General features: G+C 44.6%; 1 protein-coding gene across 2 annotated transcripts; it reads left to right on the top strand.

The window, feature by feature from the left end:
* Positions 1 to 5,031: 5,031 nt before the first annotated feature.
* EPC1 (enhancer of polycomb homolog 1) lies at positions 5,032 to 81,048 on the top strand. Of its 2 annotated transcripts, none has more exons than XM_080917490.1 (14): positions 5,032 to 5,231; positions 54,414 to 54,573; positions 63,991 to 64,136; positions 64,695 to 64,901; positions 65,321 to 65,469; positions 66,178 to 66,337; positions 67,584 to 67,754; positions 67,833 to 67,922; positions 68,001 to 68,149; positions 68,952 to 69,304; positions 75,771 to 75,889; positions 76,982 to 77,123; positions 77,207 to 77,570; positions 79,732 to 81,048. In XM_080917490.1, exons 1-14 carry the CDS (start codon positions 5,229 to 5,231, stop codon positions 79,802 to 79,804), a joined length of 2,286 nt encoding a protein of 761 aa, XP_080773616.1. In that variant the 5' UTR covers positions 5,032 to 5,228; the 3' UTR covers positions 79,805 to 81,048. The 2 variants fall into 2 exon arrangements, with proteins under 2 accessions (XP_080773616.1, XP_080773615.1); XM_080917489.1 differs by lacking the exon at positions 5,032 to 5,231 and adding an exon at positions 28,755 to 29,164.
* Positions 81,049 to 144,179: the final 63,131 nt, after the last annotated feature.

Genomic DNA, 144,179 nt, shown 5'->3' on the forward strand with positions numbered 1-144,179 from the left:
AACACATAAAAACATGCAAGACTTCTGTAAGCCAATAAAGTGAAAATACAACTAAAGTGTGGTGTGTGTGTGTGTGTGTGTGTAGTATGTGTGTTTGTGTGTGTGTATGTGTGTATATGTGTGTTTGTGTGTCTGTGTGGTGTATGTAGTGTGCTTATTTGTGTATATGTGTGTGGTGTGTGTGTATGTGTGTGTTTGTGTGTATATGTGTGTGTTTGTGTGTGTGTGGTATGTGTGTTTGTGTGTGTGATGTGTGTGGTGTATGTAGTGTGTGTGGTGTGCTTGTTTGTGTATGTGTATGGTGTGTGTGGTGTGTGTATGTGTGTTTGTGTGTGTGATGTGTGGTGTGTGTGTGTGTGTGTGTGTGTGTGTGTGGTATGGGGGTGTGTTTGTGTGTGTGTGATGTGTGTGGTGTGTGTGTGTGTTTGGTGTACGTGTGTGGTGTGTGTTTGTGTGTGTGTGGTGTGTGGTGTGTATGTGGTGTGTGTGTGTTTGTGTGTGTGTGCAGTGTATGTGTGGTGTGTGTGGGGGGAGTTGTTTGTGTGTGTGTGGTGTGTGTGTGGTGTGTTTTTGTGTGTGTGTGTGTGTTAAGGAGGAGACATAAAGACAAAAGAGGAAATGAGAAAATAAAAACCATCACCCTGGAAAGAAGAAAAGTGCCTAAACACAACTGGATGAGTATGGGGTGGGTGAGGGGTGGATAATGAATAAAGCATATGAATTTTAAATGTGATGAATGTGATGCTAAATGTCTGAGGGGGGGAAAGACACTCTGGATCATCCAAGAAATAAAAAGACAAAAATGAAGTGGTGAATCAGCTGCTCCATGCCCCTAGAATTCTCATGGTTGTGCACGAAGGCCAACTGAACTCTGCCTGTGGACTTGCGGTTTCCTTGTGGTTTATTTTGTCACTGAGTTGTATCATGCTGGCAGACAATGCTCAGTAGAGCTGGTGGCTGTGCGTTCAGGGCCTCTGCCGAACAGTCTAGCTTTGCATTCTATACCCTGGCATACAAGACTGCTGGTGTCAGCCCCGAATGGCTGTTTTAGCGGAGAAGGGCCTCTCAAGTGCATTGGCGTGTAGGAAGCAGTCACAGCACTGAGGAGAGACGGGAACCTGAGTACTTTCAAGGCCTCTTGAGGATTGGTCACCCCGGCAGAGGGAAGTCACTGTGGGTGTCATGATAGCCCCAGAGCTCTGGTCTCCAGTCAGCCCTCTTTAACTGACTTGTCCTACCAAACAATTTCAGCCAAGTCTCAGTGAAAACTGTGCCATACAGAACTGGTTCAGGTAATGAGCCCAAAATAAAGTTGAATTCTATGAACAGGAAACATAACGATCAGTCAGAAACTAATCTTGGCTATTCCAGTTCACAAACTGCTCCAAGAAAGATGTTCCTTGGAAATTCCCCACTCATTGCAATGATTAAACTTAAGATGAGCAACTCTTTCAATGAACAAATGCATCTAAAGCCCACAAAAGGCAATATGTTCTCAATTGAACACACTTAAATCTCAGCTGAAGGCACCAGAACACTTAGAAAACAAAATAGTCAAGCGCTGCTTGAACCTAAGTTTGCAGGGAGTGTGAGTTTGCCATTCTTAAGGCAGAATCATGGAAGTTGTAAAGGGGTGATACTGGGATTTCCCCAAGAAGACACAAAATTTAATATTATTGTTTCCTGGGTGTCATATTGTCCATTTGGGGGTATTTCCAAATTGGAGTTCTCCATGCTCGTTAGGGTTACAAATGCTGACTTCGACTAAGATTTTTTTTTTCTGGATAACCTGAGAAAGACTCAAATCTATAGATGCACAAATCCTCTCCACAGTTCCAAAGGTGGGAGCTTCTCAAAGAACTTAGGTGCGAGCTGCAGTCTGGTCCTTGGTGGGGAAAACGAAACTGAATTTACCTCTTGTGTTTGTCCCACTTACCGCAGTTGGCTGTATGTATTTGACAGCAAAACCAGTAATACACTTGACTGGAATCAGAAGGCTGTTATATCCCCTCTTAAAAATACAAAGACTGCACTCAAAAACATATCTTCCTTTACTTCTCAGTTCTACGAGGTAAAGATTTCTATTGATGCACCAACGGCTCACAGTCTGAAGTCTCTGATGGTGGTGGTTTCTAGGTGCATTTGAGGGTCTGTCACCGATTTGACGGAACAATGAATGTTCTACGACTTAGATTGAAGTCGCTGAACATTTTCTAGATTCAAAAATGCTTTGCATCCGTTATGACCATAGAAGAGACTCAGCCTTTTTCAACTGATTAGAATGTGTAAGAATATTTTTGTTTGTTTTTATTTTGTTTTCCAGACAGCATTTCTCTGTCCAACCCTTACTGTTCTGGAACTTGCTCTGTAGTCCAGGCTGGCCTCGAATTCACAGAGATCCACCTGCCTCTGCCTCCTGGTCCTGGGAATAAAGGCTTGCACCACCCCACCAGCTTTTAAAAAAGAGGTAAGAATCTTAAGTAAAAGTGAGAGGACTAAAGCCAGCCAGAGACCTCACCTGGGGTAACAAGGTGCAAATGAGCTCAGATGAAGCGACACATGAAGTTAAGAGGACACCTCTTTTCACCAGCACTGCACTGTGTGGTCTGCTTTATGCCTTGCCTTTTCACATTCGTAATCAGTTCGACCACCATCCCTGGCTACGACACGAGGACGAAAACAAAACTCCATGATGTAGCCTTGGTGTGGCTCTGCGAATTCAAAATTCCCATCGTGGGATTTGGTCCCCACGTCCGTCTCTGCAGTTAGTTCAGCGCCGTGGAAATCTGAGTCCATCGTCTCAGACACTGTGTAATTTGTAGCTTAAATACAAAGCTCCGTGGTGGCTCCAGGTCCTCTCCCCCGATCCTGCTTACAGACCTTGTCAGTCCTACCCGCACCTCTGACCAACTGTTGCCATTTCCCTCCCTCTGGGTGTGCTTTGGTCATGCTGCTCTCCATGGCCCTTCTAGAATGTGCCGCTGGAATCCACCAGTGGGCCTTAGTACGTCGTGCTGGTTCCCAGGGAGTTTCTCCATCTTACAAGTCATCTGCTAAGGAGCAGCTTCTGGGCGTCCTTCAGAGAGAGCACTGTCCGACAAGATCATCCCGTGTTTGTTAGCTTGCTACTTGTCTGTCTCCATGGTAGGGGATAAAGCACTGCGCAGTCGCTATTACATACGGGCAGCAACTGCTGTGCACAGCAAATGCTAAGTTCTCAAGAGCTGCGATAAACAGCCTCCAACTTACCTACCTGAGAACTTTTCTACACGGCGTCCTCCGTTCTGCTTTCAAACACAGAGGGTAAACAAACAAACAAAACCAAAAAACCTGTTCATGTATGCCATGAATGTGACTTCAAAAAACTGGAAAACCAACTATTTCATCAGAAAGCATATAATTAAGAATATGAATACCTTACAAAGTGCTCAGAGTAGTCTAGCCGACGGGTGATAAAAAGGACCTATCTGTACACGTACATTAAAAGTCTGTTCCTGTCCAAAAGCATTTGTGAACCCGCGTCTACCCCTGTTATCTTCTTCAGAGCAGGTGCAAAATAGAGAGGCCAGAAAGGTGATCTGGCTCAGTCTGCTTAAATTAACCCCAAGCCTGTGGGTCACTACCTGTCTCATAAAATTCTGGTTTTGTTAGCCCTCTGGTTTACTGGAGGCAAGCCCACGACATTCTAATAATCCTGTAACTAACAGCATTTCCTCCCCTCAGTCTTGACAGTGAGCGTGCTAGTAACCCTAGGTGTCGTTTTAAAGGTGGCTATGGGTTAAATACTAGCCCAGTATATCAGACCTGTATGTGGGGTGAGTTGAATAGGTGTGTGTGGGGTGGGGGGTCTTGAAGAATGTGGGCAATCCTCCAACCTTTTTTCCCCCATCCTTTGGTATTTTCTTTCATCATTGGCCCATTCGAAAATTTCTGGCAAGGAATTAATTTCACAGTGGATAATTTAGTTGACCCATTTAAGTTATGGAAACACTTTGATATTAGCTGACTCTGGGGACTTTACATTTGCAATTACAAGTGTTGGATTCCACTAACATTTTTATGTTTAATTTTCAGACTGTATTAGAAAAGGTTGTTTGCAATGGCCCCACTCAGCGCCCAACTGAAGAGAATCCCAGCCCACTGAATTTGAAAGCCTGCTAAGTTAGGTGAAAGACCTTATAAATATGTAAAGCAGGGAGTTCACATTACAATCAAGTAAATCCCTAATGATTGATGTTCTTTTCAAAACAATTAAAAGAAGAGAGAGAGAAAAAAAAAAAGAACAAATTGAGCGCATTTCCTAGACGCCCCGCTAGCACCAGCCCCAAAGGTTGGTGGGGAGTTCAGACTCAAGGGTGTACTTTAGGGCTTAATTTATTTTGAATTTCTACCACTTCCTGGAGGCCGGGTGGAAGGATCCAAAAACACTGGGCACCTCAGCCATTTTGTTTGTAAGGCGGAGCGGTAGAACTGGGCCGGCCAGGAAGGGGTTTGGGAGCAGCGTTGAACGGAGAGGGGGTGGGGGAGCCGAATATGGTTTCAACTAGTGTCGGGATTCACTCGACGCGAACGCAGGGACCGTGGTGCTCGCGGCTGCAGGAGGCCCTCGGGAGCGTCCCGCCGAGCACCCTCGGATGGGCATCCTTCCCGAACGGCCGTGTCCGCATCCACGTCCCGCCCGGACGGCGTCTCGCGTGGAGCGCCCCCTCCCGCGCGCAAGGGCGTGCCCAGATGCTCGGAGGACGCGGCCGCTGCCATTGTTGTGCTTGTCACTTATCCCCGAGCCCCGAGCGAGGCCCGAGCAGCGGCGCTCTCCCGAGCCTGGTGTGGGGAAGGGAAAAAAAAAATGGCACAGTCGAGCATTCTTTCCGAACGGCGGGAGGCGGGGCGAGGGCGGAGCCCGCAGGCCGCCAGCCAATGGGCGCGCGCGCCCGCCCCCTCGCCCGCCAGCTCGGACTTGTTAACCCCGCGCCTGCCGCCGCCGCCCGCTCCGCAGCCTCCAGCCTGCTCCATTCCCCCGGACGCCCTCGATCCTGCGGCTGCCCGCCCCGCTCCGCCGCCCTCCGTGGACGAAAGTCTCACTTTAGATTTACCAAATATTTTCAGGATGTCTGAAGATCCGTACGCTGCCCGGAGGCTGTCTTTTCCGGACAGCCCAGTCCTCAGCCTATATTGTTACGATCTGCTTCTTTTTTCTGAGAGCTGTGGCTGCTGCCTTGCCTACACCGATGGTAAGTTTATAATTTTTAAACATTCTTGGCATTACATCTTCGAGAGGGGCACCAGATAGGAGAGGTTTTCATTGTGTTTCTTCTTACAAAACCAATCTTCGTGGTTTTCTTTAGCTTCGATCTCTGCACGTCCCCCCTAATTTTGGTCTGGTTAATTTTTACCAAAAAGGGGAAAAAATAGTTTTTCTCTCCATTGTTAAAGATAAACGTGTATAATAAAAATTATACTTTAATTGCTGTGAACTAAAGGGAACTTGATGTTTCAAGATGGACTTTTTTTTGTGTGCCAGCAATGTTGGTAGTGCCAAATATGTACGTATCCTCTCTATAAAAATTATCTATTGCCTAATTTGACCAGAGTAGATTACCAACAAGCAAACTACCGATGTAGTTTTGATTTTTAAAGACAGATCTATTGTGATATCCTTGATGAAGTACTTCAGAAAGCGGCTCTGCTATAATGAAGGCGGAGATTGGCATAACCGGGTTTAAGTTATGGCTGTTGCTAAATAGTGGCTCTTTTATTGCTGAGCGGATCCAACTTGTGGTCTAGGATGTGATTTCTTTAAAGCTCTTTGTCGATTCGTCCCTGCAGATCCGTCCTATTTTTTCTCCAGAAAGGTACATTTGGGAGACATTTTGTGATTTTTGGCATTTTTCTAGTTTTCTTCTTTTTGCACACGGTGGGAGATTTTTTTTTTTTTTTTTTTTTTTTTTTTTTTTTTTTTTTTTGTTCTGCACTGATCTGCGTTGGTGGCGCTGTAGTGCTCCTCAACAATTTGTCAGTTTTACTAAAAGAAAAAAGGAAGAAAAAAGGTGGGGCAAGATTTTATCCATTATCTCTTAATTTTCATAAAGAAAGTTCCATTTGGTCAGCGGTATTATTTAAGTGTTTGCTGTGGACTGTGCTCCATGGTGAGGACAGACATGTCGTCACAGCCAATCCAGGGGACATTATGGACAAGCATGCAGTTGGCAGTGGTGTTTGATCTCATCTGATTTATTATGTCTATCGGATTCTTTAGTAATAAGCTGCCCTTCGCCCTCTCCTCCCTAGCGGTCTGTATGTGTGTTTTTCTTGTTTTACAAAACCGTGCCCATTAGCACCATTTCAGTGTAACAAAACATTTGAGAATTAGTTCTTTGGACATTATGAAAGTTGAATTTCATTTTGATTAAGGAATTTCTCAAATATGTATCCTGGATCTGTCTTGAGAATGGTCTAGTAGCTTGTCATGTCTGTTTTATTTTGAGCAGCTCCTTGGATTGGATTTGTGGACAACCTTGTTTTAAAAATGAGCAAATATTTTTGTTGTTGGAACAAGATAATTTTTTAAGAATAGTACACACATATTTTTTTAACTTAAAAATACTGATGTGTACATTTCTAAGGAGGTGTTACATCTTTGTTCTTGAGAGTTATCTGATTAAAGACTAAGGGATTTAGGCCCAAAGCCTGCCAGGAACAAAAATATGTCACAATATGACATCGGCTTTACTGGTCTCTGTAAACATTTTAGTTGTTTGTGAAGATGTCTTCAGTTCAAAAAGAAAGTAAGAGGGATCGGTAATTATACCTTGAAATATGTTGTTTACCAAGTAAAGTAAAAACTGAAACAGCATTTGGATTATCTGACTAACAGGTTATGTCTTGAGAGAAGTAACCGTGTCAGGAGCCAAGAGTCTTTATTTACTTTGACATCTGTGAATGCCCTTTCCCCTGGCCCTTTAAGAATCTGGAGTCAGAGAATGTGTGAACAGGAGTAGAAATAGTATTTCCTTGAACTTCAGAAGGAACAAGCCCAACGCCTGTCATTTGTCTGTAGCATGCTGGAAAGGTTTGGAAGTATTCACTGGTACCGTTCATTCTCTCTCTTTGTGAAGTCTACAATGCAGCTTCAAGTGTGGCTTCTGACAGTATAGATTATGTATGGCATGAAATACTGCAGGTGTAAATATCGTCTAACCTGGCTATGCTGGAGGCTTTTGCTCTCTCAAGTTGATCAGCTGAATAAAATATTTCTTCCAGCACATTGATTGCTAAAATATCCTGCCCTCCATAATGTCGTGATTTTTTTTCATTTTATTTAATTTCTGGAACTAGCTATGTTTGTCTAATGTCAGTCCTTCTAGGAGCAAGCCGGAGGTCCATCCTCTTTGTTCTCCTCCTGACTATTACATCATTGATTAGGAAGTAACCATTAGAGTTCAGTCGGTACTTTTGAAAACCACTCAGACATTTCTAGCACACATACTCTTCTAGATGTGACCTTGCCATCCCTGTGGAAGCCAAGAGGTTTAAATCTGAGAGGTAAAAAATAATCCCCTATCTTATGTTAGTCTCCATTTTTAAATGAACCTGGTGCTTCATCTAAGCTCTCCAGTCTTTGGGAATTCATTCTTTTTTAAGTGACAACATTTTATAGATTTAGTGCACGAGTTTGCTATGGTTGTGCTTAGAATTATAAAAATCAATTATTTTAATCATTAAAAATCCTTTATAAAATGTAATATATAGAGAACTACTTCATTTTTTTTTTCATGGCAGCAACTGCTAGATCATGGACAATCAAAAATTATTTTTTCACAATTTTGCTGTGTCATTTCAAATTGACACTCTTTTGCATGTCATTGTGTCAGAGGGAGTAGTGGCAAGTAGAAAAATTGACTTCATTAAAATGCCTTTTGTGTGTGTATGCAGGGGCGGGCGTACACACACACACACACACACATACACACACACACACACACACACACACACACACACACGCTGCCCAACCCTCTTGTGGAGGGAGAGGTTACTGAACAGTGATGTGGTCAGGAAACAGGTTGTAGAAGGAAGGAAGGACACAGAAGACAGGGACAGTCTGTAAGTCAGATCCTAAACAATACACCTCAGAAAAATGAACTTTGAATCCTCAGTAATAGGAATAAACGGAAAATTACACTCAGACTAAGGTAGTGAACCAACACGGTTTCCTCATTCATGACTATGATGTCATTGGTGTTCCCGAGTATTGAGAACATGTCAGATTAGCCAGACCCACGAGGTAAGAGATGATGCAGGTGGGGCAGCAAAGGGAGAGGTATGGAGAGCACAGAGGCCATATGCCAGCCTCACTGGGGGCCAGGCTCCCTTAACTTGGGACAGACTTCTTTACAGGGAAGAATATCTGCTCTGCCACTTCAGTGCAGATATGCAGCTGGACGTTTTAAACGGTGCTTCCTGCACATATGTGCCTTCTCCGTTGCTTCTCCGCCACGCTGCAGATATTCCACAGAGGTAACTCACTGTTCCTGGCACGATTTTACCAAGGAAAGGAAAATAATACCCAGAATGGGTGAACTGTGTTTTTTTTTTATATATACCTTTCCACTATGACCCTGAAAGGAAGACTCCAAACAGAAAGTGAGGCAGAGATAAAAGATGTCACTCCTGAACAGATACGTGCATGCTTTATGCTTGCCGAGTGCAGCGCTGATTTTACCAGCTCATTGCTCAAGAGCTTCCTGTCTCCATCCGTAGTACAAGATGCTGGGTCATGGGAGTGAGAGTGAATGAGAGAGTCCTTCTCTTATCTGTCTCATAGTCCGACATGGCTCCACATTCTAACGATGCTTTTCATCTGAGGCCTTAGGTGTGGGGTGTTAACCATTTGGAGTCCGTGTGTAATCTCTGGAGGAGGAAAAATGTTTAAATTTCGACCTGTTCATATGGATCTGACAGTTGTCTTTTTTATTAAAGGACCGAGATTTAGACAGCCAGCTTGGGGAAAGGGTGGTTGGCCTTTGTGTTTCAGACACAATACAAACAGAGGGTGCACAACCGGAGAGCCACCTGATGCCTGTTCCCATTACAAAGCAAGAAAGGCAACTTTGGCTTGTGTCTATAAGAAAGCACTTGTGAGGGCATCCTATAGGATGAGTTTGGGGCGTGTCTCTGAGCTCTGTTTGTTTACTAGTTTGTTTATGTGCTTGCTTGCTTGTATGGACGGTTAGAATTCAACCTAGACTCCTAGATGTTTACTTTTTTATATATGTTTATGCGCATTGGTGTTCCACCTGCACGCATGTCTGTGGGAGGGTGTAGGATCCCTAGAACTAGAGTTAGAATCGAACCCAGATCCTCCAGAAGAGCAGTCAGTGCTCCTAACTGTTGAGCCATCTCTCCAGCACCCCAGCCCCTACATGTCTGCTTTGTTAAGCTGTGGCAACACAGAGCCTCAGGACTTCAAGGCCAGCCCGGGCGGTTAAGAGTGCTTGCTGATTTTCTAGAGGGGCCACATCCAAGTCTCAGCATGCACCTGGCAGTTCACAACCACCTGTAACTCCCATTGCAGAAGATTTGACGCCCTCTTCTGGCTTCTGTGGTCACCTACATGGCTGTGGTACACGTAAACACATGCAGACACACACAAATAAATAAATTCACAATTATTTTTAGACATGTAGACACACAAATAAATACACAATTATTTTCAAACACATAAATAAATAAATAAATAAATAAATAAATAAATAAATAAACACACAATTAATTTTAAAGGCAATAACAATGTAGCTCTCAAGTAGGGCTTGTGTTGTTCTATAGCCAGTACTGCCTCTGAATCTTTACACAAAGTAGAGAGGTTAAACTCATTTTTATGGAAGAACAGAGAAATTGGCACACCTTTGACATGACCCACATTACCTAGTAAATCAAAGAATAGAGCTGGAACTTGTAGGTCTGAGATCAGATTGTATTGTTATATTATAGACTCACCTTTTCACTACTGCCACATTAGATCATCTGTGAACTTACATTTTGTAAACTGACATATTTAAATGCACAGTACAGTATAGCTGCATAATTTTCTACTGGGTTTATTCATTATTTTGCAATTATATTATAGTCATTTTATGAGAGGAGTAATCTTCATTTAGTAGTGATATACATCTGGATTTTTCTTTAAAACTTGATTTATTACTGTTATTATGTACATGTGTGGTTTCTGGTATGTGTGCAGAAGTCATTCAACCTTTGGGATTGGGTCTCTCTTTCTACCGGGGTTTGGGAATCAGGCTCAGGCTTTCTTCGGGCTGACGGCACAGACCTCTACTGCAGCGTGACCTCAGCAGCCCTACTTCTGGAGTTTTCCACATTGGGTTTGCCTTTAGTGCCCTCAACCATCAAACACATGTGATGAGATCCCGTCAGAAGTTGATGTTTACAAATTTGTGAAACCTTGAAATTGAATTACATTCACAAAGCAAAGAAGGCTTGTTAAAGTAGGAAAATCCACTACTTATAAAATTATATGCACATACAATAATTCCTTCCACTTTATAACATACAAGGCCTGATTAGGTTCTAAAAATAATAAAATAATAATAAAAAGAAAAGAAAAATTATCAAATGTTTTAGTAATTTTAAGGTTTGGGTCATAAGAAAGCTTTTTCTTCCAGGACATTTTTAGGGGCCTTTACAATACTTTAGGTCAGTAGGTGTCAAATTTGCACTGTTAGCACCAGAATCACCTGGATGGCTTATTAGAACACAAAGTGCTGAGCTACACCACTTGGGTTCTGGCTACAGGAAGTCTGGGGGTGTTCTATGAGAATATGGTCTTTAAGCCGGATCCAAATGAACTGAATGCTCTCTTTAGGGGTACACCCTTGGATGACACTGCCCAGTTCAGCCAGGCTATAGGCCATGATACTTAACTGGGCCTCAAAAGCTAGGTCACAAACTGTCATTCAAAACTGGCAAATGCAATGAGTGGCTTCATGGGCCGGCAGGGTGGCCTCACTGAAAAACTTGATAAGGACTTGGGGGTGGAGGTGTTAATTAAACAGTTGAATTTGACAGTGATTCACATGCCATATTGTCGGTGTTTGAAAATGTGGCATGGGGAAGTATCCTGGTGTAGGTTGATGCTAAGTTTTAGAAATTCATTCTTGTTCTTTCAAACTTGGTTAAATTAAACAACATGAAATTTTTAGAATTTCCCCAAAGCTACCCACAACTTACAAGTCACTTGGAAATAGGGTAAACACAGTTGGGAGTTGTGGTGGAAAGGCTTCCTCTATCTGGGCCATGTTCCTGGCTGATCTCAGTCTTGTATCCCACCAGCCATGAATAAACCCATTCATGGACAGGGCTCGGTTTCCGAGTGCCTGAGAAAGGGAAGCCAGTGACCTATATTTAGCCCTGGAACTCAGGCTGTTACCACAGAGCACTGCAAACTCTCATCTCCCAAGGCAGAGGTCACAGAGCACAGTGGGAAACCCCTGCATTCGTCCAGCGCCTGAGGAGGACTTCCCCCGGGGTTTGAGCAGCTCGCGTCTCCATTATCATGAACAAGACTTAAAGACATTTAGTTCTGAAGACCCTTGTTTTCTACCTGAGTGGAGGAGGGAAAAGCCAGTTCACGCTCCTCACATTCCTCAGAAGCCACTGTAACCTTCCTCGCCTGTCCTTTCATTTCAGCCAGAGAGGGCTTGTCAGAAAAATGGTGTGAGTAGTGAGGCTCAGGATAGTGAGATGGCTCAGTGGCTAGGGAGGCGCCAGTTCTGGGACATGGTAGGAGAGAACCAGCTCCTCCAAACTCTCCTTTGACTTCTGCATGTAGGACATGGTGCCTACACACATACACACACTAAATATAGATTAAAAAAACAAACAAGCGGATCATTCAGTACCGGATCATTCACAGACTCGGCTCATCTGAAACAGCACAAAACTCGTGCTGAGCTCTCCAGTGAGCTGGTCCACTTGCTTCATGGCACCTTTGTACTCTTACGTTTGAAGTAATTTAACTTGAAAGTTCTAATTTCTCAATTGGACTATCTGCATTTCAAGTGGTCTGCTTAGCAGTAGCTTCTAACTTGGGCAGCACAGACAGTGAAGCATTTCTGATGTTCTAGAAGATTCTATTGGGTAACCCTGGTCCAGAACATCTTCTGATCCTAGAGCTTCTCCGAACGGCCTGTGTGTGTTCCCATGTGATTATCCACCTCCATGCTGTGGTGCTGAGGACGGAAGCCAGAGCCTCCACATGCTTTGGAAGCAAGCACTTTACATGTGGACTGCCTTCCAGCCTCGGTCTACACAAACCGAGGGAAAATTGCAAACTCAGGGAATTCTGAGTTAATTAGTCTTCACTGGAGCCGGGCCTAGAGTCTTCCACAGCTAGTCCCAATCCCTAATACGAAGCCAGAGCTGAGGATCTCTGAGGTAGGTCAGTAAGTTGACAGCTACTGAAGGAGGGTGAGGTGGGCACACCATTAATCCCAGCATTTGTGAGGCAGAGGCAGGTGGGTCTTTGTGAGTTCGATGTCAGCCTGGTCTATACAGGGAGGTCCGGGACAGCCAAGGCCACACAGAGAAACCCTGTCTCAAAAAGGACAACAACAAAACCCAAAGAGCTAGTGAAGCCAGCCACGGAGCTGGAACTCTGTTTAGGGCTGCGGGTGGACTAGTATTGTATCCTCCCATCTTCCAGAAGCTAAGTAAACACACTAACTGCACAGTTGTGTCAAGGGAAACCTTAGGCTGATGGCCCACACTACGCAGACTTTCCCTAGGAAAGAGATGGCGCTGACAGTCATCCCCTTTCTTTCCCAGGGAGCACTTGGGAAACCATGGCAGGTCTCCAGTCTTCTTAATATGCCATTTCTGTGTATAAACTTAGTAGGTTTTCTGCTTATACCTTCACTCGGTCTACTGTTAAACCAGTTCAGTTCCGCTCAGTGCAAGTCTTAGCCAGTTGTGGGGCACTCACCTATAATCCCAGCACGTGGGAGGTAGAAACGGGGATCAGGGGTTCAAGGACTGTTTCAGCTTTGTCCTGGTCTGCGGTGTGCTTAGCTATTACAGGAAGTTACTGCTTTGCAGTCCTGGAAGGCGCCTCCTCCGGACGTCCAAGTTTGCTGGAGTTTGATAAGCAGAAATTTTAGTTTCAAGACAGCACACTTGTCTGGGGCTTTCCGGGCCATGCTGAATTTTCCCAGTCCCAATGTGTGTTTTTAATTTCAAAGACATTTCAGGAGCCTTCTTGAGTTAAATATTGACCTGCCTTTACCTATTTTTAAAGAAGATTAACATTGCTCTTAAATTTTATTTTGACTGTTTGAGACACATTCTCACTGTGTAGCCCAGGCTGACCTCAAACTTGTCAAGCTCCTGCCTCAGCCATGTGCTACCACATTTGGTTTGGATTAGAATTTTATGGTCCTTATGCAAGTAACTCTGATCAATTAACAGATATTTGGATTTTGCATTTCTTTCTTTTTTTCCCAACAGTGACTTTTTAAAAAAGATTTATTTTTTATATGTGAGTACATTGTCGCTGTCTTCAGACACACCAGAAGAGGGCATTGGATCTCATTACAGATGGTTGTGAGCCACCAAGTGGTTGCTGGGAATTGAACTCAGGACCTCTGGAAGAGCAGTCAGTGCTTTTAACCTCTGAGCCATCTCTTCAGCTCTGCTTTCTTAATCTTTAGAAATATACAACAGTCTTTTATATCTAAGCCTCAGAGACCTTTAAACATGGCAGGAAGCCATATGGCTTTACCTTCTGTCTTGTAAACAGTCAGGTCCTGCAGATGTGACACATATCTGGTACTCTCTGAATGTCTCACGAGGCTTTGTCTGACCATATGGCCATATTTTCAGAGTTCCTCTGTTAACAAGTGTCTTAGTCAGGGTTTCTATTTCTGCACAAACATCATGACCAAGAAGCAAGTTGGGGAGGAAAGGGTTTATTCAGCTTACACTTCCACATTGCTGTTCATCAGGAAGTCAGGACTGAACTCAAGCAGGTCAGGAAGCAGGAGCTGATGCAGAGGCCATGGAGGGATATTACTTACTGACTTGTTTCCTGGCTTGCTCAGCCTGCTTTCTTATAGAACCCAGGTCTACCAGCCCAGGGATGGCTCTACCCACAATGGGCTGGGCCCTCCCCCACTTGGTCACTAATTGAGAAAATGCCTTACAGCTGGATCTCATGGAGGCATTTCCTCAACTGAGGCTCCTTTCTCTGTGATGACCAGCTTCTGTCAAGATGACACAGAACCAGCCAGTACAGCCACCAAACACAACCAGCCACACTTTGTGACCCAAAGCCTTTCCTGTAGTCTGTTCAGAACTCCACTTTCCTTGCCCACCCAGGGCCTTGTGTTGTGGGTGGACTTGGCTCCTGCAGAAGTTGACCGGAGGACAGACATGCCAGGTAAAGGAAGCTACGTGGACATAGGTAAGGCAGAACAAGGTCTCTGGTAAGAGCTGGAACATGGTGGGGCTGGTGCATGGAACCTCTCAAGCTGTGTATCTAGAACTCAGTGCCCCCAGAACTGTCCAAGGGTTAATCCACAAAATGGTGGAGACAGAGAGGAAGTGCCTGTGCTGTTAGTTTGCTCAGCTTGCTTTCTTATAGAAAGCTGTGGAAAGGAAAGGCTTCCCCAGTTTCTGTCTCTGATGGGTTTTGATGGGAGAGTAGAGAGGTTGGCAGGTTTGAGGCAGGTTTCAGTAAACGTGCACAAGTAGCAAGGGCACTGAAGTTCTGTGACACTTCCTGCTGACCGTGAACAACTTATACTAACACCATTATGCTTGTCCCCAGAATGAATGGAAATTAGCAGGCAGTAAAAGAATGGCTACCTGTGATAGGCTGGTGGTATTGCTCTTTTCTTAGAGGACAGAAACCACCCTATGCATCATTTCCTCAAATCTATAGGAAGCCAGCACTTTACACAATTTACTTTTTAAAGATTTATTTATTTACTTCATGTATGTGAGTACACTGTAGCTGTCTTCAGACACACCAGAAGACGGCATCAGATCCCATTACAGATGGTTGTGAGCCGCCACGTGGTTGCTGGGAAATGAACTGCTCTGGAAGAGCAGTTAGTGCTCTAACCACTGAGACATCTCTCCAGCCCCACACAATCGTTTCAACTGGAAAGCGCACACACACACACACACACACACACACACACACACACACACACAATTCTAAGATTTTGCCTTTTAAAATGATTTTCTTTTCTTTTTGTGTGTGTATGCGTGTGTGTGGTTGGGGCATGGTGTGCACATGTGAATACAAATCTTCTTAGAGTTCATCCAGTGCCCTGGAACTAGAGTCACTAGTGAGCTACCTGATGTGGGTGCCAGGGACTGTAATCAGGTCTTCTCGGAGGACAGTGTGTTCTCTTAGCTGCTGAGCCACCTCTCCAGCCCCGGAGCCTTCATTTTCCGACACTCAGCTAGGAAGTTAAAAGACAGTGAATGGGCGTGGTGACTCTGGAGTACACTACTGCAGGTAGATAATGAACTGAGTCAGATGAGGTGGTAAATAACTCTTAATTCCATCAGAGATGTGATAACCAGAGGCCGGAGGCCAGCTTAAATTATTCAAGATTCTGTCTCAAAACAAACCATTCTATTTTAAATTTGAATGGACATATTATTTTACATACCAAATACATTGAATTTTTTAAATCCCAAATTTGTAGCTAGCCGAGTTTTTTGAAGTCATTTTTGTCTATTTTATTCAGAGTCTCTCTTTGCAGCCCAACACAGCATTAAGTGAAGCACATTTGAATCTTAAGTTCCCTCTCCGCCTGCCTCCACCCACCCCTGTCCCTCCTCCTCCTCGGTCCTCCTGATTCCCAGTGCCTGCCCATGTGTGGAGGCTGTAATGACTGCCTGCTTGACTTTACAGTCTGCACCTTGTTTTCATAGCTCACCTTATTACATGCACTACTTTCCATGTGTATTGGTATACTTCACATGCATCTCTTTAAAAGACCAAAATAATTAGTGCCTGACTATTATCTTTATTAAAGAAAACCAGGAAGAATAAATACATTTTGGGGCTAAGCTAGCTATAAATAAATTACTTTATGTATTTATGAACTATTATCCGTATGTTTTATTTCAACAAATAATTTTTTAATCTGGAAGCATAAAGATAGCAAATTAAACCTTTCAAAAATAGGGTATAAAATAATGTAGCCTGTGCTGTGAACAGGAAATAAGTTGACCAAGGTCAAAAACATGTTTTTCTTTGTTCTCTTTCATGATCCGTAATACAAAGCTTGCATGGGGTACGGCGTGGTAAACAAAATCAGCTAATAAAAACTTAGTTATGTAAAACTAGTTATATAAAACATAAGCAGGTTTTCTGTGCAGACCTAAATAGATTCTTTATAATATAACACTTCAAATAGCCAGACTGGTTCAGTGTCCCTGTCATTGTTTGGTTGCTAAATTATGCTGTTGTGTTAATTATTTTCTAACCCTATTACAGTGAAACTCTACAGCCTTTCTCAGGAAGAATATCACACAGATGTTTGCCCTCCCTAGGCAATTTCAATTGTAGTAGGCCTTTGTTAGGAAGTCTGTCTTTCTCTTCATGTTAACCCTGGTCCCTTCTCTAGTGTCACAGTATGTTTTCAGGCAATGTGGATCCCTCAAATCACATGTGTGTGGTCACACGAATATTGGTATACAAGAAGCCCTGGTTGTAATCCCCTGGGCTGAAGAAAAATAAAAGGAAACTCTTTTGCTTCCTGCTAGGTATTAGGAGTTTCTAGAACAGCTTGACTCAGTCACTGTAATGCCTGTGTCTGGAGCATTTTGGGATATGTTTATCCTTAAGACTCTAACTTGTCTTTGTCTACCACATACTATCAGGAAACACAGAAGACATAGTTTCATTACAAATCCCATATCTCAAAACCTTTTAAAAAATGTGTGTGTGTGTGTGTGTGTTCTGGGGTGGCATAGCCTGATCCATGAGCAGAGGTCAAAGAACAACCTTGTGGGTTTGTTCTCTCCTTCACCTTTATGTGGCTCCCAGGGTAAGGCCCAGGTCAGCAGGCTCTCATGGCAAACCCTATTCACTGGGCACCTCACTGGCATCTTTGTGCTGGGGAACGGGGCAGGGGTTGAGACGTGACTCACCGTGTAGCCCTGCCTATCCTGGAACTCACTACACTAGGCTGGTCTTGAACTCACAGATACCTGCCTGCCCCTGCCTCCTGAGTGCTGGGATTAAAGGCGTGCACCACCATTGCCTGGCCCCTAAACATCTTCGATTACCTTTTTTTGTTTGTTTTTTTGTTTTTTAAACAAACCGGAGTTGAATATTTTATTAAAGTATTTCAATATAGACATAAACACAGGGTTAGACGAAAAATGTACTCAAAGGAAGTCAGGCACATTTGAGAAGGTGAACATGGCTCTCAGAGAGTAGTCATCTTGGCTTAGCTTTTTTTATATTAAAGTTTTTCATCTCTCATTTTTCTGTCAACTGTGGGAGAATAGAAATGATCATAAAACTGAAGAAACATCATCAAGAAGTCATCCTTTTCAGAGCTGAGGACATGGGGACCTAGGAGACCGAGGTCAGAAGCAGCTGGGGGTGGTTGTAGCTCAGATCATTAGTATGACATGAACAACACTTCAGGTTGGGTTCCCAGCAGCACAGGGAGAGGCTCACACATGCTGGCTGTCAGCAGAGCGCTGGAGCCCAACTCCCTTAAAATAAGAAACTCCTGAGTCATCATTTGATACAAGAGAGCCGGATCACCGTGGATTAAATTTTAGCTTATTCAAGAGTCAGTTCTAAAAATGTTGCGTGGCTGAAAATGTGTTTTGCTTTTTAAGATGAGTTCTTGAGACAGGTGGCAACATTATGAAATGCTCTCTTAAATTTTTTCTTTATTTGTGTTTATGTGGATGTTTTGCCTGTGCAGCACGTGAGTGCACTAATTACGGAGGCTATAAGAGAGCACCAGGTCCCTTGACAGGTGGTCTTGAACCCTCATGGGTGCTGAGAGTGGAGTTTGACTCAGTCACTAGACCCTGCCTTCACAGCAGCTGGGAAGGAAGGCTCCGCAGCCCTCAGAGTAACACAGGAGAACAGGAATGCCATGTTCTTGCACGGGTGCAGCAATCATGGAAGGCGTAGTTGCTAGAGAAGGCGCCTTTCCACTTTTCTTTCATGAGAAGTCTATTAAACAATTTTACTAATTCTGAGACTCCACACTCTCCTTTTTTATTTATCTTGCCGTAGTTCATCCTTGGACTGTAGAGAATGTGTTAAGCCAGGCTTGTTTGTACATAAACGCTCTCCTGTTACTGTAAGACCTGGGTATTCGTCCTCCCCAGCTGCTGTGTTGAAACAGAGTACTCCGCCTTACATTGGTGTGGCACGTTGGAACGTTTAGAGATTGTTCTCACTCCACTAGCTCATTGGTTCTGGTTAATTGGCCTAAAAGGAGAGAGTATTTATTCTTGTGAGATTATACCACTCAGAAATCAATCATTTCTGTAGTGGAGTTGTTTTAGTCAAGTGAAGGCCAGAACAGATCACCTGAGAAAGTCTACAGGACAGGCGGCAGTTCACGGTAGCTTGCCTCAGTTGGTGTCAGGTCTGTGCCCCGTGCGTGACAGTTGCGCGCGTGTGATGGAGCTTAGCTGCCCACTTACGGCTGTCAGGAAGCAGAGGGAAGGAAAGAAAGATTCACTTTTACAACAGACCCCCTTCGCTCACAAACCCATTAATTTTTAGCGAGTGACTTCAGACCCCTTATGCCGGCATTCACCTCTCTATAGTGTTGTTTTGGGGACTGAGGCTTCTACGTAGAAGCTTTGCAGGGACAGTTAGTGTTGAGACTGGAAGAGTCATGGTAAATAACAGGTATTAGCTTGGGATCTGGATCTTCAACCCAGGAAGCTTCTGTTCTTCCCAGTGCACGTGGTTTAATGTAAATGATTACTATACTATTGCCATACTGAGGCAAACACTGGCTTTCTGTGTTAGGAAGCTGGGACCCTGGGCAGTTTTACCCCGAGTAACTCTGCAAGCTTTGGTCTGGGAGCTGGGAGCTTGCTTGCACATCATTGGATAGCCTTTGATGGTTAATCACCTGGCAGTGGGGTGAACGAACAAGGGGTGCTCCTCTGCAAGCCTCATTTGCCTGAATGATGCATGCAGAGCTGCTAAATGGAAAGAAATCCACAACAGCCGAACCCCTGTAGACTGTAAAATACTATGCTTCCATAGGCTGGTTCTGTACATTTATGTAGGTGTTTGGTTGGAGGATTTTGTTGTTCCTTTACTTAAAGGAGTTGAGTCCCTTACAGACACTGTTCTCTTTCATGTCAAGCACACAGAAAGTAATTGTAGAGTTGTGAGTGTGGGTGAGTGTGAGCTGTGGTACTTGGACACTTGCCTGGCATGTGTGAGGCCTAGGTTCAGTTCCCTGGCAGTAACAAGGATAAAAAGCGTAGGCAGTAAAAAAAAGCCACGATACAGATGTCCTATAAAAATGGGGCCCATGAAGGAGGATCACAAGTTAGAAGCCAGCCTGAACTGGAGAGTTCTAGGCTAGCCTGATCTACTTAGTAAGACCTGTCTCAGAGGAGAGAGAGGAGGAGGGTAGGTGCACTGGCTGGCTCGGGTATTCTTTTTCCATGAAGTATTTCATCAAATCCTTGGAGATCCTCACTGATGGGTTTATGATTCTTAGCTTTTCCAATGGGAAGGAAGAGTTCTAAGAGCTTAGCAGTTTTCGGAGTTCACTTTGAGACGTTGAGGATTACATAAAGCTGAGCATTTTAGATACAGGGTTTTAAGGATCTCAGGTATTGTGGAATATACCAATCTGCTCAGCACTAGGTACTATAGGAAGTCTGACCAATTCTTTGTTTAAATGGCTTGCTTAGCATTTTTTATTATCAGGATGAAAATCTTTATCAGGCACTGGAAAGGTGCTCAGAGGTTATGACCTCCTGCTGCTCCTTCAGCAGATGCCAGTTCACTTCCCCCTTCTCATGGTCAGCGGCTCATAACCACCTCTCATAACCACCTCTAACTCCAGCTCCAGGGGACTGACAGATTCCTCAAACCTCTAGGCACCTGCGCACATGTCCACATACCTACAGCCAATGGTAACAAATGTAATACTTTATACCTATGTAGATTTTCAAGCTTTTTCAGTTTGGGTGTCAGGCATCTTAGATAGTAAGATGAGTTGAGTTGCAGTGACTAGAATTTGCCAAAGATACATTTGAGACACATTTGTGATACATTGTATTAAGGATCCCTTTTTTTCTGCAGGTTACCTCTGAGCCTATACATCACAAACCCAGTTTTTTTAAAGGGCAAGGTATAACTTGGAGTGTTTTCCAGGTTTATTAGCTTATTGTTTATTTCTTCAGCCTCTTTAGCATGCTAGGCAAGTGTGCAACTGTGGAGCCACGCAGCCAGTCCCTATGGGTATTTTATAAACCTGTATAAGTCTTATCTCAGTATCTGGACCCATGTGTTATCAAACATACTTTAGGAGAATGTCAAATTAATATATGGAAAGAAATGATACTATTTTTCAAAAGATCAAGTTTTTCCGAGACTACTCAGATGAAATTTGTTCACTTTAATTTTTACAGAATCATCTTTGTTCAAAGAACTGTAGACATTTATTCTCTTCTGTCTTAAACTATGACAGTTTAAATAATTTTCCATCATAAGTGTTCTATTAAGACTGTATATGTCTTTCTGTTTGTTTATTGAGACAGTCTCTCAATATAGTCTCGGGTGTTCTGAAATTCACTATGTAGCCCAGGCTGGCCTCAGACAAAGATCCTCCTCCCTTTGCTTCTTAAGTGCTGAGGTTAATGGTGTGCACCACCACACCTGGTCGTATGTGTGTTCTTTATAATAAACAAAAGTCAGTGTACAGAATCCCTTAAGAGGATAATACTTTTAAAAAACGATGGTACATACTATTGGGCTGAACACCCAACACAAAGGCAGGAGGTAGCAGGCTTGAGGTCAGCTTGGGCTATATGGTGAGACCCTGTCTGGAAAATAACCAAATGTTTCAAAAAAGAATATTTAGTGATAAGGGAGCAAGCTCAAATCGTATGGAGATGCAATGGCCATGAAAGATAGAGGTAGTGTCGTCCACAGCAGTTAACTAAGAGAAAAGTAAAGCGAAAACCAAACAAAGCCAGCCCAAAATGGTTGCAGACGTGAAAGCACCAAAATTAACCTGTGAGTTAATTAGCCGTCAGCTCAGCACTACTTGTCCTGGTTTTGCGTTTATGAGTCTCGTGTTTGGGAAACTCAGTCCTCTGGAAATCAGATCTGGATGTGAATTCTACCTCTCAGAATTCTGGAAGGCCGGAAGGCGTTTGGTGTAGTAGCCTGTACCTCTTTGAACCAGAAAAAGGATGTACTGAAAAGGCTTGCGTGCATGGAATGTGTCCTTGTGATGTGAGGCGTGTCATGGTGGGGAAGACTGGGAGCCTCAGGCTACAGCCTGACCTGAGCTAAACTTCAGCTCCAAGGTGGTGTCACTTCTTTTGGCAGGTGATGGATTACTTTTCTTGTTGCTATGACAAAATAGCAGACAGAAGTGCTTAGGGGAGGAATAGTTAAAGAGGAAAGGCCAGTCTTGGAGGCAGTTGGATAGTAGTAGATGTTTATGGTACTTTCAGAAAGCAGGGAGCCCCAGTGAGGACCAGGCTAGTGTAGAATCCTCACCGCCTAACCCTATATCTGCCAGCTTCTACAGTTTCCCAAAATAGTACAACACTGCCTTAGCCCAGGTCTTCAAATACATTAGTCTGAAGGGCTTTTCCCATTCAAACCATAACAGCAAGAAACTGCAAAAGTCTTAATGGCGGGCAGGGCCGGGGAGATGGCCCAGTGGGTGAGAATGCTTGCTGCCTGGCCTGACAGCCTGAGTTAGGTGCCCAGGAGCCACATGGTGGATAGAATATGGACACAAGTTTTTCTCTGACCTTTATACATGGGCCATGGCATTGCCTCCCCTCAACAAGAAAGGAATAAACAAGCGTCTATAAGAAAATCACATAGGAGCACACTTGGAAACGGCTTGAAGTCTTGCTTGGCTTTGGCCCTACAGATGAAAGACTAACGCTCCTTCCTCCAGCCCACAGCCTGTTGCACAAAGTACCCTATAGAAAGGATTCTGCGCTCCCTGGTGGTCTCCTTCCTCAGTTCTGGTGAGCTCAGCTCAGTGCCAAGCTTCTCCCCAGCCGTCCCTTCTCTAGCCCGTCCCGCCCCGGCTCTCCTGTCCTGTCTCTCCGTGTCTCACTTCTGACACCTGCAGTCTCACTCCATGGCTGTGGGGTCATCGCTCTGTCACCCTTCTGTGAGGGACTGGATGCAGAGGTGCATCTGCTGGTGACGTTCCTCAGAGCATCAGTGAAAACGGTGACAGGCAACACTCCGTCTCACTAAGTTAGCTCACTTGATGACAAGAAAGGTAATTCTGGACCCAGGGATGGAAAGAAACCAGAACACATTCCCATCCTGTGGTAGAAGCAGTAGCAACTCGCTGTGAGCCTGCCTTCTCGGGTGCCCTCGGCTCCCAGCAGTCCGCCTGATTGCTCTTTTGTTCCTTTGGATTTTGCTCCCTTCTCCTGTGCCAGGTTGCTCCGTGAAATGGCACACAGACTGTGGGTCTCATCTACTCAGGAGCGTATGGCGTCTAGCCGAGGCTTGTCCTCTGGAGCTCAGGTTCTTTTCATCCTTCCCGGAGTCCACACCTCATGTGAGCACCTGAGCAGGCTGAATGTGTCAGCAACAGTTAACACAGCTCATTCGAGATCCACTCTGCCAAGTATTTTGAACACAGACAGTTTAATTCTTACATCTTTTTACATTTTTCCAGTATGGAACTGTGTTCTTCTAGACACCCAGTTGTTCGGGCACAGCCATGACTTAGAACAGAACCCTGGTCTTTCTATGAAATACTCAGTCACTTAGGTCAAGTACCAATGGTTCCCAGCTCAGGTTCCCACCACTTCTTCAGCTGTGAGGGGCAGACTCCTCATCAAACGCCATCCAGGGTCTTAACCGTCTGCTACAGGGTGAGCAAAAACCCCATGGCTTGTAGAAGCTGAAGGGATACATCTTAAAGACCATCAAACTTACCCAACCACCCTTAGTGGGATGGAAACTCTCAAATTTGACAAAATCCATGTGGTCATAAGTAGTTTGTATAACTTTAGGATATACTTTACCCAATAAGATCTCCTATGTGAGTTTTGTTGTTGTTTGGTTGGTTGTTGGTTTTCTGAGATAGTTTCTCTGTGTAGTCCTGGGTGTCCTGGACTAACATCCTAGACCAGGATAGCCTTGAACTCACAGAGATCCCCTGCCTCTGCCTCTTGAGTGCCAGGATTAAAGATGTGCCACCACCACCTGGTTGGGGTGTTTTTTAATGTTCATATTGGGTGAATCTTCTTCATGACATTTTTAAATTGTAGGCATAAGTCACAATGTAGAGAATTCAGCCTGCAGTTATGATTTCTGGGATAATCTATTAAATACATTTTGATACAAACTGTCACTTTTTTTCTTGCATTTTCTAGGTTAAAAACATCTTAAAGGATTCCTGGTCTATATTTTAGGTGTTACATTGGAAGAATTATTTACTGCCATTTCTTATGTGGCTTGTTCTAAAAATCAAAGGAACAACAAGTTATCATTGCCTTAGGCAAAAAAGTATTCATTCATTTCCCCAATATATATAGTACAGTCATATGTTCTGTGTTTTCTCATTCTGTGGTGTTAACTGCTTCGCCCTAGCTCTGAGTAAACTATTGGTAAATATTTATTAAATGCTTTCAGGAATGAGGAAGCTGGACATCTGCTCTCTAAACTGCTATTATGATAGTTAATCCTGTTGCTTTTATCAAGGAATTTAACTCTTTGTATTACTCTTTATACTTCACGTCTTCTTCTTATGAGTAAGAAAATTGTCCTGAGGTTGTCCATCTGCCATTCTTTGCTTTTAGTATAAAAATGTCCAGGTCTCTCCACTTTCCCAAAGAACAAAACCCTTGACCATCTCTCTCTTCTCTGCCATCCCTCCTTCCCCATTTCATGTCCTCTCTTCTCCATTTAATCTTTTTTCTAAGAGTTTAGAATCAGACACAAAGATTCTATTCTAACCTCCCATCTTTTCACTAGCTTTGTGACTAGAGGCAGCTCATGCAGATTCTCTAGCCCGACAGACATATCAGATAGGGCTGGAGGTGACGGACTGAGCACGGGGTCCATGGCAGGCATCATTCTTGCTGTTTGAAAGTGGAGTCGACATCAGTGAAATAACAGTTCGCACAGGCTTAAGGACCGCCGAGTTCATCGAATTGTTTGGTCGCCTTTCAGGTGATAAATGTACCATTAGATGAATAATAGAATTTATTAGATTGATCTTGTGGAGAGGGACCTAGCACTTGAGAGGTAGAGACAGAAGGATGGAGAGTTCACAGCATCCTGAGGTACACAGGGAACACGTATCTCACAACCCAAGGGCTGTGGTGTATGAGACTGACTGCAGAACTGGGTCTACAGCTCCGCTCTCCACGGCATGACAATGCGGTGCCTTTGTGTGTGGGCTGTTCTGGGTGGAAGGCCCATGGTCAGTGCTTTTCAAGGGTTGTTCCATTCAGTCCTCAAGACATTCTTGTGAGGGAGGATTTCGGAAGATAGCCGGGAGCTGGGCAAGAAGGTAGAGAAGCATGAGTCAGATCCTGGAGGCGGGAGAGCTCTGCTGTCTGGAGCTGACAAGACTGACCTTTTCAGTCGAAGTGCTCGGCTTTGGAAATAACGAGAAGATATTGGCAGGATTACAGGAGGCCTCAGTTCCCATACCAAACCCAACTTTAGCTTTCCTCATGGGCAAAAGAAATACAGAACAGTTACAGACGTATGGCTTGGGTAAAGAAGACGTGGGTTTCAGGAAAACTGACCTATGGCGTTGACTATGAAGCCCCACTAAAGGCACAGCCTAAACTGTGCTCATTATATCAGGGGACAATATTATAAGTAGTTATTTCCATTGATTGACCCTTGCACCTCATTGGAGGGACTGAGGGAGGGAGGGCCAGCAGGATGCAACAGGACAGTGACCCAACACTTGCATCTCAGGAGGCAGAGGCGATCTGTGAGTTCCGGGCCAGCCTAGGCTATGTATCAAGACCCTATCTCAGAACCAACAGCAAAAGCACCTCCAATCCACTCCAGAGAGATGCATCTCTTTACTTTTGCCACACTTCTACTGGATAGTTTGTGATAGGATTGTTGTGGGAGCCTCCTGCTCTCCCCTAGCTGAGCGATTCTCCATTTCCGTGCACACCTGGCAGCTACTCCTCACTCGGTTTTGTTCATGTAGCTCAGCTCCTCCACAGGTACCTGTCTCTTACACTATTTCACTTCCTCCTGGCATCTGCCTTAGTCAGGGTTTCTGTTCCTGCACAAACATAACCATGAAGCAAGTGGGGGAGGAAAGGGTTTATTCAGCTTACACTTCCACATTGCTGTTCATCACCAAAGGAAGTCAGGACTGGAACTCAAGCAGGTCAGGAAGCAGGAGCTGATGCAGAGGCCATGGAGGGATGGTACTTACTGACTTACTTCCCCTGGCTTGCTCAGCCTGCTTTCTTATAGAACCCAGGTCTACCAGCCCAGGGATGGCTCCACCCACAATGGGCTGGGCCAGGGATGGCTCCACCCACAGTGGGCTGGGCCCTTCCCCCTTGATCACTAGTTGAGTAAATGTCTTACAGCTGGATCTCATGGAGGCATTTCCTCAACTGAGGCTCCTTTCTCTGCGATGACTCCAGCTTGTGTCAAGTTGACACAGAAACAGCCAGTACAGCATCTTTCAGACCCTTGCTACCATCATGTGACATTTTCTCAACTTGTCTGCTGCCACACCCACTCACCGTGTGTGTGTGTGTGTGTGTGTGTGTGTGTGTGTGTGTGTGTGTGTGTATGTGTGAAACTATAACTATATGGGTGTCTGTATATGTGTATATTAGTGTGTGAGAGACTGTAGGTATGTATGTGTATATGTGTGTGTGCATGAATGTGTGTGAAACTAAGCATATGAGTGTGTGAAACTATAAGTATGTTAGTATGTATATGTTCATGTACGAATGTGTGTGATATACAGGTGAGAGTGTGTGTTTGAGTGTGTGTGAGAGACTGTGTGAACTTATGTGGGGGGACTGTGTATATGAGTATATGTGTGTATGAGTGTGTGTATATTAGTATATGTGTGTATAAGCATGTGTTGCCTGCTTAGTTTCTTAGGGCAGGGGCTCCCTTATAGTCCAAGATGGCTGCAGCCCTGCTCTCCTTCACCCTCCTGATTGCTGGGATCCCAGATCTACATCCCCACACCCTGCCCTGACCACTCCCTCCAGCATTTCCCTGGGCTGTCATGTGTGGTTCCCTGCAGAGATAGCCTATTATCACCTCTGTTAACAAGTGTTTGTGATATGACTTATAGCCATTTTTAACTACAAGTCTTTTCCCAAACATGTTTCTATTTGAGAAAAGGTAAGCGTATTGTACAGATAGTGCTAGCATTTTGGCAGCATTGAGAATTTTATGTAGCTTTCGTTGGGGACATTTACAAAAAGAGAGCGGTTTAAATGGAGTGATGAGAAAGTTAAAGACAGTGCAGGGCTTGTGCTTTTTCCTCCTAAGAGCCTTTGAGTACAACTGAGAATTCGATCTGAACCTTATTACTCTGTTCTCTCAGAGTGAGGCGCTGTGAAGAGAATGTGGCAGAGAAGTGGAACTCCTCTGGGGCCTGAGAGGTGGTTCCAGGGCACCAGGACAGGAATGGAGAACTTGATTCGAAAACGTGCTTCTTAGCGGGCTTGTTGTATGTAAAAGGCCCACTGATGTGCATGCAGATCTGAGTGATGTTCACACGTTTCTAGAAAACAGTTTCTGCAGTGTCATTAGTGCCGCTGTGGGACGGAGAAACATACATACCCATAGGCTGCTCTTTGTCAGTCTGTTTTGAACTGCTAGGATTGGAACCCAGGACTTGTGCATGCTACTGGTCCCCTGCCTGGGATCCCTTAGACTGTCACTCTAGTGAGGATAAAAATAATTTCCTCGGCTCACTCATTGACTGTAGACACTATCGTGTCCTCTAACTGTAAATTCTCCTAGTAGGATTTTCAGTAACCTCATATTACAAGCTGAGGGGCTGCCACTGTCCCCCTAGCTGTTGAACCTGGTTAGATATGAGTCCTGTTCCATGGCGGATTTGGCAGTTTTCCTAATTCCTGGAATGTGATCTTCTTTCATGCCTCTGAGGTTTATCCCCCACCCCCTTTTCTCCTTCCTTTCCATAACCCATGCTTACCTGCATAATCTCACTTGGATATCCTCTCCCAAAACCTTTGTGAATACTTCAGTAGAGCCTCACCACTCCTGCAGTAGCTTTCATCCTGACTCCCTGGGAGAGACAGTGAACCAGAGGCTGGAGAAAGGCAGGTGACAGCCCCACTGCCTCCCAGGGAAGAGCTAGCTGCCAGTCAGTTTTAGAACGATCCTGAAGAACTGCAGTCTGTATCCCGCATGTCTGCTCTCCCCTGGTCTAGTGAAGCAGTGTGCTCTTGTGGGACAAAGGTTGTAATTAATGTTACATAGAAACCTAAGAGATAGTTTGTCTGTACACTCTAAACTAAGCGTTTCCATCAAACCCTGTATTTAAGAATAGTGATTATTTTTACTGTTTAGCCCTTGAGGAAATCAGACTTATAAAACGTTATTTAAATCTTTGACTTTGAAATTTTGCCGCTAACCTCCTAGTTTATACAATATTTTACTAAAAAGATATACTTGGGCACTTATTTTCATGTGTAATACAAGCCAGCTATCAGCAGTCTTATCAACATCTATTTTTTTTTAATGAGGTAACGTTTAACATCCCATTTCTGATGTGGCCACGGAACCACCACAGGTCTTTGGTTTGATTTTATAAAGTTTTCCATAGAACAGATAGTAAGAGCGTGAACCTGTAACTGTTGAAATAGCGTTTCTTCTAAATACAACAGAAATCCGTGAGCTAGCTAGCGCTACAGGATTTGGAAACTGTGTCTCAAATGTTTCACTTAAGATTGTTACAATTTGCTGTAATTATTCTGCTTGCTTCAATTATACTAAAAGGGATGAATAAAATGGATTGGGGGGAAAACTACTTTGGAGCTGAATATGTATGTAAGTAGTGGTTTATAGAGATCCCGGGGCTGGAGACTGACTCCCGACTTGATGCTGAACCTGTTAAAAGAATCGCATCAAAAGTTTCGTTCGACTTAGAGAGTTAGCCTGTGATTTCGCGTGCGTCTGTGTTTCTAAGTCCCTGGACCTCCCGCACTGCGCTGCGCTGCGCTCGCCCCTACGCGGCCGCCCGGCGGTGACAGGTGCCCGCGCCCGGGACGCAGGCCCGAGCATCCCCGCCGCTCTCCGCGCCGGCCTTCGGAGGGCCCGCGCGGGCGCCGAGCTCGCCGTCTCTTCGCTCGAGCACCGCGCAGGGCGGGCGAGGCCGGGCGAGGCGAGGCGGGCGGCCGGCGGGCCGGGGGTTGGCGGGACGCGCGCTCCGTGCCGCGCCGGCGCCCGCTCGAGCCCGCGCTCCCCCCGCGCGTGCCCGCGCCGCTGCGCGATGCAGTGTGGGGAATGGCTGGGGTTGGCTGAAGAGCGCACAGTGGAGTTTTAATGTCCGCCATGTTGGCCATGGCGTATTGAAGAGAGCGAGTGAGCGAGGCGCGGAGCGGCACAGCCTCCCACCCTCCCGGCTGGTGTCAGGGCCCGGACGGCGGGCTTTGCGCTCCGCCCCCAAGTCCCCGGCAGCGGCAGGCGAGTGGAGACCGAAACTCCGGTTCTCCATGATCCCGCTGGCCGGGGCCGTTTCCCCAGAGCGGAGAGGTATCTGCTGCGCCTGAGATGAGTAAACTGTCGTTTCGGGCGCGGGCGCTGGACGCCTCGAAGCCGCTGCCGGTCTTCCGCTGTGAGGATCTGCCCGACCTGCACGAATACGCCTCGATAAACCGGGCCGTGCCGCAGATGCCCACCGGAATGGAGAAGGAAGAGGAGTCGGTACGTGTTAACTCCCCTGTCCGACCCGCCGCCAGGCCCGCGCCCTCCGCTGCCCGCGGCGGCGGCGGCGGAGCAGCAGACCCACACAAAATGGCCGCCATCTTCTCTCCGCCGCCGACTCTCGGTCGCCGGCCGGGCCGGTCCCCCGCCTCCCCGGGTGCTCGGTCCCGGGCCGCTGAGGCCCGGCGGAGCCCCCTCGAAGGCCTCCCGCCGTCCTCGGCCACTGGTACCCGGGTCCCGCGGAGTTCGGGGGCCCGAAAGGCACAAAGGGGTCACGTGACGAAGCCGCCGGCAGCCATTTTGTGGTCTCAGTTCTTGGGTTGGGCCTTGTGCATATCCGGAGAGGGAAGCGGGCTGGGCGGCGGTGGGGGTGCAGCGAGGCGGGAGTGGGCCGCTCCTGCAGGCCCCTCGAAGGGCCGCTAGGTGGCGCTCTGGGGCCGGCCGGGGCCTGGCAGCGGCTGCGGGCTCAGGCTCTGAGCGCACTTGCCCGAGGGCTCGGTGCAGTCCCCACGTGGAGCCTCCGAGGGGCCTGTCACGCTGACTTCAGGGCTCAGGCTGCTTTCTCTCCCTTCCTGGAAGGAAATGGCGAGGGTGCTCCGGGTCTGCCCAGACGCCATGATATTTATAGAAGACGAAACTCCCGGTTTATTCTTGCTTCCACCCTCCGTGCTGGCGGGAAGAAGAAAACCTGTCTCCTACTTTGAGACAGTGTTGCAGATTTGTTTACAGTACGTAACTCTGTTCCAAAGTCTGCAACTTTTTAGTTCTTTGTAAATTAAATTTAGGTTCGCCTGTTTTTAGAAGAAAAGATGGAGAATAAACGTTTCAATGAATGTTAAAGCGCTAAGGTCCTTTTGTATTAATAGCATAGCTAAAGTTGAGTGGATTCTTCACAGATATCCTAACATTAAGATATCCAAACTGGTTGGGCTGCAGTAGTTACATTATTGTTTATACAGCTAATAGGTGATTTACTATTGCTGTGGCCTTTATCTTGCTGTGGAAGTTGGGTCCAGACACAGATAATAGACTCTTCCACACATTTCCCCCCAGACGTTAACACTATACCTTGGATTACTTCTAATTCTAAGGACTTGCATACGTTGGTTCCAGGTACAGCCACTTATGCAGGGTGCAGTGTGTTGACAGTTCAAGGAAGTCGAGGATTCCCATGGACTGTGTGCTCCAATTTTGTTGTGGAAAATTGTACTGTAATGCTTCTGTTGGTACTGTAAGAATTTCTATTCTCTGTAATGTTTTTCAAAATAAAACTCTTTAAACTGCTTGGGTTATTTAACCTTTTAAAGTAAAATAGTTTTGACAGTTACAGTAGTTTTGAATGTCACTTTGGGGTGGAGGGTCTTGGATCTCACTTCACAGCTGAGTGCTAAGTGTAGATGAGATATGTGGGGTAGTGTGCTGACTCCTGGGAGTCTGTCGGAGCAGTGCTCTGTGTTCTGACTTGTGTCAACTCAGAGTAGACGGTGACATTTGTTTATTTTTAAAATAAGTGGTTTGTTTTTTTTTTAATTAAAGTACTTGTGATTGCAGAATCTTGTCTTTTTGTTTTATTTTTGTTTCTATGTGAGTGATAAGATATACTACTTTCAAGTTGGGGTGCGTGTGTTACCCTACTTGAAGAATTTGTTGCATCTTGTGCATCTAAGATGGAAATCATTAAGCAAGACCCACAACAGTACACTTTAGAAACTGATCTAAGTCTTGCTTTCTGAATCTTTTGGACAGTCTTGGGAGCTACAACCTAAAATGAAAACTGAGCTCAACTGAAGGTTCTGTCCATGCATATTAACATTTACAGAGAATTTTTGTTCACTGAAACAGTTTTGGTATTGTGCAGTCACTAGGTTTTAGTAGGTGAAGTTCCAACTTTTATTAGATATGGGGATTAGGTTTTTTCAATCATCTGTTTAGAATTCAAGTCACAACCAGCCAAAACTGTATTGTGAATCATAGGTCTCTTAATAGGAAAACTTTAAAATCCCCAGAAAATCAACTCCACAATCCTGTGTGTCAGGCTCTGTGAGTCAGGGCGGTGAACGTAGCATGTTGTACAACATTGAGAGGTACTAAGCATAGTATAAGAAGTTACAGAGAAGGTCGTCCGCGGACACGGCTGTACCTCCTGCCAGGTCCTGTACCCTACAACCTGAATTGATTGTCTAGTTTAAGAAAAATATCTTAGTTTAGTCTCAGTCTTGAAACAGATAGGATCAAGTTATCATAATCCGACTTAATAGGTTTATAGGATTCTAATTAGACATATTGAGATGAGAATATGGTTTTTCCTATCCACTACTTTTTCAGAAAGCATTTCATGATTTTAAAAGACGTATGGCATGTTAAGCTGCCTAAGACTGTAATTGTTGTCTTTATTGTAATTTTTGTGATTAAAGAAATACAGGTTTTGATCTGGTTGTGTAGCCTAGGCTTATCTCAGATACACCCCCCCCCCACCTTAGCCTCCTGGATGCTGGGATTGGGTCTAACCCACCATAGCTAGCTTAGAACCCTTTCAGTACTGGAGGCTAACTTCTCAGTGTATTCCAGTTCTGGCAGTCTCACTAGTAAAAAGTGAACAAAGCCTAGTCGTGGCTGCACAAATCAGCCTTTAGAATGAACCCACAGGCAAAGGATAGGCCCACTTTAGTGATGGAGCCTCCGTCCATTCCTGTCCATTCCTGGCACCTTAGAAATGATGGAGATACTGGCCTAATTAGGCATGCTTAATTTTTTAACATGTTTAAATAGAGGATGACACACACACCCTTTTTGGAGGTAAAAAGCAAATTGTTACTCTGTTTAAAAACTTGCATTGTAGAACTGAAAACTGGATTGTAGTGCTTGAACTATCTAAATTATAAGTGTTAGGGATTCAGTGAGTAACAACTAAGCTAAGTCAAAAAGTAAGGGTGGGAAGTTTTGTATTTACAGTCACATGTAAATTTTAAAGCTCAAAAATAAAACCTACATTTAAGAAAATGAGTGCTCTAGGGCTAGGGGGAATAAAAAAATCAGTGAGGGGTGATGCCCCATTGTCACTTAGCATCTCTTAAATACCTAATTTCACTATTTACCGCTGGGGTGGGGGACCTTTCTAAAGAGATGAGCCCCATTGGATGGGTTTGTTACAGTTTTCCTATATGGAAACATTCACAGGTTTTTTTTTTTTTTTTTTTTTTTACTAGTTTTTAGAGTTCATTTGGCAAATTAGAGCTATTTTAACTTTTTATAGTGGAACACAGGGAACAGGCCATCATTTACAAGGAGTCTGGATAGAGTGGGGTATTTGAAGTTATTGGATTATAAATGATACCACATTGATATTAGACGTGCATTCAGTCTAGATTTAAAGACTTGTAACTAGACAGCAGTCTTGTAGTCCTGCCTTGTCTCACTTTCATTCTGGGGCTATCACACGCAAGTGAAGGGTTTATTAAACACGTTTGACTTTCTTAAAAAAAAATTTAGGGGAGGAAAAATTGGAAATATGTACATATCTCAATATAAAAAGCTCTACATCTAAAAATTTTAAGAGTTCTAGTTTGGATTCATAGAAATAAATTTGACGGTTTCAGTGATTAACCTTGAAACTGATTTTCTTTTGAAAGCAAGCTTTTCCCCACCTTAATACGTTAAGCCAAGTTAAGCCAAGTTTATCTCTTTTATCTAAAGCTGCAAAATCCCGCCCATTTTTCCATTCTGTCCATGGTCTTGCAAGTGACTTGAACTATCCGTTGTCACAGAAGTAGAATTAAAAAACCTCAGATAGTCTGGATCAGGAAGAAACTGAGGCAATCTGGGTATTCTGCCACACAGATACTTGAGAAACAAAGTTTAATTTTCAGTGAATGTTTTATTGTTGATGATTCTGGATTACTTGAGACAGGCTGTCAGATTGCTGAGGCTTTGAACTCTTGTCGCTCAGATCTACTTTGTGATTTGCTGGTATCACAGGGCTTTGTTATCACACCTGAATTGTAGAAGTTGGGATTCAGAGATTATACACCTTCTAGAAGTTGGAATTCCCTTCATAAGCATATAAAATATTGGAAAGTTTTTTTTTTTTAAAGGAGGCTCAAACCTTAAAATTTCAAAGGAGACTCTGTCTCAATATGGCAGTTATTTTTAAAATCAATGTAATAAAGTCATAATAATTAAAGACAAAAAGAATCCAGAAAGAAACTGAAGAAAGACACTGCAGAAGGAGACCCATGGTGTCACCTGATGCCAGCCCAGAGGCAATGAGACTGTAGTGTCTAGGTCTGAGTCTGACTCCCTGTTAGTATGCTTATTATATTTGGGGACAGTTTATTCCACAACCTCATTTTCCTAAGAAATTACAATAAAAATGGATGACTTCTGTATCTAAAAGAATTTCTGTAGATTGTGACAATTTTTTACCAAATTATATTTTTTATCACTAGAACTTAATTAAAAGCACTATTTAAATATAGAAGAAACAAGGGCTAGAAGACTTTCTAAAAGTTTGTCTCAGGAAGGATTAAATATTAAACCAAACAGTGTTCTATTAAAGACACTGGGCTTTATTTGGTTGTGGATTTTGTTTTGTTTGTTCCTTTTTATGCTTTGGTTTTGGGTGGGGGTTGGTTGGTTTGTTCGTTTTGGCTTTGTTCTTTTATTTCTGGTTTCTCTCTATAACAGCCTTGGCTGCCTCTTTTCAGTTCAGTGGACCATTTTTTTTAAAGTTTGTTGGTACTCATTTTTAGAGGCACAGTTTATCTCTGTAGACCATGCTGGCCTTGAACTCATAGGGATGGGCCTGTCTCTGCATCTCCTAGGATCAAAGGGGGTCCTCTACCACACCTGCCCAGCAGTTTTAAGTGCTTATTACTAGGTGTTTTTCTTAAGCACTTGTTAATAAGTATTCTTCATACACATGCTCTGGTTCTGACTACATCTATGATTCTACTTACAATTGGATAACACACAAGGAGGTGAGATTTTAGGTTACAGTTAGGTAATGACATAGTTGTTTCTGGGTACACAAGTGAATAGAACTTTTAGAGACAGGAAAATGTATTTAAGTTCTGAAGTTTGGGACCTTTAACATGTTACTTCTAAAGCTAGGCATGGTGGTTCATGCCTGCAGCCTTGCAGAGGGTGGGGATGGATTAGAAGCTACCTGTGGTGAAGAATGAGACCCTGTCACAAACTGAAAAAAGTGGCAGTGACTTTCTGTGAGGTAGGAACCCATTGGTTTAACTACTTTCATAGGGTCACTGTCAGTAGGCTCCTGATACTGTTGTCTGAATGTTCATAGACTGGAGTCTTTGCTAACCCTCTAAATGCTCATGGTGATAAGAAACTAGGCTGTTGCAGTAATTTAAACTTAGTGGATGCCCAGCTCTGCATCTTTCAGTACACTAAGTAAATTTCATCTAACAGTTGGCAACCTACTGCTGTGTTGTAAACAAATAGCAAACTTGCTGGCCTTGAGAAGTTTGTGGTACTCTGAGTTACAGCCTTGATGAGTGCAGAAATCTGCTTTTGAACAATACAATGTTAGCTTTAAAAAGTTTCAGCTTTGGATATGCATTGTGATATAGCTTGCTGAATTTTGCAACAGATTCCCCTCAGTATTACCAAGTAGATACATAATTTAAAATGTCATGTGGGTAATTTCTTTCAGTTTCAGTCTTTTTAGAATTATGTTAATAATTTAGGACTCGAAATAACACTAATCCATGCCAAGAAGATGAACCTAGACTGAGTCCTTTCACAAGTCACTTTAGTCTGGCCCTGCCTTACAGGGAAGCTTCGAGGAGTAAAGAAGCACATGTGAGAACAGTCAGCGCACAAACACTGTTGCCAAATACTAGTTAGGCTTTAGAGTGACCTTTTTATTGGTACTCAAAAGTAATTTAACGTTTATGTAATGTGAAATCTTTGATTATCTGGTATAAAAGTGTTTTCCCTAAAAGTTCCACAATAGAGTTGTAAAAACTAAGTTTAGGTGATTATTAAAACTGAGTATTAGATCTAAGTCTAGTCTAACCTGTGATGTTGCTTGAGTGGGTAAACACAAGGCTGTCTTTTCTTAGCTGAGAAAGACAAGGTCCTGACCTATACTAGTTTCCTGTTTGAAAAGAAGTGGCATTGTGCCTTACATCTTGGGTAGTTAAGATTTATGGGTAATTGGTCTGGTTTGTCTTGGCTCAAATTTAAAGCCCAGTTCTGAAGGATATACAGGAAATAAATGGATGAAATAGTCAGACGACTTTGATTGTTGTAAGAATTTGGGGTTAGAACCAGAATTCTGTAATCAGTTTCCAATTATGCTTTATTGGTAAAAGAGGTCTGAAGTTAAAACAATGTAAATGTACTTGAAGTGTAAAGCAGAAATTTGGTTATTGTTTTAGAGATAGTTGAGGTGAAAGGCATTATGCAGACAGTGGACCAGTTAAGTCCATTTTGTCCACTAAGTAGCAAGTGTTGCATTTTCTGGGAAACTACTAAGTCCCCTGGGTGCAGCTGTGACCACATAGATGTTATACTCAGGCCTGCCGCGGCTCTGTGAGGATGGGAATGCGTGTGCTTCAGTTGCACATGGCTGTGTTTCTGGAGTTTGTAATGGTGTGTAGTATATAGTGTCAGCATTTAAAATTGAATGACTTGATGAGAAGGAGGTATGAGAAAGTAAGCGTTAGCATGATTCTCACATGGGGGTAAGATAAAACACAACTCCAGAGAGGAGGAAGGCAGCTTTCTTTAAATGGTGGCTGAGGCACACTTACCTTGAGTGCTGAGAATGAGCCAGCCCTTTGAAGGATCTCGAGGTAGAGAACCTTCCAGAAAGAAAAACCAAGGATGGAACCAAAAAAAAAAAAAGACCTATGTGACCAGAACACAGGGAGGCCAGTGGGTGCTTGGGGGTGAGTAGTTGCAAGAGATTTGAAATAAGGTTTTATATAAAGAAGGAGCATATTCTACCTTTTCAATATCATTCTGAAATACCATGTGGGGAGTAAGTCTTTTGGGCAAGAGTGGGAATTGATTTGTTTGGAAATGAAGAGAGCTCAGTGGATTTGAGATAAATTTTGAGGTGGAACTAACAGGACTTGATGACTTTGAATCGGCAGAGAAAAGATGGTGAACAGCCCAGACTTGCTTGAGCAGCTGGAAAGGTGATGGGGACACTAGGCTGAGATGGGGGAAATTAGGAAGGAGAGCTTAGAAATAAAAGGCTTTGGAAAGCCTCTTTATCCAAATGTAAGTAGGCACAGGAGAATACAGCACAGCGAGCAACCAAAAGTGTGAATAATTTGAAAAACCAAGGCTTGCTACTTGTTATAGGCGGGGTAGGAAATGTCCCTGCAAATTTATGTATTTAGACTCTGAAACCCCAGGGGATGAAGGTGTTTTATGGGTACAGAGGAAGGAGGTAGGACCTAGCTGGAGGAAGTGAGTCACTGGGAATCCAGTCTGGAAGTAGCCCTTCCTGTCTCTAGTGAGTAACTGTAGCAGGATCCTCTAGAGACCCCATTCCCTCACCCCCAAGGTAGTCTACATCCCCTTAAACTTGAGACAACATGAGCCTTTCCACTCTTAAGTTGATTTGTTTCATGTTTTGTAAAAGCAGTGGGAATTGTAAGAAGTAGTACTGTTTCATCTGATGACTTGAGCTTATGATTTATGCTATAGACCAGCATACTCAGGAAGAACTGCTACGTTGGAGGTGCCACCAGAGAATGGAAACGTTCAAGGAGGTTGGCTGTGCTGTCAGCTCCAGTGAAGTAATAGGGAGGAATGCTCACTGTTAGGAGAACCAAGAAAAGGTGAAGCAGGGAACACAGAAAGTGCTGGAGATGCTTTGGAAAATCTGCTGGGAAAGGCAGAAACAATCAGGGTCTAAACTGGAAGGGGCCGAGGTCTGCAGATTCTAAAACTGTTTCAGAGTCCTGACTCAGACAAGGGAGATAAGAAAGTTGAGCCTCAGATTGTTTTGAGGATTCTGGTCGAAGCACAAGGAAGAAATCCCAAGTGCAATCTGGTAGCACCATGTGTTGATACAGACACACAAAGGCTACATAGAAAGAGTGCCGGGGTCCTGTTGTGCTTTCCCGAAGCTGAGCCAGAGTCTGTGGGAGGAGGGATGGGTCTAGAAACATGGAGCGTGGAATGTTACCCAGCCTGGCCATAGAGCTATCAATCTAGAAAAGCACTCTGGAGAGTTATCACCAGTTTTGTTCTAGGCTAATGGCTGTTGTAGGCTTGAAAGATTGAGCACAAGTCTCAAATCTGAGATTAAAACAACCTATGTTAGAAACTAATCAAGTCACCAAGATGAGGCTGTGCATGATGAGGCACGCCTGTAATTTTAACACACTGAAAATGAGGCAGGAGGATTGCTTTGAGTTTGAGATTGGCCTGAACTACATAGTGTAGGCCACTATGGCCACATAGCAAAGCCCCATTTCAGAAAGGAAAAGAAGAAATTACCAGACATTCAAAGAGCAGAAAAAAATGTGGCCCATTGGTAATCACAAAAGTAGATAAAGCATTTAAAGGTATAAATAACAGTAAGGTACTCCAGATAATTATAACAGTGGTTTCATTTAAAAAGACAAGATGATCCCATCTTCTCTCACTCTGTGGCTCTGTTCTTGATTACACTTACCTGTCTCCCCAGGATCTGTTTGACTGGGGAGTTGGTTACTAGCTAGAGAAGGAATAACCCTTCTTAAGGAAAGGCAAGCTATATGGGGGTTGGAAGGTAGTTAGTAGAGTTGGTAATGAAGATGAGCTGATGTCCTGTCACGCTTCTCTGTGACCTATGAGATGAGATCATCACTTCCCTGTGTGGAGGGAATTAAACTTACTGGGAAAATGTGATTGGATTGATGGATTTGCTGAAAGCTGGGATTGTGATTATTCTAAAGTGATCGTTTAGACAATTCAGTGAAAAGGAAGCATCCAGCTTGTTTTTTGGCATAAAATGTAGACAATGGGGTTCATCTAAGGTTGACATTTGCCTAGGAGGTACAGAAAATGAAGGGGGTAATGAAATCACGAGTGTTTGTGAAGCAGGTTATGATCTCAACCATGGTCTAAGCTTTGTAAGCAGAGAAAGATTATACAGGGGACCTAAGGAATAGAGAAGCTTGATATGGGGCCCACTGGATTGAAAGGCTCTGTGGAGTTGATTGTTTCAAGAATAGGAGTGTGTAGGTAGGGGATGGAACTGAATCAGGAGAGGAAAGAGAAGGATGCTCTTGAATTTAGGTGTTAGAAGTACAACTGTGGTGAAATCAAGCACTAGAATAGAGCCTCAGGGTTGATGGTAGAAGTGGCTGTGAAAGTCGTGATGTCAGGTGACTCAGGTGTGCATACTCTTAGGAATGCCTACAATGCAATATTGGGAATGAGCTGAGCTCTAGCAGATGGACCAAAGTATATGACAGCTTCCAGAAACCCATGAGGATAGGAAAGGACAAGAAAAAGCATGGTGTGGGCTAGCCGTGGAAACCAGGGAAGGGCAGTCAGTATGTGTGATAAGGAAACGAACAGCTACTCAGACACTGCTTGGGGGATACAGCAGAACCAGTTAGAGCAAGGTGTGGAAACTGGAAATAGAACTGGAGAAGTCAGGAATAGTGGAGGAATTGGGTCACATAGTTGCTGTTGAGATCAGAACACAGGGAAGAGCCAGAGAAACAGTTGTTTTTCACACTTGAATAATGGTTTATAAACCCCCACTAGAGGCTGAGCTGTAGGGATGGCCAGGCTGTAGTCAGAGACGGTAAGAGCCTGCAGAAGGCGTGCTCCACTGGGTACAGGTCTCGACCCCTGAACTTGGGGAGCTGCTTCTCACTTCTCATGGACAGTCACATAAAAAATACTCTTGAGAGGAGGAAGAACTCTGGGTCTGGCTGTGTAGATTGTCTGGTTTCAGATGTGGACACGGCTCTTGCTACTGCCTCCTGAGTGTTGTGATTACAGATGTTTTAATACTCAGGAAATGGACCTTTATCGGTTGTTATGGGGTATCTGAGACCTCTTCTTCATTCTCCACATTGGTTCTTAACAGAGGCTTAACTAATTTCCTACCATGAGATTTTTCTGGAAGTTTTGGAGGCTTCTTTTCTTTTGTCACAGTTATTAAGATAACATTGAAGTTATTAACAGGTGGCCTGTATACATTTCACAATATAAAAATAGTCCCACAGAACATTTTATTAGATAAAATTTGTATGTGAATTATCTACATGTAGGCCCTGAGTCCATGTTTCTCTGTGAAGTCTGTCTTCCTCTCTCTTCCTCCCCCCATCTTGTTATGATACATTTAAATCTAAGAATATCTGTACAAAGGCTAGGGCTCTTGTGCGTGTTTAGAATCAGTTGTTTTCTCATAGAAGAAGAGCAGAACCCTTTTTATGATAAATGGGGGCCTGACATGATCTCTGACCAGTGTCTCCACTCACCGTCTTTCACTTTGCTCCTTTTCTGTTGTTGTTTGGTTTTGTTGCATTTTATTTTAGAGCAGATTTATAAGGAAAGATGAGAAAAAGTTTAAGAGTGGGAGAGGCTCCCAGGAAAACCCTCTTAATCTATACTAGCAGTTTCTGATCACAACAAATTATTCCCAAGTTTGGCAGCTTGCACCAGTATTTTTTGATCCTGAGGGCTGAGGATCTAGAGAGGCCGTTTATCTTCACTATTCTGTCCTGGAGCCTTGAAATCGCTGTTCTTCCAGCACAGCACCTCACTTCCCTCAGAATAAAAGTATGGGAGAAGGGCCATCGTTTCTATAATTTGATTTCAAAATTTATATACTGTTAATATGCTTTTGGTCACATAGATCTACCTAGGCAAACTGTAGGAGGGTTTTACACATGGCCAGGACTGGGAGACATTCCGACATTCTTCACGTTCCTTCCATATGCAGATTATCCTTACTTACCTCAGCCCAAAGCGCCCCAAGGCTCACCAGCTGCTGTGTGAACTCAGAACCAGGTGTCTTGCCTAAGTCAGCTGTACAGTTAACAGTTGCTGGTGTCGTTTTTTGGGGTTCAGCTTCATAAGCAGAATTCTTCTTGACCTAGGAAGCTAAAGATAACTTTCAACGTGTAATGTCACGTTTTCAACCAAGTACCATTGTTTGCCTTCTTTGGGCTTCTAAGGGTCTGATTTCTACTACCTTTTGTCTCTTACAATTATACATGTATAATTCTTTTTAAGGTGTTGTGAGTCTTCAAATTGTTTTGAGTTCCATTAGTTGAAGCTTCTTGGTGTGTGTGTGTGTGTGTGTGTGTGTGTGTGTGTGTATTACATATAAAAATACATAGAAAGTGTCTTAGCACAGTCTGGCCTTGAGCTGGCTGTACAGTCAGGAATAACCTTGGATTCCCAATCCTTCCTTCCATCAGCCAAGTGCTGGTGTCACAAACATGGCCTACCTATACCCAACACCTAGTTTGTAAGAATAACCTCAAGGTCATCCCTTTATTGTCCTACTAAGAGACAGCACTCTTAAATTTCTGAGAAGCTCTATGAGCTAATCTGTGGAACAGACTCTCAGCATCTTTCTGTGGTCCGAGAGATTTTACAGAATGAGTTGAGGGCTGAGCCTGTAGTCCCAATGGGTGGGGCCTAAGGAAGCATGGTCCCCACTGAGGCCAGCTTGGGCTGCATAGTGAGACCATGTCACAAGAAAGATGTAACTAACTCAGCAAGCCATTTGGACCATGATTTCTGCTAGTGCCTAGGGGTTGACTTTGGCTTAGCATCCATTTCCAAATACATGCTTCATTTGTAAAGAGAAACTGCACTTTTGTCAAGAGCATCAGCCTGGCTCTTAGTTTAAGAGCCCTTGATTCAATTATTCTTATTTATTACTATATATAATGGAAAAAAGGAATTTCTAACTGGATCAGAACATCTCTCTGGTACCTAATTCCCGCACCTAGTTTACTAGGTACGTTTCCTATGTTTTATCTAAAGGCAAAAGCATAAACTTTTGCCCCTTGCTCGACACTGTATGCCTTCCAGTGCCCAGTGTCTTGACCTCTGCTGTGTGCCCTCACCCGCACAGCCGTGCAGCATACTGCCAGGCGTCATCAGTGACCTCTTCACTAATGGGCTCTCTTTGGTCAACTAGTTCCAAAGCTACTCTATTTTAGTGTTTTTTTTGTTTGTTTGGTTGGTTGGTTGGTTGGTTGGTTTTTTGTTTTTTTTTTTTTTTGTTTGTTTGTTTTTTTTTTGTTTTTTTTTTTTTTTTTTTTGGTTAGGGCAGCAAAGAATCGGTATTAATGTATTAACCAATATGTTACCTGCTACCATGCAATTACCCCAAAGTTAAAATCCTCAATCAGTTAAAATCTCAGTTTCAGAGGATCCAGGAACCACATTACTGGCAGTTCTGACTCCAGTTTAAGAAAAGTCCTTTAAGGTTGTCAACACTACTTGCTTGCTTGCTTGCAAACTGCTTCCAGACTCACATCCTCAGCCCACGGCTTCTGCTTATCATCACCTAGGCCTCTCTATTGGCTCCCTACATAAATTGGCATAGCATCCAGCTTCCTCCAGAGCACAGGGCCCAAGAGATACTAAGAACACACCCAAAGCCTACTCTTCTTTGGTGACCTGATCTTACAAAGCCTTTTGCCATCTTTGCCTTGCTACTCACACATCAGCTAGGATTCTGAATACCAAGAAGGGTGTGTGTCTCTGGTTAGTCTTGAAGATTAGCTGCCACAAGCCCTCTTCCCATTGGGCAGTACTCCCCTTTCTAGTCATCTCAGAAAACTCTTTTACTGTCAGCTTAGATGAAAACTACCTTACATTTGCCAAGTGCCATAGCTCCTGATCACTAGAGAACAAATTAACATATAATTTCTTACCATTCTAAGCCCTTTGATGGCAGAAAGCATCATCCTTAAAAACTTAGTATTAATGTAGCAAGTGTTTCTTAAATGGATGTTTAAACAGTTCTGGGAGCCAGGTGTGGTAGCTCATACCTCTAGTCCCAGCACTCGGGAGATAGAGGCAGGTGGAGCTCTGTGAGTTCAAGGCCAGCCTGCTCTACAAAGTGAGTTCTAGGATAACCAAAGCTACATAGGGTTTCTTCCCTGTCTCAAACACCAAAAACAAAAAAGTTGCAGGGAGCGTAGGCATTGACTAACACGCATTCTCAGTGACACCTCATTGGTGTGTTGAGAGTAAAAGGTTGAAGCAGAGTAAGGTAGGGTCACATAGGGGACAGGAGAGTGTCGTGAACCTGTCAGGTCCTGTGTTCAGTGTGCCAGTGTGCACGTTGAGAGCCATGTTCTCAGTGTGATGCTGATACTGTGCTGACTGCATACGTGGCTTTTCCCTCATGGGGCTAAATTAACTAGAGGTCTGTTCTTAAATTCCCAGTTTTAAAGGTGAGAAGTAACTATTTTAGTTACCAGCAGTTATGTTCCTACTCGGCATAATGAAAATAAGCCAAGTTGAAGTTCCTGAAAAGTCACCTTGCTTATCTGAAGCAGAGAAATAGAATAAATCATGAATTCTCAAAATAAGTTTCTTACTTAAACTTTTTTGCATTAATTTCCATCCATCCTTTTGATCTGAAAATAGAGGTTGATGGCAAGTGCTTTTTTACTATCTGCAATAAAGTTCCCATTTGCCGCCTGGCAGTGGACACACTGAGAAATTTGTATACTGTTCTTTCCTTTTGTGAATTTTTCCTCGTAACACATTTGCACTAAAATAAAAGGTTTTTTTCTTCTGTATATCAGGAAATATTAAAGAATCGGCTTCGTAAATACATTTTCATTAGTGTGTTTGTTCTGTAGCCTTGGTTCCGTTCTGTTTGTAGACCGTCTGACCCGGCCAGCCGTGAACTCTGGTCTTCCTAGTCTCACCTTCCTCAGTGCTGGAATCACAGGCACATGACAAACACCCAGTTTGATAAAAATTACTAGACCTTATTAGAGATGTCTTGACATGAATTCTTTGTCTTATCCAGCTAAACAGACTGGTGTTGAACTACCCTTTCGTTGAGTTTACATGTTCAGCTTTGCTAAAACCCAGTGGTAAGGTTAGTCTGGCAGGTAGTTGAGAACTTAATTGGACAAGTGCTGTCAGGCTAACAAACACTGAAAACACATTGTTTCTAAAGTAACTTCCTAAGAATTTCCAACATTCTGACAGACACATGCTTGCTGTGTGACCTGAATTCAGTCACCAGCACCCCATAGGGCCACCTAACCTCAGGAAGCTGCGTGTCCTCACACAACCATGCACATACATCCTGTGAAGAATTGAGTACACTTTCTAAAGATTGTTACTGTTGTCACTCCTGTTGCTGTGCTACTTCCCTAGTGTAGGCAGCTGTCACTCAGATTTCAAGTTCCTCCCTAAGCCTTCCAAATTCAGAAGTCAGTTGTTCTTTGAAGACAGAACACTGTTGCTGCTGGTGTTGAAGTGGTATGTGATGCTGTGCTGGCTAGTCTGTGTCAGCTTGACACAAGCTAGAGATATTTGAAAGGACCTCAGTTGAGAAAATGCCTCCTTAAGATCTAGCTGTAAAACACTTCCTTAATCGGAGAGGGCCCACACCTCTGTGAATGGGACTGTTTGTGAGCTGGTGAGTAGTAAAGAAAGTAGGCTGAGCAAGCCATGAGGAGTAAGCCACCAAGCAGCATTCTGTCATTCCTCTGCATCAGCTTTTTTGCCTCCAGGTGTCCTGTCCTGACTTCCTTCAGTGGTAGACTGACGATATGATGTGAAAGTATAAGCTAAAGAAATTCTGCTCAACTTGCTTCTGGTGTTTCATCACAGCAAGAGAAACTATAACTAGGACAGAAGCTCTGGGCTTTTGTCATTAGGTTCTTTGAGCAGCTCTTTATTTCCACTGTTGGAGCGCTTCCCTACTCTTCCTCCTTGTCTGTCATGAGACCGAGAAGACACAGACTGCCACAACAATTGCTGCTGAAGCTTCTGTTTTCTATGAATGGGTCTTACAGCCTTTTACGACAGGAGTCTGATTTCCAGCTACCATTAGCATTGGATTTTAATGCCTCAATTATTTGTGACCAGGTTGTTAAGCCAGTCTCTCCCAAGGCTGTGTTTGTTCCTATTGCACGTCCAAGTTCTATCGAGAGGCTGGGTTCACCTTGTGAATGCTATGCTAAGACAGGTTTCTAACCATTAGGCTTCATTACCACACTTCATTACCACATTATAAAACGCATCCGTAAGTATGGCTGGCATGGCTGTTTCTTTCTGCTCTCAGATAGGATAGGGAAAGCAAAGGTTGGCCTGTAAGCATAGAACCTCTCCCCATCTTAGTGGCTTTGCATCAGAGTCATTTATATCACTGCATTGCTTTTTTGGTTGACTTGGGGCTTCTGTTCTTCGTAACCTCATTCCAGCATATAGACTGGCAGAGTGACCTCAATCCCAAATGTGACTTCAGTGGAAGAAAGCGCTTCAGAAGATCAACTGGCTGTTAATTGCTGTGGTCAGAATTTGACCAGTAAAAATAATATACCAAACCTAGCCATAGAGGAACCAATGATTATAGTCCTAAAGAAGTTAAATATTTGGGAGATAATCTTCACTTTTGGCTAACCAAAGGTTTAGCTCCTTTTTAACAAATGAATTCATCTCCACAGTGAAGCCTACCTGAAAGTCCCAGTTAACTACAGCATCAAATGTAAAGTCTTTGTATTTTCAGATGATAACATATAATTCTGTATAGGATTGTATAGGTCTGGATGTGCTCCCTCTTGCCCCTATATGAATAAAAACTGCCACACAACTCCTTCTCCTTCTCTTCCTCCTCCCCATCTGAGAGTCAGTGGGAATAAAGGAGATATGGCAGTGATAAACACTCCATATGGATGATGGAAGGTTGGAAGAAGTGTTGCAGAAACCCACAGGCCTGTTCTTCAGGCACAGGTCTGTCTGCCGCTGCAAGAGGCTCCTGCTCTGGAAATCTTTGTGGCTTCTCTGTGGACTATGAGAGGTTTCCTTTTTTTCTTTTCCTTTCTCAGCTTCATCTGATGTGTGCGCTGGCATTGAGAGCTGGAACAATTCACAGCCGCCTTTCTGCCTATGGCAAGGCAGACACGGCATGCCTCTAACTGTCTGCTGCTGATGTTCATCCGTTTCTTCATTGGCACTTAAGCCTTATGCCATTCTGCCTCTTGGTTGGCTTTTCTGTGTTTCCTCTCAGTGTGCCAGCCAGTGTTGCTGTCCAGATGTGTCTCTTCTAAAACTGCTTCCTACTGGCTTTGTTTGTACCTATCTGCCCATCATTTCTCCCTACTCTGTGTGTGTGTGTGTGTGTGTGTGTGTGTGTGTGTGTCCCACACCTTTTATGCAATGCCAAACAGAACAACTAATGTTCTGTTTTCTTTCTCGGTTTTTAAAAACTTGGCTGGGGCTGCAGGTTTGGTTACAGTGCATTGTCAGTCTTTTCAGGTTGTTGTAAGTTATTTCCCATGCAAGCTGTGGATTGTCATTATTCTCACTTGGCATGTATTTTACTTTTCTTCAGTATCTCAATTTTGTTTGTACCAACCCACCCTCCATTTATATGTTAGGGTAGGCATAGGTCAGGCCTGTGGTATGTCTGTGGTAACTGCCTCGAAGTTTCAGGATACAATAATGTCAGACGTTTATTTCTGGCTCTTGTCACATTTTCTATCACCATAGATGAGCTGGGGATCCAGGTTACTACAGTAACCATGATTTCAAACATGATGTTGGTGGAAAGAGAAAGAGTGCTTATGCTGTGGTCCAGACAGAGGTCACTTTGACTAAGAACTTACTGCCAGAAAGTTTAGTCCTCCCAGAAGTATCTGAGGAAAGACACTTTGAGTTGTCCCTGTTTTATTGGCTGGAGAAGATGAACTTTGAGGTGTCTGCTAACTGCCTCCTGTTTTCAGAAACCTTTTGTTTGCTTTATTTTGAAACAGACTCTAGTCTCTTTGGGTCAACCGGGTTGACCTCAAACTCCAAGATTATTAGAGTGTGCAACCACACTCAGCCAATTAGAGCCGTACCTTAAGATGGCTGTATTTTGTGGCTCTTTACAGTTATTGATTAATCTAGCCTCCTTTCTGTCAAAAAGAGAGTTTGCATTCTGGCCATGTTTTGATTACATTTTAAAACAGAGAATGTCATTTACTTACTTGAAGATGTTTTGTGATTGAAAATTAGAGTGAAGAAACTCCCTAATTGAACAAATGTTTCAACACCAGCCCTGTGCCAGCATCTGTTACTGCAGTGTTAATGTGCCATTATAGGTTTGAGAAATAAAAGCTTGACTGGCTCCGTCTGTTACAGTTTGTCTTTGCAATGCAACCATGGCTACTTTTCTGTTGTTTTTAAAAATAGAATTAGGCTATCATTCTCAACAAATTTAATGGAATTCCTACATTTCAAGTTTAGCATGGTTTACTTAATGTCTTTGTAAGAGGTAAATGCTATCTGAGTTGTATTTAGTCTTATATGAAGCAAAGACTAAAAGAGGAGTGTCTGCTGATGGGTTAGATCACTAGTTATTAGGTGATGTTTGCAGCTCTTTCCCCTTCCTCCCCATATTAAGGTGGTTAGTGCGTTTTTGTCTGTTTTCATGGAAGGAGTTGACAAATATTCCTGTGAGTTTTCACGTACATTGTGTGTGATATAAGTAAGTAGTATTTGGAGTGAGTTGTGGTTTTGATTGGAAGCTGTGAGAAGAGAGCCCCATGTGACTCTTATGTACTTTTCCCTTTTGTGTTTCAAAGTGTGGAGAGGCCTCCTTGTTTTGGAAAAGCTGACATGTCTAACTGGAGTCTGCTTTACAGAACCTTAAGTTTCCATAGAAAGCCCTTAACCTGTCAGTGAGGTTTGACAATTTCAGAGGGTAGCTGATGACAGTGACAGTTGGCCAATAGAAATGAAATGGAAACAGTGAACTAGAGTAAGTCTGTCTTCAAAAACTGTAGGACTTGCTGCGGTTTGTTTGGTTGTTTGTTTGAGAGGGTTTGTATTATTTATTACTGTAGTGCTGGTTATTGAACCTAAGGTTTTGTGTGCTTCATTTACAGTTGAAGTAAGCATTTCTATTCATACTCGGTCCATTGTATCTTATAATTTGACTATTAGAATAATATACAGAGCAAGGTTTGGAGACACAACTTCCTTGATTCTCAGTATAACTTTGTAAGTTTGGTGTTATTTTCAGCCCTTTTCCTGTAAGAAGACTAACAACAGATTGGTTTTTGAAGTGCTAGGTATTAAACAAAGAGGTTTATATCTTCTATTTCATTTTTGCCCCTATAATGGAAATACCTAATATATGTTTTAAAGGTAGCTAAAGGGTAAGGGTGCTCGAGACACGGAAAGGAATGTGATCTGTCCACGTGGAGACCTGAGTCCAGGGTGCCTGTGTCAAAAGCCAAGCCTAGCTGTGCATCCCTGTAACCCAAGTGTTGTAAGGTTGACATGGACAGATGCTGGGCCAGCCTAGCTGATTGACAAGCTTCTCATTGAGTGAGGTACTGTATCTCAAGAAATGAGGCAGAAAACCATAGGGGAAGACACCAGATACCCTGTCCCCTCCCCCACTCCCCCCCCCCGTCAGATATTCACATGTTCTATATGCATAGATACATAGAAAGTATAGTTTAAAGAATGCAGCGCAAAATTTAAAAATGGAAAACTGGAATTTCAGCCCACATTTCTGATGTCACCTTTTACATGCCTTTCTTTTTGACTGTTGAAATAAATTCTACTAGAATCAGAAATTATTTTTAAATTCCATTAAAAACAAAAATAATTTGTCATATCACATACTAAGCTAATTAGTAGCTTGAAATTGTCAGATAATTTATTTTCTTCTGTGTTTAATTAGAATGAATAAAGAAAGATAAGTTTGAGCAAATGAAAAAAATAGGATTTTTTTAGATGGTCAGGCTTTTAAAACTGCTATGGGAAGATACTGTTTACAGATATAAAGGGTTCTGAGGGGTTTTGGTTTTGCTGAAGCCAAGGGAGTCAGTACCATTTAAGGAAGAAAATTATATGCAATTTATTTTTTAGTTTTAGTCTAAAACAAATGGTAACTCCACAGAACTGCCACTTTGTCACCCAGGCTGTTACACTGCCCCAGGTTCCTAGTGGCCAGTCTCGGGATTCATGCTCACAAGAACAATAGCTGAATACTGTTTGTAACATTAACCAGCTGGAAAACAAAATACATGGAACTGTTACTTTTTAAGATCAGTTAATTCAACTTGACACTTAGTTTTAACCAAATTTGTTCATCACATAAGTCTTTCTCAGAATGGTGAATAATGTGTTTCTTTTATAACAGTAAAGTTGATTTTATACTTAATGCTAAGGGGGAATGAATTTCTGCATAATTTCTTTTTAATTAAAAGCTAATTTTCTTCCTATAAGGAAATTTCTATTCCTGAGTACATTCCATAAATAATAAGTCACAGGCTGATGAGATGCTCAGTGGGTGAAGGGCTCTCTGTGCAAGCGTGCACAGATCCCGGCACCCCTGTGTGTTAGACATGATGGCACACGTGCGTGCTTCCTGCACTGCAGAGCTAGAGACAGATTCCATTTCTCAGTAGCCAGCCAGTTTAGCTCAATCTGTGAGCTGGGGCTTCAGTGAAAGGCTCTGCAGGGGCAGGGAGGCATCCATTGAGGAAGCCGCTCAGTGTTGACCTCTGACACACCGCTACCCCCAAAACACAAAAGAAACTGCATTATTCCCACATGCCAGGTAATGGTAAGTGGCAAAGTTTATATATATATATACACACGCACACACAGAGTGTGTGTGTGCTGGAAGTATTAATAATTCTGTCTTTTCTTTTAGACTCAGCAAGATAAAATAGTGCTTATTGAACCGTGACCTCCATCACCATATTGAGTACTTCATACTTAGTGATAGGGTAATCAGTCATCTGGAAGTGTAGCTACACATTGATGGCTTTCCAGACAAGTAAATAAAGGTAGGAAATGTGATGCTTACCTAAATTGATATAGCGTCCTGGGATCCTTGTAGCCAGTGTTACTCTTCAGCTTCTTCAAGTTTTTGTGGCTCCTCAATATTAGCAACCAACCTGTACTCAGCCATAGCTGGGGAAAGAGAAAGAGACATAGCGGAGTTACTCCTTGAAAGACTGGGGTTGTGGAGCCAGACTGCAACCCAGATCCCTCTTCTCCCACTGAGGGAAAGTGACATCATCTTACTAAGCATCACCTTTCCTATAAAATGGGTGTCCATTGGGACAGACCGAGAAGGAGAGATGAAGTGTTCTGTGGTCTAAAGAAAACGCATTTACTTTAATGAGCTGTGATTTGCTTTTCTATCATTTCTACTGTGTAATAAGAGGTCTTCCTGTTACAGACCACTGGATATCAAAATTCAGGTGTGTGTCAACGGTCTGAACTTGTCTGTAAAGAAAAGACTTGGCTTTGCAGGTCTTCCCGTTCTTCAGAACCACTTGCCGACTGGGAGGCAAAAGCAGCCTGTGCTGCTCCAGTGACCGAGGCTGAGGCTGTGCTCCAGACATGCTGACACCCTCAGCTGGACTCGTTCCCTCCTCCCAGCTGTAGTTTCCGTTAAAACTCCATTCAAGCTAACAGCATCTATAGTCAAAATAGAGCCTCCTTAAAAATAAAAACAAAAAGATAAAACTTTGTGAAAAACAGCTTGTTTAAAATTCAGCAGTGAAGGAAATGCAGGAGTCCCTTAAATAGGTGAGCCTGTTATAGAGGAGAATGATCTCAGTATTTCACAGCTTAGCATTCATTTTTGGTTTTGAAGCTTGTGTGTTTACTTCTGTGAATTGGGCCTCATCAAACTTGTCAGTACATCAAACTAACAATGATCACATAAATAAGACAGACATAGTAGGTGCTTACAGGCAGGGCGTGGCACTTGTGAGGATTTTCCATCCTTTTTCCCAGACTCTGCATTTGCTGAGATTGGAGGTGCGCAGGAATCCTGTGGTGAATGGTTACTTTAGAGAACTTTTTAAGATCACTTTTCTAGGTGGGTCAGTACAGCGAGTGCATTCAATGACTAAGTGGCTAATTCTGTCAATCCTGACAGAATTTTCTTCGTGTTTAAAACTGTATCCTGTTGTGCTACTTTCACTTCCCTGGAAGCTATGTGGCTATAATAGTGTTCTGACTGACAAGTGCTCACAGACTGCTCTGCTGAGAAGAGGTAATATTCTTTCCTGCTAGGAGACTGTTTCAGTTACAGAGGAGTTTTGTGAAGGGATAGGTGGTACAGTGACTGAGGAGACAGCTCAGTCAGTCAGTGGCCATGAGGCCCTGCCTTCAGTTCCCAGAGCCCACATAAAGAGAAGCCACTGGCCACAGCACTGGGGAGGCAGAGGCAGACCCAGCATTCATGTGAGAAGCCAGGTTTGGCAGTGCTTTTCAACAGCACTGAGGGCACAGAGGCAGGAGGATTTCCTCGAGCTCGCTGTGTAGCCAGCCAGTCTAGCCAAGCTTCTGACACCCATGTTCAGTAAGTAGCCTTGTCTCAAAACAACAAGCTGGGAAAAATAAGAAAACCCAGCACACGTGCTCACTAGACACGGACACTTGCACATGTGAGATTAGACATTATCACTGTGAACTTTCTAACCAGAACAGCGAGGATACTTTGGGTTTCTTCTCATTAATGATTTTTCTCCACAAGGAACTTGGCCTTGTCCTCACTTCTGAGCATCACATTGGGTGTCTAGGGCTTGAGAGGTGAACCACAAACGGGCTGCGTCTAAGCACAGCTGAGATGCCCTGTAGTGAGACTGGAGTAGTTAGAAGACTCCAGAAGCTCGTATACACCAGTGACAGGACGTGATGAGACCTCGTCTCACACCAGTGTAGCTGAGGAAGGGCTGACATCACAAACGTACAACACTCTGCACTTCAGATGTGTCTCAGCACAGGACAGATTTGCAGGAGGATCCGACAGATGAACTACACTTCCCATGTCCATCTAAGCGCTGATCAGTGGCTGAAGGGTACAAACAGGACATCCGAGAGCAGAGGTGTGTGCATGCACCTGCCTTCCCAGCTGAGAGGCTCCCCAAGTCTCTGGGCTTAGGGGAGAGGAGAGGAGGCCACACCCTCGCCTCCTCACCTGCAAACTGAGTTCCACAGCCTCCTGGAACCTAGTAGGAATCCACAAGCTTTTTAAACAAGGCATTTGTTTTTACACCATAGTTTCTAACTAAGCAACTTATCTGGGATCAAGGGTGACAAACTGTAAAGTGGCCTGTAAGTACTTATACGTATAGAAGTCCAGATAGCAAAAGCTTGTAAGATTATTTTGTGAGACTCTTTTTTTTTTTTTTTTTAATGTAAAAAAGAGAAGCAGGTCCTTTCAGAGATGGGCAAAACAAAAACAAAAACAAAAGCAAAGCAACAGCTGATGGAACCTACTGGTACCTTGTGAGGAAAATAATAAAAATGAGGCAAATAAAGATTTTGTGTGCGTGAGTGAGTGAGAGTGTGTGTGTGTGTGTGTGTGTGTGTGTGTGTGTGTGTGTGTGTGTGTGTGTGTGTGTTTAAGAGAGTACTTGGAAGTCTGGGACAGGAGTAGTTTGAGGTCTCCTGGGCTGCTTAGTGAGACCCTGTCTCAAAAAAAGGAAAAGGGCCAGGGTGACTGAGTGCTATTATTTCAGGGAATCTTGGAATAGATGTTGAAAGTGTTTGAACATACTGTAATTGTGTGCAGATCCTTTCTCGTGTCCAAAAATTATCTTCTGCATAGTACAAAGGTGATGAGTTGGTTCGAATCATTTAAGGAAACAACTTGTGCATTTAGGTTGTTCCTGCATGGTTTGTCTTTTCTCCACTGTCACCTTGTGTTGTAAACCTATCATGAACTTGACTTACACGGGGAAACCTAGAGTATTGACGAGAATAAAACCTCAGTGTGGAAAGCTTCCCTGTACATACCAAGTGACCGAAGCGTGTCATGGGCTCTCTGTTTATTACTGTACAGAAAAGTATTTGAGAGAATATACATTCTTAACGAACTTTTCATAAAAGTAGAATGCTTTGCACTTGTGCAGGGGGCACGTGCACACACACATGTGCATGTGCAGTACTTTTACAGTGGCTGGTGTTCTCTTGGACTGGCAGAAGCCTTCTGGTTAATAACTAAACCAAAGCTTACTTTGCTTGCCTGTTACACCAAACCTTTCAGCCTCACGTTTATCTTAAATTCTAACAATTTTGTAAAGGTGCTCTTGGCGTCCCCTGCACCTCCAGACGACTGGAGGCTTGGCTCTAATCCATGCTTCCAGCTCTATCTATACTGTGTCCAGAAAGGGCTTTAGAAATTCGGAAGAAAAGTTATACTTGAGACAAAGGGTTGGGTTTTTGAGTATGTGTTCATTATGAAGAAGATAGTCCATGCTTTTCTGTGAAAAGATCCTCTAGTTGGTTCACATGAAAGCCTTTTAAGTTCATAAAGCTATTTGAACAGGATATTTGAATCATAAAATATTTCTATACATGGTTTGCTGTCTTCCTATATGGCAAATTAAGCTCTCATTCCTTCGTGGGTCTCAAGTCATACCAGTAGCAGGTGGCAATAGTACATAGTCCAGAAAACACCTGCAGTGACATCTCTCCATCCATCACATGAAGAAAGTCCGGCTCACGCTGTCTTCTGCCAGCCAAGCAGCTGCTTAAGATGAAAATAATCCATCTATCCTAAACTTTGTCTGCAGCTCTCCCTCCATGTGTGGAATTGACTTTAAATGAAGAAATGGTGGAGGAGTGCCTATTGTCTGGGGGTTGGTTAGTTAGTAGCAAGAGCTTCTAGTATGGTGGCATCATGTGTCACAGGATTCATAGAGCGGTAAATAAGCAGTGAGTTCGTGGAATCATTTTGTGTAAGGATCAAGATGGAAGGACTGGACTCGGGCTTGAACCCGAGGGCTCCTCCTCCATTGGTCAGTCTGAGATCTGGGAAGCAAGTGCTGCAAACCCACGGTGGAAACTTTGTTTAGGACTGTGGTGTAGCGCCGTAGTAGGTACACAGACGGGATGTTTTAGAAAACTAGCATCTACAGTGAGAGAAAATTCTGTGTGCTGGTGTCATGTGATTAGGACAGCTGGTGTGGGCTTAGCCAGTCCCCTTTCTCCTGGATAAAACCCATTGCTGGCTGTGCTCTAGCTCCACGAAGCTTTTGTGTTTCAATCCATCAGTGTGGTACATGTATAGGATAACGGCCTGTGTAAAGCGCCTCAGCCAACAGTGTCCTTATAATTGTAGAATTACACTCTGCATGTAGGTTGCAAACGACTGTCATGATTCTCACTAGCGTGTAACTGCCTTCACTTTACACGCTTTAACTGTTGCCCTGACACCTAGGATAAAAGCCAAGTTGCTCCTGCCATTCTCAAACCCCAGACATCAAGTCGTGCTAAACTTACGTTCCCCATTCAGCCAGAATGGCTTACGAGTAAAATATGGCTGGTTACTTGCGTTAAGGAGTTTGAGTCACTGCATGAAAGAATTGTAAAGTTACTGTGGAAACAAGTCACCGCTCAGTTCTTATACCAAACAGAAGTCTTAGGTTCTCTTTTCACTTGAAGATTAGTGGTTAGTGCTTAGACACCTGAGTGAGGAAATTGCGTAACTTGGCTACTCTGAGGTAGACCTAGAACAATTCCCTACTCATTCTGGGTTGATCCATTTTCTGATTCCTCCCTGTAAACAAAATGCCATTGGCAGGTTGATGCGGATTTTCTTTCTGGTTTATACATACTCCATATTATTCTATTTTTGGCTGTGAGCCTAGCCTTTAACGGCTGAGCCATCTCTCCAGCCCACTCCATATTATTCTAAATGTGAACAAATAGAGTTAAATTAAAAAAAAAAAAAAAAGTAACTCTTATCATCTGTAAACTAAGCTTTTGGGCCGTTAGTCAGATTTTTGCCTTTGGCAGATATTACCATTTGCAGAAGTAGTATCTGCACCTAAAAGTATCCTTATGGGCACACCTTTGATCCCAGCACACAGAGGCTGATGGATATTTGGGAGTTGTTGAGGCCAGCCTGGTCTATATAATGAGCCCCTATGTCAAAAAAAAAAAAAAAAACCTTAGGCTAGTTGGTCTCTTATATCTACCAGAATTTCTTCATGTGAAAACAAATGAGCAGAAATGTCTGTAAATCTATACATACTGATGACTACATTGTAAAGCTGACACTTTGTATCTTCCTTGGTTTTAGGAACACCATCTTCAGCGGGCTATCTCTGCACAGCAGGTGTACGGCGAGAAGCGGGATAACATGGTTATTCCAGTTCCTGAAGCAGAAAGTAACATCGCTTACTATGAGTCCATATACCCTGGGGAGTTCAAGATGCCAAAGCAGCTCATTCACATACAGCGTGAGTGCTCTTTCAATCCATCTCTTTCTGTGTCTGTCTTCCTGTGTAACTTGGCAGAACTCTGTTTCCTTGAGCACCCTGGCCTATGTTAGTAAGGCCTATTTTCTACTTTTAACAGTGTTTGAGGGTCTGGGGATATGTCTCATCTGATGAAGTACATTGTGTGCCAAAACGCCGTACATTGCATAAACTGGCCACAGTGGTGCACACCTGAGTTGTAATGTATAGGAGGACAGCAATTCAAGTTGCACTCAGCTGCATTGTGAGTTTCAGGTCATCATGGAGCCTGTCTCAAAGAAAATGGTATTTGAAACACCTGACTTAGAGAAAGATGACATTTGTCTACAGTTGTATAGTTCCATCTTATGCTGCTTCAGATAAGCAGAATCTTAATATGCCTCAAAATAAAAGCAGCTCTCATGCTTTTTGGAGTTAGTAATATTACCAGCCTCAAAGACCTTGAGTAATCAGGAATCAGATTTTCCTAGGACGGGTTATGTCTGTAAGTCATTCTCCGTCATGGTGCTTGTCTTTGGAGTTGTACCGTATAAAGGCAGCTACATTTTATTGATGATGTCAGGTGGAAAACCAGAACCGTTTTGTGGGTGTGGTTTGCCAGTCTCTGACACTGGTATTTTAGGTGTCAGTGTTCTCGTTTGAAAGTTTTTCACTAGATGGTGAACTAGAAATGATTGCTCAGAATGACACACATTTGGTGGAAATGAGCTAAGAGCTTATAGACGTAAGATGGTGTGTCTTCCATCATTACTAAACTAAAGTTTGCTTCCCTTGCCTCAGGTAGTTGGCAGCTTAAAAACAAATAGTTAAGCTAGAAACTAGGTAATGAGTTAGGGATTAGTTTTACAGCCAGTTTCTCAGTTTTGTACAAGATCACGAAAGAGTAGGACAGGTTTATACTATGCTGACAAAAGTCTGTAGCTAGTCCTTTAGAAAAGCCTCTGAAAGTAAAGCCAACATACAAAGGGACAGGTGGGTCAAAGTCAACCACAGTACCTGTGTGCCACATGCTCTCCTCATTAACCCAGTGGAGGGCGTTGGGGTAGCTTGTAGATTAGGACTAGTATAAAAGGCCCACTTAGAACATTCATGTACATGTTGTTGTATGAACTCTATTTTTAGTCTCTCTAGGTTCGGTATTCAGGTTGATGTTGAGCCATCCATTTTTAGTTGGATGACACCTGCCATGCTGAGTCGTCTGACGTCACTGTCGATGTGTCTGGATTTACGCTCGGCAACATCTGTCCAGGGTCTTAGCTTTGTGTTGTAGTCATTGTGTAAGCATCGGCTCATCCTGTTTTGCACTTCCTGGAGAGACTAATACAAGGAGTCATTTTGTGGCTTTATTTGCCATTTTGCCATTTCTTTATGTTGTTTTAAGGGACTAGTCACACATTATTTTACCCATTTTTTTAGTGAATTGTTTCCTTCTTGGCTCTGAGAGGTAATAAAGACATGATCTAGGCTTAAGACTGTATTAGGCGCATGATGCAAATAGTTTCTTTCGCTTTTGTCTTGTGTGTCTTCATTTCCACAGCAGAAGTTCTCAATTTGGATCAGATCCAAGTTATTGATAATCCTCTGACACAGCTGATATTCTGAGGCAGGGCCTTAGTATTTTTTAGCTTTCGGTAACATGCGTTACCACACCTGGCTTTCAGATCATTCTCAATTCTGTTCTGGGAATCTGGCAGTTTTATATGTAATTCTGTGATCATTTTGAGTTGGTTTTCATGAGAATCCTAAACTCACTGGTTTTCCCTGTGCCGGTCCTAGGAGCTCCACTCACTGGACTGTCTTTGTGCTCCTTGGTCAGAAACTAATGGAACTTATTTTGTAGGTGCTGCTTTGTTTGTGGCAGAGTGGCCTCAGACTTGGCGTCTCCCACTTTGGTTTTGCGCGCTGGGATGACAGGGCACCACCCTGCTCTGCTGGGTCTGTTCTTGGATTCTCAATTCTGTCCCTTGGTCTTTGTATTTGTCTCAGTACAACACCCCTGTCGTGCATATTATAGCTAAATATAACCCTTAACACCTGGGAGTAAGTCTTGGGTGGTAAGAAAACAGCCTCAGCAAACCATGGGAATCAAGCCAATAGCAGTCTGACTTCTTACAGCACCCAGTCCTGCCTGTTCAGGAGTGACACCACCCACAGTTATCTGAACCTTCCCACATCAATTATTAATAATAATAAAAATATCCAACAAACCTGCCATCTGGCCAGTAGGATAAAAGTATTTTTCTCAGCTGAGGTTCATCTTCCCAGATAGGTAGAGAAACGTCTAACCAACACAGCCTGCTGATAGGGTCGGTTACTCTGACTGACTGTGGTGTAGGTGCCTTTCAGGACATTGTTAGGTGACGTGCTTGCTCTGAGAGTTTATGGAGGACTTTGACTTCTTTGTTCATGAGTGATATTAATGACGTCTTTTACTAATCATCCGTCTTCCCTGATTTACACTTCATTAGTACTGACTGATATGATAAAACTTGTTAGGGAATGTTCCCTCTTTTGTGTTTTGTGGAAGAGATTGAATGACATTGATAATAATTCTTAAAGAATTGTTAATGGCTTTTAGTATACTGGCATAAATGAAGAAAACTTAATTGTTTAAAATATATATATTAGTCAGGGTTCTCTAAGGTTCTCTGAAGGAACAGAACTGATAGGATGGGGGTTAGAGAGAGAGAGAGAGAGAGAGAGAGAGAGAGAGAGAGAGAGAGAGAGAGAGAGAGAGAGTGTGTGTGTGTGTGTGATTTCTTAGGGTGGCTTACAGGCCTTGAATTCTTAGGAACCCTCTCAGTGTGTATACATGCATACATGCATGATGTATATATGATTATTTAGGAACTGGAGGATGGGCGCTCACTAGGTAAAAGTGTTTGCAGTGTGTGCTGTGTAAGCCTGACGGCCAGGGATCACTGGGATCCCTCAGTGGAGAGAGAACCGACTTCCAAAGACTAGTCCTGTCTCTACCCATAAGTGCACTATATGTGGCATGTGTGTGCCCACACTCTAATACACCATACAAACATGCAATAATAAAATAATTTTACAAGGGGAAGCTCCTAAATTACACTAATTTTTCTTTGGAATTTCTGGTTTTTTATTTTAGTTTTATTATACAGGGTTATGAGGCTGTTTTCATGGAATGAAATGTGTTTTAAGCATATTAACACACCCCTGTCCTGTTCGCTCCCCTTTCTTACCCTTCACAGTCCCGTTGGCTCCTAGCCATCTTGACTTTGTTGTCATGCCATCTGTAATACGTGGTTTTGTGTCTGAAGGCTGGCACCATGAATGAGAAAACAAGAGCATTCACCATTCTCAACTGGCTGAGTTTGCTTAACAGTCACCTCCAGAGGAGCCCGTCCTCCCACAGAGGCTCTCTGTTTATCCCTCTGCTGCTGGATGCCAGGGTTGCTGGCGTGAGAAAACACCTTGCAGGTTCTAATGCCAGTGAGGGACTTGCTGTGGAGAATAAGCAGGCAGGCAGAGAGCTTCCTTCTTCAGTGTCCTTCAGGTAGGCTGCCAGCAGGAAGTGTGGCTCAGATTAAAGGTGACTAAAGATGTTCCCACCTCAAAGATCCAGATTAGAAGTAGGTCTTCCCACTTTGTGTGATTTAATTAAGGGAAAAATCCCTCATAGATGCACACAGCCATTTGGGTTTTAGCTAATTCCAGATGTAGTCAAGTTGACAACTAAGAATGGCCACCACAGCTAGAGTTCTGTTGAGAAAGCTTTGTGCTGTACCTTGGAGTGTTTTCCTCTAACAGTTTCAGAGGATCAGGGCTAATCACTGATCTATAGTCTGTCTGTGCCGGTGCCTCAGTGCTTCAGCGGCTGCGGCTTTGACAGTTTCCTTGGTGTTTTTAGGGTAAAATTAATATGCCTTAAGGCCATGATCAAATGTGTTTGAGAATGTATGCCTCTCCCTGCCCCCCAAAATGGTAGTGAATGCTACTACTGTGTATTGTAGGTGATATGTCTTTCTGAGAAATCTATCACTAAATGGTACTTCATTTCATCAAAGGGAAATTCTACCTCTGTTTTATGCCTTCACTTGGTTTAAGAACAAAGTCAGTATTTTCTCTTTAGTCTTATCAGAGTTCCACAGAAAGAAACATTAAAACCATTACTATCTTCAGCTCCATTCTCCAGTGTTTCTAAACTATTTCATTTATCATTGTTCAATTTCTCCTGATCTAAGGGATCCAAAAACAATTTCATAGCAGTGAGGAAAGGACCTGTGTCGTTAGGAAAGTGGCTGATCCCAGGGGTAAGCAGGAAAGGGACATGAGGACCCAGGGGCATCTTGAGTGTAGTAGTAATAATAGTAAACCGTAGGAAAGGAGAGATTATAAACTTGGCGAATGTCAGTTTGTAACACCGTACGGACAGTTACCACAAGCATGACAGCATAGAGCTCACCAGTATGTACTGAATGTGAGGGTTTGGTGGGGACCCGGATATGTGAGAAGTTTAAGCTCTTCCCTGTACTGCTTATTACACCAAGAGGGAAAAGACATCAGCATTAGACTGGAGTCGTTCGTTGGGCAGTATCTCACCAGATGGAGCCCAAGAGGCAGCTCAGCCAGTAAAGTCACCTGCCACCATGCCGAGTTCACTCCCCAGACCCAAGTTGTGAAAGGAGAGAACCAACTCCTGAAAGTTGTCCTCCGGTGTGTGTGTGTGTGTGTGTGTGTGTGTGTGTGTGTGTGATTAATAAAATGTCATCATCTGTTATGAGGAACAGATAAATAACGTGTGCTTCCAGGTATAATAGTCTGAGGACTGAAATAGTCTTATCCTTTCTGGTCAAGAACACATGTAATCAAATTATGATAGAATAGAGGAGCAAAGTAGGTTTTAAAAGTGAAGAATGTGGTTTGTTGTGTTCTGTTTTATTACAGGGAGGGGCTGAAGCAAGTGCTTCTGCCACTGAGCCTGTCAGAATCATAAGTTAGTAAAAATGCCCCGCTTTAAAGGTGGGTAGGAAGTACGCCAGCTGAAACAGCAGCTGGCCCTGCAGTAGTCGACTTGGGTGGACAGACTGGAATACAGGCCGCAGATGAAGCCACTTTCTTGGCCAGAGCTATAATTGTCACTCATTCTCTCTGGTGACTTAGAAAATAAAGAAATGTGTGTACATGTGTATTGTGCATCGATGCAGGTGTATATAAAGGCACTCAGGCATTCCCCAGGCGTTTTTATTTTGCAGTGTGCAATAGTTTAGACTTTCAAAGGAAAAAGAGTTTTTGGTCTCGGTGGGGACGTGAGGAGAATTGGGATTTGTTCTTTCCTAGGCATGATAGCGCATACCTGTTGTCCCAGCACTTGGGAGGCTAAAGCAGAAAGATGGTCAGCCTTGGCTGTGTAGTGAGTTACAGAATGAAGTCTAAGGTAGATGGTGGGCCAGCAAGATGGCCCACTGAGTTAAGTAAGATACTGGTCTCTAACCTCATGACCTGTCCCCAAGGACCTATCTGGTGAGAGGACACTGTACCCCAAACGTTCCTCTGACTTTAATGCACAGACACAGAAGTAAATGTAAAAGGCTGTGTTTTCCCCAATAGACTGTCTGAAACACAGTCAGCCTCATGATCGTTGCTTCCCAGAGCCAGTACTCTGCACACCATAGGATTTCTTTGCCTGTCTCCATATCTACCTAAAATACGGTCCAGGGTCTGCTTTGTGACTGATGAAGCCCGTAACATCAACCACAGAGCTGTACACGCGACGAATCCCTAGGGATTTCAGGCTAGGGCTCGCCATCTGCTCCACTTGAGTACATTTGAAAGTGACTCCAAGAACCAAGGTCTTTACCATGAGGAGGCTGAAGAATCAATCCAGCCTAATATCCTGATACCAGTCCTGACACCTAAGGTAAGGTTGCCAACCCCACCACCCACTGTGAATAGCACATGACACATTCTCCTTGATGCTCACAAAGTTAGTGTTTAATGTCAGAACTAGAGTGAGATATTTCTTGACCATGGAAAGTGTTTCTCCAGGAATTGTGCTCAGTTCCTTGCACAGCACGGTTGGGAATTGTGGGCAAGCCTGCTTGTGGCCAGTTACTGTGAGCCACAGACAGCACTTTGTTAGTGTAAGTAAGAGTTTGCGTGTGCTTCATCTGTGTACTAAATAGTAAGTACAGAAACTGCCCTTGTCTTGTTCACTCTCCTGAGCTCTGAGGATTATACGGGACACTTGAGACAGCAGTCTCTGAGCTTTAAGGTGCTGACGTGTACAGTAAGAATGGTGCGTGGAAGGCTGGAAAGGTGGCTCAGTGGTTAGAGCACTGACTGCTCTTCCAGAGGTCCTGAGTTCAATTCCCAGCAACCACATGGTGGCTCACACCCATCTGTAATGGGATCTGATGCCGTCTTCTGGTGTGTCTGAAGACAGTGACAGTGTGCTCACGTACATAAAATAAATAAATCTTTAAAAGGAAAGAAAGAGTGGTGTGAGGATGAATGGAGACGACACTGAATGAGCTGGAACTGGGAACTGACCTCACCCTCTGGAGACGGGTCTGCACACGTGGGAGGAGACTGTCTCAGGTGACTCTCTGTCTCTCTTTTAAAGTGACCAAACCCACTTTTATGTGGGGTTGGACTCCGTGCACTTAGATTCATGTTGTAACAGTGTTCCCATATGTGACATACAATCCTAGGGTGGGTTTTTCTGTTTGTGTCTGTCTTCACACACGTGAGGCAAGTGTTGGACTGAACTATGCCCACAGCATGGTGGTGCCACGGTTTGTTTTGTCTTTTAAAGATTTATTTACTTGGCTTTATGTGTATGGCGAGTGTTTCGTCTGCATGTGCGTATGTACAGTGCACAGAGGACAGCAGGGATTCTCCGTCTCCCAGAGTTAGTTGTGAGTGGCTCCGAACTGCCTCGCAGCTGAACAGCAAGTTCTGCTCTTGAGGAGCTGCTTGTGGTCTTCCTGCTGCAGCTGCCTTGTTTCTCAGCTGTGCGTGTGACTGGGTTGACCTTTTTAAAGGAATTAAAATCAGCAGTGTGGTTGTTATTTAGGAGCAGTTGACTAGCTGGATTTCATTTTAATTGACAGCACATTGTTGCTGCTGCTGCTACTTACTGTATAGATCAAGCTGACCTCAAACTTGGAGCAAACTGGCTCAGCCTCCTGAGTATTGGGATCCTGGGATCACAGGTTTGGGCCACCAAGCTTGTGTGGCTGAGAGACTTCATTAGAGAAAGGCATGACATACCTGTAATCCCAACTAATACTCTGGAGGTAAAAAGGAGGAGCCACAGGTTCTAGGCCAGCTGAACTGTTCAGTGGGACCTGTGTTGGTGCTATCAAAAGGACCCTTGGGGGTGGGGAGTGTCAGGAATGACGCTGTACTTCTGGTGACATAAAGGCAGTCTTCCCGTCTAGTCCCTTTATAGTTCCTGGAGGCTTAAAGATGATTTGAGTGTGTGCCAGCAGCATCTGGAAAGCATTGATGCTGTAAAGGTTATGGTATCAGGGAAGCTGGTTTCATTTTTATGAACAGTTAAACATTGTGATGATGAGTTCTCATGGGGTTTGCTGTAAGAACAGCCACATTTCACAGTAGAGCTTTTTGGTGATTGTTGTGCAGATGAGCTCCTAAAAATGCATTAAAGGCCTCAGAAGGCTTGTTAGCACTTGGAATACAGCTAGTGTGGCAGAGACTAAATTTTAAAATGTGCTTGATTAGTATAAATTTAATCAAAATAGCTAGGGGACAAACATAGATCTGGATTAATTTGGTTAGAAGCAGAATCCAATGCTCTCTGCCTTTGTTCCACTATACAAGACTTTCTCAAAGTCCTGCTTTTGGAGTGGCGACAGGAAAATGGAGACACAAGGGAAGAGCCGATTGCTGCAGAGTCTGGGTTGAGAGACTCTGGCACCGAGAGACTCAGGTCTGGACATCCAGTCAGCTCTCCACACTCTTAATTCAACAAGTCAGTGGAGAGACAGAAGAGCAGCACGTTCAGTTCTGCCGGTGCTTAGGGCATCTGCTATAGCAACGTGACAGCCACTTGGCACCCACTGAGTGTCCCGTACATCACAGGTGACCGACCGGTTGTGTGGTTATTTCCCTCCAGTTTAAGTAGATTTACATAATGCTAAAATACTTCTCAGTTGACTGCTTCAAACAGGGGTGGCACAGAAGGGACAGGTTCCTGTTTCTCAGAACACTTAGAGATACAAAGACAAGACATAGCGGCCCCCTTCAGGATCAATCTCATCTTAATAGAGGGCAAACCATGCTTAACAACTAAAGTGTCAAACAGTACAGAAATGGAGGTGGGAAAAGAGGAGGGACCGATTGGGCTACGGTTTCTGTGTTTAATCTATGTTCCTTGCAATTTTATGATTGCTTGAAATGCCTCTAATTTATCCAGAATGTTATTTATCTTCTCAGCCCATTTTTCTGTTAAGGATTTAGTTTCTGATACTGAAGAGTTTAGAAACCATTTACTTGGGTGAGTGATAGGCAGAGGACTTTGAAGGAGCTGCATCATCTGGAGTTTGAAAAGATTAAGTTGGAATTAACCTGCGTAGACAAAAATGTGCTTATTACAAAGAAAGGCCTGAAGTCATAAACTGTAGCATGCCATGTGATATGAGACTTGATATACTACTGGCCTTTGGGAGACTGGGTCAGAAAGATAAGGAAAAAAGGCCTTGCCATTCTAGGCATTGGATTTCCAGAGTTAGAAGCTAATAACCTGGGCTGGAGAGGTGGCTCAGTGGTTAAGCGCACTGAAGGCTCTTCAAGAGGTCCTGAGTTCATTTCCCAGCAACCACATGGTGGCTCACAACCATCTGTAATGGGATCTGATGCCCTCTTCTGGTCTGTCTGAAAACAGCAACAGTGTTCTTATATAATAGATAAATCCTTTTTTAAAAGAAGCTAGCTAATAACCCAAAGGAAAGAAGATAGAAGTGTTTTGCTATCAGAATATTTAATTTTCTTTAACACCCTGCTCCCTCTGTGTTTATAAGCTACTGAGTTTTGACGCTGTAGACTGGCGTTCTCACCTACGTGTGTTATGATCTCACAAAGCCACACGTGTCTGACACAGTGGCACAGAGTCTCTGAGCCACTGGAGTAATGGCTTAATCTTTTGGAAAAATAGCTAAATGATTCATAAAATAGAACTTAAATAATCTAGACAAAAAAAAACTACATAAAGAGTGGGTAGGGAGTCCAGTTTGATGTTTTTATAGCTTTTATCTGCATTCAGTTTGGTGTAGACAGCACTAAGCTAGACTCTTTCTCTGGTGATGCCTTCATTCTTCAGGAAGCCCAGGCTTGCTTTATGCTGCCCTCTGTGCAACCTCTGCTGGGGATCCACATGTAAATGATTGTTTATGGTTCCTCCGTCAGCTTTTAGCTTGGACGCTGAGCAACCTGATTACGATCTGGATTCTGAAGATGAAGTATTTGTGAATAAACTGAAGAAGAAAATGGACATCTGCCCATTGCAGTTTGAGGAGATGATTGACCGGCTAGAAAAGGGCAGCGGTCAGCAGGTACAGCTTGATGTATGTGTTTGTGTGTTCCCTGTAAACGCCTCCATTGTGTGAGCAGAGCAGTAAGGAGAGGGCTGAGCCAGCACACTGCAGCTAAAAGCATAGATTCCCATCTGCCGAGTATTTACCTGTATAATTTTGTGCATTATGTTTAAATTTTTTGTGCCTCATTTACCCCAGCTATATAGAGATAAAAATAATAAACTGGAAGGATATGGTGTCACATACCTTTAATCCCAGCACTTGGGAGGCAGAGGTAGATGGATGGATCTCTGTGAGTTAAAGACCAGCCTGCTGTACATTAAGTTCCCAGCCAGCCAAGGCTACATCGTAAGACCCTGTCTCTAATCAGAAAGAAGCAAGTGTGCTGTTTGTACCTGTCCAGGTCCTAGTGCTTAGAAGGTCAAGGTCATCCTCAGCTAAGCAGCAAGCTCAAGACTAACCTGGGATGCATGAGACCCTGTTTAAGAAAGATTGTTTGCATAAAATGAAGCTGTGCTGAATGTTGAGTCCTTGCATATGTGTTTTATGAAAGTGACAAAATTGTTTTATATTTAGCCAGTCAGTCTGCAGGAAGCCAAACTACTTCTAAAAGAAGATGATGAGTTAATTAGAGAAGTTTATGAATACTGGATTAAAAAGAGGAAAACCTGCCGGGGGCCATCACTTATTCCATCAGTAAAGCAGGAAAAGAGAGATGGCTCTAGCACAAATGATCCTTACGTGGCTTTTAGAAGACGAACTGAGAAAATGCAAACTAGAAAAGTAAGTGACTTTTTTAATTTTTAAGAAAAATTAGTCATTAATACCTTAATTTTGTGACTTAATTCTGTGCTTTTTATATAATATTCCTTAAAATTATCCTAGAGGGGTTGCTCAGTGGTTCAGAGCTCTTACTCCTCTCTCAGAGGACAGTGTTGCAGTTCCTGTGCCCATCTGAACACACACACACACACAATTTTCTTAATTACACTAGAAAAGAGTAAAATAGGTTGACTTTTAGAGTTTTTATGGGGGTCTTAATACATATTAATATTGATCCACTTAAAAAACAGGTACAGAATTGGTACCTTGGTGGTCTGTTTCCTCCCAGTGTCTCTAAACCGTGACCCTACAATTCTGTACATTCTTATGTGCCAGCAGCTACAGCTAGCTAGAAGTGCTTCTTGATGTTGTATTTCCAGAACCGCAAAAACGATGAAGCCTCATATGAGAAAATGCTTAAGCTGCGCAGGGACCTCAGCCGGGCTGTCACCATCCTGGAGATGATCAAGAGACGCGAGAAAAGTAAACGGGAGCTGCTGCACCTAACACTGGAAATTATGGAAAAGAGGTGACGCTCCTGTGCAGGGACATCGCATGTGCGTCCTAACTGAGCTATCCCAGCACCATGACACTCAGTAATGGTGCACATAACACGCACAGAAAAGCTAGTTCTCAAGGCCCTGCTTCTCAGCTCTTACTGCCCCCACTCCAAAAAGAAAAGAGTCTTTCAGAAAGAAAAAAATACATTTATAGCACAGACAACCGTAATTGGCATTTCAGCCTTGGGGTATCACTGTATGCTGAGCAAGAGAAGACTAGGTGGCCCAGGGTTTAGTGCATGAGTGGAGAGCGTGCCTGTCAGGCTCGCAGCTCCGGGTTTGAGCCACATGACCCAGGGATGGTAAAGACCTTAACGATGGCTCAGAGGTCTTCCAAAGAACCTGGGTTTGATTCTCAGCACCTATGTAACATCTAATGACTTTCTTTTAAGTTTAGGTCCAGGGGGTCCAGTGTCCTCTCTGGCCTCATGGGCAAGGCCATACATGGTACATAGACATACAAGTAGGCAAAGCGCCCATGTGCATTTAGGGTCACTGTTGAGTACCGAGTACAGTGAAAGTCTTCTTAAGTGATTTTATCCCACCTACAACATCCGCACAAGGTAACTGAGGAAGTGACTGTTGAGTTAGTTGGACTGTAGATCATTTCCCAATGTTTATGGAAGCATGTCATTGTACTCTGTGAATAGCTTAACGTTTTCTTTGTGTAATTTCAGGTATAATTTAGGTGACTACAGTGGAGAGATCATGTCTGAGGTCATGGCACAGAGACAGCCAGTGAAGCCTACTTATGCCATCCCCATCATCCCGATTACTAACAGTAGCCAGTTCAAACACCAGGACGTCACGGATGCAAAGGAGTTCAAAGTTAACAAGGTTATTAGAGCTTTATAACTGTAGCATCCAGTAAACAGGGAAAATCATAAATCCCTGCCTCAACGAGTTCTGGACACCGAAAACAAAGGGTTTGGGGAGCTTTTTGTAACAATTTAATTTCCACTTATCTTGCCTCCTTATCTGTGTCTGATAAAAAGAGGGGTTTGCTGAGAAGGGATATGAAATGTTGGTGTGACTAATGGTATGGAGGCCTGGAGAGAACATAAAGCTTTCCTCCCTGGTGTAACATTTCAGGACACATCTGTGTGAGTGACAGGCAGGTCTTGTTAACAGCTGATAACATGGTTAGAAGTGGAAATACTTTGACGAGTTGATACGTCATAATTTGTGAAGAGTAAAACTGGTGAGGGGAAATACAGTTAGGAAGGGGAAACCCAGGGGACTAAGAGAGGGCGAGCAGTGTGCCTTAATGATGCATGCATCTCGGGGGAGTGTTTTATATACTTGTGACCTAACAGTATCGTTTAACTCAGACTTAGCGCTCCATTTCAGTGGAGGAAATAACAATCTACTGGTCATTTTGTCATCTAACCTGTTCTAGTTAATATTTTGTTTCAGTTTGGCGTATAATTTACCATCATTTGGGATGATGGTTTCTGCAGCCTAGACTTTTTCCGCAGTCGGTGCAAACACTGACTGGGACTATTTCAAACATGTGACTTTGAAGTATTAAGATGTTGGACAGGTGGATTAACACTGTTTTCATCTGCATGTTCCAGAAACGTGAGCCGTGCACTTGGATCTGGTTTACCTTAAATCCTCCCAAATTAAGACAGAGTTAGTAATGGAATAGTCCTGTTATTTTGAACATTTTCTTATTTAAATTTTCGTTCAAATCTTTTTGTTGTCTGGCTGGAGAGATAGGTGAGCAGTTAGGAGCACCCATTGCTCTTACAGAGAACTTGGGTTGAGTTGCCAGCACGTACATCAGATGGTATACAGCAGCCTATAATTCTGTTTCCGAGAATTCTCTGGGTTTTGAAGGCACCTGCACATACACCTACATTTTTAAGTCTTTTAAGCAAGTGTTTGGTTTGAACAGAGCAAATGTAGATTATTCGGGGAAACTGAGACTGAACCTCTCTGAGTGTAGGAAGAATGCCCGAGCCAGTTTTAATAATTTAAGCACTTAGCTCCCCAAGTAGTAATTAACTCAAGTTGTTAACAGAAGTTGCAGCTGTGGAATGTGCTTCTGGTGTGTGACTCACTCCTGTCTGTGTTGCAGCAAGATAAGGCTGATCTGATTCGGCCGAAGCGCAAATATGAAAAGAAACCCAAAGTCTTGCCCTCATCTGCTGCTTCTCAGCAGCCGAGTCCTGCTGCACTGCCAGGCTTCAGTGCTAAAGACTTAAACCAGTACGACTTCCCCAGCTCAGATGAAGAGCCTCTGTCACAGGTAAACAGAGGCCAGCTCTCTGCACACAGAAGAGGGATGGAGGAGCCCATGTCTGACCTCTCGTTGCTTTATTTCCAGGTTTTGTCTGGCTCTTCGGAAGCTGAGGAAGAGAATGACCCTGATGGCCCTTTTGCTTTCCGTAGGAAAGCAGGCTGTCAGTACTATGCTGTAAGTGTCAGACTTTCTGTAAACAACAAACCACAGACTGACTGACAAAATACAATAATTTGGATTTTTTTTTTTTAGCCTCATTTAGACCAAACTGGCAACTGGCCCTGGACTAGCCCTAAAGATGGAGGCCTGGGGGACGTGCGGTACAGATACTGCTTAACTACTCTCACTGTGCCCCAGAGGTGTCTCGGATTTGCACGAAGACGGGTCGGGCGCGGTGGAAGGTAACACGCTCTGCTTTCCTTGCACCAGCTTTAGACATTGGAGTCAGAGGTAAATTGAGGCCCCCCTTGTGAACAGACTCTAGAAGCTCCAGCTTGCTGAGCGTAGCAGATGTCTACATGTTTGTCCCCACTGTACCCCAACGTCCTCACCCACTCCATAGTTCTGACAGGTCCCGTGTGGGAGCTTCTTAGCACCTGAGTTATCACAGGTGGAATCCCAAGAAAGGACAAGTGTAACTTGTGTTTACGCACTCAGGATTGGTTCAGGAGACTACAACCAAAGTTGCTGAGTTCTGGGGGAAACCTTACACTAACCACTTCAGTGACACTTAACTTGCTGCTCTTGGCCTCAGTTTGTCGGGATGTGGTTCTGGGGTCTGAAGTAGAATACTCCATGCATGGAGAGAAGGAGCTGCAGAGCACAGAGGAAATGTTGGTTGAAAGACAATTTAAAAAAAAAAAAAAAAAAAAAAAAAGAACTTTATCCAACATTGAGATTTTTGAGGCTATAAGAACCAGAGCCAACAAGATGACTCAGTGGGAAGAAGCACCACCACCAGGTGACAGCCTGAGTTCTGTCCCCAGGGCTCACATGGTGGAAGGAGAGAAGCGACTCTTGGGAATTGTCCTCTGGCTGCTGCATGCCGCTGTGTTCCCTGTGCGGTGCGCACAGTGGGAGCCAAGTGCTGCAGTGACGAACGTGCTAACTTTAAATGTTCAGTGCACTGTTGCTCAGCTTTGGGGAAGCTTTCGGGAGAGAAAGGAAAGTCTTTGTAATCTCTGCTGTCTGCTCCTTGTGCAGGGTCTTGCTGGACAGAGCGCATTCAGACTGTGACAGTGTGTTTCACCACCTGGACTTGGACATGCTTTCCTCACCACCACCTTCTCCAGTCAATCAGTTTGCCAATACCTCAGAAACCAATACCTCGGACAGATCTTCCTCTAAAGACCTCAGTCAGATACTAGTCGATATCAAATCATGTAGATGGCGGCACTTTAGGCCTCGGACACCATCCCTGCCTGACAGTGACAGTGGTGAACTCTCCAGTAGAAAGTTACACAGGAGTCTAAGTCGAGCGGGAACAGCACAGCCTGGGGCCCACACGTGCAGCACCTCCACGCAGAGCAGAAGTAGCAGTGGCTCCGCACACTGTGGTACGTTCAGTCATGGTACCCATTGCTCTACCGGGGTGGGGTCTTCCAACCTTTGAGGATGTGATTCCATAGTGAGATGCTTAAGTATTCCTTTGAATTCTGCTCAGTCAATGCTCTTGCCGTGAGTTTGTGTGCATGTATCTTTCCTTAACCACAGCCAAAAAGAGGTGGTTTGTTGCTATGTAATGTTTAGTTTGTTACCTTGAGGTATCCCATGAACCACGAGATTCATTAATTTTCAAGTAATAAAATAAAAGGGACCCCAAGTTGTTAATGGTGTGTACTTGAACATCTAATCTGGTCTGCTTAAATGTGGAGGCCAGTTGTCAGTAGTTACACACAGCCTTACACTGACAGTCGCTCGGAATCAACACCAGAGGAGCTGACTTTTAATACTTTGTAGACGTTTTAGGCAATCCCTTTGTTGTGCAGCGTGACTAACACTAGAAATAGTGCGATGCCCTGTGACTTTCTTTTATAAACCACTGGGGTCCGAATTGTCTGAGTTGTATAAATTGTAGAAGTCAGCATGGCTCAGCAGGTCACGGTGCTGAACACAAAGACCCACACGGCAGGAAGGACGGATCTTTCTTCAGTGTCTTCTGTGCTGGGGTATGTGTGCATGCACACACTCACGTGCATACAGACAGACAGACAGACAAGACATGAAGAAATATTTTGGGGTTTTGTGTTGGTGGTAGTTGTTTTGGTGTTTATTCTTAAACAGGGCTTCACTGTGGCTCTGGCCAGGCTGGTCTTGCACTCACAGAGATCTGCCTGGCTCTGCCTCCTGAGTGCTGAGATTAAAGGTGTGCACCACCATGCCTGGCTTATGTTTAAAATATTTTAAAATTATTTCATTAAAGTTCTTTCAGGATAATTTTAATACAGATTTTTTTAAAGAGGATTGTTTCCCTGATTACCTAGTTAAAGGCTACAATTAAAGTGTTTTCTAAGCATGGAAATTTGCTGTCATCCTCAGAGACCTTCAGGAAATGCTCCATAAACTTGTTAGTTACAAAAAAAGAAAGTAGTTCTATGAACCGACCAAACGTGACAATCAATTGTCAAGATATCTGTAGTCTCTGGGGCTTTAGTGATCGGAACTCCATAATTTCACCACTGTTCCTGTCCTGGATAGACCTTAAAGTCAGGCAGAAGAGCTGGTTGGTTGGAGGCTTAACCAAACACAGGTGTGGGGAATTCAAAAGGGGAAGAAACTCCTAATCGGTTCCCCCAAAATATCCTTGAAGATGGATGGATGGATTTTTTTTTGAGATTTTTATAGAGAAAATAGCCATGTTCTGTTGGCCCACATCTTGTCACTCCCAAAGTAGAGACACTGAAGACCATGACAGACCTCCAGATTTCAGGTCAGTTTACGTCATGCGGCGACACGGTGTGCTGGCAGGACTTACAGAGGCATGTCTGTGCCAGTTGCAAGCTTCCCTCATTTGTTTCTCAAACATCATTGAAAGGTAGCTGAAAAAGCCTTTCATAATATGTAACTTTTCTTTTTAAACATTTTTTTTGACAATGGGGCCTTTTTAAATGCTGTATTTATTTTCACATGTAGTTAGAGAATAAATACCCACAGACAACTGTAGCGTTAGGCTCGCTGTTTTCATGTTTGGGAATATTCATGAGACCATGAGGCTCTCTGCGGCTCTAAATTATGTCATGTGTGCATTTAACATAACTGAGTTCTGCTAACAGCCCCTGAAGACAGAAAAGACAGTCCAGCTATTCACATGCTACTTGGGAGTGGAAGCATATTCCTCCTGAAAGAACATGTTCTCCAAAGACAGCGGAGATGTGCTGAGGGTCTCATGAGTGTCAGCCAGGTCCTCTGCAGGCTAGATCTTAGCTGTGCTGACTCAGCCATCCTGTCAGATGGATAGGAGTCCGTATAGGGCTTCACATTTAACCACTTCTGATTATTCAGTTACTGACTAAGATATTGAAATTGATACTTACAATGATGCACACCCCCAGGCTCCTTTTCTGAGTAGCTATTAGTGAGTTGTATACACACTTTTGAATAGGAAATTCTAACCAAAGATACCAGGGACATACTTGTTTCCTTGAAAAATGCCCAGTTGTGAAGCTTGTTTTCACTGTGCAGGCTTCTTCAGCTCTCTGCCCAGTCGTGGCCATTTCCCAGCTGAGCACACATGGAAGGTGTCCTGAGTAGGATGTTGGGTGGCCTCCAAGGAGGTGTCAGTGAATGCTGTATCCCTTCTGTGTATCAGCAGGTGGAACTTGGGAACACTTATTGATAAGGATTTAGAATTTCTAGTGCTATGTCTACTTCAAGATAGGATACGTTTGTTTTTAATGATAATACATGATTTGGACTATTTTCAAAGTTTTCTAGGCTTTTATTATGCTATAATAGCACCTTTTCAGTGTTGGCTCAGTTGTTGAGCGTCCATCCATTCTGTACATTTGGAATGAAGGGATATCAAATCACCATAATTAGATGAGGCTAGCTAGCAGCATGGCTCGATAGGTGAAGACCATGTACCACCAAGCTTGGCATCCCAATTCTACCCCTAGAACCCTCAGGTGGAAGGAGAGTCAACTCCCACAGCTTGTTCTTTATCCTCCCGATTCATACTCTGTCTCTCAGAGAGCAAGAGAGACACAGACATACAGACAGAAAAGGGAAAGGGTTTATGTATGAGTGTGTAAGTGATCCAGAAAGACTAAAACTCCCACAACACAGATGAGCCTCACACATGAAATCTTAGCTTCACGTGAAATTAAAATCAGCATCATTGTAACTTGTTTTTCTAAACTCAGACCGTCTGTAACAGTCTGCTTTATTTTTGTAAGCGACAAGTTCTGTGGATAGAATTAGCGAGTTTGGCTTAATCTTGAGTAGAAATGCCTGCAGTCTTGTGCAGGGGTTATTGTTACTTGTGTAAGTCCCTGAACTCACTTCGAGGGCTTTCTAATCCAGAATCTTTTCAGAAAGGTGGCCTTCCCCCAGGGCATCTTGTATATGGTACACTTTGAGTTCAGCAGGTGTACGTAAATGTCTCGGGGGCATTGCGGCCAGAGTAGCACTGAGCTAGTGAAATATCACACTGAAGTCATGGCCAGACACTGAGCTGACAGGCTTGCCATCAGTTGGATTGCAACCTTGGTTTTCAAGTTGGATTTTTGAGGCCAATAAGGAACTGGGAAGTTTTCTGGTTTCAGTTTCCTGATACAGAGATCCTACTTCAGTTAACTAGACCATTTCACATTGTAGTTATTTTGCTTGGGTTTTTTGTTTGGTTTGGTGAGGCTTAGGATTGGAGCTAAGGTCTCCTGCACACTAGGTAAGCACTGTACCCCTGAGCCAAGTCCCTGGCTTTTGTTTTCATTACCTTTTTGGGTCATCCTGTTAGAATTAGAAACTTCTAATTCAGAGGTGTTTTAAGACAAGTTTGGGAGTTTTGTTTGTTTTTAATGAAATATAAATGTCTTTCATGTGAAATGGTTTGTTTCTTGCTGATACATGTCTACCTTCCCACTTAGGTAGTTTGCTGCAGTGTCAGGGCCTTAGACTATTCCAGGTTCTGGAACACAGTATTTCCCCATTCTTGGAGTTAACGTGTTTCACAGAGTCCTAGCCCAGAAATTGTTAGAGACTCCTAAAAGCCTGGTGGTTTCATGATGTCTATTTCTGACGAGAGGAAATAGAATAGATAAAATTATTCTACATTGAAGAAGCTTGCTCAGAAAGCTATTCCATACACTACCAAAAGCAGCCTCCTTTTCAGTTCAGAATTGTGTTTTCTCAGGGATCATGTGAAGTGTGCTCACTGTCCGCTGTCACGCTGTTCTCCAGAGATGGCCCCGTTTCCTTCCCTGGCTCAACGCTCTTAGCGTTTACGTCTTATAAAGTCTGTCTAGAGCTGCTTTTCTGTCTGACCTTTGACCTCACTATTGGTGGTTCTTGTTCTTCCCTGTTTCCCGGGACCTCAGCTCATGTCCAGTGTGAGGTTATAGGACGGCATCAGGTCTGAGGGTCTCTGTGACCACAACTCTTAGTTCTGCCAACAGTTGTGATTCTAGGTTTGTTTAGTTGGCTGTGCCCACCATTTGTGAATGAAGTTTGACTGTTCCATTTTATTTGAAGCAGATGTATAGCTAAAACCTTCCTGCCTTGATGCCCCAGTGCATTAGTAGAGGTTTGAGTTATAGTCACTTTAATTTATTTCGTGGAACATTTGGTTAGACCTTAGAGTTAGAATGGGTCAGGGGACATTGAACGCTTCTACAGTATCTGTAATAAAGTAAGAATATAAAATCCAGCTCACATTACTATCCACATTTATTCCCTTACCTTCATACAAGTTCACATCCTTTCGGATTGCAGGTGGATTTCTCACTGCCAGCCTCTGTGTTGCTGTTTTAATTACAGATCATTTACCAGAAACATCCAGGCCAGATTTTGCAACTAGACTCTAGGTAGAATGGCATCATCTAAGAAACAGTGATCTCAAATACTGAGCTGACTGGCTGGAGGGTTAAGTGTTGTGTCTTAACTGTGTCTGCACTGGCAGAAGGCAGATGTTAAAAAATAGGTTGGCTGAGCTGAAGACATGGCTCAGTGGTTAAGAGCACTGACTGCTCTTCCAGAGGTCCTGAGTTCAAATCCCAGCAACCACATGGTGGCTCACAACCATCTGTAATGGGATCTGATGCCCTCATCTGTCGTGTCTGAAGACAGCGACAGTGTACTCATGTATAATAAATAAATAAATCTTTTTTTTTTTTAAAGAGAGGTTGGCACACCTGCAGAAACTGGGGTGAAGTTTAACTAGGGCAAAGTATTTGAAAGTCTGTTTAAAGTTGATTCCCAGTTAATTTACCACTAAATGTTTAACTGAAGTACAAATACCATCAAAGACACACAGAAGGATTTTTGTAGGAAAAAGCATCACTGTTTACATTCACTCATAAGAGGCTGTGAGCAATGGCTGGATCATCATTTTCCTGGGTGTGACCCTTCCAGAAGTGTTTTTATTACTGAATATTGTCTGATATCACTAAGTCTCCCCTGGAATTTGATCTGTAGAGTGCAGATAGTAGGAAATACTTAGAAGTCAGACACCAGTTAAATGGAGCTGAAACACAAAAGTAAGAGAATCAACAGGAGTGTTTTCCAGGGAGAAGTACTTTATTGCCCATGTAGGCCATGAACTCAGTTCAGTTCAGGAACGTGTGACGGTGCCAATAGCCTGCTGGCCCTTTAGGTTCCTTCCGAGTGTGGTGGAAGTGCTCCTGCTGTGGGGTCTCGTGGTTCCGGGAAGAACTGAGATCCTGGAGGTCTAGAGGTTAGGAAAGATCCCTCCCAAGTTACAAGTGAAATTCAGAAAACTTGATGGGATGAGCACTTCCTAGCAAACCAGGTGGGCATGTGTTGGAAAACAGCAGGTTTGAGCTCGAGGAACTAGATAATGGGTGTTCTGGGACCGGGGTGGGGTGGGGGTGGCTACACTCTGTTGTTTTGTTTGTTTGTTTGATTTCTTGGTTGGGGGGGTTTGTTTGTTTGTTTTGGGGGGTTAGGGATTTTGGTTTTTGTTTGGTTTTTTAAGTAACTTTTACTCAGACAAGAAAGTTTCTTTAAGGAGCCCTTACTGTCAGCTGATTGTAATAATATTTTCTTTCTTTTTCCTTCTCCCATCTCCCCCTTTCTTTTTCTAACTGGCAGAGGAAAAGAATAGAGAACAGGTTTCCTTTTTAAAGTTGCACACACTTTTGGGTAATAAATGAACATTGTTTTGTTTGTCTTTTTTAGAACTGAGCTCTCCATAGACACACATAAGTAGGCATAACACAGTGTCTGCTCTCAGGCTTCACTCTGTACAGTAATCAGCATTACTCCGTTCTTAGTGACTGGATTTTGTCCAGGTGGGTTAACTGGGTGGGGAAAGTTCATTAACCTTAACCCTGGGACTTCTTTTCTTCCTGTTAAACTTGAAAGATGAGTTCTCCTGTTTAAGTATTAAACTACTGGATTTACTTTTTATGTGGAGGAAAGTTTTGTAGTGGCTGGAATAAGAAGCTATGTAGACTTTAGTGTTTGGACACAGCTGTGGGAAGGCCGGGCCGTGGCGTGGCAGTGTAAACGAGATAGAAACAGAATGCTGGTTACCAGGCTCCCCTCGTGTTCACTGCAAGTGCATTTCCGAGTGTGTGGACTGAGAGCCCAAGAGCACTTTCTACACTGTCCAGCAGTGTCACAGCTGAGAAAAGTAGTGGCTTTCCTTTAAGCTGAAGCCACTCTGGTTAGATGTGGCAGAAGATGCTAGGTTTCTGTCTGGAAGCGATCTCTAGCAACAGCATTTCCACCAAATGCCTCCATTTTGCACAAAAACATCTTTTTCTTATGCTGGATTTTTGAGTGTTGTAAGATGTCTGTGGTGTCTCTGCATCTTTGTGAATCGTCTCCTTGTTTCATGTTCAGCATTTACAGCCGAACAATACCAGCAGCACCAGCAGCAACTGGCACTCATGCAGCAGCAGCAGCTTGCACAGACTCAGCAACAGCAAGCAAATAGTAACTCCTCCACCGCCGCTCCACAGGTGAGGGACTCGTGTGTCATGATCATCCGTCACTGTTTCCCCCCAGAGTTCGTCTCTAATTCCCAAGTTGTCATAGAGCCATCAGAAAAGTGGCTCCGGCCTGAGTGTCCAGGCTTTAGAAGGAACACTCCAGGTGAGTGTGGAAGCGGCGCCCTCTGCTGCCTGTGCGCAGAGTAACCTGAGGACACTGCTCCCCCGTGCCGCGCTCCACAATGTCCATCCATCCCGCCAGAAAGCCTGCAGCTGGTGTTCTAGTTCCAGAGTTAAACCGACCTGTTCTGACCTTAAACAAGGCTGTTATTAAAGCTCGGAGAAATATTTGCTGTGTAGATAAATTTAGGGCTGAACGGCTGAGAATTAGGTCCTTCCAAGTATCTTAAGGAAATGTTATTTTTGAAGATTCAAGAGGCCTTTTCATTTTTAAGCTAAATTATGATGTCAGATCTTTTTTTAATTAAGGGCTGGTTGTCTTACTATTGAGAGATGCTTCTGGGTGCACAGTGGGTGGATATCAGCAGTGAGGTGGGAGAGAGAAGATGTTTACATGTTTGCCTTAGTGGATTTCCAGCACTGAACTACCTGAGAAATGTATTTTAACCTTTACTGGACCTTTTTGCTATTGTTGCATTCTGTACTAATAGGCTTCTTGTGGTAATTGCTTTGTTTATATTCTGTATTATCATAGGAAGATCAAAATGTATAAACCTTTAAGTTAGACAGCTGACTTTCAACCTTCAAATTTATGGCTTTGAAAATAAAATAGATTTCATTACTTTGCTGCTTTTAGAGCTGTGAAGCTGACTAACTGAGGTGACCTGTGTAGTGAACTGACTGACTGAGGTGACCTGTGTAGTGAACTGACTGACTGAGGTGACCTGTGTAGTGAGGCTGACTGACTGAGGTGACCTGTGTAGTGAGGCTGACTGACTGAGGTGACCTGTGTAGTGAGGCTGACTGACTGAGGTGACCTGTGTAGTGAGGCTGACTGACTGAGGTGACCTGTGTAGTGAGCTGGCTGTCTCTGGTGACCTGTAGTACTCTGACTCATACTTCAGGGCCATTACACTGATGACTTTTGTGTTTTCCTTTCAGGGTTTTGTCTCTAAGACTTTGGATTCTGCTAGTGCACAGTTTGCTGCTTCTGCTTTAATGACGTCAGAACAGCTGATGGGATTTAAGATGAAGGATGATGTGGTGCTTGGGATTGGGGTGAATGGCGTCCTTCCTGCCTCAGGTGAGGACAAAGGCATGGCCCAGTTATATGTACATGCTGAACCACACAGTGCACAGTGTTCACATCCTTCTTTCTCTCCCCAGGAGTATACAAGGGCTTACACCTCAGCAGCACTACACCGACGGCACTTGTACATACGAGTCCTTCGACAGCAGGTTCAACCTTATTACAGCCTTCAAATATCACACAGACTTCGGGTTCCCACAGCACACTGAGTCACCAAGTAACTGCTGCCAACTCTGCAACAACTCAGGTTCTGTTTGGGAACAACATCCGATTAACTGTCCCCTCATCTGTCCCCACTGTCAACTCTATCGCCCCAATAAACGCACGGCATATACCTAGGACTTTAAGTGCTGTTCCGCCATCTGCCTTAAAGCTGGCTGCTGCAGCAAACTGTCAAGTTTCCAAGGTCCCCTCCTCATCCTCTGTAGATTCAGTTCCAAGGTGAGTAGTTCTTCTGCGCTTAAATGTCTGAAATGTAAGCACATAACTCTGCCTCCTGAAGTGGCTATCCACCTAAGTGTGCTTTTTCTTCTGTGTATTGAATATGTGTAGTGTGTGTGTGTGAGTGAGAGAGAGAGAGAGAGAGAGAGAGAGAGAGAGAGAGAGAGAGAGAGAGAGAGAGAGAGAGACTTCATTTATTTAAGAACTAAGCAAGTGGATGTAATGATTCAGTGTTAGCTGAATTCAGTCATGAGACCAAGCCAGTCCACTCACTGGGACAATCGATGTGGCCTCTCCAGATGCAGCAATAATCTTGAATGTCGTCCTCTTCTCCAGCTTTGGGTGGGACTTCTCTTTATTGGCTGTTGTGCTATTGATTGATTTCGTCTGTAGCGTACTGAGGGGTGGAATTGGTGACCTCCTTCGCCAGTCTGCTAGCCTCTCCTGAAATGCTGGCAGGCCATTGCTTTCTCTGCTCACTCACCTTCTTGAATTTCAGTAGTTTAGGGTTTTGTCAAGGCTTTATTTTAACTATAACTAATGCTAATTTAACTCTCTATTAACTAATTAAAATCCTGAAGAAACAGACCTGCATTATTCAGATTAGCAAGAAGTAAGCTTAAAACATGAAGGTGAATGTTAAAACGGTGCAGGTCATGGACAGAAGCCCTTCTAGGTGTGTCTTAGAGCTCTGTGTGTTGCCCAGTTCACTGTATAGACAGTCACTATTGCTTTAAAACAAAAAGAAATATTTTCACAGCAAGGGAATTGTGTGTTCTACAAAATATCAGACCCCACTTGATTGGCTGAGGAGAGTGTATGTCGGGCGTTGGAGTAGGCAAAGCAGAGATGAAAGATGGAGAAGGTTAGTGGTTAACAAGTAGCTCGTTTTTTCTGGGGCTTAGAAGTGACAGAAGGCCAGGCCTGTGCTACACCAACATTTGGGCTTTTCAGAGCGGCTATGGAGTGGCTGATTGGTAGCCCTTACTTTGCACACCCACAGGTCTCTCTGTCTGCACTTACCTGCTCAGTACCCGGACCACATTGCTGGCCTGTTGATGACTGTCATTGCTGTAGAACTGGGCAAATATGGGGACATTGACAGTAGGTGGGAATTCTCATTTCCCTGTCTTTATCTCAAAACAGTGGGTTTTCGAAGGATACCTCTAGAACCTAGTGTTCCAGTCCTGTGTCTGTTGCACTTTAGTGACGTCAGTTAGAATCCAGATTTAAAGTCCTAACATAAATTAGACATTTTGTTTCTGTGTTGGATTACTGAGCAAAGCTTTCAGGTTTGGAGGCGTGTGTATGTGACCCATTGTATCCATGTGGGGGAAAGAGAACCAAATCCTGCAAATTGCCCCTGACTACACAACATAGTAATGTAAAGGCTGAAAACGAGTTCGGGGCCTAAGAAAACCACTCAGTGCTCGCTGGTACAAGCATGAGAAACTGAGTTCACACCCACATTTTTAAAGGAGCTTCGTGTAGTCTTGAGTTCTGCACCCTGCATTGTGGGGGCTGCAGGAAAGGATGGGACAGACACATCCTTAAAGCTCCTTGCCAGCCCAGCCAACTCCATGAACTTGAGCTTTTCTCAAAAACTAAGGTGAAGATGAATAAAAGAAAGGTGCTCGCCATCCACTTGTGGCCTCTGTGTGCACACACACATACACACACATCCCAAAACAGTGATGATAAAAGTTGGGGCCACCATGATGGCCCAAAAGGCTAAGTTTGATCCAGAACCTACGTGGTGAAAGAAAAGAACTGACTTGGCAAAAGTTGAGCTGAGATACTCGCAGGAGCGCGCGTGCGCGAGCACAGCCATACTGAGTGGATAAGCGTAAGAAGAGAAGTCGGCTGTGGAAAGCAGCTGCAACTGTAACTTCCAGAGCTTGAGGAGTTTTGGTGTTGAGTGTGTCTATCGTGAGTCACTTGGGTTTGGACAGTGCAGTTGGCATGACAGACAGACGCCTCCTTTACTTGACTTCTGCTTGCCTGTTTTTCATAATTAGAAAAATTCACACTCCTTTGTCCCATTGCCCCATAAGTGACGTTTCTTCTGCTGCTAAAGGTGACCAGGCTTTTAAAGGGAGGGTGGGTGTCACCTGCTCCGTTTGTACGTGGCTGTTGACTAACGGAACCTTTATCCCAACAGGGAAAATCATGAGTCAGAAAAGCCAGCACTGAACAACATAGCAGACAACACAGTAGCAATGGAGGTGACGTAGCTTCCCGAGAGCAGGACTGCATCCTGGGGACATGGTCAGGTGCTATGCATCCGAGCGTTGGAGCGCGGGGAGGACGGAGCACGTGCGGCTCCGCGGCAGCTGTGGTCTCGGCAGCACGGCGCATCTCTCGTGCTTCAGCCTTCTTTTCTTATGTTAATAGGAAAATCAACATCTGTAAATTAAGAACACAGCAGTAATCTGTACAGTACTGCACATTTGTAATAACCCTTGTATATATGTTACTTGAATACAGAACTGTTCATTTGTGATGCTTTGCACTTGGGGGCGGGGGTGGGGGGACTGCAACAAGAGTGTGAGCTGTGAGATTGTGTAGCTGGTGTCATCACATCATGTGCATGGTGCGGAACCTGCTGTCTCTATTTATTGTGCCGTGTTTACAGGTTTTGTACACTGTACCCTCATTGGTTCCTGTGCTGTAGTAAATGTGTTAGGTAGCTGTGGACTCCTTGGTATTTTGTAAATGGTATAACATAACTTGGTTCCCTCTGGGTCCTTGAGTTTTCTGTGTATCATGTGAAAAAAAAAAAAAAAAACGGTGACATACATACAGAATTTTACAAAAAGGCATCAGTTTTTAAAACGGGGATGTGCTGTTCAGTGGGGATCTTCCTGGTCTGCTAGCATTAGGACACGCAACAAGCTAAAAATGAAGTCTCTTGAATTCTCCCGTCCCCGCTGCCTGCAAGCTTGGGCGGCCCTGGCACTTAAAGCACTAATGTTATGTTGCTGCCCTGCAAGCAGCCCGTCGTCCCATTTCCTTCCACACCAAAAAGTGTTAAATCAAGTACACAAACGGAGTCCTTACAACTGGAGTTTATGTTGTCTTGCCCTTTTTTTAGCACAAAAAGATGTACTTTTATATTGTGGAGTTGTTTAAAGACTTCATTCTTTACTTGTTCTTACAGAAAGGACATAGGGGGAGAATGCGGTAATTGCTGTCCGTGTATCGTCATTCCAGTTTGTAAAACAGCCAGCCAGCTTTTTTCCTTTTAAGATTCTCCAGAAGGCTGCAAGGCCAGAACCACAAATATCGGGTGCCTTCCTTTGGAAATATTTGACCTCTCTTCTGTGAAGAGAATGGTACTTACCAGACTACTACTGCTTTGCTAGTACCGAAGTCTGAATGCCCAGTCCAATGGCATACATACGTTATCCTTAAGGTTTTTAATCCCACCTGGAAACATTGTGATAGAATTCTCACAAATAAACCCAGGGCATTACATGTTGACAAACTAACGTGCAGTGGTCTTTGCCTTTTGTTTTCCACCCCAGAACTTTGTGTGACTTTGTTGTTTCAGCAAAGGGGCTTGGTTAGGGAGTTCATGTTTTCACGGATTATTCTGACATGTCTGTCTACAACAGTGAAAGATCCCTGCACTGGATTTATAATCTCATGGAGGGGAGAGTAAACACCATGTAAAATGTAGTGTGACTAATGGAAACGGAACTCGCGGGGTCATTGTACGAGCGCAGAGAGCCAACGATGCTCACGGTTAGACTGGGTCAGACTGACTGGAGCAGCAGAAGCAGCTGGGCAGAGAGAGGCATCGATCCGGGGACCAGGGAGCGAGCGGAGTCTAGGGACAGCAGCAGACTGTGGCACAGAGGACTCTGGGCGCTCTGCCTCAGTATCCTGACTGGTCTTCAGGGGCAACTCCCAGTAGTAGATGACCACAATGACTCCAGGGATAGCGTGAAATACTCGCCTCTGTCTCTGTTTAGAGGGCCATGGCCAGGCCTGGTGTCAATAATCCCAGCAGAGGCAGGTGGACTTCTGAGCTCAAGGACACCCTGGGCTACTTGAGGAAACCCTGTTTATAAAAAAGAAAAAAATCTGTTTAGTACAGCACATGAGAAGAAAGGGTTAAGAAAGGACTCAAAGGGGCCGTAAGAACCGGAGCTCAGGTGGTGACAGACGCTTGTCATCCCAGGACTGAAGAGGGGGTAGAGCGTGGTGCAGCCTCTGGGCTCACTGGTCAGCCGGGCCAGCCTGCTCTGAACACTGCAAGTGATGAGAGGCTGAAAAGCCAAGGTGGGTCTCTTATGGAACTCCATGGCAGTGCCCTCTGGCCTCCACATGGATGTACAGACAGAACGTGGTTCAAAATGTTTTACCTGGGCAGTTTCAGCCGACCACAGACAGCTGGAAGTACTGAGGAAGAAAGTGGGTGTGGGGGCTTGGGATGGTTTGAGATGCTCTTTAAACAGCCACATCAAGATGAGCATGGGATAGAAACGTGGGAGTTGGGTGGGGTGGAGATGAGCTGGAGACAGGAAGTTACCAAGAGCAAGGGATGGGAGAGTAATGCAGTGGTGATAGCAAGGTGGGTTCGAGTTCATTTTATATCCTGTCTCAAAGGAGTAGACAGCTAATATGAGGAATTAACCCCACTCACATTGTAAGGAGAAAGCCAGAGGTTTGTCTCTCCATCCCAGTGTCTCGTCAGCACAGCTGGAAACTTCAACTGCTGTCAAACATTTCACATCAGGACCAGCATTTCTGAAGTGCACACTGCAGACAGAGAGGCCAAGGGGGTCCTGGCTGGGAAGGCTGGCCTGCGGCAGTGCTGGTTGGTCATGGTCCGCGCAGCATCTTTTCTGTTGCCTCACAACGGTGGTTCAGGAAACATGCCTGTAGTTTGGGGAACTCCTAAACTATGTTCCCCATACTTTTGCTACCATGTTGCAGTTCCATGAAATAAAGAACAAGACACAAACAGCGTAAACAAGAAGGACTCAGGAAAGTGAAGGAAAGAAAGTCACAGTGGCTGTCAGTCCCAGGCTTAAAGTCACACCTACCAGACTTCAAAGATGGCAGTGTCTGCAACTGTTTTGTGGTTAGATTCCTTGGTAATCGTCCTTATGGTTACCAGAGTAACCTTAGCGGTCAGTATTGCTCTAAGCTTTGGTCCAATTAATGAACAAACTCTCCAGGTACTGTACAGACACTCTTTTTACCTTTATAAGGGTTGTTTTGATTGTTGGTTGGTTGGTTGGATTTCGGTTTTGGATTTTGTCTTGAAAATACCAACATCACAGGAGTAGACAAACAGCTCATCAGACTAAGGAATATGTTTCCTGTCAGGTGCTACAGCAGCAAAGCCAAGCCTCTTACATCCTCACAGGCTCTGCACTGAACGATGAATGGGGGAGTGCACAATCGTTCTAAGATTACTAACTTAAAATCAGAATAACACAATCACTTACTTAATGTTTGCCAAGTAAATTAAAACACCAGCCTCTGAAATCACAGAGTACACGACTGAATAAAACCGATAATTTCAGGAGATTCTGAATACGTACAAAAGCCTAAAGAGTGAAGGCTGGTGTGCACTGGTAATTCTCTGGTATAGTAGGACCATTAGTGTCAGGCTTGCTTGCTTGCTTTTGTGTGTGGGTGTACATGTAGGGTGTATATGACTGTGGGCACTTGGATGGGTGTGTATATGTGGGTATGTGTGCTTTTGTGTGGGGTGGGACTGTAGCAGCGTACACATGTATGTGGAGACCAGGGTTTAATGTCCTCTCCAATATCACCATCATTTCATTGTTTACATTTGACTGTGTGTGTGTGTGTGTGTGTGTGTGTGTGTGTGTGTACTCGCTCACACATGCATACCATAACATGTGTATAGAGGTCAGAGAACAACTTGCAGACAGGGTTTCTCACTGAACCAAATGTTCATGGATTGGCTAGGCTGGTGAACTCCAGGATCCTGTCTCTGCCCCTCTGGCATTAGACATCTTACGCCACCACGCCCAGATTTTATGCAGGTGCCAGGGACTCAAACTCATGCTTGTGTGGCAGGCACTTCACAGTGGACCATCGAGCGTGCCGATAGCTTTGTTGTATATGTCCACATATACATTACTAGTTTCTAGTCACAATAACATTACTACAATTAGATAGTTCCTGGATTGTCCAGCTCACCACACTCAAGGACAGCTGACTATAACAGAAGACAAAACAGTAAAAAAAAAATTTTTTTTTGGTAAGTTGGTAAGGTTGGACATACCTGGAAAAAAGTGTTTCTCAGTTCCAGAAGTCCTGAGTTCAGAATACATTTACTTCACTGAGTTGAAATCCAGGTTTGAAGGGGTTAAGGACAGATGCTGCTGGCTGGCTGGCATTCTCCATCGTCCCATTGATTGCCTTCTCTAGCCTCAAAGCTTGAACTGCCTAGTTTCTCCTGTATCCCCCACCACACACACACACACACACACACACCACCCCACCACCCACCCTGCCTCTCAAGCCGGCCCTGTCAAGTGCGTTAACTGAGCACTTGGAAAGCATTGTTGGTGATCTACATGTCATCTCTGAAAATTCTCAGTGTCGAGGCTGCTGGGCATGATTCTGCCCCCAGTGAGAGGCTGCTCACCCCGGGGTCCTACGTGAATGGCACACACGGAAAATGTAGCGCAATACTGGTGACCTTGTAATGTGTGAATATGCTGTTTGTCCATTCCTGTTATTTTCAAACTTTTTAACAGTAAAATTTGTTTTTAGTTACAAATTTGTATTTGTGTGTGTGACTGCAAACCACAGCATGGAAGTCAGAGGACCAGTCTCTATGAGGTGGGTGATGGGACTTAAGCTACCAACCTTGGCAGCAGGCACTGTGCCTGCTAAGCTGGCTCTCAGCCCTAACATGATAAAACTTTATTTATATCTAGAAGCATTTATATCTAGAACTCCAATAAAACAGGTAAATCTACCTCATGTTAGTGTTTTCCTACACATAAAACTGTATATTTATAATATAAAAGATCCAATTAGCGGCTAGAGAGATGGCTCAGCGGTTAAGATTGCTTGCTACTCTTAGAAGTGAACCCCGCTGTTCCCAGCACCCTTGTCAGGTGTCTCACAACCACCCATAATTCCACCTCCAGGGGACCCTCACATACACACACCCACATCCACCCTGCACCACACACATACACAATCGAGCCATGAGGAGGAGCAAGCCAGTAAACAACCCCTCCTTGGCCCTGCCCTGTCTTCCTTCAGTGGTGGATTGCAATGTGGAGTGTAAACCGAATAAACCCTTCCTCTGCCAAAATTGTTTCTGTGATGTGTTTGTTGTAGCTGTGAGCTTTTCCACCAGCCTCTTTGTTCCCAGAAATGACTCTGAGACTTAATTACATATAAATAAATGCTTAGGCCATAAACTTTCACTTGTTCCTCAACTAACTAGTAGCATTTAACCCATTTATTCTGTTTTATCTCTTCCACACACCTCTCAAGTTTATGCAACTATCTCCTTGAAACTTCAGGGCAAATATCCCACACCTGACTCCCAGAATATCCCCAACCCCCTCTCTCTCTCTTTCTCTCTGCTGGAATCTCTCCTGTTTCCTGCCTCAGCTCATTGACCATGGTCTTTGACAGGTGATGCTTCGGTACAGTTCACGAGAGAGTCTCTACCGCCTGCCTGTAGCAAGAGACCAAACTAAGGCCATCTCCATGATGAAGTCATCTTTTGCTCTTAGAAACTGTTCTATCTTCCAAGCAGTGTTCTTTACTTTGTCTAATACTAATGCATCCTGTACTCCAGACTTGTTGACTTTAGCTTGTGTCAAGTTGACATGAAACTAGCCAACACAACTGCTGCCATGTCAACCTGATGTCTCGGCGGGGAGGTGGCTGTCCTGGTCCATTTACGGCTACTATTCCGAAATACCTGAGACTGGGCAATTTTTAAAGAAAACTTGCTTTTACATTTCTGGAGCTTGCCTGCAGTCTGATCTTGTGGAGGCTTTTCCTCCTCTCGGACGACTATCTTGTGTCAAGCTGACATAAAATTAACAGTACAATTGACCCCTTGTCAGCTTGACACACAAACACACCACCATTAAGTCACAATCTTTATTCTCATTCATCCCCAAGACCTCACAGTAAAAACACGTTTAAAAGTACCCACAGTCCTTACAAATTAAAATGCATTTAAACTTCTGCCCCTTTAAGATATCAACTAGCAGGGAAGCAGCACTCGGGGCAGAGGTAGATGGATCGCCGAGTTCAAAGTCAGGCTGGTTTACACAGCAGGCTCCAGGACAGCCAGGGCCGCAGAGTGAGACACAAAGGTAGACAGACAGACACACACACGTACATACATACATACATACATACATACATACATACATACACACACACATACATAGACAGACTGACTCGAGGCACAGTCACAGATCAAAGCATAGGCACTCTAACAGTGTGCAAAATGCAAAGTTCAATTTCTCAAATTCACTTACGATCTGAGTTCCTCCAGGGCCTTGGGTCACTTCTCTGGCTCTGCCCTCTGCGGCACACACGGTGTGACTTCCGCTGCACAGCTGCTGTTGCAGGTGGTTAGCACATGGTGCTGCCGTCACCAACATGCTTCTGCTGCAGCTGGACGGTACGTTCATCCATAGCCTCTCCTGGGCTCCATCCATGGTGCGAAGCCTCAGCTGCTCTCCGTGACCCTCTGTGCCTTCAAAGCCAGAACCACCGGTGAGACTCTTGGACTGAGCGTGTTCGCTGCCTGCATGAGGTACAACCTTGGCTGCTTTTGGACACAGCTTGGCTGTGCTGACCCTGAGGAAACAATGTCCGGAAGATTTCACCTCCACGATGCTGGTCTCTTAATCAGGACTGTTTCGTCAGCCCCAGCTGACCAGCACCCATTGCCTCACCAAAGCAAAGGTTTTACTTCAGAGGTTCTGGCCTCCTGTTAACCACAGCGGATTCTTTATCACCAGCTGACCACAGATTCTTCACACAAAGGACCCGGTAGAGTCTTGCTTCCCTCTAAAACTTCCCAAGTGAGAACTCCATCATCTGCACTGCTCTGAACATCTTCATCTTCCAAGCTCCTACAGAGCAGTCCACTGAGCTCTCAACACCCGATGCTTTTTCTAACCCAAAGTTCCAAAGTCCTTCTACAATCCTCCCCAAAACAACATGTCTGTCACAGCAATAACTCACTATCCTGGTGCCAACTTGTCTTAGTTAAGGGTTCTATCGCTGTGATAAAACACCAGGACCAAAAATCAAATCAGGAAGGAAAGGGTTTATTTGGCTTATACTCTCACATCCCTGTCCATTGAAGGAAGTCAGGACAGGAACTCAAACAGGAAAGGGAACGGGAGCAGGAACTGATGCAGAGGCCATGGAGGGTGCTGCTTACTGGTTTGTTTTCCATGGTTAAAACTGCTGCTTTCTTAGAACCCAGGACCTCCAGCCCAGGGATGGCACCATCTATAATGGGCTGGGCCCTGCCCCATCATTCACTAAAAAAAAATGTCCTACAGGCTATGTACAGCCAGATATTACGGAGGCATCTTCCCAATTAAGGTTTCCTCCTCTCACATGAGTCTAGCTTGTGTCAAGCTGACACAAAACTAGCCAGCACAGGTGGATTCATCATGAGGACAGCTCCGGTTTGCTTTCTGTTGCTGTGATAAACACCAAGATAAAAACAGCTCAGAGGAAGGGGAATTTATCTCACTGCTCTTAGCCCATCGGGAAGCCAGGGCAAGAACTCCGGCCAAGAGTCTGGAAGCAGAGCCGATACAGAAGCCATGAGAAACAGAGACTAAAGGTGACTTAAGTAGATCAGTAAGATTGTAAAGCCACAGCCACACTGAAACAGAAATCACAGTTTAGCAGCATTGGGGGAATGAGCGGACACAGGATTACTAACGCTACTGAGATTTAAGTGACAAGAAAATAGGTAAAACGCTTTCCCTTAAAATCACACGACTTAAATGACAAGGTTCCCTTCAAAGACACAAAGGGACAGAACTATATCCAGAAGAAATCAATATTTGTGTGCTGAAGTAACCGAAGGTTTTTAAAGTGCAAGGTGCAAGCTGGGGAGAAGGCTGTGTGGGTGAAGGGCTTGGCACTAGAATTTGAAAGCCTGAGTTCAGACCCTCAGTAACACACCCACATTCCAGAGCTCCTCTGGAGACAGGAGAATCCAAAGCTTCTGGAGCACCTAGCCTGGCATGTCACTGGCCAGAAAAGGTAGCAGGAGGGGATGAATGCCCAAGGTTGTCCTTTGACCCCCACATGTGTCCTGGGACATACACATAAACCACGAAGGAAAGAAGGAAGTGTCAGTCAAGCTGTGTTGTGTGTACTCATAATCTCAGCACAGGAGGCAACAGGACACCGAGTTCAAAGCCACTCTGGACAACATAGCAATGTAGTAAACAAAGCAGAACAATTACAATAAAGAAAAGAAACCACTGGATGTGGGGTCTTTAATCAACACTCAGGAGGCAGAGGAAAATTGATCTCTGAGTTAGAGGCCAGCCTGATCTAGTTAGTGAGTTCCAGTATAGCCAAGGCTACAAAATACAAAGATGTTGTCTCAAACAAACAAACAAAAAAGAGAAAGAAATGACAGAACATTGTGTCCATAAATATCAGCTCTTATGTGTGAGCATTGCACACACACACACACACACATACATGACACAAGAAGTCCTAATAAATTCATTGTAGCAGCATACACAAACAAGACTAGTTACTAACCATGTGGTTAAGCAGTTGGGATTTCCAGCCCAGCTCCAGACCTTATGGGAGGGGATTGGTGCCAAAGATTGATGTCAGTCAACCATGGCCAATGACTTAATTGTTCATATCTACTCAGTAGAACCTCTAAGCAAAGCAGTACCCCCGTGGCTCCAGACCAGGTGAATGTTAATGCAGCCTTGTTGGACCATTCAGGTTTGGGGGTGGGCTCTGCACCGCTCCATCCTTCCAAAATGGTTGAGCCACACCCTAGTAAGTTGAGGTCTACAGTCCCAGTTTTGTCCAGGGGTTTTCTGGCCTCTGGAGAGAATGAGATTTGAACTAATTGCTCACCAGGGCTTTTACAGGGATGGGACTTCATCGACAGTGTCAATCCATTCCTTCTGGAATGAGCGCCCCCTATTGGTACCATGCTCCTGGCATCCTAGAATTTTCTCAACACATTGCCCTCTGTGCTGGCTTAAAAAAACAGACAACAACCAAAACACCAAAGCAAAACCAAAAAAAAAGTGTGTTCTCTAGCATCTGTTTTCTCTTGTCCTGTGCTAATTAAAAGATACAAAGAGTGTCATTGGAATCTAGGTCTGACTATTTGTTCCAAAATAAGCCAGTCCAAATGTAGAGATAGAGGCAAGAACATTATTCAAAACGTCAGAAACAGAAATTCTGTCCAAAGTTCTTAGGAGGATCTGAGGATCTAGGGGGACTTTCTCTGGTGGCCCAGGTGCTCCTTGACTGGTGAGCACCTTCTCGAAGCAGGAGGGCCAATTGTAAACATCCTAGCCATGACAATATTTGGAGAAGAAATGTTTAAAGAAGAAACGGGGTCTCTTTTCTGATGTGGAACAGCTACATATTAAAGAACCTCCTCAGTGGCATGCTACAAGCTGACATTCCAATACTCTCTTTCCATAGTTACTTCTCTTTACTCCTCTCAGGGGGAGAACCTATTACATTCTCTTCCAGCATCAGGAATATGGCTCACTCCAGCTGAGGGTTCTACCTAGCCACTGGTCAGACTCTCATAGACCAACGTCATTTCTTTCTCTTGTTAGGAAAACCTCATAGCTGGAGGGTGACTTGGTAAAAACTCTTGCTCTGTAAGCATGAAGAACCGAGTTTGAATTCACAGAACCATGCAAAAGGTTGAACATGGCTTCATGTCAGCTCGGCATTGGAGGGGAGAGGTGGACGGATTTCAAGAGGTTGTTGGCCAGCTTCTCCTTCAATGAGAGACTGTGTTTCAAAACAATAAGCTGGAGAATAACACACACACACACACACACACACACACCCTGCTCTGGCCTCAGCAAGGGCTGACCCATGAACTCACACACTCATGTGTATGCACCACAGAGACAAAGAGAAATCTATGCAGTCCTTTGGGAAACATAAAAGTACAGGAAATACTCACCTAACCCATGTAAATGTTGAAAAGCCACAGCACACAGCTAGGCCACATGGAGTTATTGCATTGGTAGAATAAAGTCTGTTTTTCAAGATAATGAAATGGATTTGGAAACTATTGAATGGACGCAGTCGGTCTTGCTCCTGCACCTGCTCCCATAATGGGAGGCGTGGAAGCGCTCAGGACTGTTCCCGAGTGGGCACAGACCAAGCAGGACCATCTGTCAGGATGGAGAACAAGCCCTGAGGACTGACAGAGTCTAAAAATAGAGCGGCCGGTACTTTTCAGCAAGTGCCATGAGACAGCAATTAACCACCTCGTAATTGAATACCAGCCATTCTAAATGGACGGCTGTCTAAAAGAGCTGGAGGCAGAAAGTCAAAAAGATGCCCATTCACACCTGTTTATAGCAGCATTATTCGTCATGGCCAAAAGCTATGGTGGGCAGATGTCCATCCACACAGGTAGCATTTATATATGCACCCAGGAACGTTACTCAGCTGTGAAACTGGAGGCGGTCCTGTGACAGTGGCCTGAAGCAACCTTGAAGATGTTACACTGAGTGAAACAACATTATCTAAAGAGTCATCTCACAGAATGTAAAGTGATGTCACCACAGGATGACAGAGGGAGAGATGAGAACCGTTGACAGGTGGGGAGATTTCAGGTTTATGAGTTCTGGCCAGTGGTCCAACGAGTAATAAACTTAACATCACTAAAGAAAGCAATTAGAAATATTTAAGATGGTAAACTGACATATGTGTTGTGTGGTTCACAGTTTGGTCACAATTAAAATTCTGAAAAGCCATGGCCATAAGCCATCAAAAGTTGTCGCTTCCTATGCATCTCAATGTTCCTTTTATGATTGGTCTCTTGAGACACACTCAACATATTTAGATCATATTACATACAGGCAGGCTTCAGATAGCTGTTCCCAGTCTGTGTTTGGTGGAGTCACATCGATAGCTTCACTCGGCCATGATGGGTGATTTACACAGAGAATCGGAAACAGGAAAAGCAGGTTGCTACTTGAAGATCATTAAACATTTACCAACACACCACACAGTCTGAAGTAGGGTCTTTTCTGCCATTGTACACTAAACTGATCACCGAGGAAGTTCTTCCTTCAGAGGTACCTTTGGTGACTCTGGGGGTTGTGGAGCTGGGTATAGATAAGGATTGTACACTAAACTGATCACTGAGGAAGTTCTTCCTTCAGAGGTACCTTTGGTGACTCTGGGGGTTGTGGGGCTGGGTATAGATAAGGTTATTCCTCTTCCTGGCTTCTTTTGAAGCAAGACACTCAGGAAGAGAAGTAAATGGGATCACAAAAATCTTCAGGATTTTGTCACTGCGCCTGCGGTCCTGTGTTCAGATCGAGGCTTAGCTGCTGCACCTGTCTTTTCTATTTGAGCAGAGATGTCTCAGTGGTTAAGAGCTAACAGGACACAGTGCTCTTGCAGAGGACCTGAATTCTGCTCTCAGTACACACATAGGGCAGCTCATGATCACCACCAGGGGAATCTGATGTCTCAGCATCCTTTGGTTCATGCCCTCACATGAACATCCTCACACACAAAATAAGAGATTGGAGAAATGGCCCAGTGCATGTTGCTCTTGCCAGGGAGCTGAGTTAGCCTCGACAACCCATGTTAGGCAATTCATATCTGCCTTTAACGTTGGCTCAGGAGATCCTAAACCCTGTTCTAGTCCCCCGCCACACACACACATTTAATTTAAAAATAAGCAAAAATAAATCTCCAAAAATAAAATCAGAAGGCTGGAGAGATGGTTCAGCCATTAAAGTATGTGTTTATCTTACAGAAAACTCAGATTCAGTTCCTAACAATCCACACAGTGATTATAACCATCATAACTGTAGATCCAGGGATCCAACAAGTATTCATGTGGTGCACATATGAGTTCAGGCAAAACATTCATACACACAAACTAAAATAAATAAATCTTTAAAATTAGAATAATGTAAGATAAAACTGTTAAAATTAATGTTCTCTACCTGTTTGCCTCTGTGTGAGCACTCAGGCAAACTTCTGGTCTTGTCTTTACACATGCCCACATTAGAAGCAAACACGCCTCTTTAATTATTAGCGATACAAAGATAAGCCAAAGCTAGAATTTCTGGAATCCATTCCAATCCGAGGCAACAAGATTCAGATCTGGGGAGCCACTAACAGGAGGCTGGTTGATAAAATACTCTGTAATGCATCAGCCAATTGCTGGCCCTTTCGGCCTCTTCGAAGAGCTGTCTGTGGTGGGTAGCCATGGGTGCCCCCTGATGGCAATCCTGGGGATGGATCGAAACCTCGGGTTTCGGAGAAAAAGCTGGAGCCCGCTCCAGACCTTAGGAAGTGGGTGGGGCCCGAGTAGAACCAGTCTGTCTCTAGGAAGTAATCCTGTGAACCTGGTACTTTAAAACGTGTTTTTAAGGTCTAGAGACTGGAAATAGCTGCACAGACCTGGACTCCAAGCACTTGGGAAACTAAGGCAGGAGGGTCAAGATGCCAACCTGGGCTACAGAGCAAGTGTGTGGCCAGCCTGGGATACATGGCAAGATTCTACTCTGTGAAAAGGAGAAGAAATCGAGGTAGTCTGTCTCTGCACAAGAAGATGTCATCCCATGGGTAGTTCCTAGTTTTGTTACAGCCACTCCCAAATGTCATTTATCAAATCTCCTGTCATGGCTCAAGTGCCTACTCTCTAACGTCACCACACCCTACTGAATAAATTTGGGAATCTCGATGTGGTAAAAGAGCCCCTCGGGTGAATCTTGTGATCACCGAGAGCCACTCAAACTCAAAAAAAGTGTAAGCAGTTCCAGGAGTTGCTCTGGCCACAGCTGCCTTAACCGAATGCATTCTCTAAAATCTCCCGCACCACAGAAGACAAGGAAACACAACTTCTAAATACTGTGTGTGATGATCTGGATAGATCAAAGTCCAGAAAAAGCACATTAGAAGCAAAAAAAAAAATTGACATATCATAAATAGAAGATTAAAGCTGTAAAGTTCCAACGCCAACTTCCTTGTACAGGTGGGTGTCCTTGGTCTTGTTCAGCCTGTTACAGTTCAACTGGGTGGTTCTATTTGAGGAAGTAGGATTCTAGTCACACCGTCTGGCAGAGGTGTAAAGGTTGGATGGGTACAGTGGAAGCCCAAGGGACAATGAACTGGACTAGCGCTTAGAAATAGAAACAGAGGAAGTAAATTAAGAAAGGGAAAACACTCCTGATGGGGAGGTGGGCTAGAGACCCAGGAAAGACGTGTGGGGTGCCAGCTTCCCCCCCAAGCTTGCACATTTCAGTAAGGCCAGCTAACGCAGGACTTTCAGTCTTGCTCTGTGTTTCTCCAGCCATCTTGATGTTTCTGCTTACAACCACAGTATCACACACACCTCTCTGAGCCTGCGGAATGAATGGACAGGAAGAAGGCACAGAACATGCATCCTGCTAACTTCTGCTCACCTTTGGCAGGGAGCTGACCTCCTGAAGTGGGGGGGGGGGTGCCCATTGTGTGCCTTTATTTCCTTTGGCTTACTGGAGTCTGTCTTGAGCTCCGAGAAAGAAAATGTGTTTCATGCATTCCCCCCGCCCCCCAAAGTCCCAGGATGGCAATCCTCTGCAGGACTATTCTTCTGAAGCCCTTGCCTCCTCCTCTGAGATTACAGGCTTGTTGTTATTTGAAACCCATTCTGGGAAGATGGCGCTGACAGATCATTCACACTATTACATAAAGTGGGAGGGGTCTTCACTGCTGAGGACTCCTGGAGCTCACTACACTGTGACCCTACCCACCTGCCCTTCAGCAACAGCCCATGGCAGGTAGGGCTGAGCTTCCAGTAAGCCTGGAGTTGATTCTTAGAAGATTTATTTGGAACAAACTGTCTTCCCTTGAGTTTTGTGTTTCAAGTTCCACAGTATCTGTGTTTGGGGTGGGGGTGGGAGTGGGGGTAAGGGAGGGGGTGGGGCGGGGGATTGAGATTGAGAGACAGAATGAAGACACATCCTCAAAGATCCATTCTGCCTGAACGTGGGGAGCTATGGGACCTCGATCCCTACTAGGACAGAGCTTGGCTGCTCTTAGCCTCCATCGCCCGGTGTGTGGCATAGGGAAAACTTGCATCTTCAAATCATAGTGGAGAGCCAAGCCCGGTGGCCTGTGACTGGAATCCCAGCTACTTGTGAGACTGAGATAGTAGGATTCCCAAGTTCAAGGTCTCCCTGGGAAACAAAGTGAGTTCAAAACCACTATAAGCAACTTACGGTCTCAAAAAGTCTGGTGCCAGGGTAGGATACCAGAGAAGTATCAGAGAAATGATCAGTGGCAGAGCCCTTGCCCGAGTTCAAATCCTCGGGTTCAAATCCTCAGCAACGACAAAACAAAATAAACCAACCATAAAGGGCAAGTTTTACAGACTCTGGGCAAGATGCGGAAACAAGCCGTCTTAATAAGTAGATGCACGGTTTCTGGAACTCTTCTCGAATTTTACTGAGTGCTCCTGGTGTGCTGGCTTTTCAGCTGAATCAGGCTGGACCCATTGCTTTGGGTCTAAGATAAGGTAGGACATCGTGGGAGTATGAAGCAGACCATGCTTACTTCAAGATGGCCAAGAACAGGACAGGACAGGAGGGGATGGTGACAAGATCCACCTTCTCGGGCGTGCTCCCAGGGCCGCTTTCTCTATCCAAGGTCACCTCTCAGTGGTCAATTCACCCGGAACTCCTCAGTGAATGAGTCCACTGAGGAAGTTCCCATTCTCAGAATCCTTTTGCCTCTCAGCCTCACCAGATGGGGCCCAAGCCGCCAGCACCTGGGCCTTAAACTATAACATCAGGGAGTGTGTGAAAGTATGGGTTCTGGTCAGTACTCTAGGCTGTGGGTGAAGATAAAGGCTGTAGATGTTGATTCGGTTGTGCTTTAGAAAACAGTTTTATGTAGTCTAAGCCTCAGACAGACCCTATGGTGGAAGCAGTTCTTGAACCTCCTAAATCCTCCAGCCTCTAATTGTGTAGAGTGGGGGGGGTTCCATTTGAGCACCTGCTGAGAATGTGAACCCCAACTCTCTCAGAACTCAGTGTGACCCCCCCCCACTACTCTAAAGTTGCTTCAGCTACACATAAGATGACAAAAAATTCCGACTTGCCCTAGTAAAGATGGAGGATAACTGTGTATCCTTCCCCTACTGATAAAAAGCAAGAGTAAAATCTGCCGTAACTGGTTGTGCCTGTATATGTTGTGGGGGGGGGGGGACAAGCACACATATCCCAACCTTGCAGTCAGCCAAGAATTTGTCTATTTTTGAAAGCCACATAAAATTCAATAGAAATCTGCTGGGACCAGGTGTTTTCCGGTCTCATAAGACAAAACTGCAGATCCGGGCTCCAGCTGTGAGCATTTTTCTTTTCCTTCTTATTTTTCTCTCCCTCTTAGGAAAGATTTTTAAGCTCGGCAGCAGCAGAAATGAAGACTTCATTTAGTAAAAACTAAAATGCCTCCAAATTTTTATCTGCCAAACTGCATGCAGATAAAACAGGGTCAGAGGGGCATCACTGTTGTGCTTGTGATCAGGAGACACAGAGAGTGGCCTTTTGCCCTAATAGTCACACAAGTCCAGAGATTTTAGAAAGACCTTTGCATGTTCTTATTTCAAGACTTTTTTATTGTTATTTTGGAAATACCTTTTATTTTCTGCTCACATTGTTGTAATGTATGCTTAGTTTGTGCTTAGAATTACCTGTGGAGAGTCTTTTTGGTTTTTTTGTTTGTTTGTTTGTTTGTTTTGTTTTCTTCTTCTTTTTAACTTTTTATTGATTTTTTTGTGTGAGTTTCATACCATGTTCCCTAATCCCTTTCATCTTCCTGTTCCTCCATGTCTGCCCTCTGCCCTTGCAATGTCCCCCCACCAAAGAAAACAAACAAAAATCTTGCCACAGAAGGTGCAGTATGTCATAGATGCCACCGAATACACCTTTTGCCCAAGAGGCTTTTCTTGCAAATGCTCGTTGCATTGAATCATCCACTGGCCTGGCTCGAGGCCTCTGGCTTCTGTTACTGTCACTACTGGACCCTCACTGGGGCTCCTCCCAGATGCCCTGTTTGCCCTGTGTCATGGAGATCTTGCAGCTTTGGATTTGCATGACCTGTCCCTTTACATCCTCAACCAGTACATAGATGAGGTGGAGGCTGGGGTGGACAAATTCAAAGCCCTGGAGCTGGACCAGCAAGGTAGCTAAGTTGGTCAGCCAGACAGCTCTCCAGAGCTCAGGCTGTCAGGGTCTGGTGAGTGGCGCTCTCCCCAGTGCTGAAGCCCACAAGGTCTCCTGCTGTTGGCAAGAAAGGACAGGAAAGGAGACAATCTCTCCTCTTACCCTGATGCTGCAGGACCACGGATCCAGACATGACCCTCCTTGGTAGCATAGGCTGGGACTTACCATGGCCCTCACATCAGGCTGTTCCTCACAACCCTCTAGTCTCCAGTTCCACCTCTTCGTCACTTACTAGCTCATCTTAGTGGAGCCCAGGGCCACTGGGAGTGTTCCACGAGGTGCTGGGAGGAGGGTCATCTCCAATGGGCTTTTATGTCAATTTTTAAGTTGGGTTGAAATAGTCAGATTTTTACCTTTATTAGGTGGGATCAGGTGGTAGAGGTAGGCCAATGACAGCTGGATTCCGAATGTTCTGTCTGCCTCTAGGTCCTGACTTGTGTTTTGTCTCCTGGTCTCACCACGTGAGCAGGTCCTGCCTCACATTTTTGCAACAGTGGACAAACAGACCTGCTTCACAATAACTGACGTAGACATTTCAACTTTGGAGAAATTTCTTTTGGAGATTCAGTTGTGTCGTGTGATGTTTTTCTGGAAATTGTCTTATGAGAAGATGGTTTTGCTAAAGCAGAATCATGGGAAAATGCTTTGCGGAGAACAGACACAGTGTTTTCTGGAAGCTGCCTGGATAAAGGGTATGGGATGTTCTGCTAGAACAGACACTTGAGAGAACACGTGATGTTTGGAAAGTGTATAAATATAACCCACGGTGCTGTGTGGCATTGGTTCGCCTTGACACTCTTTGTTGGTCATTGTCATGACTTCGTAAAGAAAAACACACCAAAGAACTTAGAGTAGCATTCTGGTGGCTTCTTGCCACTCGGGTGGTTGGCAGAGCCTCAAGGTGTCTTCTGGATGAAACGGCAATTGCTGATGCACAAAGGGTGTTGGCGAGTGGATTGAGCTGCTGCAGCTGATTTGTGGGAACTGATCTGCTGATATCCTGACAACTCAGACTGGATGTGCTCCAGAGAGCCATTTCTAAAGCGGCCCACATCCTTCTTTGTTCTATTAGCCTTTCCTTCCCACTGCCTCTGGTGGGTGCTGGGCTACAAGGCAGGTTAAAGCATTTAAGAACCTTTGTTAAAAGTAGGTTTTGAAAAATAAACCTACACATAATAGACCAAATCTGTGAGCCCAGACGAGCCTTTCCACTCTTACACTGTTTCTGCCAGGTAGTTTGACACAGCCCTGAGAAAAATAACTGGTTTCTCCCATAACTAGTTTTGCTTTGTCCTAACACTATCTTCTTTTGCAGAGAAAATGGGGTCTTCCTAAGAAGTTATGTCTTGTACTGGCTGGTTTTCTGTGTCAAGTTGACACAAGCTGGAGTTATCACAGAGAAGGAGGCTAAGCAGAGGAAATGCCTCCATGAGATCCAGCTCTAAGGCATTTTCTCAACTAGTGATCAAGGGGGGAGGGCCCAGCCCTTTGTGGGTAGAGCCATCCCTGGGCTGGTAGATGTGGGTTCTATAAGAAAGCAGGCTGAGCAAGCCAGGGGAAGCAAGCCAGTAAGTAACATTCCTCCATGGCCTCTGCATCAGCTCCTGCTTCCTGACCTGCTTGAGTTCCAGTCCTGACTTCCTTTGGTGATGAACAGCAATGTGGAAGTGTAAGCTGAATAAACCCTTTCCTCCCCAACTTGCTTCTTGGTCATGATGCTTGTGCAGGAATAGAAACCCTGACTAAGACACTTCTTCATCTCCTAACACAATGATTCTGTTTACTCCCCACCCCACCCCATCCTTCCATTACCGAGTCTGCCCTGCAATTCTTTACCAGCATGAGAGTGTGATACAGCGGACCCAGGAAACCAGTAGCCTGATCTGATAGGTCAGAGGTCACACTCTGAGCATGTAGGAAGCAAGGGCCATGAGGGTTTGCTCTGTCCAAGTTTTATCCCAGGTCCAGCCTGTGCACATGGTTAGGAATAGGGAGACCTCAAATGCCTGGAGGCTGGGTATGAGTATTTAGTAAAATGGAGTAAAGACCAAATCTGATGGTTTTAACAGAATTCTTACATCTTATCTCCTGCTACTGAGGACTCTCAGTGCTCACCCAAGTCAGGAGAAAGCCCTTGCCCTGGAACCTCCATCCTCTCTCACAGTCCTGTGACTGTAAATTAGCATCCCCTGCACATACAGGCGTCCACTAACTGCTTGACTGCACTCCCATAAGGCAACATTCTCCAGCCGAGGCAAAGTGAACACCATTTCTAACACAGACGAGGGCGGTCCACTCCTTATCGACAGAGTGCTTCGTACTTCTGTGAGATGAACAACTCGGTTTGCAAGTCTCAGCCAAAAGCCATTCAGAGAGAATAAAGTTAAAAGAAAACTCAAAGAGCTTACTTAAAAAAAAAAAAAAAGATTTATTTATTATATATAAGTACACTGCAGCTGTCTTCAGACACACCAGAAGAGGGCATCAGATCTCATTACAGATGGTTGTGAGCCACCATGTGGTTCCTGGGAATTGAACTCAGGACCTCTGGAAGAACAGTCAGTGCTCTTAACTACTGAGCCATCTCTCCAGCCCCCAAGAGCTTACTTTTTAAAATGCATTGTATGTGTGTATCTGGTGGTCCACACCTTAGATCCTAGCACTCAAGAGACAAAAAGGTAGGAGACCTCTGTCAGTTTGAGACCAGCCTCGTTTACATAGTAGATCTTTCAACACTGTTGGAAGACTCAGGGATAAGTCAGGAATACTTCTTATTAGCTTGCTGTATTTAAATAATTTGACAAAACCACACACGTGCACACACACACACATGTTGCGATCGCCTATCTCACCGGCAAGGAAGACGAGCTATAACAGGATCCTTCTACAGGCGTTTATTGCGGGTTTGATTGCAGTGGCGAAAGACCCCAAGCCCAGAAACCAACCCTCCTTATATATGCTTTGGAGGACTGTGTCGCTACCTGATTGGTGCATTCTGTGCGCCCTAATTAGCATACTCAGAGTCAGCATGAGTCAGCAAAACAGGCATATGTGCATGCGCACTTAGGTTGTTTATCTCAAAACTGGCCACCCTCCCTTCGGGCTAGGCGCCATCTTGTAATGGCGAATGCGGTGGCTTCCTATACACACACACACACACACACACACACACACACACACACACACACACGTAAATGAATATATAACTGTAAAGGAAAAGATGTTTAGGTTATAGCCTATGGTTATCTGGGTATCATCCTAAACGTCGATTTGGGAAGTATAATACATCACGACAGTCGTGCACATGGAGACCATGTAGTGAGAGCATCGTCTCAGTGACTGAAGCCAAAGACAGAAAGAGCAGCAGGCAGCTGTGTTACAGTCAGTTGTGTGACAGCTGGGGCAGAGTTGACAGAGAGGTTAGATGGAGAAAAGTAACGGCTGTACGGCAGGCTGCACAGTAGAGCAGTGCATGATGGGACAGGAAAGGGAAAGGGCCTTCTAGAGGCTTCTGCAGGATTCCACTTTCTATCACATTGTAAGGGTCCATGATTCACTGAAGAATGGCACTCCAGACTCAAATATCTAAACAAAGAAGTCCAGCATGCTGGGGTCCACCATTACCAAGATAGAGAGGCAACCCAGTGAGCCTGCAGGCCAGATTTAAGGCACATTAGGTGAGCTTTGTCTTACTCTATCTCTAGGCATTCCAGAACCGTTGGGGGATGGGGGGCTGGAGCCTGGACTTGCTCAGTTCTTAGGCCTAGCCTCCTAAACTGGCAGCTTGAAGCTTTGTCATGGAGTCAGCTAAGCCTTCTGATGTCACTCAGAACAACATTCTTTGCAGCCACAGTATTACACTGTCATGCAAATTGGCAGGAACCATTTGGTTTCCAAATCAAGCAACTGTTGATTGCCCTGTGTTTGGAAATCAGAATTCCATTCACAGCACTGCAATGCCTGCTAACAGATGTGACTGCGGCAGAAGCTGAGAGAAGGCTCTGCCCAGCACAGGCTGGAGGAGGTTAGAGCCGCCTCTTCCCTAACTGAAACGTTTGCAGTAAAGCCTCCTCCCACGGTTGCAGGGGCAGGAACTATGAGACCTTCGATAAGTAAGATATCATTCACCAATGAGTCTGGTAGGACTAGTAAACGAAACGGTGGATCTGCTCTCGAAGAATAAAACAGCTTAACCTTGGGACAAGTGGCCAGCCCTGTTCCCTTTTGTCATCTTGGACAAGATAATTCAGAGATTAAAATGAAGTTTTCCTAAGTGTGCACCGAGAAGTAAAACTCTCTTAACTAAAGATGAGGCAATAGGACTGTTAGGCCTCAACCCCACCCCACCCACCCCACCCCATCTCACCCCAATATGTCAGTCTGGGTTCAGCTCAGGCAGGACTCTGCCCTAGTAAACACTCAGCATTCCTCAGAAACCTTATAAGGTGGGTTTCTGTTTGCCAGGAAAAGCCATTCCTTCCTTACCTGCTTCTGCAGTCCTGAACCTCCAGAGACAGCATCTGGTTCTCTATTGACTCCAAAAGCTCCAACAAATCAGAGCCCTGCCCTAGTTCCCAGGCCAGTCCAGCTGATCCATAGACCCCCTGCATCACAGCACAGCACGGCCCCTATATCTAATCCATAGGCCCCCTGCATCACAATACAGTGCCTATATCTAATCCATAGACCCCCTGCATCACAGCACAGCACGGCCCCTATATCTAATCCATAGGCCCCCTGCATCACAATACAGTGCCTATATCTAATCCATAGGCCCCCTGCATCACAATACAGTGCCTATATCTAATCCATAGGCCCCCTGCATCACAATACAGTGCCTATATCTAATCCATAGGCCCCCTGCATCACAATACAGTGTCTATATCTAATTCATAGGCCCCCTGCATCACAATACAGTGCCTATATCTAATTCATAGGCCCCCTGCATCACAATACAGTGCCTATATCTAGCAGGACTGGGCCACCATTTTGGGTGTCTTCTCTGCTCCCATATCCCTGGCAATTGCCAGTCTGCCCCCACCCCGACTTTTCTCTGTCCCCAAGGTTACCCAGATGGCTCTGGTTATTCTTCTCCCCAATCATAGATCAGCCTTGTCTACACCTCTCTCACTTACAAAAGACACATAAAGGACCAAACTGTTACCAGCTTATGATCATGTGTAACCGGCATGGGTCTGAGTCCAAGGCCCTCACTGAAAATTCTAGGCTCTTGTGTCCCAGGGCATAGAATTAGACCAGTGACACAGGTCGGAACCAGAGACTGTTTATTAGAAGGGAAGCTGTGTATATTTACATGGCACACACCTGTAGAAACCAACAACATGACCAAGGTATGGTTGAAGGGAAGATTGTTGCTGTGGTTTGGAGGGAGAATACAGCTAGAGGTGTCGGGAAGAGTTCAAAACACAGAGAGAAAGTCGTGCACTGGGAAGACTTGTTATTCCTCCAATGGTGAAAGGAGCCAATTCAAGTCAGATTGTATTAAATGCTGGTTTATTGGGAAGCTGATCTCTCTGGTGAGTTCCCTGGACCCAAGTACCGAGACCAGAGAAGTCAACATGGGGAGGCGGGAGAAAGAAAGAGCATATGCAGAGAGAAAAGGAAGAGACAGAGAAGAGAGAGAGAAGGAGGGAGAGAGAAGGAAGGAGAGGGAGTGAGAGGAAGGGAGAGAGAAGGAGAGAAGGGTTGAGACTAAAATCTCTGTTTTCTACAAGGAAGAAGAAAAGAAAAAGAGATGTCCAGTCATGAGGAAATCGAATCTCCTCCCATGGGGCACTAATGATGTGTATATAAAAAAGAAAACGAGGACGTCCCAGGTTTCGGGACCAATGTTAGTTAAAAGATGAAGAGAGTGGGGGGATGTGCTCCATGGAGGTGCAGTGGGACCTGGGAGCAAGGAGATGCTTCTGGGGGGGACCCATGTTGGGAATCCCTTCCCCCTGAGGGACCAGCCACATGACAGTATAGTACAGAATAGAGTTTATTCAGGTGATGGGGGAGTTAAAGGGGTAGTAGAGGCAGAGAGAGAAGAGGAATAGAGAAGTACAGGCCAGCCATAAGCACATGGGGGGGGATGGGGAGAGGAGAGGCAAGGGGGGAGGAGAGAAAGAGAACAAAAGAGAATAAGAGGGAGAGGAGGGGGCAAGCAGCCACTTGCCAGATAACTGGGGCGCAGCATATCTAGCTATTGCCAGGTAAATGTCGGGTGTGGTTGACAGAATCCCAACAGCAGAGACTCTGGACAAGGGCAGCCTCTGCGCTGGAACGTTCAGGGTTGGGGGTAGGGTGTGCAGGTAGGGACTGAGGGATGCTGGGAGAACCTGGAGGCCAAGTCTACTTTCAAAACCAGACTGAACTTGGCTGTGAGGAGTGTGGGAGAGGAAGAGAGCAAGAGAAAAAGAGAGAGGGAACTAAGGAAAAGAACCAAGAGAGTATATCACCAAAATCTCAGAACTACAAGGAAATAAGAAGCTAGGGAAGGGGGCCAGCCAGTGAGCTGGAGACCTTTAGGGTAGGGGTGTGGCGAGGATGGCTGAGCAGACATGCAGGCACTTGTGATAGTGAGGGAGCCTGGAGGTCAACACGGGCTGTGGTGTGATAATACATACCGCAGATGTTGGATCTAGCAATGCCCGGTTTTATTACCGAAGGCTACTTGTTTCTTGGGCATGCTCCATTTGTTGTGTGAAGCCCAGGTGGGAAGGTGTTTTAGTCTCAGAAAACCAGTCTCTTTCATATGTTCATTTCCAGCCCTGGCTCCCCTGTTATAATACTTAACATTTTCTCTTGATTTCCAGAAGGCCATAAACAGATCATCCATTCCCTAAAGATATGCAATTGATCCATCCTCTACAGTCCTCTTTCTTCTCCTGGGTATTTTTTAATGATATAATTTCTTGCATATCTATATGTGGTGGTTTGAATAAGAATGGCCTCAGTAGGCTTATACTTTTGGACATGTAGTTATCATGGAGTGGCACTGCTTGACAAGGATTAGGAGGTGTGGCCTTGATGGAGGAAATGTGTCACTGGGGGCTCTGAGGTTTCAAAAGCCCCATGCTGAACCAAGAGCTTCTTTCTGGCTGCAGACAGGAATACAACTCAGCTACTCAGCTGCTGCTTTGGCATTGAGTGTTTCTAGGCTCCCAACATAATGGTCCTGGGCTGATCCTCTGAAGCTGCAAGCAAGCCTATTAAATACGTTCTCTTATAAGTTCTCTTAGCCATAGCGTCTCTTTACAGAAAAACAACAACAACAAAAGAAACACTGATTAAAACACTATTGTCAGAGGCTGGAGAATTGGCTCAGCAGTAAAGATCTCTTGACTATTCTTCCAGAGGTCCTGAGTTCAATTCCCAGCATCCACATGATGGCTCACAACCATCTGTAATGAGATCTGAGGCCTGGTGTGTCTCAAGACAGTGACAGTGTACTCACATACATGAAATAAATAAACGTGAGAGGGAGAAAGTTCAGGGTAGAGGGCAGGGAGTGCCAGCTGTGCGCTGTACAGTGGCTGGTTCTGTGTCAACTTGACACAAGCTGGAGCTATCACAGAGAAAGGAGCCTCAGTTGAGAAAATGCCTCCATGAGGTCTAGCTGTAAGGCATTTTCTCAACTATTGATCCATGGCTGGTAGACGTGGGTTCTATAAGAAAGCAGGCTGAGAAAGCCAGAGGAAGCAAGCCAGTAAGTAACATCCCTCCATGGCCTCTGCATCAGCTCCTGCTTCCTGACCTGCTTGAGTTCCAGTCCTGACTTCCTGATGAACAGCAATGTGGAAGTGTAAGCTGAATAAACCCTTTCCTCCCCAACTTGCTTCTTGGTCATGATGTTTTGTGCAGAAATAGAAACCCTGACTAAGATACCCTGTAACAGGTGGGACTGAAGGATGCTGGGAGAACTTGAAGGCCAGGTTCACTTTGGTATATTAGATACTTCAGCCAGTATGAAACCCAGTCTGAAACCCAGCATTCCATAGTACTGAATATTGAGCCCAGGGCCTCACACATGCTGGCAAAGGCTCTATCGGTTAGCTCTAGCCCAGCTCTTGCCCACCAGTTTGTTTGTTTGTTTGATGTTGTTGTTTAATAGCATGTCTCTGAATTGAACCAATTTGACTCAATCCCCTTTCTTCAGTATTCCAAACAGCACAGATTACAGGAGCATGCTACCACAGCTAACTTGAAATGTCTCTATAAGCTAATATGTTGGTGTTTTGGTTGGTTGGTTAGTTGGCTGTCCGTCTGTCTGTCTAGCTGTCTGTCTGCTGGCTGTCTCCTGGCTGCTAGCTGTTGGCAGGCTGGCTGCTGGCTGACTCGCTGTCTGGCTGGCTGACTGGCTGTCTGGCTGTCTGTCTGGGTGGTTTTAGAAAGCATGAACCAGGCACTGTGGCCCAGCACTTGGGATGCAGAGGCAAGTGGAGCTCTGTAAGTTGGAGACCAGCCTATGTAGACAGAAAGTTCTAAGATAGCTATACAGTGGGGCCCTATCTCAAAAGCCCAACACCACCACCCATAATAAAAATATAAATCGTTTGAGAGCAAGACTATAAACTTCAGCCTCCCCCCGACCCCGGTACTGGAAGCACTCGGCAGACAGTGAAACCAATTCGCTCTGCTTTCCACACCTGGAACAGCAGTGTAGAATTATCGCGCATGCGTAATGATGAAGTTCCAACAGGAAGGGTTACAGCTGCGCTGTGGACTCCACTCTTTCCCAAAGAGGAGCCCCAACACGTTCCTCAAGAATTAACAAAATAGAAACAACCCAGGTCAGGTAGCAGAGGCTGGTAATCCCAACTATTCCAGAGGGCTGGGGATGCGGCTCAGCCATCAAGCACTGAGCACCGGAAGGCTCAGTCCAGCCACCAGCGCTGTTACCGGAGTAAGCTGTGGTTGTTTAGAGAAGCTTTCAGGGAGGGGAGGAAAAGATGACTTTGGTTCTGCTTGTCTGGGAGTCTAGCAGAGTTCAGAAGTGAAAGAGCTGAAGTAACCGTCCAGCGGAGAGTGTGCTCTTACCACAAATAAGGCCTCTGGTCCCAGCCCAGTGCTGAAATAAATAAATAAAACTTTACATAATTAAAGACTTTGAAGTAATACAAATAACAACAATTACAATTTATTCTTTTTCTGTAAACGTATTTTTTTATGTGTATAGATGTTTTGCCTGCATATATGTATGTGTCTTTTAAGGCCAGAAGAGGGTCTTAGGTGCCCCGAGATTGGTGTTAGAAACTGTTGTGAATCACTAGGTTGGCGCTGAGGAACAAATCCCAGGTCCTGTGGAAAAGCTCTTGACCACCAAGCCATAGCTCTAGCCCCTCTGTAATTTTCTGATTAATTTGGTTTAATAATTTTAAAGTTTGAGAAGGTCTTAACTCACAAACACCTTGGGTTTCTATGTGGTTATCACTAGAAGGCAACCTAACCCCAGTGCAATCTAGCACCCCTGCTGTGGGCCTTGAACCAACTCGAGTGCACGTACTAAACCCTGCAAGCTCCCCTCCCCTGGCTATAGCTCCAATGGACGAACTGCATCTAGCATGTTGAGTTATGAGTTTCCATCAACCCATAAACCAGCGTTGTTTGCCACAGGCCTTCAATGGCAGCATTGGGGAGGTCAGAGGGTCAGAAGTTCAAGGTCATTCTTGGCCAGCTTGGGCTACCCAAGACTCTGCCTCAAAATAAATAGATGAGTAAATAAAACATAAAATATGGAAGATGCAGGCTCCAGGACTCCCCTGAGGCCCATACCCAGACTGTGACTGCATAAGTCCGGGGAAGATGGCAGGCTCAGACGACGGGAGAAGCTCTGTGCGGAACTCTGGGTCACTCCTACCTTTCGGTTAACCAAAGACTAGCAGGTTTTTGGGTTAATTTTCAAGACCCCAATTCTTCCTTTGTATATTTAACTCTCCACCCTGGCCCTCCATATTGTCCTGTTATAGATGTCAGATTCATGGTGTATGCAGAAGTGGACAGTGTGGGGAGGCGAGGGGGAGGGGAGATTTTCAGACCTGCTCTGCAGCACCCACAGCTGCCTTCACTTCCCACCCACCGAACAGCAGCTGTCTAAATGCTTGCATTTCTGTGTGATGCGAAGTTTTGTCTTGTTTAACCCAAACATAAATGGAACACAGCTGCTTTAAATGGGTATTTACCAAGATGCTACATTTTTAAAGGGAAGATTTTAGTCCTTGAAATCAGTGGTCCTAAAAACCAGGATGGAGCCAGGCAGAGGTGGCACACACCTTTGATCCCAACTCTGGAGGCAAATGCAGTTTGAGACCAACCTGGTCTGCAGAGTGAATTCCATCTTGTCTCGAAAAAAACAAAACAAATAAATATAAAGATCAGAATGGGAGGGAAGGAAAGAAGCTGAGGAAACTGGCCTGGTGGTGGTCCTCAGATAGTAGGAATGATGTCCTTACTTCAGTTCCTGTGTTCAGCACACAGACGCTGATGCAGCTGTGGTCCAAGGGGCAACACTCCAAGACTAACGAAACTTGTCATCCATGTGTTACTGGTTTTCAAGCATAGAGCTGTAAAACTGAGAATGCTATGGAGTCTTTGAAGCCGGGTAGTCTGGTAAGGCTGCTGCCTTACTTTACTGCTCTATTGCTGTGAAGAGACATCACCACCAAGGCAACTCCTATGAAAAAGACAATTTAATTAGGGACTTGCTTACAGTTTTAGAGGGTTAGTGATCATCATGGCAGGAAACAGATGTGCATAGTACTGGAGCAATAGCTGAAAAGTTTACGTCAGGATACACAGAGAGAGAGAGACAGACAGAAACAGACAGATGACAGAGACAAAGATAGACTATGCCTAGCCTTGGGCTTTGAAACCCCTAAGCTCACCCTCAGTGACACACTCCCTCCTGCAAGGCCACGCCTCCTAATCCTTCTCAAATAGTTCCACTAACTAGTGACTAAGCATTTAAATATATGAGCTTATGGAGCCCATTCTCTCAAACTACCACAGTTGCCATCTGTCTTGATTCTGTTTCCTGTTTCTATGGCAAAAATATCCTAAAAAAAAAGAAACTTAAGGGTGAAAGAGTTCACTTAGACTCTTTTGTTTGTTTGTTTGTTTGTTTTGGTTTGGGGGTTTTGTTTGTTTTGTTTTGGTTTTTGAGACACGGTTTCTCTGTGTAGCCCTGGCTGTCCTGGAACTTGTTCTGTAGACCAGGCTGGTCTTGTACTCAGAGATTCACATGCCTCTGTCTCCTGCAATACCATAATTTTGAGGATCTAGTATATCCTAATGAGGAGATTGTGGTGGCTGCAGCTTGAGGCAGCTAGTTCCATTGTATTTACAGTCGGCCTCAACACCTTTGCTTGATCCCCTCAGTCCTGAGCCATCAACTACAACTGAGGCTGCACTTTCACCAGTGGCCTTCCATGGCCTCTCACAGTCCCAAGCCTCAGCTGTTCTTCATGACGACTTCATGCCTTCAAAACCAGTACCACCTGGGTGATTCTTACACATTACCAAGTACAGCTGCAGCATGAGGTACAACCTCAACTATCTCTGGAACACAGCTTCTTTGTGCTCTCAGGAAACACTTCTCAGAAGATTTCACCTCAGTGATGCTGGTCTCTCTCTCTCTCTCTCTCTCTCTCTCTCTCTCTCTCTCTCTCTCTCTCTCTCTCTCTCCAATATGAATTCTTTTATTGGTTTGCAGACTGCTGTGACATGCAAAGGCTTTACCACATTTCCTACTTTCCTGGGAATTTTCAGCACTATGTGTTTGTTTTATGCCTTTGAAAATTTCAGTTTTGTGCAAAGGCTTTGCCACATTGCTTACATGCATAGGGATTTTCTACAGTATGTGCTTTTTTATGGACTTGCAGATTGGTGTGCCCTGAAAACACTACCACATTTGTTTCATTCCAAGGGATTCTCTCCAGTATGTGTTCTTTTATGATGTTACCGAGTGCCATGTTGAACAAAGGCTTTACCACATTGGTTACATGCATAGGGTTTTCACCAGTATGTGTTCTTTTATGATGTTGCTGAGTGCCATGTTGAACAAAGGCTTTACCACATTGGTTACATACATAGGGCTTCTCTCCAGTATGAGTTCTTTTATAGCTTTGCAGACTGCTGTGACATGTAAAGGCTTTACCACATTGGCTACATGCATAGGGTTTTCACCAGTATGTGTTCTTTTATGATGTTGCCGAGTGCCATGTTGGACAAAGGCTTTACCACATTGGTTACATGCACAAGGCTTCTCTCCAGTATGAGATCTTTTATGGCATTGAAGATGGCTGCATGTAGAAAAGGCTTTGCCACATTGGTTACATTCATAGGCTTTCTCTCCAGTATGTCTTCTTTTATGGAATCGTTGATGGCTGTGGCATACAAAGGTGTTATGACATGGGTTTAAAACATAAGGTTTCTCTCCTATTTCTGTTCTTCTATTTATTAGATTACTACTATAGTAAGCAATGTTTTCAGTAAGTTTTCCTTTATGTGTATAAAGGTCATTCTGATGTTCAAACACTTCTTTGTATCACACAACTTCAGGAGGTTTCTCTCCAGTGTGAATTCTTTCATTCTAGTGAAGATGCCTTCCCTGTCTTCTAGAATTTTGACAATTTTCTTCAATATTGTGGTTTTCCCAGTAATAACCTACAGCAGTGATGTTTCTGCAGGTCTCCAGCATCACATCTTTGTAGAGACTCTTCTGGGAAGGATCCAGCAAAGCCTGTTTTTCCTGAGTCAAGTTCACATGCACATCAGCATATGTAACTGCCTTGGGGACTGTGGACATATCCTGTGTTGCAACTTCAGAGCTTGCAGAGGCTTCACTCAGTACTCAGCACTGAGGTCAAACTACAACACGCTTGGTCTCTTCTTAATCACCACTAATTTCTTAGCTCCAGCTGACCAGCATCAATTGTTCCAATAGTCCCTTCTATTTTGGACTCTGAAAGCAGAGCCATGTGGCCAAAGCTGCCAAGTTCTGCTGCTTGCTGGAGCTGGAACATGGCCCCCTTGTTCTATTACATTATCATTAGCTTTCTGTTTTCCAACTTCTTCACTGCCTAAGCTTGGCTGTCCTGGAACTTGCTCTGTAGACTGACTTTGAACTCAAAGACCTGCACACCTATCTCCTAAGTACTGGGGTTAAAGGTGTGGGCCACCCAACCTGGATTTATGGTTTTCTTTACCTCAAACTTGCTCTGTTCTAGGCTAGTCTTAAACTCAGAGATCTTGTCTTTGCCTCCTGGGATTAAAGGCTTGTACTACCATGCCTGGACCTAAATTTAGCTGGGTGAGATCTTACCCCAAAGTCACCACTCCCTTAATTCAATTTAATACCCTTGAACACAGGATTCAGCTGTTTCACTTCCTGGTGTCCCTTTAATACTCAGACCATATATTTTATATTTTTCCTTTGTAAGATTGCTATGCTTGTTCAAACTGCTCTTCGTGAGAATTAACCAGAGAATAAAGTCTCTGTTGGGCTTTTTTGAGTCTTTCTTTGTGTGATTAATAAAAAATCTCGTTACTGTAGCCTTGGGTAGACTCTTCAGACAAGGGCAAAAAGCAGTCACATTTCTCACCAAAATACCACAAAACAGTCTTTACACCATGTCCTGAAATTCTCCTCCTCTAAAACTTCTTGAGCCAGGTCAGCACAGTTCAAATTACTTCCAGCAACAAAGTCTTCCACATTCCTACTAGGATGGCCCATTAAGCCCCATTTAAAGCATTCCACGGCTTTCCAAATCCAAAGTCCCAAAATCCACATTCTTCCAAACAAAAACATGGTTAGGCCTATCACAGCAATATTCCAGTCCTTGGTACCAACTTCTGTCTTAGTTAGGGTTTTACTGCTGTGAACGGACATCATGACCAAGGCAAGTCTTATAAGGACAACATTTAATAGGGGCTGACTTACAGGTTGAGAAGTTCAGTCCATTATGGGATCAGGGCAGCATCTAGGCAGGCAGAGATGAGAGTTCTACATTTTCATCTGAAGGCTACTAGTGGAAGACTGACTTCCAGGCAGCTAGGGTGAGGGTCTTAAACCCATACACAGTGACACACCTACTCCAACAAGACCACACCTCCTAATAGTGTCACTCCCTGGGCCAAGCATATACAAACCATCACATAAATTGACATAAAGTCAAGTCTACAAGTAAACATATGTTGAGGATAAATGGTATGGAGAGAGATACAGTAGAAGCCAGAGAATGTTTGTGCACTGTGATGTTCTTTTTAAAGTCTTTGTCACATTGATTTATTGTGTGTTAGTGTGTTGAATGTACATGTACACATGCCACAGCATGTGTATAGGAGTCAGAGGACCACATAAGGGATTGATTCTCTCCTTTCCCTTCAAGAACACCAAAAGACCAAGAGCACCTGCAGGGGCAAGAGGTCAGTAACCAAAATGGCTGACGTTATATAGGGTTGAGCAGTGGGAGAGGACCGTGAAGCTCGGGGACTGGGGAGTTTGATGGTAAACAGTGAGTGAGAGAGTTTGGCTTTGTAACGGCTCAGGAGGGACTGAGGGAGGCCAGCAGCCAGAGTCCACTTTACTACATTAAGTAGGTACCTCAGTTAGCCTAGCAGGACTGAACCAGGCTGTCTCACTTAGTACCTTTACCTACTAAGCCTTCGTGGCAGCCCATTGGTCAACTCGATGGGATTCAGGGTTACCATGGGAGCAGATCTCTAAGCATGACTGCAAGGCCTTGTCTAGGTTAGGTTAAGTGAGGTTGGATGACTCGCTCTAGTCGTACATGGGTGCTGCTCCATCAGCAGGGCCCCAAACATAATGCCAAGTAGGAAGCTGACCACGAGCATCCATTGCCCTCTGCTTCCTGACTGTGGACACAAAGTCACCTCCTGATCCTACCCCCATATTGTCCCTGCTGTGACATCCTCAGAACTATGAACTGGAAATAAACCTGAAGTCACACAGCCAGTTCATAGGAAAGCCCTGCCCTAAGGATGCTTACAGCCTCACTGGACCTTAACACACACGTTTGCCGTAATACAAAGCAATTATAACCGAGGAACCCTCTTTTCAGGGAAGTTATTTTTATTTGCCTTTTTTTTTTTTGCATGCAATGTAAATACTAAGTAGATGTACTACCCCTCCTACTGTGCTCCACTGCTACATAAAACCTGTGCATGCCAGCGCTGGTGTGTCAGGCTGAACAGTGCCTGTCAGATCTATGGCTGAAGCACTCTCAGGTTCATCAAAGGGCTATGCCAGATAAGATTAGCGTGTTAAGGTGGGATCTGCCTATTGGCTCTATGATCAACTTTTCAAACTGGAATCTTTACTTCCTTTTAAAACTTAAAAACATATTTTCAAATGCTAGGCACAAAGGGGTATTATGTCTTTAATCTCAGGACTCAGGAGGTGAGGTAGGAGGATCTCCGTGGGTTCAAGGATAGCTTGAAGCATGCTGAGGGTCAGCCTAGGCTACGCAGTGAGATCACAAACCCTGGGGAGATAGATGGCTCCGCAGTTAAGAGCACTCTGGCTGTGTTTGTAGAGGAACCCGCTCATGTTCTGGCCACAGACTATTGGCTTATATCCATTCATAACTCCAGTTTCAAGGAATTCGGTGCCTTCTTTATGGCCTCTGTTGATATTGCGCTGACATACACACAGGCAGAACACCCACATGCATGCAATATACATTACATCAGTATACCACATGCATGCAATATACATTATGTCTCTATACCATGTGCATGCAGTACCCATTGAGGCCAGGAAAGAGCACTAGGTCTCCTGGAACAGGAGGCTTGTGAACCACTAAGCTTGTGCTGGGACCTGACCTGCAAACACACCATGCTCATGATAAACATCTGTCTCCTCAGCCACATCATTACGGTCTTACAGGACTGTCAGTCACATCTAACTGCACTGGGAAAACAGGTGCTTTCTGATTGATTATTTGCATGTTGTAAATCATTGACTCCCCTTCTCAGTCCCCCCTCCCACAGTTCCTCATCTCATTCTTCTTCCCCCTTGCCTCTGAGAGGCCCCCACCTGGGGCCTTAAGTCTTCTCCCACTGAGGGCTGACCAGGCAAACCACTACTATATTTTTGCCAGGGACCTCGGACCAGCCAATGTGTGCTCATAGTTGGCAGCTCAGTCTATGGGTGCTCCCAAGGGTCTGGGTTCGTTGAGACTGCTGTTCTTCCTATGGGGTTGCTCTCCCCTTCAGCTTCTTCCATCTTTCCCCTAATTCATTCATAGGGGTCCCCAACTTCAGTTCAATGATTAGGTGTCTATTTCAGTGAGCTACTGGTTGAGCCTCTAAGTGGACAGCCATGCCAGGCTCCTGTCTGTAAACACACCATGGCATTGGTAATAGTGCCAGGCCTTGGTGCCTCCCATGAGATGGATCCCAAGTTGGACCTGTCATTGGACCGTCTTTCCTTCAGTCTCTCTCCATTTTGTCCCTGCAGTTCTTTTAGACAGGAACCATTTTGGGTCAGGAATTTTGACTGTGGGTTAGTAACCCTGTCCCTCCATGTGAGACCCTGTCTATCTACTGGAGGTGGACTCTTCAAGTTTCCTCTCTCCAATGCTGGGCGTTTTGGCTAAGGTCACCCCCATTGAGTCCTCAGAGTCTCTCACCTCCCAGGTCTCTGGTACTTCCTAGAGAGTCCTCCCCACAAACACACACATGCACATGTACACACAGAAATCCGTGCATACAGTTGTACACATCCTTTACACCAGAGAATGCAGGTTATGTAACTGGAAATGAGACGTTCAGTTTGCATAGATAGCGTCACAAATAATAAGATAATTAACTATTCTTACCGTTTTGTTTTTGAGACATGGTCTCCCAGTGTTGCACTGGAACTCACTTTGTACACAGGCTGGCCTTGAACTCACTGAGATCTGCGTGCATCTGCCTCTGCCTCCGGAGTGCTGGGATTAAATACAGGCATTGTTGCAATAATTACTTATAGGGCACACTACCTGACAGGATCTTCATTGACAACATCTTTACAGTTACAGTATTTTGGGACCCACATAATGAAATGACACAGTTGGGGAAAACCTACATTAGTGCACGAACTGAGATTTTGGTCAAACGTCTGCCATCTAGTGGCACCAATGGTTATTACAGTCGCAGTTTTTTAAAAGAAACACCGAGGCTCTAGACTATAGACTACAGAGGCACAGAGGCTTCCACAACCTACCATCTGAAAGCCGGAGGCCCAGGAAAGCCACAGGGGTAATTTAGACTTGAATCTGAAGGCCTGGGAAGCCATGGATCCAAGAAATGGTAGAGAAGGAGGAAGGAGGTCGTGCTGTGAGTCTCAGAGCCAGAAGAGCCTCAAAGAGGTGTTCTAGCAGAAGAAGACAAATGTCCTTCTGGAGAGAACTGCCCCATTCTGCCCTCTTGCTCTGTCAGTCCTCGGGGACTGAGCAACACCCACTCACATTGGTGCGGGCTAACTTACCTTACACTCATCTCTTTTGGGAGCATCCTTAACAATACCCCTCAAATAATACTTTAACAGCATATGGTCAGCCCTCTATTCCATCCACTTGACACATAAGATTGACCTTCAGACAGACAAAACAACACCCAGAGCGAGGAACACCCCTGGAGTCTCTGTCTGCCCAGGGCACCTCAGCTTCTCCACAGACTTTCTCCTTGTATTGCCGCAGTGTAGAGGACATTTCTCACTTAAGGAGGAAAATGAGCAATGAATGCAAAAGCTGACTGGATCCTCAAATGTTTGCCCTACGCTTGGGTATTACATGCTAGACACTGCACTTACGATGTATAGGTTTTCCAACTCAGGACTGGACTCCAGTATGTTGAAATAAATACTTATACGCTGGAGCCGGTGCTAATGCATTGAGTCTGCATGTCCACATGTGGAAGGTCCTAGTGCCCCGTTGGCTCTTGATCTGTCAATAAAGGTGCCAATGGCCAATATCTGAGTGAGGGGCAGGACTCTGAGTGTTGTGTGGACAGGGCACAGAGGAGTGGCAGGATCGCCTGACCGAGGGAAGGAGAATGAGATACAGTAACAGGAGCAGATAATGCCACCCAACCATGTGAGACCTCCCTGACTGGGCCTGGGGTCAAGGGGGAAGGTTTAGGAGTGTCCAGTCTTTTGAGGTAGCCATGGCATTTTAAAATTAATGTGTGTGTATGTGAGTGTGTGTGAGTATGTGTGGATGAGTATGTGTGAGTGTGTATGTGTGAGTGAGTGTGTGTGTATGTTTTCCATTCAAAGACCCAAGATAGCTCCTGAGCAGGGGCGGGCGTGTGTTCGTGCAAACGTGAATGCATGCATGCGACTCACCAGGAGCACAACGTGGAGTAGTAAAAACTCACTGCTACACTCACAAGATAATATTGTTGTAAGTTGTCTTTATGCAGGAAGGCAGACATAAGATAAACTGAGTCCAGTCATTGGACAAGCAGGAAGGGTAGGTGGGAACAAAGTTTTAGAAAGAGAGAAGCCAGAGTGGGGGCTGGGGGAAGGAAAGATGGAGAAAAATGTGGATGCTCCTCTCTGCATAAATACAGGTTATGAATATTTTATAAGGGATGATTTGTACAAGATGATTTGTCTTGTCTAGTCGAGCAAATTATATCATTTTGGCTATTAGTTTATGGTGTAGATGTTTTATGGGCTGTAAAATTTACTAAGAAAAATCTGAGATAAAGGCATTGATAAATTATAAGTTTCTGGAGTTTTGAACTTACCAGAGTTCGAGGCAAGCAGAGAGGCATCCAGGAGAGATACTGACCAGAGGGCGGCCACAGCTGAGATAAATATACCACAGTTCTAGATGGCCCTCGGGTGCCAGGACTAATGTGAGTGAAACCATCCGGGTCAGAGGTCATCACCACCAGGAACGGCGTGGCGTGGTGACAGGTAAAAACAATGGCATGGCATTGTGTCTCAGGGCCTCGTTTACAGGTGGTTGGTACCACAGTGACCATTAAGAAGATCTGCAGGACTTGAGATGACAGAGCAAACATACTGAGAAGTGGCAGTGTGAGAGCTGGGAGTGGCGCTACCACATTGAGGAGCACTCCACTCAGCCAAGGGTGTTGAGAACAGGAAGCTGTGAGAATCCAGTAGAAAGAGGCTCCATGGGCTTCTCTGTGCAGCCCACTCCCTTCTCTACCCTCAAGCCTGTTCTAAAAGAATCATATTTATTTTCTTATGCACAAGAAGGAGCTCGAGAGATGCCTAGCAGATAAGAGTGTTCCATTCTCTGGCAGAGGAGCTAGGTTTAGTTCTTAGTAACAATGTGGGCAGCTCACAACCAGTAACTCCAGTTTCAGGGGATCTGACGCCATCTTCTGGCCTCCATAGTTACACACACACACATGCACACATTCATACACACAGACACTCATACACACATGTATACAGTCATACATACATGCATACACTCATACACACATGCACACTCATACACACACATGTGCACACACACACACAGCCTAAAGACACAAGAACAACACTTGGCCTCTTAAGATAATGCAGTTGGTTAAATGACGGAAGTCGGGAGTGAGTCCCAGCATTGAAACCATCTCACCACAGGGAAAAATACCATGTGTATTCCATAAAACCCAGCAATAATGCAAAAGTATATTTACACATAGCATGGTCCTTGGTTTAATTTCTAGATTTACATTTTAAGTAATGTAATATCTGGTGAAAGCAAGTTAATGTCTCTGAACATTTAATAAAAAACATTTTAACAGTGTAATTACCTTTTAAATGAAAGGAGGGATAGTTCAGCCTCAAAAGCATAGGACATGGGTGTGGTCCCTAGACTCACATGGAAAAAGCCAGGTTTGGTGCACATGCCTGTAGTCCTGGCGCTGTGCAGGTAGAAGCAGGTGGATCCCTAGCCTAAAAGGACACAGTGCCTGAGAAATGATGTCTGAATTGTTATCCTCTGACCTCTGCACACATGTGTACCTACACACATATAAACACACATGCAAACAAATACAAGGTATTATCTCTCTTCCGGTAAGAATTAATGGTATAGTCCCTTTTCTATTCAATACATTGGAAACTTGCTTGAATCTTGAGCTGCCCTGTTCCTAGGGGTTGGAGTCACCACTGTTAAAAGGAAATTTAACATAAAGACTTTTGACAAACATATATAACTATATAGGTGTGAGAGTCTTACTAAAAGTCTCATTTGCTTCACCTGTATATTAAGAATATATTTCTTAAGAGTCAGTCGAAATAATCTAAGAAAGGGACTCAGGTTCTAGAATTAATTAGCATTTGAATGTACCAGACTCAAGCCATTTCACAAGTGTGTGTGTGTGTGTGTGTGTGTTTTCTGTTGTTGTGAAGAGACATAATGACCAAGGCATTTAACTGAGGCTTGCTTTCAGTTTTAGAGCTTTAGACAATATTCACCATGGCATAAAGAAGAGAGACTTAGGGCTGGAGCAACAGCTGAGAGGTTTACTTCCTGGTCTACTGCAGCAAGTAGAGAAAGATGGGGGAGAGAGACAGAGACAGAGAGAGACAGAGAGACAGAGACTGGGCATGGCATGGGGTTTTGAAACCTCAAAGCCCACCCCCCAGTGACACACCTCCTCCAACAAGGTCTTATCTCCTTTCTCCAACTGGGAACCAGGCAAGCAAATATATGATGAGCCTTTGGGGGCCATAGTGACGTGTGTGTGTGTGTGTGTGTGTGTGTGTGTGTGTGTGTGTCAAACTCCACAAATGAGAGAAAGCATTTGGTATTTGTCTCTCTGAATCTGTGTTTCACGTGATACAATAATTTCCAGATGAATTCACTCTTCTGCAAATTTCGTGACTGAATAGAATCCCACTGTGACTGACGCCCAGGCTCATTCCATTCTCTTGTCGGTCAAGTGGCACTGAGCATTGACTTACCAGTGTCTTTACTTTATTCAGGCCATGGGGAGTTAAGAGGGTAGTAGAGGCAGAGAGAGAGAGAGAACAGAGAAGTAGAGGCTGGTCATGAGCTCATGAGGAGGGGCAAAGGAAGGGGGAGAGGAAGGACAAGGGGGGAGAGCAAGAGCAAGAGAGAGAGGAGGGGGCAACAGACCCTTTTATAGGGTCAGGTAACTGAGGGGTGGGCTTTACAGAATCCCAACAGTAGGGATATCCTCAGTGACAGCTAATTAACTATTGCATATATGCAAATAACGTGCACATTTGTTTTTTATAATAGTGGCTCGCTGTAGAACCCCCGGCTGGGCTGGAGCTCAGAGATATCTGCCTGTTTCTGCCTCTTGAGTATGGGGTTAAAGGCATACCCCAGGAAGATTAGCCCTGAATGGACAGTTTTAAGAATCAGACACGTGTTTCTGTCTCGTTTTCATTTCCTAATGCTCCTTTCTGCACTTTAAGTGTTCTAGTTCAAAAGCTAGAGATGGCTCAGTGGTTATATGTGTTTGCTACTCTTGCAAAGGACCCAAATTCAGTTCCCAGCAGCCTTACAGGGCAGCTCACAGTCCCTGCAATCCCCTTCTCCTTGTCGCTTATTAGAAAAAGACTAAGTACTCACAATCCTCCGAAGGGGTCAAACAGCTCAGTCTTCCTCCTTGTCAAGAGCAGGCTTAGGACACTTCCTTTTCTACCCCCCTCCCCTGCCGCCCCCTCCCCTGCCGCCACCCCTCCCCTGCCACCTCCCCTCCCTGCCACCCCCCTCCCCTGCCGCACCCCCTCCCCTGCCACCTCCCCTCCCCTGCCGCCCCCCCTCCCCTGCCGCCCTACCTCCCACCACCTCACAGGATCTGGCTATGTGGGCCGGGTCGGCCTCAGCTGGTAATCTTCCTGCCTCAGACTTTCAAAGGCCTGGATGGCAGCAGGGATGTGCTATAAACTGAACTTTCAGACCATATAAGACAAAGTAAGATGGTCCTTCCAGGCCTTCTCCCCGTTGGTGTCCTCTGGGCTTCCTGTCTCCTTCATGGTTTTCCCCGTTTATCTCCACATTTTCCACCCACCTCTGCCAGATCAAGGTCAAGGCCATCTAAGAGAGCCAGCTCAAGGCACCAGAGTTTTTACAATTATAAGTGATGTTTCTACTACATTTAAGCACATGTACACATGTGTACACACACACACACACACACACACGCACACACACACACAGAGCAATCTTTCCTCAGCAGGATTGATGCCCTCTGGCCCTTGGCACAGCGTATCCTCAAGGAGTTCTACATTTTCCGCTGGGGACAATGCACCTTCCACTCTAGCTATGAGACTTCTGTCAAGTTACTGTTTCCACACGGACCTCCATTTCCTCCTCTGTAATGTTTTGGAGACGAAGTGAGCCAATACCGAAGGTGTTAGGCATGCCTGGACGTGTACTGTATGAGGTGTGCTGTATTCAGCGTGCTTTTATTGACCTGGTGCTCTTCAAGAGACATCACGTTAGGCTTTGCCATGAGTACCTCCCAGGTCTCCCCTTTCCCTCAGCCAGAGCTGAATGAGGGTAACTTTTTAACCAAGTGTTTCTCATTCACCAGTCAATTCACATTGGTGCTTGATGCTTGTACTGGCTGGTTTTGTGTCAACTTGACACAAGCTGGAGTTATCACAGAGAAAGGAGCCTCAGTTGAGGAAATGCCTCCATGAGATCCAGCTGTAAGGCATTTTCTCAACTAGTGATCAAGGGGGGAGGGCCCAGCCCATTGTGGGTGGAGCCATCCCTGGCCCAGCCCATTGTGGGTGGAGCCATCCCTGGGCTGGTAGACCTGGGTTCTATAAGAAAGCAAGCTGAGCAAGTCAGGGGAAGCAAGCCAGTAAGTACCATCCCTCCATGGCCTCTGCATCAGCTCCTGCTTCCTGACCTGCTTGAGTTCCAGTCCTGACTTCCTTTGGTGATGAACAGCAGTGTGGAAGTGTAAGCTGAATAAACCCTTTCCTCCCCAACTTGTTTCTAGGTCATGTGTTTGTGCAGGAATAGAAACCCTGACTAAGACAACCCTCATGCTAAGCTGCTTTACAGGGAACAGTGTTTGTTTTTCTGATGTTTTATTGACCCTTTCCTTCTAAACCCACTGTTACTTTAGTCTCTCTCTCTCACTCTCTCTCTCTCTCTCTCTCTCTCTCTCTCTCTCTCTCTCTCTCTAGAACACTGGAAGAAATCACACTGCAGTCTATAAAGGAATTATGCTAGTGTTCTGAAATGATGGCCGAGATAGTAGTGATCCTAGCTGCCCTGACCTAGTCATTGCCCGGTGCATACAGTGTACAGCAGCAAGCTTTACAAACATGTTCAACCATTGCCTGTTAAAATATGTCAAAAGTCACATCACCCAGTGGTATACTTGCCACTTCAGATGTGCCTCTGTGGGGCAGAAAGGCGGTGCTGGGGCACGAATCGGTTGAGTTGAGTAGAAGCCCCAAGAATGATTATGTAAGTAATTGTGAAACGGTAGGTGCCTTCTGAACTCCGGACCACACTCTGCCTGGATGCACCAGAGAAGGGAGGAACGGGACCAATATTCCGTATATATTCCTGCCTATATTAAGATAACTTATCAAGTTAGCTTACATTAAGATAGTAACAACAGTTGTCTCACACCAGAGAGGCTGAGCTAGTCGTTAGGTGCTTGAGGCAAATGTCTCAGCAGTCCCAGTCTAGTGCTCCAAACCTGGAAGGTTCTTGGAGAGCCACTGGTCCTTAGTCCACGTGGAAAGCCTGGGGATGGTCCTGCCCACATCCTCCACATCCTTCTTTTGTCTGGGATGCTACCCATGCTTGTGGGCGGGCCTTTTCCCATCAATTACAGCAATCAGGACAATTCTTCCGGTGAGACCCCCTGCTCAGGTGATTCTAATATACAGCATGTTGACTTTAAAACCAACCATCACAAAGAACAAGTGAAGAAAATAAGGAGGAAAAAAATCCTGAGAAATTGAGTTAAAATCAGCATCTGTCCTAGTTTGCTTCCTTCCTATTGCTGTAATACAACACTGACCAAAAGCAATCTGGGGAAGAAAAGGATCATGTGTGTGACTTCCGAATCCTGATTACAGGCCATCACTGAAGAAGGCCAGGCCAGAAGTTCAGCAGGAACAATGGAAGGATGCTGCCTGCAGGCTTGGTTCCACTGCACGATCAGCTACTTGGCTTCTACAACCCAGGGTCACCTGCCTAGGGATGGTACCACCCACAAGATGGTGGGCCCTCCTATAACAACCAGCAAGCAAGAAAATGCCTCCCCAGATAAGCCTACAGGGCAATGGACGCAATTCCTCAGCTGAGGTTCCCTTTTTGCAGGGAACTCTAGTTTGTGTTGTGTGGACAAAATTAACCCCTACAGTAGCCAAGAAAAGTCATAGGCTATTGTATAGATTCTAAAGATGCTGTCACAGGAACCTTGTAAAATGAACAAGGCACAGTTTTCCCTCTTAGAAGACGAATTCTGTTAAACTGAACAGATTTCAAAATATTTTGTTTTATTTTGTGTGTGTTCACCATGGGTGTTTGGAGGTCAGAAGACAACTTAGAATCAATCTGCTCCTTCATTGTGGGTCCCAGGGACCAAACTCAGCGTGGTAATAGTCGCTTTTATCTCCTGAACCATCTAGGCAGCCCGAATAGGTTTATTTCTTAAGTTCACAAACTGACTGCAGACACGACGTGTTCAATTCTATATTCTGTGCGTCATCCAGAGAGAACAGTAGAATTCTCAGCCTCCGCTCTGACGCCTGCTGAATACCTCACATCAGAGTGCCTCAAATAGCTAGAATTCAGAGTCCCGCTGGAACCCAATGGACATGGGTCCCAGGAGAGCAAAGATGAGTTGGAGGCCTCAGTTCTGGGCTTGACTCCGAGGTGCAGAGAAGCCAGCCTTCCTCTGCAGAGCTGTTAATGCTCTCGTCAGTGAAGATGATAGTTTCATTTCTGTGGAAATTGTTTCCGTTGTCCATGAGATAAAGTTGCTTGTGGAGTTCTTTCTCCTCCTTTGGGGTCTTCCTCCTTCAGAGCCGAATGGCCAATTGTGGAAGCAGTGGTGTTTACAAGGGCGTTTTGAGGTGACCAGCAGGAGGCGCCACAGGGACATTTCTGTCAGAGCATTTTGGCAAGGGGTTGAAAATCTTTTTCCCCCAAGTCTCACAGGTACGTGTGTGTGTGTGTGTGTGTGTGTGTGTGTGTGTGTGTGTGTGTGTGTGTGTGCATGTATGTATGGGTTTCCAGAACCCATATAATTGTGGATTCTTATTTCCCCCCCAAGATCCTTCTCTGGTGATTTCAAAGTCTTTCCTCAACCCTCTCTCTCGTCACATCATGAGACGGCACTGGAGCCAGAATCAAACCAAGCGATGGTGCTAACCTGTCAGTCCTCATGTTTTCCTCGCCCTTACCCTTGTCCCCCTCCTGGTGTTTGTAGATGTTTTGCTCGTCCTGGAAGAAGCTCTCTCCTCAGATCAACAGCTGACCTGTACCCTGGTACCAACCTATCTGCTCTCCCCGCCCACAGCACTGTGCCAGGCCCTTTTCCTCACTCACACAGACTCTTCAGCCTGTAGCTCTCCTGACCACTTGTGATCCTGCCCCACACACTCACAAGCAGGCTCAAACCCCAGCAACCACAGAGCTCACCTATCTGACCTGTGGAAGCTCCCAAGTGCTTCTCAGAGACACTCTCCCTAGCTAGCTCCTGGGACAAGGGGTGGATGGACCGTGTCTCTCTGGGGAGACAGAGTTCTCACTGCCTACAACCACCATTTGAGCAATCATACGCTGAGCACACAAACTGCATTCAAATCCTTGTCTCTGGCTCTGCCTGCGTGGTAATTTAAATTAAAATGGTATTTTCCTTAAATCACTCGTGATTCATTCTCCTCTATCACCTGCCTCCCTCCCTGTCTGCATTGTGAAAACTGTTCTCTTGAGATTCCGGCTAGGATACCTGAAAGCCGCATTCCTAGCCTTGCTTCCTCTGGTTTCTCAGCACTCGGGGATTGAAAGCCCCATTTCCTGGCAAGGCCTCCCCTCCTCCTTCATTTCTTCCTAAAACATTTATTGGGAGTGTGGAGCACATGTTCTACTCCAGGTTTGTCTGGAGGTCAGAGGTCAGTTTTCAGGAATCATTGTTTTCCTTCCACATGGGCTCCTGGGATGCAACTCAGATAATTAGGCTTAGTTGCCGTGGACTTGGGGCAGGCCACCTTGTGGTCGGGCTCAGGGCCTCCTTTCTTTACATAACACTCTCTGCTTCCTCCGCCTTCAGGTCCTTTACTGAGGTCCTCCCTGCTTAGTTTTTCTGTCCTTGCTAACTGCTCTCCCATGGTGGCCTTGTCCCTCCTTGCCACTGCACTCCAGAGCTGGCTGCTCTCTCTGCCCACATATCCGCACTTTCATGGGCGCTCCCAAACTTCCTGGGAGCAATACTCACAGGGAGGGAGCTTAATTCTCTCTCCCTCAGGGCTGGGTAGTGCTGGCTAAGGGCTCCACTGACTTAGCTTTGTGTTCCTAACTCGGGGATCATGGAGCATGACGGGGCAGACACGGGATGGGTTGAGTTTAAACTCCCAGTGTAACCCCATTTATTAGTTAGGGTTTCTTTTGCTGTGAAGAGACACCATGACTATGACAGCTTTCGAGAAGGAAAACATTCAACTGGGGCTTGTGTTTCAGAGGTTTATCCTCATGGCAGGAAGCCACCGTGTGTGTGTGTGTGTGTGTGTGTGTGTGTGTGTGTGTGTGTGTGTGTGTGAACATCAGAGGGTGTTTAGGAGAGTCAGCTCTTTCTTACTACCATGTGGGGCCCAGAGATCAAAATTCAAGTTTTCAGTCTTGGTAAGCAAGTATGTTTATCTGTTGAGTCATCCTTCCCCCAGAGCACCTCCCACCCCTCAAGATCTTACTGCAGAATCCTGGATAGCCTTGAACTTTCTCTGTGTGTAAGGCTGATCTAAACTCACGATACTTTTGCTTTGGTCTCATGAGTACTAGGATTAGGCACATGCATGTGCACATGCATACACATATATTGAAATTCATCTTGACATAGTAACCCAGCAGGCAAAGGGGATTGTGTGGTCGTTGTATTGACCTGTTCATGTAGGTTCAATCCTTGGAACCCACATACAAGTGTATGTAGAGAAACAGTTACTGACTGGTCCTCTAACTTCTACATGTGCTATATCCCATAATTACACACACACATCCCCCCCCACACGCACACACACCAATAATCATTTTTAAAAGTTAACTAAAATCAGCCATGTTCAGGGGTGTATGACCTTCCTTTGTTTCATGTTCTTCTAGGAACATCTTGGCCACTGCCCACATATGAGAAAGCGCCACACCATGAAACTGTAGCATCGAGTCCTCCAGTCCTTTCCAGATGTATGTTTCAGCGGATTTGACAATGTCTCATGTGCCTGGCTTCTCCATCTGTCAGAATGCAATGCCTCATGGGTAAACTCCAGAGGAAGGAGGATTTGTTGTTTCCCCTGCAATATTTCCAGCACCTTGTAAGAGGCCAATTGTAGTGTTTGTTCCACAAACATTATTGTTACCACGCCCATGATCTCAGCGGCTTTCTGAGAACACATTTTCCTGCAGCTGTCTGCTATAACATTCTTTATTTTTTTTAAGATTTATTTATTTTATGCATATGAATACACTGTTGCTATCTTGAAATGTACCAGAAGAGGGCATCAGATCCCTCTTATAGATGGTTGTGAGCTGCCATGTGGTTTCTGGGAATTGAACTCAGAACCTCTTAACCACTGAACCATCTCTCCAGCCCAACATTCTTTTCTCAGTGTGCTACATTTTATTATCTGTTTGTTTGTTTATGGGTGGGTGCACACATGCCATGACTTACATGTAAAGATCAGAGAACAACCAGTGGATAGAGTCTTTCTTCCCTATACCACATTGGTAGCCAGACTTGGCCCAAGGTCCCTTTAGCCATTGAACCATCTTACTGGCCCCTTCCTGCAACATTCTTGTTTCAAGCAACCCAGACAAATTCAGATCCATTTATCAGAGAAGGATGTATTTACACAGAGAACATGGGTCACATGCAGATGTCCTAGCAAGGCTGGAGACACAGGTCCCAGCTTTTCAGGTCTGTCTCCTCCCTTCCTAAGAGCATGTCAGTCCAAGTCACTCCTCTAAGTCACTCCTCCTCCTTGCTTCTGAGCACTTTCTCAGTCTAATCCTTTTCTTTGTGAACCTCCGGGCTCATCAGAAACTTTGCTGCCTTCTCCAAGCCTTTGCTGACCACCCATGTGACATTTTCCTCAGAAGTGCCAGTGACTTTCATTCTGCTCTTTAGGATCACGATGTCTCTCTCCTGTCTAGATTGTGTTCTTTGAGGTCAAAGTTCATGTTTTTATAACTTGGCGGGCCACATACTCATTTCTATAAATAAAAAACTTGAGCCAGGCAGTGGCGGTGCATGCCTTTAATCCCAGCTCTTAGGAGGCAGGTGGATCTCTGAGCTCGAAGCCAACCTGGTCTATGAAACAAGTTCCAGGGCAGCCTGTCTTGAAAAAAAACAAACAAACAAAAACAGAAAAAAAATAATTCAAGAAATTTCTCCAGAGCAAAATACCCATTTACTCTTGAAATAGTAAAAATACTAAACTTAGCACACACACCCAGAACCGGAAGCCACCTGTCACTACATCCGGATCCTGCATTTTCCTTCCAGTTTCCTGCTTCTACAGTAAGTGCCTGGGCTCCATGTTTGTTATGACTGTAGCTTTAGTCCTCATTAATTCCTGGCTCCTGAGATCTGGCTTCCCTCCAGGGAAGGGAGTGCCTGGAGGTGTGGCTAGGCAACGCTCACACGCTTACGTCATAGGGAGGCCCTGGGGCTTAAGGCTGTGTGTCTGTTGTGCGGTGGGTCCCCTGAGGTGTTCTTATCCCTCACCAGCTGTACAGCTGCCACCTCATCCCTCGGACAGACTTTTGCACTGACCTCTGCCTCATCTACCCCATCTTCACCCGGGGAGAAATCCTCCCCCCACTCCCATCCACTCCACAAACAAGGAAACTTCCTAAGACATTTTATTCCACAACTAACAGTACTATTTATAAAACTATCAGCAGAACCGTTGAAGCCACAGTTTGAACCAGACATGATAATGGCACTGAGTCAAGATGAAGAAGGGCAGATCTGGGGGGCATGGTCTGATCCTCATTGTACCTGTCAAGAACACGCCATGGTTGTTCATTTCCATGGCCAAGTTCATCAAGGTCTAACCAGGTAACAAAGGAATTAGAATGAGGTCAGGAATGTAGCTCAGTAGTAGAGCACTTGACCAGTACAGACAAGGTTGCCTTCATACCCTAGAGAAATCAGGGTAGAGCATCCAGTAGGTGTATGTGCCTACCCTCTTAACACTGGACAACTTAATGAGAACCTGTCTGTAAAAATGAAAAGGGCTGGAGAGATGGCTCAGTGGTTAATAGCACTGACTGTTCTGCCAGAGGTCCTGAGTTCAAATCTCAGCAACCACATGGTGGTTCACAACCATCTACAATGGGATCTGATGCCTTCTTCTGGTGTGTCTGAAGAGAACAACAGCATACTTACATACATAAAATAAATAAATATATCTTAAAAAACGAACAAAAAATCTCTGAAAAAATTACAGAAATTAAAAAACACAAACAAATAAATAAGTAAAGTTCCCTGAAGACGTGTTAGAAAGGGCTTTAATAAAGTCAAATTAGTTAGTTATGTAGACTGGTCCACACCCCCTCCTCTCAAATATGATCAGTTTCATATTCTATAACCCCTTCATCCACCTAAGCTTATGGACTCTTTGCACCAACTAAGGAATTGTGTTGGGGTTTGAAGATCTGTCATCCATTTGGTTTTGTTGTTGTTGTGGTTGGTTGGTTGGTTTTGGTTTTCTTTTCCTGGTGCTGGGTTAGATTGCTACACCACAAAACTTCAGATTCTCTCCAGCAACCAAAAAGCCAAGAAGTAACAGGTTCATATTCTCAAGGCCGTCTGTGTCATCGGCCACAGGCGGTGTTCTCAGGAAGGTCGCCCTGCACCAGACGGACCTCTGTTCTGTGCAGATCTAAGAACTATCTTCAGAACACTTGCGCTGTCTGATGTTTACAATTATTTGGACTTTTGTGCAAGTCTGTAATTCCAGCACTCGGGGAAGAGGCTGGGGGATTGCCACAAATTCGGGCCAGCCTCACCTACACAGAGAGCACCCATTTAAAGAAAGGAAAGAGGGAAGAAAGGAAGAAAAGAAAGTGAGAGTGAGAAAGAAAAACTGATAAAATAGCAGAAGGGGGGAGTGGTAGCCAACTTCCCATTACTATAACAAAATACCTGAGGTGGTCAGTTATAAGCACAGAGGTTTATTTTGGCTCACAAACTCAGAGGTTTTGGTCCCAGGCCAATTGGCCTTGTTCTGGGTTTGTGTTGAGGCAGCACACAATGATGGTAGCACATGGTAAATCATTTCACCTCATGGACAAAGTGTAAAAGAGACAAAAGAAGATGGAGCTGGAGCCTGGATGGTCCCTCAAGGACACACCCCCAGGGTCCTTTCTCCCACCAGCACCTCCTTCTAACGGTTTGGGACACTGAATGATTCCACAGGCTGAGTACCAACCCTGAGACGTACAGGTATGTGGAAGACATTTAAATCCCATAGCAAACGGTGCCTTGTAGCTTACAACCAATGGAGCCACCTCAGTAGGAGGCCATGCTGTATTGACTACAGTGCAAGTGAGGAGGTTAAGGTCCGGCCTGTGAACCTTGGCCAGCAGATAACGGCACAGCTTGGTTTAGGTTCTACAAAATGGCAGCTTTCTGTTCTTTCAGAACTTAGAGTGATTTTCCTGAGGCAGGGATACCCTGCAGTATCCAGGGCATCAGGACTGGGCAGGCCTCTATAGGACATAGTATGGGAGCCTCTGGAAGCCCACAGCACAGTGCTATGTTGGGAATCTTAGGGCTACTGGGCTTCAATACTAGGAGGGCCACACTCTGAAACTAGTCTACACAGTTTAACTTCCCACCCTCCCACCAATGCTAGGCCCCAAACCTGCTTTAACCCAGAGCTAACTGGGAGGTTTAGAGTCTCCTCGGGGATACTGGCTTCTGGTTGCTTTTCTTTTTATAATCCTACTGGTGTATATACTAATTTTACAAGGTAAGGAGCTTCCTTGTGACATTTCCACGCATTGGTATGTATTCTGAGCATGCCCAGGCTTTCACCCTTTATTATCTCCCTCTGCCTGTCCTTTTCTCCCTCTCAATTTCCCTCCCAAATGCCTTATTATCGAGTTTACATACAGCACACATTTCAGGATTATGATATTTTGTAATAGAAAGCCGCTGACAACAGGATGTGCTAACTCAGGGAGTATGACTCCAGCCCAGAGAGGAGCTGGGGGAAGCAGAGAGTCCTTGGGCCTGTCATTGGATAACTGCACAATAGACTCGCTGCTTCAGCCATGTGCTTCCTCCGAAGGTGACAGGGAAGTGACGCAGGCCTGGAGGACCCTACAGATCTGCCCAAGGCCTGTGTGGAGCACAGCCTCCCAGGGGACATGATTTCCTCCCACAGCGATGAGAGGCTCAGGATCTGTGTCACAGAGAACTCAGAGCAGCCAGATGGAGTGTTTGATGTCTGCTCCTTTCCAGTTCATGACAGAAGCAGACCCAGGAGCCTCTTGTGAAGTAGGCACTGTCAGGAGGAAGAGAGCCCATAGGAGCAGAGACAAGACCCTGAAGCTGAGCCTCTCTGCTTCCTGGCCCCTCCCCTTGGTAAGTGAGGCCACTTCCCTCCCACCACCCCCCCCCATAGCAGACCAAAACCATGCAAGCCAATCAGCAACATCCCTCCTTGGCCTCTGCATCAGCTCCTGCTTCCTGACCTGCTTGGGTTCCAGTCCTGACTTCCTTTGGTGATGAACAGCAATGTGGAAGTGTGAGCTGAATAAACCCTTTTTCCTCCCCAACTTGCTTCTTGGTCATGATGTTTGTGCAGGAATAGAAACCCCGACTAAGACACGTGAGGGAGGGGCTCTGGCACACCCCCAGCTGAGGAGGTAGGTTAGCCACCTTATGCTCATGTAGGAAATACCAACTGAATTCAGTTAGCTACTTCTTTCTTTCTTTTCAAAAGAAGGGCATGAAGGAGAAGGGAATGCGTGGGTATGAGACGGAGAATTTGGTGGTTGTGACTATATATTATTTATAAGTATCAAATAGTTTAAATAAGAGTACGACTAGACCCAGGAAAACAGCTTTATGCAGTGCTAAATATATTAGAGAACAAATAGTCGATATAAAATGTGAACAGTTCTTACAAGTTTTGAGACTGGGATGGGCATTGCACCCGGGCTTCCCGGGGTCCCAGCAGAAAAGGGAAGACCTTGCACATCTTTCCCACATCTACTATGGCAGATCAGTGCACTTCACACAAGGCATGTGGTCAACATGAAGAGATGGGCGTGGGTGAAGCTTGTGCCGAACTCTTGCCATCAGATGAATTTTGGGAGTGTCTACTGAAAGGTTCTGCATGTTTAGTAAGAAGCCGGAGTCATGGCAATGGTGAATCAGAGGAACAGGAGCTTGTTATTTCCAACCACGTGACAAAGTCAGCACATTTCTAGTGAAGTAAGAGCTGCAGAACTCACCCCTGGGCGCCTGCAACACGGCCTCTGGAATAGCTGACACCATCTGGTCTGTTCCCTCTGTTCTACTAATGCTCCCAGGGAGGCCTCTCCCAGCAGCTGCTGTTTGCACCTGCTCCTGGGAGGCTTGGGACAGTTTCTTTCTCCTTGAGTCTCAAGTATCCTGTGTGTGTGTGTGTGTGTGTGTGTGTGTGTGTGTGTGTGTGTGTGTGCGCATGTGTACCTATCTCCTTCAGCATAGCCTTGTTAAAGAATGTCCAATCCCACACTTCTGCTGGGAAGACTTTATTTTCTGCCCTTCAGTGACGCCTCAAGGATCATCCTGGTCCTCCAGCCTGTGACTTCAGTGCAGCATCATTAGATGGGAGACTTGGGGTTCAGCTTGTGTATTCTCAGGCCAGTTGCTTCCTCTCACTGGGTTTTAAGTCCATTAACTCAGAATGAATGGAGGACAGCACCCCTCAGTGTTTGCGGGCATGCAGAACTTTAACCCCACCTCAGGTCCTGCCGCGGCCTCTGCTTCTGCAGATGGGGACGTCTGGCTTCTGCAGCTGTTGTCCTCGGCCACACATCCTAATCTTCTGGAAGAATGTCAGCATGGCTGCTGAGTCCCCACCTATAGGTTCTGATGCTGTTGCTCTCTGAAATAGTGTTTTTGGGGAGCACTAAGGCTTAAAGGAATATGAGGCAGGAAGACTGGGGACTCAGAGAGGAGCCCTCATGGGAGACTCAGGAGTTAATAAATACCCGAACCCTCCTCTCCTTTTACACGCTGCATTCTGCCAGAGCTTCAAATCGGATGAATCCAGCTGGACTCCAGGGCAAAGGGGGCTCAGCTGACGCACGTCTTCAGCAAGATCAGTGGATGGTTCTTAACCACAGTGATTTCTTCAGCCCTCAACAAGAACATTTTATTTGTGTTTCACTCTGTAGCCCTGGTTGGCCTGGTACTCACTATGTGGATCAGGCTGGACCCAAACTCACAGAGACCTGTCTCTGACTACTTAGTGCTGGAACTGAAGGTGCGCAGCCCCATGACTGCCCAGCTCAACCAAACCTTTAGGCTTACCGATCCTTTGTTTTTCCAGCCACACAATGAGCACTGTGATTCCACACGAACATTGAACTTCAGAAGTTCTAGAAGGTGGTATTGGTTTTTAAGGCAGGCCTATAAGAACAGTGGTTTCAATATCTGCTAGAGAACAATAAAAACTATATTTTTAATAAGTTGCTGATTGTCCAGCACTCAGGAGGCAGAGGCAGGTGGGTCTCTGTGAGTGTGAGTCCAGCTGGTCTACAAAGTGAGTTCCACCCCAACCACAGGTCAAACGTTCCTGGTGTATGATTCCGCATCTTGTGTTTAAGGGCTGTCTGAGTATCTGCTGTGCACCAGGGCAAGGGGCTGGGATGCCTGCAGCCCAGAGAGAGGCAGCCGAGACAGCCAATCACATAATGAGAATGAAGGTCTGATGTCATTTGGACAGCTCAAATCCCCCGTGTTACATAACCTGTAACAGAGGGTGGACTTAACTTTGATGCTTGGCTTCATAAGTCACAGTTCCCAGCCAGCTTGAGAATAGGATTAATTTGGTCTGGACCCTGCATCTCAGAATGTCTACAATGTCTGTGTGAGATTCACTACATGATGGTCACTGTGTGATGTCACTGTGTGATGTCACTGTGTGATGGACACTGTGCAATGGTCACTGTGTGATGTCACTGTGTGATGTCACTGTGTAATGGACACTGTGATGGACACTGTGTGATGTCACTGTGTGATGGACACTGTGCAATGGTCACTGTGTGATGTCACTGTGTGATGGTCACTGTGCAGTGGACACTGTGTGATGTCACTGTGTGATGGACACTGTGCAATGGTCACTGTGTGATGTCACTGTGTGATGGGCACTGTGCAATGGTCACTGTGTGATGTCACTGTGTGATGTCACTGTGTAATGGACACTGTGATGGACACTGTGTGATGTCACTGTGTGATGTCACTGTGTGATGAACACTGTGTGATGTCACTGTGTGAAGGACACTGTGTGATGTCACTGTGTGATAGACATTGTGTGATGTCACCGTGTGATGTCACTGTATGATGGATACTGTGATGTCACTGTGTAATGAACACTGTGTGATGTCACTGTGTGATGTCCCTGTGTGATGGACACTGTGTGATGTCACTGTGTGATAGACACTGTGTGATGTCACCGTGTGATGTCACTGTGTGATGGATACTGTGATGTCACTGTGTGATGGACACTGTGTGATGTTACTGTGTGATGTTACTGTGTGATGTCACTGTGTGAGGGACACTGTGTGATGTTACTGTGTGATGGACACTGTGTGATGTTACTGTGTGATGTCACTGTGTAATGAACACTGTGTGATGTCACTGTGTGATGGTCACTGTGTGATGTCACTGTGTGATGTCACTGTGTGATGTCACTGTGTGATGGTAACTCTGCTTTCTGCATGCCCCCATCTTGTCAGCTAGTCCCTACCAGCATTGATCCTGTCCTTCCTTTCCTGATGTCTTTAGATCCACAGCTAAAGCTCATGGCTGTTCTGGAAACTCACCATTTCCACGGTTGGTGTCTGTACCTGATTATTGCCCTTGCTGGAACGCCACCATAGGGGACAGCAGGCAGGTGGTTCTGAAGCCCAGGATTGAAACTTTCTGAGCTTGGGAGAGGCTTTTCTTTGTTCTAAATGAGGTTTACTGTTGTTCTTCTGTGGAAGCCAGAAGCCAGCAGAGGAAATAGATTAAGATAGATCCTTCAAATTAAAATAGCAAAATTATTTTTTGTGCTGGGGAGATGGCTCAGTAGGTACCTGAGTCTGGATCGTAGAGGCCAGGTTAAGCGAAATGTAAAATCACATTCATAATACCAGAGCTCTCAGGTAAAATGAGAGGTAGAGCCATCTCTCCAGCACAACTTTTGCTTTTCAAGACAGGGTTTCTTGTATAGCTCATCCCTCTGTAGATCAGGATGACCTTCAATTCAGAGATCTCCCTCCTCCACCTCCTAAATGCTGGGGTTAAAGGTGTGGGTGTGCCACCACTCCTGGCCAAATTTGCAACTTTTTTTTTTTAAAGCATGAGTTCTGCGGGTCTGGAGAGAAGGTTCTGCAGTTGAGAGTGCTTGTTGCTCTTTCAGACACCCGGATTCAGTCCCTGCCACTCCTATCCGGTGCCTCACAGCCACCTGTAACTACCTGCAGAGGGTTCCACGTCACCCTCTGGCCTCTCGGAACTCCTGCTTGTATATAGTGCACATAAACTCATAAGGCAAGCACATAGATAAAATAAATAATCCTTAAGTATGAGTTTCGTTATTTCTGCTTTTGTTCCAGTTAGTTTGGATGGTTTCTTTGTGCTGGGATTTGAACCCAGCTCTTGTTCATCATAAGCAAATACTTGACCTTTGACCAGCACCCTCAGTCTAGAACAGTGTATATTTTGATTGGGCTTTCCCCGAAACTTCTGGAGTTCTTTCAGGAAGAAGCAGTGCATGCATGTGTAGTTTCTGCTCAATATGTTTCCAGGGGACCTGAACAGGAGACCTCATTACATCTGTTTTCTCCATCTTGACTGGAGGGGAAACTCTGAGCCTGACTTCTTAGAGCTGGTGGAGTCCCACGTGAAAGCTTCTGAAGAGAAACTATTCAAACCACAATAACATCATCTTGTTCTGACTACATTGAAGGTTTGCTTTGACAGTTCTCAGCCCTCTACCCTCAACATATTTGAGATTTCCATGACCTTGACCATGGTCTAGATGTATTAACCAAAATAATTAAAGCAAACTAAGATAATGAGAAGAGATATAAGTAAAAAACAATTGTCATATTGTCTCTAAAATAATTACTATGCTCTGCCAGGAATGAATATTTCGAAGATACTTTGACCCTCAGCTAACTTTAATATAAATTACAGCCTTTGTGAGTTTTGCCTTTAAAAACTCTACACTTGTGGACAGAGAGACTTTCCAGAGGTATGAGCCCAGTCTTGGTCTGGCCATCAGTAAAACAACCTTACATTTTTAATTGGTTAATCAGCATGGTTGTCAATAACTATCTTGCATGAATCATGTCAGAGAAATGTATTATCGGTGAAAATGTCTGCCTCCCACTGCACAGCGGCACAGAAAGACCTTTATTTGGGCCTATGGTTTCTCACCTTTCCCTGCCCTGTAGCAGAAGCACAAATGATCCTCCATGTTGAAGATGTGGTCTAGGCCTTTGTCAGGAAATCCATGCTGTGGGGAAAGGAATCGCCTAACTCCAGGGAGCCTGTGGGTTAAGGAAATATGTAGCCAGTTGGGTACTTCAAACTATAGAAGAATTGATCTCTGTAGTGTATTAGCCTAATGCTGGTAAAATTCCAATGCCAACTTGGGTCCCCACAAGACTGTTTGCTTGAGTGTTCACACGAAAGACACTGAGGGACCCTGCCCCTAGTTAATTGTGACTGGCAAATAAAGAGGCCAGCAGCTAATAGCTAGGGAGAAGAGACAAAGGGTTTGAGTTTCTGGGCTTGGAACCATGAGGAAGGAAGGAGAGGGGGGAGGGAAGGAGGGAGAGCCACAATGCCTTAGGAGAATGTGCAGGAGAGGACAGAAAAGAGCAGTCATGGTCGAATGTACAGGAGGGAAAACCAGAGCCACCATGTAAAACAGGGTCAAGAGAATGTGGCCCAGAGAGGGCTGCTCAATTGGGTCAAGAGTAGCCAAGATGAAACATAGAAATTTGTAAGTGATTCTGGGGTTATGGATAGAAAGTAGATCGAACAGCGTGGAGGTCAGGCAGTGCCCCAGCTATTGTGCTACTTAAGGTGTGTGTGTGTATGTGTGTATGTGTGTGTGTGTGTGTGTGTGTGTGTGTGTGTGTGTGTGTGCCTTTCACCCGGGAACACAACTGGTCTAAGGTGGGAAGGAACCCTGTGCAGAGATTTATTAAAATATTCACACTACAGCACTACAGATCTCTGATACTGAATTCTGGGCTTGTTCCTACATTGTGACTTCTGTTTCAAGTGCTATTCTAGGTGAAGTTATGCCATCCCTCCATCCCGGCATTAGGAACACTGTGGAACTGTGCCCATTCAGGATCTGAGAGCACCACGTGACGTATGATGAATCAACCATGGGTGGGGCTTGAGAGGCGACAGACTCCAGGAGCAACCAAACCAAACCATAACAAAACAAAAACCTTCACCTTATCAGAGAGTCCTCTCGGATGCTCAGAAACACAAGAAGGAATCCATGCAGGTTGGATTCTCTAGGGAGGTGAGTGGGTACCGAATGGAATGGGCAGGCTGGCATGCTCCACCACCATCATAAACTGGAGGAAATGGGTATCTTCAGCTACCGTTTGTTTGGATTTCAAAACCGCTGTGCTTCTGTCTGGACTCTCCATTTCCTTAGGTTCAACTTCATCACACTGAAAAATCGATGCAGATGTCTCTGGTGAAGTTTGGGACAAGGATTTTTCACACTCACTCTGGCCCTCAGTACAAAGAAAGATGGTGGCATGCCTTCTCCCGGTCCTCTTCCCGTCCTGGCCTGGGCTACACAAAGCACCTCCTTCCTCTCAGGGTTATGAAACAAGCCACAAGCAAAGGTCTACGCAGAGATGGCTGTGCCCAGTCAAGTCAGCTCAGAACACCCCTCCTCTGTTCTTCTCAGTGGCTCCAGTGTGGAATCCTCTGGACGGGAGGTGTCAAGGAGAATTCTTAGACCTGCTTGCCCTTTATCACTGCTTCATGGGTGTGAGGAGACACTTCAGTGTGGCAGTCCTGAAGCATTTCTTAGGAACACACCATCAGTGTTCAAAGGTCCCTTCTCAGAGTCTCATCACTAAAACATTGTTTTCTGGTGTGTTGGGGCCTCCTTCCTCACAGAGGCCCCACGTCTGCTGCCCGGGATCTAGAAGCCATGGCCTCCCTCAGTCCTGGGCTGTCTTACTGGAAACAAGTCTCCATTCTTCTCCCTTCACAACTCCCAGCCAGGTATGGTGATATTCACCTCTAACCCAGAGGCAGCCCAAGCTACATAGTGAGTTTAAGATCCTCCCATGCTATGTGCAAAACAAAGTCTTTCTCACAAACAAACAAAGCTTATCCTTCTGCTACGGGACGTCTGCACCAATGACTCTTCCTTTTCCCTCCCTTCCAGTGGAAATTCTAAGCCATCATCAATAAGGTTTATCACAATCTTAAATGTGTAAATATTTTTAATTAAAAAATAATATAATTTATACCAATAGCATTGATACCTGTATGCAATTCATATATTTCAGACCCAAGAATACATTGTATAGATAACTGATATACATATGATATACAGAATAAATATTAATTCAACCCTCTACAAGTATTTATACATTCATTTAGCCAGTCAACAATATCCTTCCTCCCCCCCCCCAAGAGTTTAAACATTCAGGCATTATTATATTAATACGTTTGGAAAACACAGTCATGAATAGGATGAATACATATCTGCTCATGGTATCTATACTCTATAGGGGACTAGGGGACAAAATGAGTTGACTAAGCACGATACATTTGGACGGTGACTTCTGCAGCGCAGAAAGGGCACGTCTTTAGATGACCTGATCAGATGTTTCCCCAAAAATTTAATAGACTTTAAACACCCGAATGGGAGGATTCTCCAGCATGAGCCCAGACTGAGCTAGCTCCGTAGGCTGGCAGCAGTGTAAATGTATGCTCTCCGACCTTAGAAGTGCCACAGAGCCTTCTAGGAATATTTTTTTTAACTTGGTCAGTATTCTCATCTGCATTGCTCATTGGCTAGTCCAAACCTTTTTGAAAAATTATGTGTGATTGGAGTGGTTCTCCCATCTTTACCTCCCCGTTTCTACAGGAGAGCAGGGGTTACAGATGCACACGACCACGCCCCTCCCCGTTCCTACAGGAGCACAGGGGTTACAGATGCACACGACCACGCCCTGCTTTACATGGGTTCTGGGATCTGAACTCAGGTCCTATCTTAGTTACTTTTCCTGTTTCTATATAAAAAGACCCTGATGGAAGCAACCTAAGGGACAAAGGGTTAATTTGGTTCATGGATTGAGGGTTCAAATAGTAGATGCTTTTTTAGATAGATGGGCCATGTTGCCTCCAGGCAGAAAATAATGAATAATTTACTCAGTTCACCCTCCAGCCTCCAGCTTCCAGTCCAGTGCCTGTTCTGAGGTCTTACTATGTAGCTCAGTATGATCTGAAACTTGCTGTGTAGACCAGGCTGGACTCAAATTCACATGGATCTACCTAACAGCGACCTCCCTGCCTCTGCCGACCGAAGGGCATGCAACACCACATCCAGCCTAGCTTTCTGGTGGTGGCCATTTTTATGATGGTCTTCCCACCTCAATTAAACTAAACAACATAATCCCCACAGGCAAGCTAGAGGTTAGCCTAACACACATTTCTTTTGGGTACACCCAAAGGTGACTCCTAAGTGAGTTTAGGTCTGTTCAGTTGACCATTGATACTAACCACCAGGACGACTCAAGCTCACACATCAACCGCTTCCTCCACTGATTATCCCAAACCACCGTCTCCACCACACACCACACGCCTGCCTTTCCACTCAGCCGAGTTTGCCCCTCCTCCGACTTATTTTGGACTGGACCTTGCTGTGTAGATCAAGCTGAACACAAATTCATAGAAATCTACCTGCCTCTGCCTCCTAAACACCAAGCAAGCTGAGTTTGCCCTTCATTTCGCATCACAGTATCAGGGGAGGGAGTCCCCAATTTCCCATTTTCTCATAACCTCAGGTCCACCAACCTTCCCATCAAGGAATCCTGCCCCCATCTCTCATGTCTCTAGATTCATCTTCGTCTTCTCCCCAAGACCTCCAGCAGCTTTCTCTAATTTCTGCTTCTCCTTGCACTGGTGTCTTCTGTTTCCCGTAAGGGAATTTCCCAAATCTTCCTTCCTTTTAATTTTGTTGTTTATATGTGTGTTAGGTATGCATGTACGTTTGTAGTTTTGCATATAGATGGATGCATGTGTGTGCAGGTGCACGAGTGTGTGAGTGTGTGTGTGTGTGTGTGTGTGTGTGTGTGTGTGTGTATGTGTCGGGGTGGGGGTCACCTAAAGTTGCCACTGGATATCATATCATCCTTAACTGTTCTCTATCACATCGGGGTCTTTGGATTGCACCCAAAGTCTTCAGTCAGCTAGACTAGCTGCCCACACCCTTATTCTCCGCCTCTTAAGGATCACAGGCAGCCGCTATGCCGGCCTGACTTCTGTGTAGGTACTCAGATCCAAACTCTGCTCCTCACAATGCACGGTGAGCTCTTTATCCACCTCAGACCCACTGGTCTCCTCTTCTTGAGAGAAATACTCTTGTCATTCTCATAAACTTCCGTGTTGTTGTAAACACCATTAATTAATTAAGTTAGTTCTTAGTGTGACCTGCTCACCCCCAAACAATCGATGCAAAGAAGTCCTATGGGTTAATTCATCACAATCCTGGGCGATTACCCCTAATCTATTTTCCTATAGACTAGTTGGTTCCCAGCCCTGCTCCCCAGTTACTTGCTGTTTGAGTCTCACCCATTATTTCTGCTTCTCAGTCTGGCCTTGAGATGCACTTCTCGGCCACGTGCTCCCGATCCATCCTGTCTAACAAAGACCTCTGCTCTCCCCTCTTCTTTCTCCTTCTCTCCTCCTCTCTCCTCATGGTCCCTACCCAGCTCCCTGGGGTCTGGCAGAGCAAACCCTCAACCATTACCTGGTCTTTGCTTTCTGTCTCTAAGGTCACAGTTTAATCCACCTGCCTCTTAAACAAACGGTTGTGTTTCAGAGTTCCTTGGTTGGTCTTCTGTCTTCTCCTAGCTAGTGTCAAAGGTATACCCAGCTCACAGCCCTGGCTATGCATGCCCGGGTGGACACAAGCCTCTGCCAAGCACCTTTGCCCCATACATTCATTACAATCAGTGTGTCCTTAGCTGAACTCATTGTCTTTCCCTACAAGCTTTTCCTTCCTCCCATATTCACTATTTTGGTTAATAATCTACCTCCCAGCATCCAGAACAAAAGACAGTTCCCTGTCTCCCTTCCCCCTGAGTCCTGTATACTTTAATCTACTTTTTAATATTGAGTGTTTCAAACTATCACCTCTTACCAAAAGCCCATCCATCAGTATTTTTCAAAGATATTTTTTAAAAAAAGATTTATTTATTTACTATGTGTGAGTACACTGTAGCTGTCTTCAGACACACCAGAAGAGGGCATCAGATCCCATTACAGATGGTTGTGAGCCACCATGTGGTTGCTGGGAATTGAACTCAGGACCTCTGGAAGAACAGTCAGTGCTCTAACCACTGAGCCATCTCTCCAGCTCCATCCATCAGTCTTATTTCTCAGTAAATAATCTTTTTTTATTCGCATCAGTGTTTTGCTTGCATGAATATATGAGGGATCAGTCAGGCTTGGAATTACAGACAGCTGTGAGCTGCCATGTGGGGCTGAGATTTGACCCTGAGTCCTCTGGAAGAACAATGTTCTTATCTGCTAAGCCATTTTTCCAGCCCCTCAGTAAATAGTCTTGCCTCTTAAACCACAGACAGAACTGAAACCAGCAGGTCAGAGTTCCCCCACCTGTGGCTGCTATCGGCTGGAGAAGTCCAGACCCTGGAAGGTCAGTTCAGTCAGCTCTCAGGATATACTTACACACTGGGAAGGAAAGGTTTCTCTCTCCATAATTTTGCATTATGTTAATATTTAGATAAGATTTGATGGGTAACCTGTTTGGTCAGAACAAAGGATAAGTTTGAATTGCTGATCTAAAATATCCAGAAGTCAAAGAAATATAACGTAGCACAAATTTCTGAGAAGACTTGTGTAAAACATGAATGTTAAAGAACACAGAGCTTGGGGTTGGAGAGATGGGACGGCTCAGCAGTTGAAAGCACTGGCTGCTCTTCCAGAGGACCTGGGTTCAATTCCCAGCACCCACATAACAGTTCACAGCCATCTGTAATTCTAATTCCAGGGAATCCAACATGACCATACAGATGTACATGCAGACAAAATATCAATGCACATAAAAACAAAAATAAATACATTTTTTTAAATTTACAGAGTTTGCAATTTAAATGTTCCTTGCTAATTTATAGGTGAGTTTACATTGCTAAAACTTTTCACCCAATCTGAGTATAGCCTGCTTTCTGAGAGGGTGTTTCAGAGCCAACAAGACCCCCACAATGACATCACAGCTATGGTGAAAGTGGAAACAGTTCAGAGAGGTGGGGAACAACAGAGAGAGAAAGATGAGGAGGAGGAGAGGGAGCGAGAAGAGGGGACACAAAAGAAAGGTGAGGGGGAATAGGACAAGGAGGGGAAGACTCCTAAAGGGAAGATCTAGAGAAAGAGAAAATAGAGCCTGAGTCAGAGAGGAAGGACAGGTCCGCTCTTAGCTATGTGCATTCAGTCACATTTCAAAAGGGTCACTGTGGCTTTAAGAACAAGGTCAGGACTTGTGCCTTCAGAAGGTTAACATGGATGTGATTCCCATACTCAGTCTGTCAGGTGTGACTAGAAACCTGGACATTACACACAAAGCTCATGGCGTCTACAAGATGGAGTCTGACATGGATTCTTGATTTCAGAGGGAAACCAAGGAGTGACTTCCAGGGAGATTCCTTGTGCTCCAACACCCCAGGCTGGATACTGGACAAACCAAGAACATAGAGAGGCCAACAGAAATAGAGAATGACAGCCAAAAGGAAACCAAGCAGTACTAACAACAAAACTAGTCTTCCTACCCAAAGGACCAGGAAGAGTGTAACTTGGCCAAAACTGGAACCTTTTGGAAAATTGTCCATTTCACTCTGAGCAAACACCACTGACTCCCTGTGGACGCACCTTTACCCCGTCATCACCACCAAACTTAGTAATGCTGGGTCATGTCCGAGGCGGCCAGCCTACTTGAGTCAAGACTTTCCCAGCTGTCTAGAGGTACTGAAGCAACCCCCCCATTTCTCTCAGGGTTGTACGGGAGCAGTATGAAGCATCAGGTTCCTGTCAGCAAGACCCCCACCCCTGCTCTGCAGTCAAGAGCAGGTACCCAGGCTTAAGGGAAGATGAATGGGAAACCTGGACTTTAACCCTTCACGGCACAGATGAGATGCCCACGCTCATCAGAGGGATGTCAGAGGCCACAGAGAGAAGATCTAGAGGAGATCCAGAATGTGAGAGTGTAAGGCCTAGAGTGGTGAGGGTCCAATACAAAGCCCATCATGCCAATAAGCAGGAAAATGTTACCCTGAACAGACAGAGAAAATCAAAACACACTAACATCGTTTCAGAGGTGAGATTACCAGGCATGAACATTAACACAGATGCCATAACAGTGTCTCAGTAAATGACCGTGAACATGCTTGAACCAAATGAAAAATAAAGTTCAAGCTTAGCCTGGTGAGCACGTCTTTATTCCTAGCACTCTAGAGTCAGAGGCAGCTGGCTCTCTATGAGTTTGAGGCTAGTATGGTCTATAATAGTGAGTTCTCAGATAGCCAAGGCTTCATAGTGAGACCCTGTCTCAACACACACACACACACACACACACACACACACACACACACACACACACAGAGTCGTCGTCATCTTCATCATCCAAAGCTATAAAAGAATTAGATGGAAATCTCAGGACTAAAATACAATAAGTAGATAACTAATTGCTGACTTCAGCAACAGAACAGAGAAAGAGGAAGCCCAGAGTAATCGTGGAGGTAGAAAAAGTCACTAGTAAGTCCTTGAAGAGGGGGAAGGGGAAGAGCAGAAACAATAGTCACCAAGCACTGGGGGACGGGTCAGTGGGAAAGCCCATGTGGTCCATCTAGTGAACCTGAGTTCAGATCCCACAAGTCACATAAAGCCAGGTGTGGGAGCAACTGCTGGGGTCCCAGAGCTCTCATTTTTAAAGTCGGTTCTTTAGGAGTGCTAAGATTCTTAAAGTGTGTTTTGGCCATGTTTATCTCTCTACTCTTCCCAGACCTGTATATCCTTTAAAAGAAAAGCCTTCCAGAGCAATTTGTACTCCCATAATGTTCTTGGCTTCTGTCTTAGTTAAGGTTTCATTGCTGTGCAGAGACACCATGACCAAGGCAACTCTTATAAAGGAAAACATTTAAATAGGGCTGCTTTACAGGTTCAAAGTCTCAGTCCATTATCATCAAGGCAGAAGCATGACATGGTCCAGGCAGGCATGGTGCAGGAAACGGAGCTGAGAGTCCTACAAACATGTCCCGAAAGCAAACAGAAGACTGGCTTCCAGGCAGCTAGGAGCAGGGTCTCAAACCCTCTCTCACAGTAACAGGCTTCCTCCAACAAGACCACATCTCCTAGTAGTGCCACCCCCTGGGCGAGGCATATTTTAACCACCAAAGTTGTAGTCTCCCACCAGAGTGTGGTCAACTTACCAGTGACTATGCTCTTAGGGAAAACTGACCCTTCCTTTCTTAGCAGGCAGCAGCTCTGTGGCAAGAGATGGGATTGTATGCCCAACTCCCTTTTCCACGTTTGCATTTGCTCTAGCTTGGGCTTGTACGAGTTTTTGCATGCTGTTACAGCTATTGTGTGTTCATAAACGCAATGTCCCTGTGGGTAAGAAAAGGTTTCCTTGGAGCCATCCACTACCTGTGGCTCTTATACTCTTTTTACCCTGCCTCCTTTCTGTCATGATCCCAGAGTCTTGGGAAGAAGTGATACATACATACATATATATGTATGTACATACATACATACATACACATACATAATACATACACACATACACACATATGTATATATGTACATATAACATACATACACATACATATATACACAAATATATACATACATACTCATATACATACATACATATACATACATATATACATATGCACACATATACACATACATAATCACATACAAAATATACACACATACATAAATACACACATACACACATACATACACACATATGTACATACATACACACACATACATAATACATACACACATACACACATACATATATATATACATATAACATACATACATATATATGTATGTACATACACACATACATAATACATACACACATACACACATATGTATATATGTACATATAACATACATACATGTATACATACATACTCATATACATACATACATACACATACATATATACATATACACATACATAATCACATACAAAATATACACACATGAATACATACATACACACATACATAAACACACATATAAACACACATACACACATACATACGTATGTACATACACATACATACACACATATGTACATACATACATACTCCCTTTAGCACTGAGAATTCTGCACTATCATTCTCTCTGTGCCTTGGCCAGTTGTGGGTCTCTATTATTTACCAACTACTGCAAATAGAGGCCTCTCTGATGCAGGTTGAGAGATAATTACAGGTATATCAATAAGTCATTGGGACTTTGTTTAATACTATGTTCATTTAGAAGCATAATAACAGTAGTGTCTCCCCTAAGGGCTATGACCTGTACTAGCCAGACGTTCTTGACCTGATAATCGTGCTAGGTACTAGTTTCATCTCGTGGAATGGGACTTGAATCTAAGCAGGGTGTTGTTTACTCCCATGATCCACACCATTCTTGCACCATTGGGAACGCACTGTTAAACCAGTCATAGCTTTATCCTGTAGGATGCACAGCTGATGTGGTTATGATCACTTTTCTCCGGCCGTAACTTTTACAGCACCTGCCAGCGCTATGGGAGCCAGCCAACAGTTATGAATCTTCCAGGTCCTTCTCAGCTTGATTTCGTCGCGTTTGAGAAAATTGAAATAATTCACACACAAATAGATGGAGCTAGAAACAGTCCTTCTGGGTGAGGTACCATAGACCCAGAAAGAAAAACACTGCATCTTTTCTCCCATCTCTTCACATGTTTGTTTTGTTAAAATACTGAAGATATCAGGAAATTCATAAGCCGTGGGAGGGATGTTCAAGGGAAGGGGGATAGAAGGCACTTAGAGGGCACTGTCATTGGGGTGAAAGGGGATAATGGAACAGGAAGGGTTAAACTGGGGTGGGGAAATAGAGACCAGAGGAGGGAGAAAGGGGAAGGCTAAACAACTACAGAGACCTTTTGGGAAAAAAGAAACATGGAGACCTACTACTGTAGATGCTTTTATATACATACATATATATATGCACACACATATACACATACATACATACAAACATACATATACACACGTGCACATACATATACATGTACATATACACACATACACATACATACATATACATACATATATATGCATATGCACATACACATACACATATACATATAGAGAGAGACATACACACACCAGGAGGTATAAAAAAGAATCATTGAAATTTGGCAAAGAATATAAATCTATACACCATAAATAGGAAAACCCTCAGAAGTTCACACCATATTTCAAAGTTCTAAAAGGCTAAATCTGAAGGAAAACAAATTAAAGCAACAAGAGAGAAAGCAAACTCCGTCCGAAGGAGAAAATCAGTTTGAGAAGCAGCAGTGTTCTCATCGAGGTCCTGGACCCTAAAGCAGTTTTCAAGTTTTGTTCTATTATTTCACATTAGTAGCATTGTTGATGAGCTGGGAATCGAACCCAGGGCCTGGTGCATATGTGCCAGGCAAGTATCTATCACTAAGCTACATCATCACCAGCTCTCTAGAGGATTTTTAAAATATTGTATTACCTTTAATTTATTTAAAACGTATGGTCTTTTCTGGAATTTCTAAACTGTTATTTAATAGCTGAAACAAATTTATTAACAATGACTGATGCTTTACAAAGTATGCAAAGGAAATAGTCAGGATAATCATTTAATTATTGAAGATGCTGGAGGCCTGTGTAGGGTATGGAGCTAATTCACTGCATCATCCAAAGACCCTGGGAGGTGGTTGAGTTCATTATCGCCGAGCTCAGGGGAGGCAGTGAGATGGAGATTGGATGCTGGGTTGCAAAATCTGGTCCTCTGCAAAAACAGTAAGGACTTGTAACTGCCGGCTCCACCCCAAACCCTCCACTCTGAGATATGAGTTCACAGGGTAGCTTATTGTGGAATCGAACTGGAGATGACCCCTTCCTATGGTGTGTGGCTCCACAACTTTCCAAGTCACTGAATCATTCAAAGACCTGTGGCGTGGTTGAGGTCATTATTGCCTATGAGAGTGGGGACAGTGGCGTGATGGTTGACCTGACGGTTGACACCTTGCAAACTTTTCTTTGCTCTTGTTCCCAAATACAAATGACTTTCCTCCTGCCTGTCCACGAATGGCATTTGGGGCTGGAGCTATAAATTAAGGACATTATTGTGTGTTTTATAATGATATTTTCTATAAAATATGGGCTTAAATCCCAAGGATTTTGCTGGTGTCAAAACA

Source organism: Micromys minutus, assembly GCF_963924665.1.
Source record: "Micromys minutus genome assembly, chromosome: 5".
Lineage (NCBI taxonomy): Eukaryota > Metazoa > Chordata > Mammalia > Rodentia > Muridae > Micromys > Micromys minutus.

Coding starts and splice junctions, on each gene's coding strand:
- EPC1 (XM_080917489.1), top strand. CDS start 29,012: ATGAGTAAACTGTCGTTTCGGGCGCGGGCGCTGGACGCCTCGAAGCCG. Junction 29,165..54,413: donor TGGAGAAGGAAGAGGAGTCG/GTACGTGTTAAC, acceptor CCTTGGTTTTAG/GAACACCATCTTCAGCGGGC. Junction 77,571..79,731: donor TCTGTAGATTCAGTTCCAAG/GTGAGTAGTTCT, acceptor TTATCCCAACAG/GGAAAATCATGAGTCAGAAA.